Consider the following 121,896-nt stretch of genomic DNA (forward strand, 5'->3'; position numbering starts at 1 on the left):
CTTCATTCTTATCTCATGTACAAGTGACCAGAACACGGATTCTGTCATAGTTTTGTCTTTATCTATATTTTAGTTATCTTGCTTTTCCCTAAAATATTTTAATTTTTGAGACTCACATTATTTTAGGCTGCTGATAATAAGACGTGTGTAAATGAAAAATCTACCGTAAGTATGTCTCATGACACATTTGACATTACTTAGCCATAATTCTATGTAAACACATAAGTCTGTTTGATTTATTGGAAGAAAGAAAGTTTCAAAATAAGCAAAAAAAAAATCACTGGGTAAGAAATATGATTTCTGCATCTTAAAAAACATTTTAAGGTGTATTTAGATTAAATGAAGCATTAATATTCCTTTCAAAGTAGTAGCAAAAACAGAAAGTGTTTAGGAGTCATATCAACAAGAAGTATGCACAACGTGCCTAGAAAATACGTTCTGAGAATTTGCTCTAAGGCAAAGAGTTCTTAGATATGGTGCTAACAGCATAATCCACGGAAAAACACTCCAAATCCTGCATCCAACAAAGGACTTCAAGTTAGACTACATAAATAACTTCTGCAAAGTTCAACAGTAATAACCAACCCAATTAAAAAAGGGGCAATTCCCATTAACAAACATTTCAACAAAGAGGCAATTAAGCAAAAGAAAAGAGCTTCACAATCATTAGCCATTAGAAAAATATAAATTAAAACCACTATGAGATACTACTATATATCCAATAGAAAGGCTAAAAAAAAATAATCCTGACAATAGCAACTGCTGATAGGGATTGGAGCAAATGGAACCCTCATACCTCACTGTGGGAATGCAAGTGGCACTGCAACTCTTTACAACTGTTTGGCAGCTTTACCTATAAAGTTGAACATATATTTATCAAATGACTCATAAATCCCACTCCCTGCTATTTAACCAAGAGAAAAACTTAACTCTTGCACACAAATCTGTACCATGTATTTATAGGAGTTCCATTCCTTGTCAAAAACTGGAACCAACTTGTGATACAATGAGTTATAAGAAATATGTATTTGGTTATTCATATGACCAAAAATATATTTCCCAGGTATATTTGGTCTTCCTCCACAGTTCCTGAAGACACTGCAGAGTCTTAAAGGTGAAACAGGTGTTTTGTCATGTTAACAGAGACTTTTGGACCCCCACACAAGGGCAGGGGCTGGAGGCTGAATCAGCTAATGGTCAATAATTTAGTCAGTCATGACAATGCAATGAAGCCCTCACAAAACCCATGAGAAGAGCTCTCTCTGCCTGCTCTGCTCGGTTGGATCCTGCTTCTTGGTCAGAGAGAACTTCTGTGCTTGGGGAGCCAGAACACCTCCATGTGCCACTGAGCCAGGCCTCAAGGTCCACAAGGATAGCAGCTCCTTTATTTGGGACTTTGCCTTATGTATCTCTTCATCTGCCTATTAACTTATCTTTCTCAGTATCCTTTATTAAACTGGTAAACCTAAATGTTTTCCTGAGTTCTGTGAGCCACTCTAGAAAATTAATCGAACCTAAGAGGGGTCGTGGGAACCTCCAGTCTGTAGCCGGTAGGTCAGAAGCACAGGTAACTGCCTGGGCTTGTGACCAGCATCTGGAGTGGAGGGTGGAGGGCAGTCCTGTATGACGGAGCCCTTAACCTGAGAATCTGGTGCTGTCCTGGGCAGAAAGCATCAGAACTGAGTTGAGTTCTCAGACACCTGCTGGTGTTCAAGTATTGCTTGGTGTAAGTATGTGTGGAAAGACCCCCTCCCACATACATATACACACTGGAATTAGGTCCAGGTACCTGAATGAAGTTACACTAATATTAGTTCTGTGTATAATATTGTTACTCTTATACATATACATAGGTAAGAAATATACCATAGCATTTGGTGTTGGAAGAGTGGGAATCACACAACCTAACTGTCCTCCAACATGTAAATGACTAAACAAATCAGTACATGAACTCAGTGGTGTACTACTCAGCAATGAAAAGGAGCAAACTATTGCTGTGTGCAACAGCTTGAAAGGATCTTAAAGATATAATGTAACTGAAATAAATCTGTGTCAAAGATTATATATTATATGATTCCATTTATATGATATTATCAAGGAGACAAAAATATAGTGATAGAGAACAGATCAATGTTTGTCAGGGGTCAAGGGTAAAGGGAAGGTAGGACTACTAAATAACGGCACGGTATTGGAGTCCTGGAACTGTTTTGTATTCTGATTGTGGTTTTGGTTAAACAAATCTGGATACATGTTACGTTTCATGTAATTGTGTTCTAAAAAATTCAGTTTTAATATGTTAATTTAAATATAAATACAAGCTTTACTGAGGAATATAAAGGAAGATGTGTACAAACTAAAACCATATCATCTTCCTAGATTGACAGGTTCAAAAAAACATTATTTCTTCCCAAATCAGTTCTTATGTTTTTTATTTAAGAAAATTTTTTTATTGACTTATCATTGATATGCAATCTTACATTAGTTTCTAGTATACAACACAGAGTTCAACAGTTACCCATAATATTAAATCCTCAACCCCACTAGTGCAGTTAATATCTGTCAACACTGGAAGATGTTACAGAATCACTGACTGTATTTTCCATGCTGTACTACTATCCCCATGACCAACAAACATTATGATTGAGACTTTTTGTGCCTTTTTATCCCATTCAACCTCTCTATTGACCCACTCCAACCCCTCCCCCATGGTAACCACCAGTCCCTTCTCAGTGTCTGTAAGTCTACTGCTGTTTTCTTCCTTCAGTTTTGCTTTGTATTTGTGTACAAATCATATGGTGAAATCATATGGTATTTGTCTTTGTCTGGCTTATTTCACTGAACACAATACCCTCTAGTTACATCCATGTTGTTGCAAATGGCAGGATTTCTTTTTTTTATGACAGAATAATATTCCATTGTGTATGTCCCATATCTTCTTTATCCATTTATCTAAGGAAATCCCAGTGAAAGTGAGAAGAGAAAGAGGACTTGATGAACCTATTTTATAATTCTTCAGCCCATTTGGAGGAAAACGCATTCGATAAAAAACATTCAAGAATAGAAATAGACAGGCAATTTCATACAGATTTGAGAGCTATCATAAAATTGTGATAATTAAAATAGTGCTCTACTAGTGCCAAATTCAACACAGGACAGAATATAAAAAGTTAATATGCAAAATGAAACTTCCACAGTAATTTAGTATATGAAGTAAGTGACATATCAGTATTGGATAAAAAGACAGTTATCTATCATTAAAAAACTATTCAGAATTCAACCTCAGTAATAATTTAAAATTAATTCCAAAATAAGTAAAATTAAAATCAAAGTTGGATATTTATTTAATATTAAATTAAGAAAGATCTTACCTAGAAAACATCTAAAGCAAAAGTCATAAAGAAAAAGTCTAATTGATTCAAAAACATTAAGAAAAACAAAACGGATAGAGAAATGATAAGCCAGAATATTTTCTACATAAAAGAAAAGGTAAAAATATAATTAATATAAAGAAATGCTTAAATACTAAGAAAAAAGACAGCCAAGTAGAAATAACAGGCAAAAAAAAAATGCATAACCAGGAAATGTGTTTAAAATCATATTCCTAATAAGTGTCTGGATATAAATAAATGCTTGCTAGTTTAAAATGTAAGTATTAAAATATTTAAAAATCATTTCCCTATGTTTATTGGCAGTAATTGTGCAATATCACAATACACAATATTAATGAGTACATGAGAAAAAATACACCGAATATACTGATATAGGACTAAGATATTTAAAATAATATATTAAATTTCAAAGACAACATTTACATTCCTTCATAGAAGGCAAATTTGCAATATGGTTCAACTACCTTTAAAATATACATGCTTTCCTTTCTACATCAAGAATATACACATGTGAATGAAAATGTCTAACTTTGATCACAACCTAGATATCCAACAATGAGGGATTCACTAAACAATTTGTCAATTCATTTCATGGAATACAGCACAGTCACTTAAAATGAAGTTGATATGTATTTAACACCAAGAATCATGTTTCCCATTTATTCCTAAGTGCAAAAGGCTATGTAGAATGGTGTATGTACAAAACAATCTCATTTTATCAATAAGTTATAAAGAGCTGCATAGAAGAGTGTGGATGGACATATTTTAAAATACTGCATCTGAGTGATGGGTTGATGATTTTAATTTTTAGAATTTTATGTTTCTCCATCTTTTCCAATTTCCCACAAGGAAATTTTTTACTTGGGCAATTTTTAAATTTCTTAAATATTTAATTTAAAAAGCCCTCCATTTGGAAGGCAATGATGTTCTCCACAGTCCCCCCCTTGAGCCTGTGATGTTTTGTTTTCCTTGCAGAAAGAAGAGGGACTCTTTCCTGTTCAGTCACACAGATGTGGCGAGAGCAACTCTGTGACATCTCCATGGCGGCAAGACCCCCTCATCCATGTGAATTGCTTCATTTGGAGAGTTCGATTCCTGAGGGCCCTCAGGCTTGATTTGGAACAGAGCCTCACCTGCCTGCCTTCTTCTTCTTCATAATGACTTCACTGAGCCCTGGTGCATTCTCCTCAGGCCCACCCTTAACCCTGTCAGGTCCCTGGGCAAGAGTACAAATGGAGGCCCCTTGTCCCATATGTCTAAACATTTAAAAAGTGATAAATCAAACTAATAAACTGTTAAATATAATATATTCTATTTTCCTTTTTTGATAGATATTCCTTCACAACAATAAAACAGAAAAATGTTTAAATTGATTGTTTTTATATGTCTGAACATTTTGGCAAAATACCAAAGATGACTAGATTTAATCATTATCACTCAGCTGGATATTCTGTTGATGGGGCAGCAATGTTTGGGTGAGTAATAAAATGAAGACATACACAAATCATGAGCTATTACACAGTTACCCAGCACAATTTGTTTTGCAAGCTTAATTTCAGCAATATACTAATTATGTTACAGTCAAAAGTTTTATATTCATTTTGCTCTATTGACAATAACGATCTAAAGCAGGGGTTGACAAATATTTTCTGAAAAGGTCAAGATAATAAATATTTTAGACTTTGTAGGCCATATGGTCTCTGTCACAACTGTTTGAAAGCAGCCATAGACAATACACAGCAAACAGGCACGACTATGTTTCCATAAAACTTATAAAAATACATAGATTTGACTTGTGGACCACAGTTTGGTGACCCTTTACCTGAAATATTTTTAAACAGCAAATGTACAGATTTGGACATATCCCAATCTAGACTATAAATTGAAGTGAACGTAAAAATGAGAATTGTTTTCTTATGTTTTTATTTTTTTCTTCTAAAGTATTTCAAATTACCTATCAAAACCCAAAAACAAAACAAACATCATAATAACAAATATTGTAACAAAATATCATAATATCAAAATAAATATAACAAAAACATAACAAATATTATAACAAATATCAGAATTTGAAATCAATATTAAAGTTGACTTTTTGTTAATTCTTAAAAATTATCCTTAAATCCAATTGAACACTTTCATGAAATCAGGACTACTCTCAACTGTAGCTTTCAATGTCCAACTAGTTGCCAGTGAAAAGAATTCAGTATCATGCTTCACCTGTTTCACGTAGACCTACGTATCTACAAGTTTTTCTGTGGCATCATTTGCTCAATAAAAGAAAATATCTCTCTACCTCCATGTGCACCTGTTGTGTGTACCATGCTAATGTATGAGTATCCCCAGGCCCAGGAATTGGAATAAGAAGCAAAGGAAAGAAATGAGCACTCGGTCATACTAGATAGTGGTACTTTATATCGAGAAGCTGTTCCATGCTGTCTGATGAAGCACTTACTCAGTTTTGTATCTTTTCTCTCAGCTATTTCCCTCACTCGAGCCTTCCCCAAACTGAAAGCAATATTCATCTCCAATGTTGGCCGCAACACAAACCCATGTATGGTTCCAGCATTCAGAGCTTTTGTTTTGAAGACACGGGAAGAGGTTTGGAGAAGCTTCTCCCTGGGACCCAAGCAGCGTTAGTCCTGAGAGTAGAACTGTAAGGTTGTTGTGAGGTCGCCCTGTGCCAGTGCTTGAATGACAGCTTCTTTAATAAACCTGCGTATGTGATATGTGGACTTGTTAAATTATGGGACTTTCAGCTGGGGCACTTCATATCTAAGGGCGCTGCGGAAACTGTCACCCATGTCCCTATCTGAGCAATGGTGTCGTCCTTCAGAGTGGCATGCTTTACAGCTACGCTGACGGACTGTGTCACACGGACTCTCCTTGACAGCTTTCCTGGTATTTGTTTTGTCTGCATGCCTCACTGCATGATGATGTCATTATTTTGGAGGTTTGTTTTATATCCTGAGTGAGATTATTTTAGAATTTCTGTTAGTGAGACAGAATGTGTATCATTTCTGCTGTTTAGAAAGAATATCCACGCAGTCCCAGCCCCAGACCATGCAAAATCATACATAGCTTCATGTCACATTTTCTGTATCAATCTTAAAAGACATATTGAAGTAGCACCTACTCTGTGTCCAGAACTTAATAAATGAAAGAAAAAAAAAATCAAGGATACCAAAACAAATTTTAAAAACCCCTTTGTCAAAATACAGCAAAGGACCTTTCTAAAATTTCAGGTTTTACCTCAGCATGTCTGTCTCTCAGCTTCTCCACTCTCGTTAGGTTGTTGATTTCCAGGCCGGGAAAGCACGCTTCTTATCTGCAACAGCACATATGCAAAGACCTGATAAGTCCCGGCTATGAGGGCCCACGAGCTGATAGGATAGCACAGCCCTCACACTGACCATTTATAAAACTCCTGTCAGGACCGAAGAAGAGCACGCATGGGAGGTTTGTGGTGGAAGTCACTGCACGCTGGTGCCTCCCCTTGGCCCGAGCCCTGCCCACTTGGATTAGAAATTCCATCTTCCCCTTCTAGATCGTTGATCTTAACAACATAGTTAAAAGGACCAGATGGAATGAAGAAAAAACAATTCTTCTCCCTTAATGGGGCTTTCTTGCTTCAGAAGCCCTACAAGGGAATTTCCCCTTCATGGATGCACTTGGTGTTTCAGGGATTTGAAATTTCTGGGTGGCTGAGCCCCGGGCGTATTATAATTCTAGAATAAGGGAAGAATGTTATGTCCAAGAAAGAACCGTGAGCCAAGGACAGAAGCCCAGAATCTAAGCCAAGCTCTGGGTCCATTTGGCTGCAGGATTTCTCAGCCCTGAAGGGGCTGCCTTTAGGGGATTTCTAGGATTTCTCCCTGTTCCAACATTCAGTGGTGCTTAGAGCACAGTCCTCCAGCTTTCCCTTCTCCACGCACATTCTTCTCTTGTTCTCTCCTGCCTTCTTGATCTCTTCAGAACCTCTCTGTCTCTGTCATCACCGAGTGTCTATCTCTCCCTCCGTCCCTCTGTCTCTCTTTTTCACACACAGACACACACACACACACACACACACACACAGACACACACACACATTCACACTTCTAAGGGTTTGTAAATATTCATCCGGCTTTTGATCCTGACTCATTTAATTATAGTTTGTCTCTGCTATTTAGAGTCAGCCTTTACAACCCGATTTAGAATCATTCTTTAAGGTGTATTTCTCTTCTGATTTTAGATGCCATCTGTTCCTTACACCCTGACTCCTTCACTCTGGAGCTTAGTATTTTGCACTGTTGTTCAATGGAAAAGAAACTTCAAGTTTGTTTTTCTCAAATTTACTGAGATGCTACACTTTTTTGAATCTTTGCATATCTGAAAATGCTCTCTTGATACTATTTTAAATGGAATAAAACTGAACTCAGTATAAAGGTGCTTTTCTCTTTAATCTTTTACGACCTTTGGACTTTCAGAAGTAATGCCAACCCACCCCTCTCCCAACTTCATTTGTCAGCACCCTAGTTACTGTGTTATTTTGCTTGCCTTTTCTATATGAATGCATATGAAATACTTTCTTTATTCTCAAACTCTAAAAATGTTGCTAATATATTTTCCAAGTGTGGATCTTTACCAGGACCAGAACCAGTAGCACACAGGATGTAAATTTGAGGAGATGCTTACCTGCAGGGTAGTACAAGGGTTGAGTTCTGCAAACAAAGATAGAAGAACTATTGTCATTAGTTAGCTTGATGCATAAAGAATGTCTTCTGTCCAGAGATACCTGCTGTGGGGAGGCATGACATGTTCTTACCTCTTCCCTGGTGGTTCCTTAGGCCCTGATTATCCTATGGATTCTGACATTATTTTTAGGCTGTCTGTGAATTTTAGTTTTTTAATGTTGTTGGGGTTTTTCTCCTGGATATTATTTGATATTTTGATAGGACATTGGGAGAAACATCAGTTCCCAAGAGCCAGACACTGTTTTAAATAAGAGTTTGGGATAATGTGTACAGGGTAAGAAATGATATTTTAAATCTCAAGAGTATATGAGTTCCCCAATGAAGTAAACTTAGAAGGAAAAGAGCGGAGGGTAAAGCAGTGAGCCTTGTAAGATCTTGGTCTGTTTTTGCATTTCCTGAGAGTCACTGAATGAGATCCTGTGTGGGAATGCTTGGGGCACTCCACAGCCCTCCACAGACTTGACGGACTATTGCTTGAAATTTACGTTTCCAGTAAACTCTTGCCCGATCCCCGTCAATACTGTTCTCCTCTCTGACCTGGATACCATTGCATTTTTTGCCCTTTCATAAAGTTCCTCCAATTTATCAAGCAAGAACCCTAGCCTTTTCTCTCCTCCCCTAGCACTCCCAGGAGCGTTACGCTGCTTTCTTGAAGCAAGCATTTAGTCTTTGTCATAAAGCCTGGTGTGAGTAAGGACCATCTCTTTCTCTTTCTTTATACGGTCGGTCAGAGTTTTAGGACTCTGCTCTCAACAGCCCTGGGAAGCGTACCAGCCCTTAAGTTTGAAGCTTGACGTATCTTGACAACGGACGGTTTGCTTATTAGGATTGTACATCTACATGCAGTCAGTGTGGGAGCAGGTTCGAAAGCATAAGTCTTCCTCTCCCACAGAAGCCAACTCAAAACAATGAAAGGGAGTTTTCTTTCTAGTCTTACAAGTCACGTTTTGAGTGGGGTCCCACATAACAACAGCAGGAAAAGAAATATTAATGTGGTCGGGCCTTGGCCCCAGGAAGGCAGGCTGACAGCACCGGGAGTTTGTAGCAGCTTCCTCTCCTCCAGGCTCATGCCCACAGGGACCCACGGGAACTACCTTCACGTCATGGCCATGAAAAGAGCATATTTTTCCTAGAATTTTCGGCTGCTGGAGGCTTCCAAAAATAGACACAGGGCTCTGTTTGGTTGTATAGATGAAAAAGAAATATATATATATATATATATATATATATATATATATATACACACACATACATATATATATATATATGTACACGGGCCAGATTTATTTATGCCTCAAAGTGAATTACCTTTACATTACAGCTCAGGGACTTTCTCTTGCAGCATTTCCTTCTCTTACTGAAGAAAGTCTTTGAAAAACATGCCTCATCTTTTAATTGCTTGCAAGGTTCCAGGCACAATGATTTGCACTCTGAGGTGAATAGGGAAGTGGTACATTTAACTCTCATACGTTTTGACAGAACATAAAAGACGGCCAATGACATCATCACAAAGAGTTCTGCTCATGTTGCCTGGGGGTCTGGGAAGGTTGTTAGGATCCATGCTTCAAACTGAACAGACCTCGATTTTCATTCTGTCCCTTTCACACATAACTGTGTGTTTTTGGACATGTCACATTACCTCTCTGAGCCTATTTCCTCATCTGGGAAATTACGCTGATAATGCTAGTCTTCCACTTTGGTTGTGAGATATATGAAATAATCCATCAGATCCTGGCCTGTGGTAAATGCTTAATAAACGTTCGTTTGCCTTTATCTTCATCGTGTTCTTCCTGAGACACCTGAACTTGAATTATTCCTTATCCACAAACTTCATCTTCTCACAGTCACACCTTATTTTGGTGTTCCCAGCACAGAGGAAGTGTGGGACAAAGATGGGTCTCCTTAGTCACGGCTTTAAAAAAAGAACTGTACAGCAAAAAAGAAAAATAGGTAAAAGGCTTCAGCAGCCCTTATCCATTTGTATGGAACTTACTATATATATGTATATATACACACGTATAAATAAAATGGACTCAGACTTCCTGGTCTTTCTGCTGCTTCCAAGTGCTAGGGAAGCGCTAAGTGAGCCTTCGTTTGAAGTAACCTCAGTGCTTTCCCTCCGCACCCATTTTATTTGAGTTGTGGTCTTTCAGACCTCATTGATTTCGATATCAATTCTGTTGATGCAGAATCGCCCTGCCTAATGATTCACACAAATCTTTTGATTTGATTGGCAGAGTCACACTTCACAGCAGAGCAGCGTGAGGCTTTGCAGAGCTTTGAAATCGACAAATTCACAATAAACTAAAGTCCTGCACCTACAGGAAATCTTGGAGGTGGACGCCTTAGAGATGTGCGGACAGTAGTCTTACTCTGCTTAGTGATTCACTCAAGATCAGAGAGCTTATTGAGAAAAGAATCAAAAGACTGAGTCCACATTCCCATTCCCAGTTTTGAGTTTCCTACAGCTCTGTGGTGACCTTTCTGTGCACTGTTTTAGAATAGAGCCATAGTGTTTTGTCTTCATTAGCATTCTTGGGCAGAAACCCTAACTGTTTAACATTAGCCTCAACTCTACAATTTTTCCCTTTTTTAGGGGAGCCTACTTCTTTCTTCAAACTGACTGTTGTGCCCTTTTGGGGGGAGGGGGTAAAATTTCTATCATTTTCCATCTGCAAGATTTGGGATCTTCTTTGAAAACTTCTACCTTGTTCAAACATCGGCTGCCCTGCCTCATCATTTTTCCTGCTTAATCTTTTGTTGTCACAGCCCCTTTCTTTCCCACTACCAGCCCCCTAACCCAGGTCTTTAGCTCCAAGCCTGGATTGTATTAGAAGAGCCTCGCAAAGTATTAAGCTACCTGCACGATTTTCTTGCTCTGTTCAAAGAGGGACATGGCCTCAGACTTTATTCATTAACCACAGACATGAGTCATGCCATCATCTTTTTAGTCTCATTCCATACAACTCCCCCGGTGCATGTGGGCACATTCCTTCAGCTGTATCCAATTCAGCATTTGAATCTCAGGATCCTCACCACTACCCTCTGGTTAACTTTCTCATGTTCTCTTGTTCTCCATGTATCGACTTTGCTCCACCCAAGCCATCTTGTGCATATTCTTCTCCTATCTCGTTTGTCTGCTGACTTTCCTCATCCAGTGCTATAGGCATTACTTGGCACGAGGCATCAGGAGGACCATCCATCACCTGCCACATGCTGACTACGGGAACTTGCAAATGCTGCTCAGCCTCTTGGAATCTCCGCTTCCTCATCAGAAAAACTGGGGAATGTTATACCTATGTTTTCTCTCCTATTACTAAAAGATTAAATGAGGAAGCAATTGCTAAAATGTTTGCAAGCAACATGTTCTTCGAATACCTCTGTAACCTGGGTCCACACTCTAGAAACACATCCATTACAATACCATGGACTTTGCTGGGGCATAGGCTAGGCAGCCCCTGTGCTGATGGGCAAGAGGGAAGGGGTCACTGAGAGCAACGCTGGTTCCTAAGTAGGGAAGCCCATCTCCTTTTCCTTTATGATCAAAATTGCCATCAGTTTTCAGTAAACATTGGAGATGTAGTTGGTTTAACAAATGCCCTACTTTTGAAATGAATTTTTTTGAGAATTATGGAAATTTGTGTATTTTTTTATAAGTTTTGAAAACTTTTTATTAAAACATAAAAATATTCAGAGGACATAAATTCCATATCACAGAATGAGATATTTCCATCTCTCCAGAAGCCCCCTATGCCCCCCTTCCAGTCACTGATTACCTCAAGAGTAACCACTATCCTGACATCTAACACTATAAGTGAATTCTGTCTGTCTTTGAACTTTTTATGAGAAATAATATATGCATTTCATGACTGGCTGTGTTTGTTAACATTGTGTTTGTGAGATTCACTCACAGGTTTTGTCGTTTATGCCAACTCTATAGTATTTCATATACATATATATATACACATGATAGACATATACGCCATACATATATATGTTTATATCAATAAAAATATATGTAAACACACATATATACATATAGATATACATCCTATTTTTGCTGCATGTTTGGGTAGCTTATGTTTTGGGCTATCATGGTTAACTATGATAACATTTGTGAACATGTCTTTTGGCAAATGTTTGTATGATTTCTATAGAGTATATTCATGGGAGTGAAATCACTGAGCCATAGCTTATGTACATGCTCAGCTTTGGTGGATACTGCCAAACAGCTTTCTGAAGTCATGATGTCAATTTGTACCCAGACCAACAGAGAGTCAGTTGTCACATATCCTTGCTTGCACTCTGAATTCTCTGCACTCCTAGCCATTCAGGTGGACCTATAGAATGGTGTTTTGATTTGCATCCCCTTGATAACTGATGAAGCTTAGTGCTTTTTCATACATTTAGTGACAATCTGGTACTGTTTTTTGTATGTAATGACTATTTGAGTATTGTACCCATTTTTCTTTCATGCTGTCTGGTTTTTCTTTTTTACACTCATTGATTTAAAGGAACTCTATATATTATGGATACAAATTTTTGTCAGATATATATATTTAAAATATTTTCTGTTTTAAGGCTTGCCTTTTTACTTTTCTAATGGTATCATTGAGGAACAGGAATTCCTTCTGTTAATATAATCCAATTATCATTCTTTTCTTTGCAGTTATTCCTTTAAGAAACCTGAGAAATATCTGCCCCTCTCAAAATCATTAAGATACTCTCCTAGGCTTCTTTCCAAAACTTTTATTATTTTAGATTCACATTTATACGTGCAAGCTATCTGGAGTTGATTCTGGTAAAATATTACCAGAATCATTAAGATTCTCTCAAATCATTAAGATACTCTCCTAGGCTTCTTTCCAAAACTTTTATTATTTTAGATTCACATTTATACGTGCAAGCTATCTGGAGTTGATTCTGGTAAAATACGTGGTAAGAGATATATGTGGTAAGAGATAAAATAAATGGTGAGAGATCAAGATTTATTTTTATACATGAGTAACCATTGACCAATCACTCTTCATGAAACATACAATGGAGAAGGGTAATTTCTTTCAAGAAAGAAGTCCCCACAGAGACGGCCAGTGGTAGTTCCAGTGGGAGGGCAGGGGAAGCAAGAAGACAAGATGAGGGCAGTGGGAATTCAGGGGCAATGGGCCAAATGGTAAGAAGGCCAAGGCACAGGAGATGAGTTCCTCTAATACACTTTCCTGAATGTGTTATATTGCCAATGAATATGTATTGTTGAGTGCCATCAAGGACTCCCTCTGGGTAGTGCCCTGCCTGTGGGTTCATAGCTGGCCGAGGTGGTGTAGACAGTGCTAAAGCAGTGTCCACTTTCTCCCAGGGGAGGCCTTATCTCGAGGACTGTTGTGGGTTGGGGGCACTGTCCTGGAGGCAGTAGGAAAGGTTTCTGGGTCATCTTAGTAGTCCTAGAATAAACTACTCACTTGACTTAGGGTTTGAGTAAAAAAGAACACACAATTTAGCAGGTTGATCGTGGCTCCTGATTGGCTATTTCCTACTCCATAGACTATGTAGAAATCTGCTCAAATAACTTCAGGCCCATAGAAACTTATCCCAGAGTGAATGATCAGATCCAAAATGAAATAAATCCAGGACATCAAAGTAGCACAAGGTCATGGATAACATGGAAGTCTTACCAAAGAGCTGCATTCTTGGTATAACTGTACCACATGGCATGGGAGGACATGGACCCCCTTAAAAACTGAGCTCATCTCTCTCACCATAAAACAAGCCAGTCCTTCCAAAAAGATTGGCTTTGCCAGTTCATGGCTTTCAAATCAGACATCCTCACTGTCTGAATATCATACATATGGGGCCTCACATGGATAGGTGTGTGGGTGTTTCAGGAAAAGGTGAGAGATTCTGTAATCTTCTCTGGACCCTTGTGATCTGGGCTGGATGGAGAATTCCCAACACCAGGCATCAGTTTCTTAAGAACAGTTCTTGGTATACTTGCCATAGTAATGACACTCTGTTTACAGTCCAGATTTTCCAAACCCTTGGCTTGGTTTTTCTGGTGAAGTGAGTAAACTGAGAATAGAAAAGTTTAAATGACTCACTTTTCGTCACCCAGCCAGCAGTGGACAGACACAGACCACAAACTTCATTTTCTAATTTCAGACAGCGCCATGGAATCTCATAAATTATCATATTTCCTTTGGTCTAGCAAGAGCAAAGCAAAACCACAACCTCCTTCCAGTAGCTTGTGCTAATGTTTAATCATCTGAAAAGCCAAAAAGACTCCTTTGTCTAGTTAAATTCCATTGATGGAATTGAAGCCCATGTCTTCTGGTGAGTTCTCTTTTTAATAAATTATGGTGAAATAACATACAGCTTACCATCTTAACCATTACTAAATGCACAGTTCAGTAGTGTCCAGTGCCTTACACTGTGAATAAGTACTCTCCAGAGCCCTTGTCATCTCACACAATGGTACAGAAAATTCTGTACCATTGAACAGCTCCCTGTTGCTCCTCTCCCAACCCCTACAAGAACCATCCTACTTTCTGTCTTTATAAATTTAACTGTTCTAGGTCCCACATGTAAGTGGAATCACACAATATATGTCCCTCTGTGGCTGGCTTATTTTATGCAGCATGTCTTCAAGGTTCATCCATGAGCAGCAGGTGTCAGAATTCCCTCCTTTTTAAGCCTGAGTAGTATTCCATTGTATGCCTAGCCCATCCATTCATCCATCCATGGACATTTGAGATGCTTTCACCTTCTGGCTATTGTGAATTTCATTACATTCTTTGGGGAGAAAGAGCAAATATGTGCGCCCACCTCATAATCATCCTTAATTGTTTATGAAATCCTTTCTTATCCTTGCTCTAGTCAGGAGAAAACAAATAAGCTTCTCTAAATTCTCCTTGTTATTCTGGTTTCTACCCATTTTCCCACCCCCTACCTACTATAAATGACTCCAAACAGTCTATGCTGTTAGCCTGGAAATACCCCTCCCAGCTTGGTCTGACTTGAGGCAAACTTCACGTGTCTTTTCCCTGCACACACTTTTTGCTGCCATACCTTATCTGGTATATAACAAAGCTTTCATGATCTGGGATGGCTTTCCCCTGGCCCATGCCGAGCCCAAGTCCTTGTAGAGGGCACAGTCAGTGTATGCCTCACTTAGGAAAGGGAGGACGGTTTCCAAGTTCTCCTAAACACTTTGAAATATGGTATTCCAATTACATGTGCATTTCATCTTATGTCAGAGACGACCTCTTTGAGGGACACTAAAATTCAAATTGCAAAAAGAAAACAAAGAAATTAAAAAGCACATCACTATTTAAAGAATCCTGATGTGAGTCCTTCTACAAAGCAACCACTCTCCACAAGGTAAGCTTCCTTAAGGATGTATTTAGACGATCAGTTCTTTCTTTTTGAAAAAAGTAGCTTGCAGGCATGCAGTTTAGTTAACCCCACTTCTCACTCCACCCAATGCTAAACCAGTTTGTCTTCTGCATCCTGTTGATGACAGTAATTAATGCTTTTCTCTTCAGAAATCCTATTTTAGCTGTTTCTTCTTCAAACTCCTCCTATTTTGGATAGCCTTTCCCCTGCTCTACAGAGGTAATTTAAATGTAAAATATGGTTTCTTTTTTCAGAGTTGTTGGTTGCATTTCCTCTTGCTCAGCACAATGTGCAGTGTGAATTTCTGCTGAAAGGCTCCTGGGGATTTGTGCATTCCCCAGAGATAGGAAAAGAGGAGGGCTGCGACTGCCAACCAGTAGCTTGGGAGGGAAATATGTTATCTCTATTTTACTGGCTGAAATAGGAGGTCAAGCGGTTAAAAGTCATGGATTATAGGAAAGGAAGCAAGAACCCCTTTTTTGAAAATCAACAAATACTCTTTCTTATCACTGCAGTGAGATTTGATGTTTGCTTTTGCTGTCCAAAACTTTTTCAAACGGTTGATCAAATTTCCTTCACTGAGATATTCCAGCAATGTCTGGATAGAACTCCTGGCTCATCTTAGAAAAGTGTATGCTAAGCTTCCAAAGTTGTTTGGCCAAGCCAGTTTCTCGCCATCTGTGAAGGGAGTTTCGCGGCGGCAGGATCCATCAATTCTGTCCCACAGTGACGCCAGCATGTCATAGGTGGTAACCATAACCTCTGTGTCTACCTTGGGTCAGCCCCAAAGTCTCTGGTCTTTGCTTAATCTTGGCCAGATCTTAAGGTATATTGAAGGAGTAGGGAATGGGACACATTACAAATTCTTTTGCAAAAGGAATTACAGACTTCTTAAAGTAACCACAACAAAAGTAACAGAGATCAGATATCTAATTATCGTTTCCCTCGCAAAAAACAAGGAAAGATAACCTGCCTGAAATATCAAAGAAAGCAAAAATGTGAGAAAACCTGCGTCTTTAAACTAGCCCAAGGTCAGTGGCTTATGGCCACAGATGTTGAGGAATTTGTGCCAGAAATAATGCAGATGGGAACCAGGAAGTGTATGACCAATTGGTATGATATCTGAGATAGACTTCAAAGTAATTCATCTGGAGTGTGGGAAATAGAGATGGAGAAGTTATGAATGAAATGAAATTGGCCACCGGGTTGTTACTCCTTGAAGTTGGAGGTAAGGTATGTGAAATTTATGTTTCATTTCTCTCTACTTTTAGATATGCTTGAAATATTTCATCATATATATATTTTTAAATATAGAATGCACTTTAATAAATCTCTTAGATCCATAAGAATATATTTTCAAAGAGCAACTTCACACATCTTTATATGAGTTTCTTTTTTTTTTTGAGAGGGCATCTCTCATATTTATTGATCAAATGGTTGTTAACAACAATAAAATTCTGTATAGGGGACTCAATGCACAATCATTAATCAACCTCAAGCCTAGTTCTCAACAGTCTCCAATCTTCTGAAGCATAACGAACAAGTTCTTACATGGTGAACAGTGCAAGGGCAGTCATCACAGAAACTTTCAGTTTTGATCACGCATTTTGAACTATAAACAATCAGGTCAAATATGAATATTCGTTTGATTTTTATACTTGATTTATATGTGAATCCCACATTTCTCCCTTATTATTATTATTATTATTTTTAATAAAATGCTGAAGTGGTAGGTAGATGCAAGATAAAGGTAGAAAACATAGTTCAGTGCTGTAAGAGGGCAAATGTAGATGATCAGGTGTTTGCCTCTAGACTAAGTATTAATCCAAGCTAGACAAGGGCAACAAAACATCCACGGATGCAGAAGATTTCTCTCAAAACAGTGGGGGTGGGGTTCTAAGCCTCACCTCTGTTGATCCTCAATTTCTCACCTGATGGCCCCCTGTGACTGTGCCTGTCTTAGGTTGTTCCTCCCTTGAGGAATCTTACATCTTCCGGGGCCATACAGGGAAATGTAAAGTTGGAAAGTGAGAGAGAAGCAATATTGTTTGAAAAGGTTGGCTTTTTACTTCTTTGCAGATTTATGCCCTGTGGCTTTTATGCCCAGCATTTGTCTTGAGGTATCTTTACCACTTGGAAGAATTATGATACTCGGTAATTTCATTATGAGGCATGAATTCTACTTAAGGGTTGTAATTAGGAAGGAAGAAGAAAAGCTATAGAAGTAGCAGATGGAAGAAAATATGGGAAGATTGATTATTTCTTTGACATATCTTCTTGTAGAGTAACATAAGCATGTATAGGTTTTAAACTACTTAAATTGTGCACACACATTAACATAATAGGAATACAGCTACATAACCAAAGCAGACCTACAATTACCAGCCATCTCCAGTGAAACCAAGAAAACCAGTTAGGCACCCTAAGCATTTGTGAAAACTTATCAATGATATGATGGATATTGTCTAACTGAATTTGAATAGTTTGAGAAAAATCAGACAAATTAAAACAACACATTCCTGGGAACTGTTCACATCCCATATGTTCTTTTAACAGTAGATAGTCTGTAGTCGCAAGATTTTGGAGCGCTGCCACTTGCACTTTCTTAATTCTTGGTTGAGTTCCAACAGTATAGATTCAGACAAATTTGTTGTTTTACTGTAAGCACAGGCCAGCTTAGATATCTCCTTCTTCATTCCAATGGCAAGTCCAGGAACCGGTGGGATGAATGCAGCTACAACTGCAACAGCGTCAGGATCTTTGTTGAAGTTTTTTCTTGTTCATCTTCTGGAATGACTCTTCCAGAGAATGTTGATGTTGGAAGTTGTTCTTCGTATCGTATCTTAATTCGTATTCTGGGTAGCCAAATTAGGCTTTGATCCTCTGTATAAACACAAACAAACCCTTTGCCCACACTTTGATATGCCCTTTATACCACTGTGAAGAACTTATTGGAGATCACCATACAGGAACTGCTTTTTTTTTCTTTTTTTTAAGAGAAAGGAATATTATCAGAAAAATGTACTTCCATAGCTGATCATCTGACACCCTTCAAATGATCAAAACTAAGGATATTGAATCGTTGATTTACAGTTAGTTTTATCCTATCAGGGAGTAATCCCCCTTTTCTTTCATTTTTTTTTGTTATAATTAATCTACAATTAAATGAAGAATATTATGTTTACCAGGCTCTCCCTTATACCAGGTCCCCCCCACAAACCCCTTTACAGTCACTGTCCATCAGCATAGCAAAATGTTGTAGAATCACTACTTGTCTTCTCTGTGTTGTACAGCCCTCCCCTTTCTCCTACCCCCCCATTATGCATGCTAATCATAATACCCCCTTTCTTCTTCCCACCCCTTATCCCTCCCTACCCACCCATCCTCCCCAGTCCCTTTCCCTTTGGTACCTGTTAGTCCATTCTTGGGCTTCTGTGAGTCTGCTGCTGTTTTATTCCTTCAGTTTTTGTTTTGTTCTTATACTCCACAGATGAGTGAAATCATTTGGTATTTCTCTTTCTCCGCTTGGCTTATTTCACTGAGCATAATACCCTCTAGCTTCATCCATGTTGTTGCAAATGGTAGGATTTGTTTTCTTCTTATGGATGAGTAATATTCCATTGTGTATGTGTACCACATCTTCTTTATCCATTCGTCTACTGATGGACACTTGGGTTGCTTCCAATTCTTGGCTATTGTAAATAGTGTTGTGATAAACATAGGGGTGCATCTGTCTTTTTCACATTGAGTGCTGCGTTCTTAGGGTAAATTCCTAGGAGCGGTATTCCTGGGTCAAATGGTAAGTCTATTTTGAGCATTTTGAGGAACCTTCATACTGCTTTCCACAATGGTTGAACTAACTTACATTCCCACTAGCAGTGTAAGAGGTTTCCCCTTTCTCCACAACCTCACCAACATTTGTTGTTGTTTGTCTTTTGGATGGCAGCCATCCTTACTGGTGTGAGGTGATACCTCATTGTGGTTTTAGTTTGCATTTCTCTGATAATTACCGACGTGGAGCATCTTTTCATGTGTCTGTTGGCCATCTGTATTCCTTTTTTGGAGAACTGTCTGTTCAGTTCCTCTGCCCATTTTTTAATTGGATTATTTGTTTTTTGTTTGTTGAGGTGTGTGAGCTCTTTATATATTTTGGACATCAAGCCTTTATTGGATCTGTCATTTACAAATATATTCTCCCATACTGTAGGGTTCCTTTTTGTTCTATTGATGGTATCTTTTGTTGTACAGAAGCTTTTCAGCATAATATAGTCCCACTTGTTCATTTTTGCTGTTGTTTTCCTAGTCCGGGGAGATATGTTCAAGAAGAGGTCACTCATGTTTATATCTAAGAGGTTTTTGCCTATGTTTTTTTTGAAGAGTTTTATGGTTTCATGACTTACATTCAGGTCTTTGATCCATTTTGAATTTACTTTTGTGTATGAGGTTAGACAATGGTCCAGTTTCATTCTCCTACATGTAGCTGTCTGGTTTTGCCAGCACCATCTGTTGAAGAGACTGTCATTTTGTCATTGTATATCCATAGCTCCTTTATCAAATATTAATTGACCATATATGTTTGGGTTAATGTCTGGAGTCTCTAATCTGTTCCACTGGTCTGTGGCTCTGTTCTTGTGCCAGTACCAAATTGTCTTGATTATTATGGCTTTGTAGTAAAGCTTGAAGTTGGGGAATGAGATCCCCCCTACTTTATTCTTCTTTCTCAGGATTGCTTTGGCTATGGATCTTTGGTGTTTCCATATGAATTTTTGAACTATTTGTTCCAGTTCATTGAAGAATGTTGCTGGTAATTTGATAGGGACTGCATCATATTTGTATATTTCTTTGGGCAGGATGGCCATTTTGACGATATTAATTCTTCCTAGCCACGAGCATGGGATGAGTTTCCATTTGTTAGTGTCCTCTTTAATTTCTCTTGAGTGACTTGTAGTTTTCAGGGTATATGTCTTTCACTTCTTTGGTTAGGTTTATTCCTAGGTATTTTATTCTTTTTGATGCAATGGTGAATGGAATTGTTTTCCTGATTTCTCTTTCTATTGGCTCATTGTTAGTATATAGGAAAGCCACAGATTACTGTGTGTTAATTTTGTATCCTGCAACTTTGCTGTATTCCGATATCAGTTCTAGTAGTTTTGGAGTGGAGTCTTTAGGGTTTTTTTATGTACAATATCATGTCATCTGCAAATAGCGACAGTTTAACTTCTTCTTTACCAATCTGGATTCCTTGTATTTCTTTGTTTTGTCTAATTGCCATGGCTAGGACCTCCAATACTATGTTAAATAACAATGGGGAGAGTGGGCACACTGGAGGTCACTGGGGCTCAGGAACAAGGAGGGGTATTTAAGGGTGTTATAGCTAGTGACAGCAGAGGGACAAATTTTACCTGCCCCTGGTGCCCAGGTTCACATGACCCTCCCCCACTCCAGCCCCACCCTGTTTGCTTTTATGAAGGACTGGTTGGAAATAGAAGGTTGTCACAGGGACGTTCCTCCTGGAGGACAAAACAGTTCAAAGAGAACCGCAGAAGAGCCCGGGTACCCCACCCAAAGAGCTATTGGGGAAGCACTAGACTAAGGTACCAAGGTATTCACTGCCTTGGTCTTCATGTCACCTTACTCTCAGGGGAGCTGAGACAGAAGAGGTGATACAGCAGAGAAAACTTAGCTCCATTTAAGGGAGGATTTTACAATAATCAAATCTGGAAGAAATGTGCTGGGCTCCCAGGGAGAAAGGGAGCTCCCCCCACTGGATGGGAGGGTGTGTGTGGAAGAGGGGACCCAGAGAATGGGCCCACACTCCAGGGATGGGTGTGCCTTTCCACCCTGGAGTCTGCGGCTCTCTTACCTCACAGCCCCAGGACAGCATAAGGTCACTGCCTGCACCTCATGCCGAGGTTGGCCACTCTGTAGTCCTGTCACCCCATCACCAGGGGCCTGTTAGAGTCATGCCTGCTCAGGTCCTGCTGCACCTACTAAGCCAGGAGCTCTGGGGGCACAGCCAGAAATCTGTGTCCTAAGAAGTTCTTGGGCAGTTCTGATAATCTCTTAAATTTGAGAACCACTGGTCCAGAGCAACAATTTCTCACTGAGATAACCTATGGAGTAAAATGTACTGCCACCAGTGTCCCACCCTGAGGACTGATTTCCCTGGTCACAGCCTGGGAGTCAGCATCCCCACAAGCAGCACTGGCTGAGGCCCCTGCCCTGAGCTTCCCCAGGGGCTCTGCTGCCTCTAAACTCACTTTTCATGTCTTTGCTGCTCTGCATTTCATTTACTAAATCCTCTTCTTGGATTCGCCTTCTTTTTTTTATTTTTCCATCTACTCCTTTCCAATGATAATCTCCTTTCCAAACACTGATGGGAAAAATTGCTAAACAAGATAGATACTTGTGAGCATGTCTTTTGTCTGGGGGTTTGCACAAGTATGCTAAAAATAGTACATTCCATTTTGCCTAATGCTTCAGTCTATAGTCCTGGGGAATTACAGCATTCTATATTGAACTTGAGAAACTAAGTTTTTTTTTAAACAAAATGAATAGTATAGTTTCTGGTCACATAACATATTAACATATATTGCAAATGTAACCACATGTAAGTGCTCAGAGAAATATCACCTTGTTGCATTATTCAAATGATGATCACCTGACCAAGGCAAAATCCTCAGGGAATGTGGGTGTCAGTGACAAAACCAGGCCACGCTTTGCAGAGACTTGACTTATGGCAGTTCTGTGGCCTTCCTTCTTGGGATAGAAAGTTAGGCTTTGACCAAAGAGAAGGTAAGCAAACTTGGACTTGGCTGGGTGACGGGAAGAGAATTCCAGAGAGGTGAGCCTGTAGGAAGGCCCGCTGCCCTCCGGGGAGCCCTGGCAGGAGTGGCCGTGTGTGGTGGGGAGCAAGGTGTCCGCCTGGTGGAGCTGGTGGCCAGGGTGGAGGACAGACCGTAAACTTGTGAAGGAAGCAATGGAGAGTCTGTGGGTTGTGAAGGAAACTGGGCAGGGCAGAAATGGTCATCAGGGAGGCATCTTGGTGGAAAGCAGGAGCTGAAGGATAAGTGGAGTCACGTGGTGGAACATGGTATGAACATGTGAACAAAAACCATGGGGAAGGAGCATTTCGGTGTTGGGAACCTCACAGATTTGTTCCTCCTTGATCTGAATCCTGTGAAACAGCTTGTGCATGTGTTGGGAGGAGATAGAAGTCATTCCTAAGCTGCACTGGACATTTCTGCATATCCTAAGCAATCTCAGGGTGGGAACCAGGTTGAGGGGTGGGTGTGGGGGTGATACTGGTGGAGGGTCTGTCTTATTTTACTTGGATTCTTGTTTTGATGGGAGACCATCTGGCTGCTCTGAGAAGGGCTCTGTCTTTATTACACTGGTACTGGTGGTGCCGGGCCCACTGGCAGGACAGATGGTGGAATGAATTTGCTGAAGCTGGAATAATTGGGAGTGAAAATTAAAGTTGAGAATCTGAACTCCCAAGAACACATATGTTCAAAACCATGGAGACCTGTGGTTTGTGAACCGTCAACAAAATTCAGAAATGGTGAAATCCAGATGGAAGTTTCTCAGTTCACAGGTGAAGTAGCCAAAATGGTTTGCAAACCACGTCCTTGCCAGCAGACTTATAATCAGATGTGCCCCATGTGCCCAAACCTCAAAGGAATGCCTGGTTCTAAGGAGCCCTAGGGTTTGGTCCAGAGACACGACTGTCTCAACCCTTCCAAAGCTGCAGGTCAGGGAGCGACAGCTAGTGCTGTGATGTAACCTCATATGTTTGTGTAAATATGCTATTAACAAGTAATTGACATTTCTTGCAGTGATTTAGTGGTGGCCTGAGGATGGACACTTAGGAGTTAGAAACTTCCCTGGAGTTGGGCAGAGTTGGGACTCTTACCAATGGAGCCAGGGCCCCGGGGACAGGGCCCAAAGCCCCAGATGAGTGGGGCATCTTGTGGGAGGCTGAGCCAGGGTCTAGGGGGGCCCAGAGGATGGGTGTGAGGTTGCAAGAAGAGAGCAGCACGGGGATGGGGAACGGAAGGGCAGCAGCGAGCTGAGCCCCGGATGGGTGGACTGCGGGCCTGTGTATCCTAAGGCCAAAGCCAGGGCACTAAGCATGTGAATTTGGGACAGTTCCTGACCTTTGGCTTTGTGACAGTGTGTGCCTTTGTGCACCTCGAACAGCTCAGGCCAACCCAGCAGGACCACACTGGGGGGCTGGGATCCTGTTTGCCTGCTGTCCTGAGCCCGTGGTTGCCCAAACTTGCGGCCTGTCAGCCAGCACTGGGATACCCAGCAGGGACTTCTGTGCAGCTTGTGTGTACCAGACTCGCTGAGAGGCAGGGTCGCCCCTGAAGCCAGGGCAGCCCCTATCCCAGCAGAGGGTGAAGGGTGCCAAGGCCTTCTGGGCTCGAAGTGACTCCCTCTGGTGACCATAGCCCTCAGCACACCTTCCTTTTATCTTTCAATAGTTAGTCTGAAACACACAGGAAGGAGTGACAGGTGAGACGGAGCCTCGATAAAGAATGCAAAGACTCAAGGTTCTGCTACTTTCACATACATGGTTTAGGGAAAGAGCTCAACTAGACTGTTTGCTCATCTGCAAAATGGGAATAGCATTTCCTTGGCAGGGAGCATGGAGCATCAGGAAGTGTGTCCCATGCCCAGCTCATGGGAGGATGTAGTGAAGGCTAGGCTGGTACCCTGCCCTGAACTTGGGCACCAGCTCTGCTTCACCTCTGGGCCAGTCCAGGGCGGTCCCTTTTCCCTGCTCAGTGAGCTACGGACAAGGAACCCCAGACAAGGAACTCGGGACTCAGAGAGGCTTGGAGATTGGCCAGGGTCTCAGGTGGTCTGTGGTGGGCTGGGCACTGACCTTGGGCCCAGTGATGCCCCTCTTCCCATGCTGGCCTTCCTGTGTTGTCCTGGCCTCTGGGGACTGTGAGGGTCCCGAGGCCTGGCCAGGAACACGGGGGCCCCAGAAGACAGCACCAGGCTCTGTTGGAGAGAGGAAGGCCAGTGGGAGTGGGACCTGTGCCTGAGGCCTTCCCAGACTTTCCTGGAGGGAGAAGAGAGGCAGAGAACTAGGAGAGGGACTTCTGCCATTCTAGGAGGAACTTAGCACACCCCACAAACTCATTGGTCATTCGATAAGGTGGCCATAGAGTTTGCCATTCAATTAGGATGTTCTGGGAGAGCACGGGTCGTGTAGGCCACAGGCAGACACTGGGGCTCTCTGGGCACACTGGGGCACAGGGCCACTCTATTCCCAGATGACTTTGAAAGGGTTTCTGAGCAACATCACTGATGCCCTTGATTGCCCAGGAGATGAGCCCTCATTCTCTCTCTTCAGGAATTTTGGGATTCACATCCACCCTTTCTGGGACCCCAGGCTCCAGGCCCTGGCTCCTTACACAGACCCAGCACACAGAACCACAGGACCAGGCCTGGGGAGGCCAGTGGGTGCTCCACGAGCCCTTCCCAGGTGGCACTGGTCTCCCTAAAAGGCCCCATGGTAGTGTGGGGCCCTGCCCTGCTGCCCCCTGAGAACACAGGCCTCATGCTGAGATCTGGTTTCATTACTCTAGGAAAGCTCAGAGGGAGGGCTGTGCCTCTCCTGGGATGGCTCAAACCCAGCCTTTTCCAGAGAGCGTGCAGAATGCGCTTGGATTCCAGAGCTGCAGCTCAGCGTGCGGCGTCGGACCTGCTGAGCCTCCCTGTCCAGTATGCCTGGGGTCAGCGGCATCTTCACAGCCAGACTAGGCAGCTGCCTCACTCTGGGAGGGCTGCGCTCGCTGCAGGTGGGGAAGCTTGACATGGGCAGCTGGTCATGACTGCTGTCTTTGGGCCTGAGACATCACCACCTTGTTGTAAAGCCTACAGCTCTTTATGAGAGGAGAAAAGCAGCCATTAGATGTGTACTGAAATTGTACAATGTCTCCTGATTTTTGAAACGGAATTTTTAAAAAAACTTATTAAATCGAGGAAATCTAATGTTATCTGTCTTCGTTCCTTCTCCTCAGGGAGGGTGAGCAAAATTCAGATTTTATGTGCACGGGAGTAGTACACACACATTTTATACCATAATCTACAGTAAAAATTACATTTGACATTATAAAACATATGCATACACACACGCACACATGTGTACAAATTGTTCTTCCTCTTAGATGTGACATAGGCCAATGTTTAAGCATATTACTCTCATTTCTTCTCTGTTTGATACTATTTTGATTTCACAGCCTGTTGCTGTCCAGCATTTCCTCTAGATGGTATCCTTGGGCTGTCCAGGACAGACCCACACTGTCCAGCCCACAGCCCCTGGACGTACACCCCCTCCGCCTGGGGTGCTTTACAAACTGCAAGGTCGGGTTGTCCAGGATCAGGTCTGGCCTCCCCATGTCCCAGCTCTGAGAGGGAGGCCCCACAGCTGCTTTGGGCTTCTGTCTCTGAGTCCATCACACGGGAGCGGGCTGTACCTTGCAGGATTGTGGGGGGACTGAAGAGGACAGTACCTCCATGGTCCTGGTGGGCACAGGCTGCCCCAGAAATGCCAGCTGGATAGAGCATGCCTGACCAAGCATTTATTGTCCCCACTGGGAACTCTGTCCTGCCCACTTAAGGAAACATGCAGTGAATGCATTATCCTTCAGTTCCCCTTGGCCACTGGGAAGGGCAGGCCCACACAGCCAGCTGGGCAGGTGCTTTCACAGAGAAAGAACTGGAAAGAGCTGGTCCCTGGCATCAAGGCTCCAATGTGGTGCTGGAGAGTCCCCAGAGTGGCCGGAAGGAGAGCCACCTCCCCCAAACTCAGGAATGCTCAGGACTGCTTCCTCACAGCCCAGGAGCACATGTGACCAGGGCCAATGTTCAGGGAAATGCCCAGGAAGAGGCAGGGACAAGGTGAGCCTGAGGCTGCATCTGGGGCCTTCCAGACTAACCAAGACTAGGCTCTGCCCCTGAGCAGCTCCCCCAACTGCACTGCAAGGCTTGGCTGCTGTGGAGAGCTGAGCCCAGCAACTGCCACCATCAGCCCTTCCCGACTTCTTGGCCCTTTCCCTGGCCTCCTCCTAGAGGGCTGGCCATCCTTCCGAGGTGTGGCTGTGGGCATCTGCCTCTATGCCAAGCCAGCAGCATCTGGGGTGGACTGAGGCCTCCCCCTGGGCAAGGCAGTGGAGAAGGCATCAAGAGCTCAGGAAGTGAGGTGAGGATCCTGCAGGTTAAGAGCTCGTGTCTGGAGCAAGCAGACCCAGGTGGGAATCCCCACTAGCCACTCCCTAGCTCTGTCCACCAGGCAGACACAGCCTTGGCTTCCAGTGGCTGACCTGCCGACCCTTCTTTTCCATTTGGCAGTGTCTCTGGGGTCATGCTCCTCTCGGCTCTGGGTCCTGAGGTCTGGCCAGCCACCCACGGCCCCATCTTAGTCAGGCCTGAGATGAAGCTCCAGTAAAAGAGATCCCATCCTGGGACCCACACCAGCTGTGCTGTCCTCCCAGGGCCCTACTGCAAAGCCAGGCCTACTGGGCGCAGCCCAGCCCGGACCACCCACATGGTCTGCACAAGGGACCTGAGCAGGTCCCTGAAGGAGGGAGTGCTCAGAAGAGGCCGCCTATGGGGAAAGGGTGATTCTTTAATCTGGACTCACAGGAAAAGAACCACTATATTCTTTTATGCGCTGGAACTTTAGTGGGGAGGGCCAGGCACAGGGGATTCTGAAGATGAGCAGCGTGTGACCACTGGCACACAAACATGGGCATGAGCTGAATTTGGGTCCAACTTGTGACTTCCCAGCGCGGTCTTGAGCGTACAAAGACACAGCCTCACAGCCAGTACTGCTGTCTCCTCTTTAGATGTGAGCAGGGAGGCTGCAGCTCATTAACATCCCCTCTAGCTGTCAGGCCATCATTCAAGAAATCTCTCTAACACCTTCTCTGTGCCAGCCGCAGAGCAATGAGTGAGCAAAACACACCAAGCCCGTCTCTTTCCAGTTCTATGGACCTTCTCGAGTGGGGAAGCAGGCAGTGAACAGTGCCCCAGGCACCAGGGAGGGGTTCCAGGGCTGTGGAGGAGCGCAGGCAGGATGAAGAGGGCAGGGCGTACTGCAGAGGCTTCTCTAACATAGGGATGGTGAGCAGAGACTGAGGAAGGTGGAGGGCCAACCCTGCCATCTCTGGGCAAAGGCCACATGGAGCAAAAGTCCTCTGCTAGGGCCAGGCCAGGCCTGTTCAAGGGAGAGGAGGTCAGCGTGACTGGAGGAGAGAGGCGTGAGGTCAGAGGTGACGGGGCCAGCAGGGTAAGCCGCTGTTGGCCTCTGGAGGGTCTGAGTAGGGTTGATATGGCAGGGCAGCCTGAGAGGTCACTGCAGGGCCCTGGGGTGGGCCAGCTGTGATGGATTCTGGATATATTTTGAAGGCAAGTAATCGGGTTTTTTAATGGTTTAGTTTGGGGTGTGACAGAATAAAATACATTCGAGATGACTGTAGAGCTCTGACCTGGGCAACCAGAAGTCATTTGCAGAAGCAGGAATGAGCAGATTGGGGGACCAGTAGGAACTAGGAGTTTCTTTCTGCATATGATGCATTTCAGAGGAGGACCTGGGCGTGCCAGCCTGGAGTCCAGGAGGGACATTGCTCTGGGCTCTTAGCCTTTCCTTGGTGCTCAAGGCTGAGAGAGTGAACAAGTCCACGTGGAGCAACAGAAACGGACGGAGCAGTGGGAGTGCCTACTACGTGTACATGTCCTGAGGATGAGGAGAAATGAGGGGCTGAAGCTGAGGAAACAGCCGTGGTCCTGAGAGTCAACCAGAAACTATTTCAAGGAGGCAGGTTGATGAGGTCAAAAGGTGCCGAGGACCTGAGTTCCCTGGACTGAGAGCTGAACCCTGGATTCCCAACACGGCAGTGACCTTGACAAAGAGCTCTTCTAGTGGACTGAGTGGTAGAGTCAGAATGCTCCTTGGAGCAGGTTCAACGACATTAAGAGAGACAGGAGAGAGATTGGACCTGGAAAATACAGACAACGCTCCTGAGGACTGTGTGAGGGGGAGGAGAGGAAGCTGCAGACACTGGGGCCAAGGATATAGCACCGGGTTGTCCTTGTTTTCTATGGGAGATACTATAGTATGGTGGACAGTGAAAGATTTTTGGTGCAGGGGAGAGGGGGTGTCAGGAGAGACATCCTTGGGCAGGTGAGGAACACCGGGCTCCATTCAGGGGCAGGAGACCTGGGAGCAGGCGTTTCCGGTGAGGTGTTAGCAGACACTGTGAGAGGGGGGACAGGCAGTGGGGGAGAGGTGAAGCTTTTGGAAATCCCTTTCCTGTTGTTCTCTTTTATTCTGACATAGAAGCCAGACCATCAGCCCCTCATGCAGAGGGAAGGAGGGAAAAGTGTGGAGCAAACACAGCAAAAGGAGGAGCAGATGGTTCAGGAAGGGAGGTAGGGTCCTGGCAGCAATGAGGACCTGCTTCTGGTTAGGTCATGAGTTTGAAGGGACCAGACGTGGGTGTACACTGTTTTTCAGAGCTCCAATCCCCTGCAGAGGTGCAGGGCAGCATGGACTGAGTTAGATTGAACTGGGGGTGGGGCATACAGCAAGGACCAGCTGGCCTTCCTCCAATCAGGGACCCTCCCCCTCCATTCCCAGGAATATCAGAGAATGCCAGGCTTCATCTTGGGCTCCACAATGCTTGGCTTCTGTTTGGTTACATGGCCAAGGGGTAGCTGCCACTCAGTTGCCCCAAAATGAGTGTTAACTCCTGCAAACTTGACAACACACCATGATATTTGAGAGTAGCTCTAGTTCCAGGTAGGGACAGCTGGGCTAGGTTGTGGCTTGCCTAGAGGCTGCTGTCCTGGGGCTTGGTGATGCCTGGCAGCATCCATCAAATGTGTGTTCAACACCTACTATGATGAGCAGTGTTTAGGGCACTGGGACAAAGCTCCCCCAACCCCTCACAAGGCTTCATGGAGCCTACAGCCCTGCAGGGGGCCCCAGGACGGGGTCGCCTGAGAACTCCAGTGTCCCAGTACGTTCTCTCTAGATTCACAGGCTGTGGGATAAATTGCAAACTACGCCCACGCACCCACTCCTTGGGCTGGGCTGCAGGTCACCACAACTGGGTTGCAGGCTCTGCCAGCTCACTGGGGAGATGCTGGGCAAGCTGCGTTGGTGCTTCTGGATGCCTTCAGGGAAGAAAGAGGGCCTATGCCCCAAACAGCATTTCTGCACCTTTTATAGGTGGGTGGGGCTCTGGACTGTTTGTCAGTCACAGCAGGGCAGCTGGCTTGAATGATCTTTCTTTGGGGTTCAAGCTGAAGTCAGGGAGAGGGCTCAAAGATCCCTAGGGAGGCCATGGAGGCATAGGGAGGTCTCCCACGTGACATGTGCAAGCACCAGCCCACGGCCCCATCCTCCTCCCTCCTTTGCCTGACCAATTGCCCCTAGTGATGGTTAGTTGGGTGTAAGTAACAGAAATCCTCATTCTGGAATTCATGGGCAGGGAGTGTGGCTGTACTCACAAGGGACCTTCCCTGACTCTCTGGGCCCTATATGGATGGCCCCATTTTACCCCTGGCTCGGGCTGCCTGGCCCCTCAGCTTCACCTCTCTGAATCCATTTCCTCCAGTTGTAAGCCTGTCTCCTAGGACCCACACTCTGAGTGCACAGTTCTCAGTTGCAGTCACAGAGGACCCAGGAATCCATTGAGCTCTGAGTCTCAACTCTGAGTTCCTGGGACAGAGTAGATGGGCTGGCCTGGGCCAGGGGTCTATACCATCCAGTTGGTTGTGGCATGGGGTGGAGGGATGGGACCCCTCATGATGCTTTGCTCTCATGCTGGGCTCCCCACATGAGCTACACCCCTGGCAGAATTAGCTCCCAGCAGGATACCACCTGGGCTCTCAATAGCTGTCATCCTGGACCAGTAAATCACCCACAAAGGAATCTATTTCTCTCAGGTCTCAGCTTCACCAGCACTTTTAGGGAGCCCTTAATGCTCCATGCTCCCCTGACACTTGGATGCACCCTGTCTCCCACTTACTTTGCTGTATGAAAATACTCACTTAACTGCACGTTAATCCTTCAGGCTTCAGGATTCACAAACCCAGGAAGCAGCCAGCTTGCTCGCAGTGTCCATACCACCTGGTACAGGGTCCGCATAGCAGCTGTTATAAGCCAACTCATGAGGGCCATCAGCCATGTAACACGTGATGGGACATGGACTACTTTTGTTTTTTCAATGCCGCATCATTCTGAAGAGACATTATTCTGAAGAACTAATGTGGAGGTGGTTGATTCCTGGTGCTAGCACAGTGGGGGAAGGTGCTGGAACCAGCATTGCACAGGTGCCCAGGGATCCTACAAGACCCCCACCAAGTGGACTGTATATTTCTCCTGTGTTGGATTTGAGAAAGAAAAACCAAGTCTGGAAAATTCCACATGGTAACACTAATTTCAAACCAATCACTGCTACATTGGAATACATGTCTTTATTCGGAAAATTATAAGTGCATATACATCTTTCATTAATATGACTTCAATGAAGGAATTGTTGTTTCTCAAAAGGAGTTGTTACTTGTTAAAAAAAAAAAGCGCACTACATACAGGAAGCTGCCTTCTCCTGGACCATTTTCACATTATGTGGGAGATGCAAATTAAACAATACAAAATACAGTATTTATCACATTTAACACTGAACCCCTCACGGCTCAGAGACTGAGAGTCCAGCGAGGTTGCAGAATAACAAGTTTCCTGTGGGGCTTTTCAACTGGGCATGTGAGTGGTCTGCTTAGGGCACTTCAAGAATTTCTCTAGGGAGCGTCATGGGGATGCCCCTGGCACAGCTGAGCGATTGCATGGAATATGGAGCTCCCTTGGAATGGGACAAGGGAGATGTATAGGGGGATCAGGGCCCCACAATTTCCAGCCAGCTGCAAAAGGCGGTGCTACCTGGGAAAGGTGATGAATGCCCAGGGTAGGAGCCCATGGCGACAGTACCAGGCAGTGGTCAAAGGTCAAGTCGGATCCAAGGAAAATGTGCAGAAGTTCTCTGGACTTCCTGCACAGGGATTGCAACCTTTTAGTATTTGGTCCTCAGCCAAAAATTAAACCTCTTTTCTCTAGAGGTCAGGCAGCCAAGCAGAGGGCACTCCTGAGCCTCCTCGCTGGGGTCTCGGCACCTGGCTGGAATGGGACAAAGAACAGCGCAGACAACACATGGCACAGATTCGGGTTCTAATACTTAGAATGTCTGTAAGCTTGGCGGGGTCCTGGTGCCAAGGACTGGCAGTGAGTGGAGTACCTCCCTGGAGGTCACAGGAGCCCAAGGGAAAGTCAGGTTGGTGCAGTGCTGGGCCTGGAGGGACAGCCGGGTGGGCGATCCCAAACCAACTGATGCACTTGACTGGTATTTTGAAAGCAAGAGGGGGCCAAGAGAGCCTTTTTTCTTTGCAAATAGACTATTTAAATGCATATTTGCTGTGGCTCTGTAGTCTCCACTTAGGAGCAGATTACAAGCAGAGGAATTGTTACACAAATAACTTTCCCTGTAGCTTCTACTCTTATCTGTTTTTCCCCCAACAGGGGAGAAATGGAAATGATTCCTCACTTAACCACATAGTCAAGACTTAGGGCCACATTTACATTCTTGGAGCAAGAGACTTAATGGTTCTGGTCCACAGATTCCAGAGGAAACTGCCTCCAAATCATCCACGAGATTTTTAAATATCTTGGATTACTTGAAAAATGACCAGACCTCTGAAAATTCAATCATTTCACGTATAATTCAGGAGCCCTGTAGAGAAGACAGGTTAATTTCAAAACAGAGTTTTAAAACCAGTTCTGTATCCTTTATAGCTAATAAAGACCCCATACTCTATTTTTTCAATAGAACATAGCTGGTTTGAGGATGTGAATTTTTGTTTGATTGATGGGCTGGCCTTCTACCTACCATGTAGATCCTGTTTAAAGGAATATTTATGGAAATGCCTAACACACGTTACTGATACTCCAAAGATTATTAAACCTAAAAGCATCTACAATTCAAGATTATTTGACTCTAATATACTTCCTGCATGTTATTTATAGTGTCCTGTCAATTAATAATTTCCTTGTTTTACCCTTCCTTTTCCCTCCCTTCTTAATTTAAAAAATTTTACTGGGGTATTTAACCAAAGGATTAAAGTATTAGTGAGGCCAAATGAAAAGCAACAAAACAAGTAAAAAACCGTCAGAGCCTTCCTACCTTTTCAAAAAGTGAAAATTTTAAACTGCTTAATGCAACTCCAAAAACTGCTCTCAGGAAAAGGAAATAAACTAAATGTCAGGCTTTTTAACTTACTTTCCCAGGTATCCCAGCATTTGCTAAGGGGAAGGAATGCTCTGCTGGCTGTCCTGGGAGCACAGAAAGAGCAGCAGCCATGAAGGCCCAGGGCCAGTTGCAAGGTAAGGTGATGGGATTGCCAAATGCTGGAAAAGATGAGAGTGGATTTGAATGGTGAAGACATCTTCGGGTCTAGGATTATTTTATGGATTGGGTTTTCAAAACCAAAGAAAAAGTTGAGAATTCTTTTCATCATGTTATTCCACAAAGAATGCTGGGCTTGGCACAATGAAGAACAGCTCTCTATAGTTCTGATATATTAACCACTATGGAAGCGCTAAGGGTTGGCACCCTCAGAGGTCAGGGCTGCAGCTAACCCAATTCCCTTGGGCTCTTTTGATCCACCATGGGTTTGTGATCAGTAGGGAAACCAGCCATCTACCCCAAAGGTAACTGCCATCATTGGAAACCTGGTCACAGGCCCTGCGGGCATCTCCTCACTCTCAGCCTTTGCATACGAGGAACTGACAGTGAGCACCAGAGACACTGGCTTTGAACAGAAACACAGGATCGGACAATAGACAATATTCCAAACAAGACACAACGTGCACAGTGTTTTCAGGACTGGGTAACACGAGACATTTTGATCTGCTCCTTGGTGCCCAGTTTAAATGAAAGCTTTGGTCTTGAGAGAGTCTGTTTCCAGGGTCATGGAGACAATCTTGGAGACAATGATGATGGATGAGAGAGAGAATGAAGAGAAGAATGTGATGGGATGTAGAGGAGAGCTCGGGATGGGGGGGCGCACATCTCACTCTACCCTGGCCTCACACTGCCTGCCTCAGCTCAGGGATGGCCTGTGATCCTCACCAAAGAGGCAGCCGGGCTCCACTCTGAGGGAAGGGAGGTGCCTGCCTGGCCCTCTAGAACCTAACCCCCTCCAACCCTCACACAGGGCAGCCTTTGTGATGCTTACCCATGATGCTTGGTCCTGACACCTCCTGGATGGTTCCAGGATATGATGATGTAGCTGAGGTCCCTCCATCTAGGGTCCAGCCTCTGCAGCTCAGAGATACAAAACTCAGGAACCTCTGGTGTGACCAGGGGCTCCATGGAAAGATATTGAAGTAAAGCTAGTAAAATAATGGCCGTAGACTATGTTCCTATCTGCCACCAGTGACACTGGATAATCAAACTAAATGAAAAATAAACACCATATATTTTGCTACATAATCAAATGGTGAACGTAAGGCAAATTGTGCAAAATAAAGCCCTTGGGAATGCATTCAGCCCTGCCTGGGCTCAGGCGAGTGGCTGCAGGCCCTTCCTAACACTGGTTTCAGACCTGGGCTCCTACTGAAAGGGTTCCTCAGGCATCTGACCCAACCTGCACCTCTCACATCTTGAACCTCCTGTTAACAAGCACAGAGGAGGTTCCATTAAGGTGGGTCCCCAGGCCACACCTGAGCCCACTTGGAGGCCAGGCCCCCCACTCCTGACTCCCAATCACCCTCCAGCAGGGGTAGGGGCAGGGAGGGAGAGAGCCAGGTAAAGAGGGAGGGGAGGAAGAGGGGCAGGTTGAGGGGGAAGGGAGGGAGAGAGCCAGGTGAAGTGCAAGGGTGGATGGCAAGCACATAGGGTGAAGACAGGTGGGTGCAGCACGCAGCAGGCACAGCAGGCCAAGGAGCTCAGGGCAGCCACTTGGCAAGATAGGCGCAATGCCCCTGCCCAGCTTGGCCCTTGGGGCTGTCTGACCAGTTATAGGACAGTCAGTGTGCAAGCGCACAGGGCACAAGTGAATACAAGCTGCAATACACGATAAATGCAATCATCTACATGCTGGGCAAACCTCCAGCCCGTTCCCAGGTCAGTGTGCTACCCATAGGCACACCCGGTCCTGCTATTCAGGCTATTCTTCCCCCACTTCTGCCTTCACATCCCTCACATGGTTTTAAATTTCTCAAGTGGATCTAGAGGGAAGTCCTTTCTGACTGTGGTGCTTACTTGTTTAAAGCTTTCTCCAGGTATTCCTGAATCCACTTCAATTTCGGGTCAATGCACACTTGTCTATTGTTGTTCTTCAGCCTTGCCCTGCCAAAACAGAAGAGGCAACAGTGTGCAGCTGCACAGAAGGTGGCACTGTGGTCACCTGAGTGTTGTTCGGTCATCTGACACCCATGTCAGGACCCCAACTGGTGCCCGGTGCCCCACCTGACAGGCTTGGGTTCTGGAGGAATTCAAGGGAGGCTGGAGAAACCCAGCGCTTAGGAGTGTGGCAAGCTCCACTGCAGAAAGATGGGAAAATGAAACGTCTTTATGGGGTGGCCAGGGAACATTTCAGTTGGCTTTGGAAGGATGAGTAGGAGTCCAGCAAGTGAAGGGAAGGGAGGGGGGAAACAGGAGTTTCCAGCCAATGTCCAGAGAGTGCGGAGGAAGAGAGGGGGCAGGATGCTCAAGAAGCAGGTGGCCAGATGAGAAGCGCAAAGGAGGGGGATTTTATCTGCAAGGTTATGGGGACTTGTGAGGGTTTTAAATAGGACAGTGACAGCAGCAGAGTTTTGGCTTGATCATCTTTCTAGTACATGGAAGGCAGACTTCAGAGTAAGCCTTGGAGGTAGCAGACCTACGAGAGGCACTGCCTGCCTTAGTCTGGGGAGAGAAGGGAGCAAGCAGGACAAGAGGGACGGGGCACAAGGTGGGGGCAGGGCAGGTAGTTTGGCAGAAAATGGTTTCCAGAGAGATTGTACAAGTTCAATGACTGCTCCTCGGTCTCATTTGATTTTTTAAACATGCTGGCTAAATTCACTCTCTGATGAACTACCTCTCAAAGGAGAGAATTTTATTGTAAACAAACTATGTGAAAAAAACATTCATTTTCTAGCAGCCTAAAACATATTGCAAATGAAAACATATTCAAGGCAGCAAAGACTGGGAAAAAAAAAAAAAAGAGAAAATCAACCTTAAAAAACGCTGGTGTTGGGTGGAAAAGCCTTCAGGAAATTCAGCTTTCTTTCTAACTGCTGTGTTCCTGTCCCATGTTCAGCACTGGGACTTTGCAGGGGATGAGCTCTCCCCAGAAAACCCCAAGCCTCACCCCCAGGCGTCTAGATACACGACTACACTTGCTGTGTGGCTTTTTTCCTGAGCTTCACCCAGCCTCCTGTGCCCCAGGTGACAGATCTTTGCGTGTTATGTATGTGTGATTTGGGTTTGTCTTGTTTTCCACCTGAAGGAAATCAAATGTTAACAGTTGCCATCAACCCCTCAACAAAACAACAAAATCTCGGGTATTGTATTTGAGAACATGTAGGTAAGTAAGCTGAAAATATTGGGTTTCACCAAACAGTTAAAGATGACTTAACACAGAATTTGGGTCTTCTGAGGTTTTGCTATGTGAAGAATGACTAATTTAGAGCACCGAAGCCCCCAACCTGGTAGAACCATTACTGGTAAAGGGCTGGCTCACTTGCTGGGCCTTCAGCAGAAACTTGGGTGAAGGCCACGCTTCTCTAGGCTGGAGGCAGCCAACTGCCATTTGCTGCCCTGCAGGGAGGAAACTTGGGAAGAAGAGACGAGGACCACTACGAGCACAGCGGGGCACCAAGGGTCAGGGGAGTGACTTTTGAAGCTCCTGCCTGGTGGCACACTCAGAGGCCTCGAGGTAGTAACATGTGCCTCTGATTAAGTCAAGCTCAGGGCTGGACACAGCATGTCATTCCTCCAGCTCTCCCAAGTCTGCCAGTTAGTTGTTCCTATGCCCATCAGGAGTAGCATTCCTGGAGGGTGATGTTCTGACTTCCACAATCTGAAGGGCACAGTTTGGGGTGTTGAGGATTTTGAGATGCTTGATGTTGCCTCTGGCAATGTGGCTCTCGAAGAATCGGCAAGGACATCTGTAGCTCAGGCTGACTAGTTTCCCTAAAAGAGGTAAGGAGAACAAGAGCTGGTTGGCCTGCCAGGCCTTGAGGATACACGTGTCTGGGTCTGCAGGCCAGGGGCCGAGGGCTCAGAAGGCAGAATGATGGCAGGATCAAGAGGGATGGGTAAGTCATGGGCACACCCGTGCCAAGAACTCTTGGGCAGCTTAGGGGGCTCTGGGTATGCTCAGACTTAGCTTCTACAGGGCCAGAGGGCAAAGGCCCTTGGACCGCTAGACCTAGGAAGGCAGGGACCTAAATAAGAAGCCCACCTGCACAGGTGTGTCAAGATAAAGTCTGTTAATCACAGGAGAGAAATGTTTCAGTCTAAGGCACTGAGGTCCTGGTTATTCTTTGCAAAATAAACTCCCCCAGGGCCAACTGAGAAAGACCTTGTTAGTCAGGGGAGGGGAAAGAAGGAGGTTCCTTGGCTCTCTCTGCTCCCCCATCTGGCCTGGGCCTCATCTCAGGAGCTCCACAGCTCCGCTGGGAATGCCGCCCCCTCTCCATCCCCTCCTGCAGTCTTCTTTCCCACTCCACCTTCAGTCCAGGCCACACCAAAAGAATCCCAGCAGCAGAGGCTGCCTTCTCCCCAGCACTTCCCTGAGGTTCTGGAGATTATCAGGCTGGAGTCAAATGTGGCTTTCATTTTCTAGGCAGGGGCTTTGCAGCCTCCAGGGTTGTAGTACATCTTTGTCAATTTACCAATTTGCAAAATGCAGTAATTGACACTCATTAGTGTAAATTAGCCAGGTCTTCTGCAGAACCTACCACTCACCCTTTACATCTAGAATTGCATGCCTGGGGTCTGGGATTTGTGTGCGTTTTTCTTTTCTGCAGATTTTATCCAAGCCCTATTTAATACCCCAAATTATTTGAATCTGTGAGACTTTCATCAGGGTTTAAATGTATGTGAGAGAATATTAAGTCCAGAGGTATAAAAAAAAGTTTGCCTGTTTACAGAGCTCCCAGAGGCCTTCTGGTGGTGGTGAAGTTCTGCACTTTGGGACAAGAGACTTGTGTTAGCCACAAGAAAGCTTGTGAGTGAGGGACTTCTTAACTTTTACTTTCCAAAGGCAGCATTCAGTTGATAAGACATGGCCTGGGGACAGCAGCCTATTTAGCCACCACATCCAGGGAAAAGCAGATAACTTGGCCTCCCAGGACCAAAGTGGACTTGGAAAATTAGGAAGGAGAAAGCCAGGCTTCAGGGAGCCCAGTGACTCCAGGGACGGGAGTAGCCTTCACTCAACCCAACTCCAGAAAGTCTGCAGGTGCCAGGCTTTTAGCAACTGCACTGGGTCCCTGCAGGGGAAGTCTGTACTGCACTGTAACCAGATCACTTGAGAAAGTGACCCCAGGGCTGGGAGGCCTGGGTAATGGAGGTGCCAGTCTCCCACCAGTGTCCTGCCCCAGGTTTCCGTGGAATTCTCATGGGTCCTCCTGAGCTGAGCAGGGACTGGAGGACTGGGGCCCGTGGTGAGGCAGGATGGGTCCCAGTCCCAGAGCAGCAGTGAGCTGAGAGGCACACAGTGTGAGCACTAGGGTGGAAGGGGGCTGCTGCTCTGCTGTCTCAGAGAAGCTGTTCTGGCTCCACTGACCAAGCAGTGGAGATCAGGCCAGAAATCAAAGCTGATTCTGAGGTCAAAACACAAGCTTTCTCTTTCTCCCCTCTTCCTCCCCTCCCCCCTGGGATTATCCATTTCCTTCAAAGGCAATTCTTATTCTTGCTCCCAGGACCCAGTTGTGGGCCTGTCAAGTGAGGAATTTCAACAGGTTTTTTAAAGTGACAGAACACCAAGTGATTTTACTAAGAAAATTTGGTGCCATATCCACCTGGAGTCCTTTCTCCAGCTTTTTATGAACATTAGTACCTTTTCCAACTGCTAGGGATATGACAAGGTGTTTGGGCAAGCTGCAGAGTTGGCCCAGATGTTACCTGGTGTTGGGAACTGGTTAATGTGGCCATGTTCTGGAGCAGTTCCCTGAAAACCTTCTAATGCAGAGACAGGAGCCTGGGCCAACCTTTCCCACTAGGGCTGGGAATGGGGCCCACACTGGGTTTAACCCCTGGAAGCCCAGGGCACCCAAGGTACCAGCTGCTTGGCTGAGGTCAGTAAGTGGGGGAAGGGCCAGAGCTGGAGCTAAGGTGTCTCTGAAATGCAGTGTGGGACTCTGTGAGCCAAAAGTGCTTTCTGACCTACACATGCAAGGAAAACCAAACCAGTCTGGAGCCCAGAACCCTGACCTGGCCACCTGGCTGCCAGGAAGGCAACTCAGAGTGGCCACCAAGCAGCCTCCCCAGGGTCAGAAGGAGTCTCTCAATGAGGGTCCCACTCCCTCTGTGCCGCCAGCTCAGGAGTCAGTGACCTGGATCCCCAAATTCCAGTCCTTTCTGAAGCTCCCTGGAGGATGGGATATCTAGGGACAGCACCATTTCCCCCAGAGAGGCGCATTATGACACACCCATTCTACCAGACCACTCGATTTGTTAATGCCCCACCCAAGAGTCCTGGAGATGCTCAGTTTGTTAATGTCCCACTCCTGGAGAAAAGTATCCTGGAGATACAGCCTAGGATACCTTTTTGGCTAGGAGGAAAATTCTGAATTGCCTTTGATCTGATCCCTCTGCAGCTCTGACCAGGAACCCCTGCTACACTTTTAAAGAACACTTCCCCAGGTACTCAGCGTGAACCTGTTAGTCCAGGACCGGCCAAGCCACATGCATGCTCACCTCGCCCACACTGGCTTCAGGGCCACTAGCCCTGAAGTGGGGCACTGGCTGGAACCCAGCCTCGTACTTCAGGAGCCTGGTTCCTGCACAGGCCAAGGCTGGCCGTGCTAAGAGCACTGAGTGTCATGAGTGTCCTGCAACCCTGTGCAGTTCGATGGAAACTTCACAGCGAAGCAGGGCAGCGGGGCCTAACATGGCTTTGTTTGTGTGTCCAGAGAAGACAGTTTATTTTGATTTGCAGCACCAGCGTCCTGTGGCAAGGACAGTGAGGTCTCTCCTAAGCTTCAAAAGAGAATGCTCTCCAGTGAAAAGGGACACCACCTTTCCCAGTGGCCTATATCTGGGTGACCCAACTTCGCTTCGTTGCAGCGCTCGCTCTGAGGTGAGAGTGCTCACTTGGCTGGTGACAAAGGCGCTTGCCTGCAGGGGTATTTCGGGGCTGCAGAGGCGCTTGCGCGATCTGCACGGCCCCTGGAGCTCTCTCTGGTGACCGGGGTCGCCCGCCGCTGGGGGCTGCGGAGCTGTGCAGAGCACGGCCGGGTGGGCAGCCCAAACCCTCCAGCTGCTCGGGTCGAAGCGCGCGGAGACTGGCTGGGCGGGTGCAGCGAGGGCCGAATCACCGTGAGCGGACGCCGCGCAGCGGCTCCCATCGCACGGCCGCGACCAGCGAGTAGCGAAGCGAAAAGCGTTTTGCAAAGAGCTTTCCCGCACGAACCGCCAGTTGCACCTCCAGCACCAAGCGCAGATGAACTTCGGAGCCCGTGTACCCCGGAAACCGCCGGGCGCGGGAAGGCTCAGGCCGGTCAGTGAGCGGCAGCTCGGGGCTCCGCTCCACACCCGCGCCCTCCGCGCCTAGCCAGCTTTCCTGGCCGACCTCGCTCCGCAGTTTGCTCGAGGTCTGGCGGCCGTGCGGTCCCCGGAAACTCCAGCCCCTGCGGAGCGCGGAGCCACGTAAGGCTGGTGCTACGCCGGCTTGAGCGCCGCGCCCGCCCAGGGGGCTGCATCGACCTACCCAAGGCTGTGCAATGCGAACCGGGTTCGCTCCAGGCGCGGAGCGCGGGGCGCGGCGTCTGCCCCGTCTCTGCAGCAGAGCGTACTCACCGTCGCTGAGACAGAGCGCAGCCAGCACAGGGGCCAGCACGGCGATGACCTTGGCATCCATGGCACCGGCAGCGGGAGGACGCGCAGCGGACACAGCGGCGGCAAGGGCAAGCGCAGAGGCGGGAGGCGAGCGAGGGGCTGTTTAGAGGAGAGGGCGGCAGGCGGGGCCCGGCGAGGGGCGGGCCTGGAGCCGCATCCCGCGCGGCTGGGGCTCCGACAAGCGTCCCTCCCACAGACCGCTCCTCCGGCTCCGGCCCCTCCCTCCCTCCGCCTCCCGCACCTGGGTGACCAGGGCTGTCGCGCTCTGACCCGCTCAGGTTGCGCGGGGCCTGCTCTGCAAGCTTGACCTCTGGCGAGGGACCAGCCGCGCAAGAAGGCTGGGCTGCGGGGCTGGGCACGGTTCCCATTCTGCAGACAGACAGACTGAGTTCCATAGGTGGGCGATGGATGAGAACCAACGAAACACCAGTCGGTGCTGGGGCTGAGACCCAGCTGGGCCGGCGCTCCCCGTTTCTGGAGTGTGGGACTCTAGGCGACCGCTGGCCCAGGTTCACTAAGAGCGCCTCAGAAGCTCGGCCCAAGGAACGAGGCTGGTGTTTGCAGGCAGAACTCCTATTCCAAGCCAAAGCCATCGCTTATTAGCCAAACCTCAGTTTCCTCACCTGTCAATTGAGGCTATAAAATGAACTTCCAACTATAAAGTAAATAAATCAGCGGGGTGAAAGCACCGCATAGGGAATAGAGTCAACAGTATCGTAATAACTTAGTGTGGTGACAGCTAGTCAACACACTTTTGTGGTGAGCTTACTAATGAATCACTGTGCTGTACACCTGAACCTAATAGAAACTAATATAACATTGTATGCTAACTATTCTTCAGTAACATAAAAGAAAAGAAAAATAAAATGCTACCCTCCAGGAAGGAAACAAAAGCAGTTCGCCCCTGAGGCTCAGTATACGTGAATTTACTTAACCCTTTGTAATATGCTCTCTCAACTGTGAAACGGGCTAAGCATATTCCCTGCGAGTGGAGCTGGGGGAATCCTCCGCGAGTCTCCTCGCCACCACCGCGAAGCGCTCTGCATCCTGGGTGACACATAGCACTCAGTAAACGAAGCTAGAAATAATTGTTCAAACCTCAGTATTTCTGCCACTCTACAGTGCAGGCCCTGTGCGACCCAAAGTGGTGAAAGGAGGCCCCCTACTCCCCAGCCCAGGCCTGTGCTCTAGCGTCAGCTTTTCTGGTCCTGGGAACTACACCTACCGAGTCGTCGCGTGGCAGCGTTAGCCCGCCGGTCGGCGCGCCCTGGACACGCCGAGAGGCCCGCCACCCCGGGAGGCTCCGCAGGGAGAGTGGGTTTCGGGCATAAGGAGCAGGGAGGGAGAGTGCGCGCCGCGCTGGCAGGAAAGGGCATCCTTTTGTATTTCGCCAGTGACCCCAGGACGCTCTGGCCACTGCGCCCACCCCTGCCGGTATGGCTAGATTTTGGGGTGGACTCCATCCCCGCGCGGTGGGGACCAGTTTCTATCTTTGGGGGTTCTAGGGTCCCGGCAGTGGGGGGAGTGTTCAGGGCCCAACAGCTTGGGAGCAGCAGACCCCGCGGGGGGCTGTGGGGGGCGGTCAGCAGGAGGCTGCGAAGGCTCTGGGACTGCGGCCCGGGGATGGCTGTCCTCCGTGTCTTTTTCCCCAAAAGTACTTTCGCGCCCAATTAGATGAGCTGGAATTCTGCGCTCAGTCATTTGTTCGTTGGTTCACTCCGGCCCTAGCCCGCGTCTGGACAGGGCAGGGGCACAGACAAGGGAAGCCCACCGGCGCGCTCCCTGCGCTAAGGTTAGGGAGGCTTTCTTCGGCATCCCCGCCTCCCCGGTTTCCGCAGAGCGCGAGCGGCAGCCTCCTAGCCCTGAGCCCTGCCGGGAGGCCGGCGGAGCGCGACGGCTGAGCTCGGGCGCCCTCTGGAGGCAGAGGCTACCCTGGCTCCCGCCTCTTCCCCGACCATCCGGGTCCCGGCTGAGGCTCCCCCTTCCCTTCCCCCTCCTCCCCGCCCCTCCTCTTCAACCGTCTCTCCCCACACCCCAACGTCACTTAACGTGTGTCTTTGATTCCTTGTGTGGGTCCAGATCCCGGTCTGACCTGGGCTTGGCCAGGACTTAAAGCCAGAGCCTTCTGTTCATTGCTATTTTTGCCACAAATCGGGGTTTTGCCCGGCTATCCGAGGGAGGTGCTTGGAGGAGACGCATAGTCGCGGCTGAGGGGAGCAGGGCCTCCGGTCTGGCAGAGCCGTGGGACCCCAGGACACACAGGAGTGTGGGACCGTCAGAGCCCACGTACTCCTTTCATTGATTAAAATACCTACTGAGCATCTACTATGCTCCAGATACTTGTTGTTTGAAGTACTTCAGTAAAGGAAACAAAACAAAGCAAAAAAAAAACACACTCAAACCCCCTATCCTCGTGAAGTTTACATGCTGGGGAGGAGGGGAAAGGGGGGTGGAAATGGCACTAAACATGGGTAATTAAGGACATAATCTGTAGAGGTAGTTAGGTGCTAGGCGAAATTGGAGTGGAGGGGAGGGAGTTAGGATGTAAAACTTTAGATACAGTCTCCATAATTTTTCATTGGCGAGTATTTAAATTTGAAAGGCTATACAGGCCAACACTCTGGGGCCAGAGGCCATCAGACTCTGCCTTTTTAACCTGGGCTCTTTGCTCAGCCACAGAAGTGCCTCCCAAAGTCAGGGCAGCAGAGCCCACCACACTTTCCCCTCTATCTTTAGCTTATGCCACTATCTCTGCTTAAAAGGCTCCACTTTCTTTCTTTTCCAGGGAACTCCGTTCCCCATCAAGACCCAAAACAATTCCCGGTTCCCTATGAGATTTTTCAGATCTCTCGCACACTTTGCACTCAGAGTTGCTGCTCCTCAGGGACACCTTAGTCATGTGGAGTTCAAGGCAGGAGGGAGGCAGGGTTAAAAGGCAGGCGCGCCATCATGGCCCTATTGTGTTATGGTCTCTAGACCCCTGGTGCCCAGTCCACGTAGCCACCTGTGGTCCTCTGGCCAGTCTGGGATGTTTGCTCCTTCAGAATTCAATGGCTGGGTTTAGGGGAAAGGACCTTAGTACAAGGTTGAAAGTTTGCACCAAATCATTGTTTCCTAGTGTGTAACTGACAGGATGACTTTAGGTGGCACTCTGAAAACAGTATTTTAAAAAATACAGATGTACATATTCATTTTTAAAAGTAGTAAGAGAAAAGTATAACTAGCACAATAGACATTCAGGTTTGGCTCAGGATTGATCCACTCTTTTAAGATATCATTTAAGTATTAAAATATAAGTGGAATTAAATCAGCATAGCATGCAATAGTGGGAGTGATACAGATATAGCAAAAACGCAGTCATACAAAAAGATCTGAAGTTTGAAAATGCTCCCTAAATAAAGAACATTTTTTTTGTATTATTTGATACTACACCCAGCCTTTTTAAACAATCATTTGGCCCCACAGTGGTAAAACAGAATCGTGCAGGGGAGGTGTGTCATCTTCCCCACTCTTGTTGGTGTCCCAGGAAGAGTGTGGGGACATGTGAGATTGCATTCCCTGGCCCTGGACCCCCCTGGTCCTCCCACCCCAACCCAGCTTTATCCTCTGAGCTTTCAGTGAGGTCTGAGGGGTACAGCCAGGAGACAGCTGCATGCTCTACACCCTACCCACCCACCTCTGCTCTCCCACCTTTGACACCCCTGCTGGAGTTCTCAAGTAGGTGTCCTGCCCTGGGAACCAGGAGGCCCCAAGAAGACAAACCCTTGGAGCCTCCATGTCATCATCTGTGGAACAGGCTCACCGGCTCCAGGCGTGGTGTGACCTTGCACCGAGGAGAAACCCCTGGCACAGAGAAGCTTCCCAGGAAGGTATTTACATGCGATTTGAGCTTTTTCTGAAAATGTCATGTCTGGTTCTCACAAAGGCTGAAGTCACACGATAAACCCTAATTTTTCAGCTTTGAAGACAATGAACCTGAAGGTCAGAATGGCTGACAGCCTTGACCAACATGGCAGAGCTGGCCGGGGGCCAAGGTACAGCAGTCTGGACCAGTGTCTCTGGATTCTGGAACATCAGCAAGGCCGAGGAGTGTGCACAGGCATGTATGTCACTTCCATGGCAGATGTCCAGGGAGCCTCCTAGAGTCCTATACCCAGGTCAGGGTTCAGCATCTGTCAGGCTGGCCACCATTTCCTTGACTGAATCCCAAATTGGCCCAGGAGCCAGTTCCAAGAGCCCCAGTTCATCCTGGAGGGAAGGCCCCTGGGGAGGCTGAGCCAGAGCTCCTGGATGCAGGACTGTGTGCTGCCTTCATGGCTCACATGCAGGCAGGGTTCACTCTAGGAGAGTGTGCACAGCCAGCAAGCCAGATCTCCTGTCTGTGTCTCCTGTTTGTGGCTGTGCCCAAAGACCCTCCCTTGACTGGCACTCCTAAAGGAGGGCTGCCTTCTCTGGGACATTCTCCAGGAGCACCAGAACAATAGGACAAATTGGACTCAAGTTCCAGAGGGTTCAGGTGTATGCTCACAGCCCCTACACCAGCTCGTACATACCAATTCAACTCTGCCTGCATCCCGTCACCAGATTTGCCCTGCCATTCCTAACCCCACCTCTCCTATTGCCCCTGGGCAGACAGGTCTCAGCATCTGGAGTTCCATCAAAGTTTATAGAACTGGAGGATGTACTGGCCCCTACCATAAACCCTGCATGGTAGGATGTATGAGCAGGGGGAGGATAAATAACCCTTACACAGGAGTTTCTCAGTGTAGCACCCTCTTGCCTCCTTTATCCTCATGTCTGCCTATGAAGTGGGTTGAGTGGTACCCCCACTCCCCAGATTTGCAGGCCGAGATAATGGAGTAACTCTTTGGGAGAGCTGGGATTTAAATCAATTCAGCATGACTCTGGAGCAGAGCTATTCCTGGTGAAGGATGGAAGAGTGGGTTTGTCACATAAAATACAGTAAATCCAGTTAATTTGAATTTCAGATAAACAATGAATCTTTTTTTTTAGTATAAATATGTTGCACAAATTTCTAGTTTTGCTAATTGGGGGTTTAGACTATTCATACGGGATTGTTCTTCTTCCCTGAGGCAGGCCTGTATTGCAATATACTTTCCACTTAGCACGGCGTTCATTGCATCCCACAGATTTTGTGGTGTTGAATTATTGTTGTCATTTGTCTCCATGTAATACCTGATCTCTGTTTTAATTTGGTCATTGATCCATTGATTATTTGGGAGCATGTTGTTAAGCCTCCATATGTTTGTGGGCTTTTTCATTTTCTTTGTGTAATTTATTTCTAGTTTCATACTTTTGTGGTCTGAGAAGCTGGTTGGTACAATTTCAGTCCTTCTGAATTTGCTGAAGCTCTTTTTGTGGCCCTGTATATGATCTATTATCAAAAATGTTACATGTGCACCTGAGAAGAATGTGTATTCTCTGGCTTTTGGGTGTAGAGTTCTGTAGCTTTCTGTTAGGTCCATCTGTTCTAATGTGTTGTTCAATCGCTCTGCCTCCTTACTTATTTTCTGTTTGATTGGTCTGTCCTTTGGAGGGAGTGGAGTGTTGAAGTCCCTTAGAAAGAATGCATTGCATTCTATTTCCCCTTTTAAATCTGTTAGTATTTGTTTCACATATGTAGGGGCTTCTGTGTTGGGTGCATACATATTTATAATGGTTATATCCTCTTGTTGAATTGACCCCTTTATCATTATGTAATGTCGTTCTTCATCTCTTGTGACTTTCTTTGTTTTGAGGTCTCTTTTGTCTGATACAAGTCCTGCAACTCCTGCTTTTTTCTCCCTATTAGATGCATGAAATATCCATTTCCATCCCTTCACTTTCAGTCTGTGTAATGTCTTTGGATTTGAAGTGAGTCTCTTGTAGGCAGCATATAGATGGGTCTTGCTTTTTTATTCACTTAGTGACTCTGTGTCTTTTGATTTTAAGAGGGGAGTTTAGATTATTCATTGGAGTCTTTTTCTACTATGATTTAGTGCCTTAATTTCTCAGTAAGAATCCTATAAATTTGATGCTATATTTTTATTTTCACAGAATTCAAATTATTTTCTCTTTTCCCTTGAAATATCTTTACTGTCCCATGGATTACTTAGAAATGTATGTAATTTCCAAACTTGAGGTTGTTTTGCTTTTAACTGTTTTGTTACTAATTTTAAGTTTATCACCCTCTTGTCAGAAAACGTTTGGCATGAATTGAAATTTTTCACTTGTTAAGATTAGTACTATGGCCCAAAATATGATGTCACAGTGAATGTCATAATGCACACTTGAAAAGAATGCCCACTGTGCTGTGGCCAGGTTACATACCTGGATGTCATAAGGTCCTGTTGCTTGGTAGTGTTGGTGTGTGGTGGCGGTGTTCGAGTTACAGACTTTTCTCTTTTCAGTTGTATCAATTTTTCTTTCATGTAATTTGAAGCTCTTTTGTCAGGTGAGTATACATTTAGAATTTGATGAATGGAATCATACCATTATGCAATGTCCCTCTTTACTCCTTGTAGTTTTCATAGCTCTGCAGCTCTGAATATTTTGTCTGGTATTAAAATAGCCTTTACCTTTATTTTGTTTACTATTTCACATTTCCCTTAATGGAGGTCAGATTCTCTTAGCTTTCTATCATCTGTGTCTCCCTCTCTCTCTCTCTCTATTTCTTTTGTATTCATTTCACAAGACATTTTCTTAGATGAAGATTCTCTTCTGGGTTGGCAGTTCTTTTCTTTCCTCACTTTAAAGATATTATTCTACATTCTGTGGCCTCCATTGTATTTCATGAGACATCGGTAATCATACAAATTTTAGTTTATCTTTGCTTTTCAGCATTATGACATGTTTAGGCCTTATCAGCCCGAACTGTTTGTTACTGATTTTGAGCTTAGGCCTTCTCAGACCTAAATTTTTTGAATTTGCTCTGTTTGGGGCTTATTGGGCTTCCAGATTCTCTAAATTTAAGTTTTTGTCAAATCTGTGATCTTCTCTGCTTTTAGTAAGAATTGTTTTCTCTAAAATACTTAGATTTTATTTTCCTTTATATAGCATCTATAATGTGAAATTTAGACAAATTCATACTGTCCCACATGTTTCTAAGGATGTATTCATTTTTTCCAAAGTTTTTTCCTCTCTTTTCATCAGTGTAGGTAATTTCTATTGCTTTATTACCTTCAAGTTTACAGACTCTTCTATCATCTCTCTTCAGTGGTTGAGCCCATGCACTTTCTTTTAATTATATTTTTCAGTTCTTAATTTTTCCATGTGGATCTTTTCTTATAGTTTGTATTTTCTGCTAAGAACTTAAGTTTTCCAGTTTTTTCAAGAGTGCTAACCATTAGCTCATTTAGTATGCTTACAAAGGCTGCTTTAAAGTCTTTATGTGATAATTCCAGTGTGAGGCATCTGAAAATAGGCATCTGTCCTTTCTTTCCCTTGATAATTTGTCACATTTTCCAGTTGTGTGCATGTGTGTGTTGTTTGTTTCAGCATGTTAACTAAAGTTTGAATTTTATTCTGACCATTTTGAATATGATATTGTCATTTCTGAGTCATGTTTGCATCTTCTCAAGAAGGTTCATTTGTTTTATTTATTTACTTACTTCTAATTTTCAGTAAGGTATGGTTGATGTACACTCTTATGAAGGTTTCACATGAAAAAACAATGTGGTTACTACATTTACCCATATTATCATGTCCTCACCCATACCCCAATGCAGTCGCTGTCCATCAATGCAGCAAGATGCCACAAATCCACTATGTGCCTTCTCTGTGCTACACTGTTCTCCCCGTGATCCCCCACGCCATGTGTACTAAGCATAATAGCCCTCAATCCCCTTCTCCCTCCCTCCCCACCCGCCCTCCAAGAACCCCCACTTTGGCAGCATTCTTTCAGTTGTACTGACTTTTGTTTCTCTGCAAAAAACTAGCGTTGATTTTACTGATTTTGTTGTTTAGTTTCATTGATTTCTATTCTGTCTTTAGTATGTCCTTCTATATTCAGTTTTGGTTTTATTTGCTTTTCCCTTTCTAGATTTTAAGAAGGGAGCTTGGATTATTCATTGGAGTCTTTTTCTACTATGATTTAGTTCCTTAATTTCTGAGTAAGAATCCTGAAAATTTGATGTTATGTTTTAATTTTCATGCAATTCATATTATTTTCTCTTTTCCCTTGAAATATCTTTACTGTCCCATGGGTTACTTAAAAGTGTATATAATTTCCAAATTTGAGGTTGTTTTGCTTTTAATTGTTTTGTTACTGATTTTAAGTTTATCACCCTCTTGTCAGAAAATGTTTGGCATGAATTGAAATTTTTCACTTGTTAAGATTAGTATTATGGCCCAAAATATGATGTCACAGTGAATGTCATAATGCACACTTGAAAAGAATGCCCACTGTGTTGTGGCCAGGTTATATACCTGCATGTCATTAGGTCCTGTTGGTTGGTAGTGTTGGTGTACGGTGGTGCTGTTCGAGTTATAGACATTTCTCTATTCAGTTGCATCAATTTTTCCTTCATATAATTGAAAGCTCTTTGGTCGGGTGAGTATTCATTTAGAAATTGATGAGTGGAATCATAACATTATGTAATGTCCCTCTTTACGCTTTGTAATTTTCATAGCTCTGCAGCACCGAATATTTTCTTTGGTATGAATATAGTCGTTAGCTCTATTTTGTTTAGCATTTCACATTTCCCTTAATGGAGATCAGATTCTCTTAGCTTTCCAACATCAGTGTCTTTCTCTCTCTCTATATTTTTTTGCATTCATTCCATAAGACTTTTTCTTAGATGAAGGATTCTCTTCTGGGTTGGCAGTTCTTCTCTTCCCTCACTTTATAGATACGGTTCCACATTCTGTGGCCTCCATTGTATTTCATGGGACATCTGTAATCATTCAAATTTTGGTTTATCTTTGCTTTTCAGCATTATGACATGTTTAGGCCTTATCAGGCCTAACTGTTTGTTATTGGTTTTGAGTTTAGGCCTTCTCAGACCTATAATTAGATTTTATTTTCCTTTATATAACACCTATAATGTGAAATTTAGACAAAATCATACTGTCCCACAAGTTTCTAAGGATGTATTCATTTTTCCAAAGTTTTTTCCTCTCTTTTCTTCAGTGTAGGTAATTTCTATTGCTTTATTATCTTTAAGTTTACAGACTCTTCTATCATCTCTCTTCAGTGGTTGAGCCCATGCACTTTCTTTTAATTATATTTTTCAGTTCTTAATTTTTCCATGTGGATCTTTTCTTATAGTTTGTATTTTCTGCTAAGAACTTAAGTTTTCCAGTTTTTTCAAGAGTGCTAACCATTAGCTCATTTAGTATGCTTACAAAGGCTGCTTTAAAGTCTTTATGTGATAATTCCAGCATGAGGCATCTGAAAATAGGCATCTGTCCTTTCTTTCCCTTGATAATTTGTCACATTTTCCAGTTGTGTGCATGTGTGTGTTGTTTGTTTCAGCATGTTAACTAAAGTTTGAATTTTATTCTGACCATTTTGAATATGATATTGTCATTTCTGAGTCATGTTTGCATCTTCTCAAGAAGGTTCATTTGTTTTATTTATTTACTTACTTCTAATTTTCAGTAAGGTATGGTTGATATACACTCTTATGAAGGTTTCACATGAAAAAACAATGTGGTTACTACATTTACCCATATTATCAGGTCCTCACCCATACCCCAATGCAGTCGCTGTCCATCAATGCAGCAAGATGCCATAAATCCACTATGTGCCTTCTCTGTGCTACACTGTTTTCCCCGTGATCCCCCACGCCATGTGTACTAAGCATAATAGCCCTCAATCCCCTTCTCCCTTCCTCCCCACCCGCCCTCCCAGAACCCCCACTTTGGTAGCATTCTTTCAGTTGTACTGACTTTTGTTTCTCTGCAAAAAACTAGCATTGATTTTACTGATTTTGTTGTTTAGTTTCATTGATTTCTATTCTGTCTTTAGTATGTCCTTCTATATTCAGTTTTGGTTTTATTTGCTTTTCCCTTTCTAGATTTTAAGAGGGGAGCTTGGATTATTCATTGGAGTCTTTTTCTACTATGATTTAGTTCCTTAATTTCTGAGTAAGAATCCTGAAAATTTGATGTTATGTTTTAATTTTCATGCAATTCATATTATTTTCTCTTTTCCCTTGAAATATCTTTACTGTCCCATGGGTTACTTAAAAGTGTATATAATTTCCAAATTTGAGGTTGTTTTGCTTTTAACTGTTTTGTTACTGATTTTAAGTTTATCATCCTCTAGTCAGAAAATGTTTGGCATGAATTGAAATTTTTCACTTGTTAAGATTAGTATTATGGCCCAAAATATGATGTCACAGTGAATGTCATAATGCACACATGAAAAGAATGTCCACTGTGTTGGGGCTAGGTTACATACCTGGATGTCATTAGGTCCTGTTGGTTGGCAGTGTTGGTGTATGCTGGTGCTGTTCGAGTTACAGACTTTTCTCTTTGCAGTTGTATCAATTTTTCCTTCATGTAATTGAAAGCTCTTTTGTCAGGTGAGTGTACATTTAGAATTTGATGAGTGGAATCATAACATTATGTTATGTCCCTCTTTACTCTTTGTAATTTTCATAGCTCTGCAGCACCGAATATTTTCTCTGGTATGAATATAGTCTTTAGCTTTATTTTGTTTAGCATTTCACATTTCCCTTAATGGAGGTCAGGTTCTCTTAGCTTTCCATCATCTGTGTCTTTCTCTGTCTCTCTATTTTTTGCATTCATTCCATAAGACTTTTTCTTAAGTGAAGGATTCTCTTCTGGGTTGGCAGTTCTCTTCCCTCACTTTATAGATATGGTTGCACATTCTGTGGCCTCCATTGTATTTCATGGGACATCTGTAATCATTCAAATTTTGGTTTATCTTTGCTTTTCAGCATTATGACATGTTTAGGCCTTATCAGGCCTAACTGTTACTGATTTTGAGTTTAGGCCTTCTCAGACCTAAATTCTTTGAATTTGCTGTGTTTGGGGCTTGCTGGGCTTCCTGAACCTCAAAATTTATGTGTTTGTCAAATCTGTGATGTTTTCTGCTTTTAGTAAGAATTGTTTTCTCTAAAACAATTAGATTTTATTTTCTTTTACATAACACCTATAATGTGAAATTTAGACAAACTCATACTGTCCCACTAGTTTCTAAGGATGTATTTATTTTTTTGAAAGTTTTTTCCTCTCTTTTCTTCAGTGTAGGTAATTTCTATTGCTTTATTATCTTCAAGTTTACAGACTCTTCTGTCATCTCTCTTCAGTGGTTGAGCCCATACACTTTCTTTTAATTATATTTTTCAGTTCTAAACTTTTCCATGTGGATCTTTTGTTATAGTTAGTATTTTTCTGCCAGGAACTTATGTTTTCCAGTTTTTTCAAGAGTGTTAACCATTAGCTCATTTAGTATGTTTACAAAGGGTGCCTAAAAGTCTTTATGTGATATTTCCAGTGTGAGGCATCTCAAAATAAGCATCTGTTCTTCTTTCCGTTGATAATTTGTCACATTTTCCAGTTGTGTGCATGTGTGGGTTTTTTGTTTCAGCATGTGGACTAAAGTTTGAATTTTATTCTGACCTTTTTGAATATGAGATTGTCATTTCTGAGTCATGGTTACATCTTCTCAAGAAGGTTGATTTGTTTTATTTATTTACTTACGTAGTTGTTATTTTCAGTAAGGTATGATTGATATACACTCTTATGAATGTTTCACATGAAAAAACAATGTGGTTACTACATTTACCCATATTATCAAGTCCTCACCCATACCCCAATGCAGTCGCTGTACATCAGTGCAGAAAGATGCCACAGATCCACTATATGCCTTCTCTGTGCTACACTGTTCTCCCTGTGATCCCCCATGCCATGTGTACTAAGCATAATAGCCCTCAATCCCCTTCTCCCTCTCTCCCCACCTGCCCTCCCACACCCCTCCCTTTTGGTAACCACTAGTTACTCTTGGTGTCTCTGTCTGCAGCTGTTTTGTTCATTCAGTTTTACTTCATTTTTATCCTCCACAAATGAAGGAAATCGTTTGGCATCTTTGTTTCTCCACCTCACTTATTTCACTAGGCATAATGTCCCCCAGCTCCATCCATGTTGGTGTAAATGGTACAATTTGTTTCTTATGGCTGAATAGTTTTCCATTGTATATATGTACCACATCTTCTTTATCCATTCATCTACTGATGGACACTTAGTTTGCTTCAGTATCTTGGGTATTGTAAAAAAGTGCTACAGTAAACTTAGGGGTGCATATGTCTTTTTGAATCTGAGAACTTGTATTCTTTGGGTAAATTCCATGGATTGGGATTCCCGGGTCAAATGATATTTCTAGTTTTAGTTTTTTGAGGAACCTCCATATTGCTTTCCATAATGGTTGAACTAGCTTACATTCCCACCAGCAGTGTAGGAGGGCTTCCCTTTCTCTGCATCCTCACCAGCATTTGTTGTTCTTAGTCTTTTCGATGCTAGCCATCCTTACTGGTGTGGGGTCATGATTTGTTTCTTTTAGATGACGCGTTCTGTCTAACTTTCTGTATGTGGTGCTTCTAATACTAGTTCTGTTTTCAATACTTTCCCTGAGCTCTTTGCATTTTCCCTGTGTTATGTCTCTCAGTGAAAGCCTAGGATTTAGGCAGTAGTATTTGTCATCCATTATTAGTTCTCTTTCTCATAGTCTTTTCTAAACTTTGAGTCTATTTTCAACAAACACAAGTTGTTATTTGTATTACTTCATACCCAGAATGGGGTTGTCTTTTCCAGTTGTTTTCTTCTGCATGATTTTCTCCAAACTCTTCAGTTTCCAGTGGCCTTTTCCCAGTTACTTTGATCAGCAAGACACAGATATGTTTAGACTTCTTCACTGTACAGTTTGCTCGTAACTGGGGCTGTCCTTGCTTAAAGTGCAGAAAGAAGAGAGAAAATGAGAAAAAACATGACAGTTCCCCTCATCCGTTGTGAATGACAGCGACCCTGTTTCCTAACTTTCCTGGTCAGAGAGCGAGGTTTTTCTCACAGGGCTGTTCTGTTCCTTTGGCACTGCATGTCTGTGGCTGAGAGAAAAAAGAAAAGGGGAAAATGACATATTTCCTCACAATCTGAAGATCACAGGGTCCCCTTTGGGACATAAGAGCAAGATTCCTTTTAAGGGTTTTCTTGTCATCAGCACTATCAAAATAGTTACTCAGGCGACTCTTTGGTCAAAGCCAGGAGATAGAGGAAAGCGGAATCAGAACACTCATGACTAAACCCATTATATTTCAGATTTTGACTTCTCTTTCCAATTATTTATATTACCTGCTTATGGAATATTGATATCCTTTGGCCATTTATATATTGTTGGATTAGGTACTTTGTGAATGATTTGAATGATGTGTATATATTTAAGGAATATTAACCCTTAATGTGGATGTTTCTGTTCTTGTGTTTGATTCAAATTTTTTGACATAGAAATTTTTTTAATGAGTTAGTCTTTTGTGGATTAAAAAAATTTGCTAAAAGCTCTTTGGATAGTCTCCCTAATCAGAGTTCGTGTTGTAGGTTTAAAAATATTCTATTTTATTTTTCTCAAATTTGAGCAAACTTCTTTAAAATTTTTAAAGGGGCTGTAGGAAGAATTATTAAGTAATTATTTAGTCCAACAAATATCTGTATATTAACTGTAAGAGGTAGTGTGTAGGATGTAGAGAGGTAATGCAAAGATGAATGAGTCACATTGTGCCTACTTGTCTAGAGCAGAGGGATAATTGTGGTGTAGTAAATGCTGAAGGCTGTTTTGGAGCATGAAGGGACAATGACCAGCTCATCCTACTGGAGTTAAAACTTCACAAACATTACCTTTAATCTAAATTTTGAAACATTTTGAGTGGGAATTTTTTAGGCAGATAGAAAAGAAGATGCAAATCATGCAGGTACTTACAAAATTTTATGTAAAATGATGCTTGTAATAAAGGTACTATAATTTGATAATTCAAAGTTTTTAAAGAAGGTCTTAAGTAACATAGAAGGCTTTTTGTTTTTCACAGGTATATTAATTAAACAGTAAGAGTTTATATAGAATTTATTTCAGTCTCCTCATTTTAGAAGTGATAAGTTAAGTGACTTTCCTGTGGTCACATATTCTTGGAAGAATTGTACTTGAAGCTCTGTTCCAGGGAACTAACTTCCAGAGCAGAGAGATTGGTAAAAGTGTAGAATATAGGGCAGCTTTGAAAATATGTTAGAAAAGTAATACAAACTAATGATTTGAGCTTTTACTGCAATGCAGTATTAATTTAGGGAGGAGCAAAGATATGTAAATGTGTTTTATGTACTTAGAAGCTTAATAACAAGCATAATTGGTTCAGTTGACTTCACTAAAAATGAGACAGGCTTAAAAATTTTTCTTTAGTTTAAACAATTTTTGAAATTAAAAAAAATTTAAAACCTTTAAAAATTAAATATGCTTTGGGCATGGAAAGAACTGGCTAGAGCTTTATTTTCCCTTATGAGTTTAATGAAATCAATTTTGGAGTTTTAAATTTTAATTGGTAAATTTAAGGAGGTCATGATAACTAACATTTAATGTACTCCTTATTGTTCCTGAGTACTAGTCTATACTTAACATTTATTAACTCACTTAACCCTCACAGCTACTCTAGGAGGTAGGTTATTTCTTTCATTTTATAGATTTGGAAAATGAGGCTACCCAAATTCATAGTTGGTAAATAATTGTTGCCAGGATTCCTATCTAAGCAGTGTCCTTCTAGAACCAGGTTCTGAAGCCTCTCATTTATGGCAGTCATTTTTAAAATTTGGCAATCTGATATAAAGGAACTGCTATCAGAATCACCAGGGATTTCTGTAGTGTATCTACTTATGTAAGGAAGCGGATTTGATAAGGCCATATTTTAATGTCAATCAGGTTATGAAGGAAACAGTTATCTATGTTAAATTCATTATTTTCTCACATTTCATTTTCCTTAGGAATGTCTGTGTTAAAGTTGATTAAACACTGCCATGTGGTATCTGAAAGGAAAAGAAATCTTACTGATTTAATTTAACAAATTAAATCTATTGTTTTATTTTCTTACATTTGGAGGTCATTAATAGGTGGGAATCTTCCTGTTGTCAGAAACATATTATGGGTACATTTTGAGTTGTTGGGCATGGTTTTAATGGTCTTCCTACTATATTTATCTCTTTTGCTGATGGGCTTATTGCAATAGTTAGATAAATCTTTAAGTACTGATACAGAAAGCCTTCCAGGATGTAAAGATTTATCTAAGTTTTAGAAGTGTATGTATAGTATGTACTTACATACTATGTATAGTGGGAATCTTTTTTTTTTAAAGCAGCATAGGTGATTGTGATGATGAGCCGAGTTTAAGACTCCTGCACTAGTAGGCAACACTTCTTTTCAGTGAAATTCCAGGTCTAAGATAATTTTATATATGTAGTCAGAAAATGATGTTACACTAATTATTCTTAGCAACTTTTTCTTTTCCTTTTTTCTTTTCTTATTTCCCTACAGTAGTTTATGACAAAGTGGCTTCATTCATACAGATAAACCAAGGATTGGGCTAGCACTATACAGTTAGAATCAGACAGCTGATTGCCCAGCAGGATGTCATCAACTATCTCAACAGAGGGCCTGAAGGACCCTGAAATTGCAGAACTCTTCTTCCAAGAAGACCCAGAGAAGCTCTTCACAGATCTCAGAGAAGCTGGCTATGGAAGCTTTGGAGAAGTGTACTCTGTAAGTGTTAAAGGCTTAATGTCAGTGACCAGTGTTTATATAATATCCAGTCCTGGAAGAGTAAAAATCAGTAATACAAAAAGATATAGGCAATAGTCTATTTTATAGTCACTTGCATTAGGTGTATATGAAAAAATAATTTTATTTATTGAGTTTCTTAGATTATTGAAAAAAATGGGAAAGATATTCTGGTTTAATTTCCATGTTGTTTACACTACTTTAGCAGTTTTATGACTTACATTGCTATTGAATCAAATATTGCAAAACACTGACTTACATAAAGTCCCGTACACACATTTCAATATTATTCATTCATTATTTCCTCCTATTAAGATTGCTTCTTTTTCATCAGCAACATTTTGTATAGATGTTTAATATTTTGGTAGTATTAAAGATTTAGTTTTTTAGTTTTAATGGCTACCTTAAGAATAAAACAACAATTTGAAATATTATTTCCTCAGAGAAAATGTGTTCCAAATTTGTAACAATTTGAACTTTTTATTCATTTCCCATTTGTAAATTAGAGGTAAAAATAAGGTAGTAGAAATTCCCTCTGTAATTTTCCTTTCCAAGGACAGCTGCTGTTAACATTTAGATAGACAGACATCCTTCAGAATATTTTTGTGTACACATGCTTTATGTGTGTGTGTGATGTAGGTTATGTTTGTTTGATTTCTGAGTTGGACACAGAATAAGGGAAGAGGTACTCAGAAAACAGGTATTTCATAAACAACCTTTTTTCTGTGTTACAGTTTTGTCTAAATATATACTTCTGTTGTTCTCCTTAATACTAATGTGGAGAAATATAGAATAATAAAGGAAAAAAATATACAGACTCTTAGAAATAGGCCCAGTAAGAGAACCCTGTTGAAAAGATCCCTGTCATGTAGCCCTTCAATGTGTGTCATTAGTATTTTGTAATTGACTTACTTTATTAAGTATAATTTATATACAGTAAATACTGTATATAATAATAATGTATAGCTTGATGAAATTAGACAAGTTATGTGCCATACAACAACTATTCAAGATACAGAATGGTGATAGTGTGGGGACTAGAAAGAAGTAGATAGAGGACAGAATGATAACTTGTTTTACCTCTTTTGATAATAAATATTCATATAGTTAAAAGTTAAAATTAAGTCATTATGTATGGGGGGAGTCATGAAAAGGCAAGCAGGAACAATGAATCCAACTGTATTTGGGCTATAACCACATTGGAGTAAAAACCAAAACTAATATGAGTAACTTTCATACACAGTATTTTAACTTTATACCCTCTGTCTCCTTGGGAAGAGGAAACTGCAAACAAATTTTGAACTCTTCTCAATAAATTTGTTTCATATTGGTATGGGTGTGACAGTTCTGAAATTGTGTGTTTAAAGATTGAGCAGTGGGTAATTTTGATGTCATTTGGAGTCAGATCCTAACTGAAAGAATGATAGAAATAGGAAATTGGCAAAAGTAAGGAAGAACCATGTGGGACTAGATAGGTATTGGATAGGAATTTGTGGCATTAATATGAACTAATTATATGACATATACATTTCCTAGCTCTCTCTTCTGTAGGATTCTAGTTGCATTGATATCCCAGTAGCAACAAGCACACTTAGCACTCAGATCTTGAATTCCTCACTACATGGATCAAGAGCTCTTGGAGTAATGGTTCATTCTATTGTGGGGACAGGGATCATTAAAGATAAGCTCTAGAATATCTTGTACCAGAAGGTTAAAAAGTGCTTTAAAAAAGGGGGGGGGCCTTTCAAGAGGATGCTAGAACCAGCTTGAAGGTGCTCCCACTGGCCAGATCTGGAACAATTTGAGCATCAACATAAACATCTATTGATTATAACCCAGTGAATAAAATAAGAATTCCTAATTTCCATGATAGATGAAGGATGGATAGATAGTTGGAAAGGGAGGGCTTTTCTTTATAATAGAATGCTGACTGATACATGTGAAGGAAATGGTAGAGTTGGGAAAAACCAGCATTTTGAAGATTGCAGCAATCATTGCAAAGATTGTTTTGGGTAGAATCTTCAGTGGTTGCTAAACCTAGGGGGAAAGTTTGATGAGCAGGATATTTATATAGTTTAAAAGTATCTCTCCACAGATTGCTTGTTAGATACAAAGTAGGAAACAGGGGTTATAACTGTATACATTGGAAAGAAACAGTCAAATACCTTGAGTGGGTGATGAAAATTAGTAACCAGTGATGAACAGGCATTGTATGTGTCCAGATCTGATACCCTGAAAAGGACACAATATAACTCATGTAGTATTTCAGCCAGAGATATGTAACAAGAATCTAATCTCTAAGAAGCTTCAGACAAACACAAATTTAGTAAGGTAAGTACTGCTATGTACTCTCAACAACTGCCAGTCTTATAAAAGTCAAGGAAGGGTTGAGCAAATTGTTCCAGATTAGAGGAGATGAATAAAACATGATGAGTAAGCGCAATTTGTAATCCTGAAGGGAGAGAGAAACATGACTGTGAACATTAAATATTTTTCTGTGGGGTTTTTTTTTTGTGTGTGTGTGTGATAGGCAAGAGTAATCTCATCTTAATCTGATTTAATTTTAATATAATCTAATGAGTTTGGATTTTAATAAATTACCATGACTTAACCATTCTGTTTTAAAGTAATAATAGATTTGCAGATTTTGCAATAATAGTAGAGTTTTACCCTATAATCTTCACCCAAATCCTTTAACGTTTACAAGTTTCATAACCACAGCACCTTTATCAAAACTAAGAAATCAACATTGATACACTGATACTATTAACTAAGCTACATACTTTACTCAGATTTTCCCAGTCTTTGTGCTCTTTTCTGTTCTGGAATCTACTCCAGGATACTACACTGCATTTAGTATACCCATTTTTGAACTTTATCTTGTGCTAATTAGAAAGGTAGCTCTTTAGCAAAACAATGAAATTGGACCCTTACCTCTTACCATATATGAACATTAAAATGTATCAAAGACCTAAATATAACAGTTACAACTATAAAACTCTTAGGGTACCCTAAGAACGCAGCAATCAAGTTTGAGAAAAACAGATGCAAAAAAACAAACAAACAAACAAAAAACTCTTAGGGTAAAACTTCATGACCTTGGTTTTGTCAAAGGATTCTCAGTAATGACAATAAAAGCATGAAGAAAAGAAAAACATAGGTATTGGATTGATCAAAATGTAAAACTCCTATGCTACAAAACAGTGCAAAGACAACCAACAAAATAGGAGAAATTATTTGAAATCATATGTCTGCTTAAGGACTTGTGTCTAGAATATATAAAGAACTCTTATAACTCAATAATAAAAAGGCAACCCAATTATTAAATGCGCAAAGGATCTGAACTGACATTTCTCCAAAGATGTACAAATGGCCAAAAAGCACATGAGAAGATGCTCAACATTCACCGGTCACAAGTCTTGAAAAATTATACTAAGTGAAAGAAGCCAGTCACAAAAGACTGTATATTGTATGGTTTCAAAGTGTACAGAATGGGCAAATCTCCAGAGACACAGAAAGTAGATTAGTTGTTCCATAGGGCTGAAGGGGTGAGGAAAAGGGATAGGAGAGTGATAGCTAAAGGGTGTGGGGTTTTGTTTCTTTTTTTTTAATTGGGAAAAAACTTGAGATAAGATACACATAATATAAAATTTACCATTATAATGTTTTAAAATGAAACAATTTGGAGTTTCTTTTTGAGGTAATGAACATTCTAAAATTGTAGTTATCAGTAAATTGCATGTATCTGTCATATCAATCAGTATTGCCATGTATCTGTCAGTGTACTAAAAGCTATTGAATTACACACATTCAAATGGGCAAAATGGGTGGTATGTAAATTGTATCTCATTAAAACTGTTAGAAAAGAATATAGCTGGTTAGACCTATTGACTAAAATCAAGGGGCTCACAAATAGATGAGTAGAGAACATTTTGGAAAAATAACTTCATATTCAAGATCTTATGCAGATAGATCCACTTCACCCATTATGGTAAGTGGTGCATATTTTCATCAACCAGTCTGCCAGTAATTGAAATTGGAGTGTCATTAGTTGTTCCCAGGACCCACTTAAAAGAATATATGTATATATATATATATATATATATATGTGTGTGTGTGTGTGTGTGTGTGTGTGTGTGTGTGTGTGTGTGTGTGTGTACTTGTCTAATTTTTTAACAGTTTTTTTGAGATTTAAATTCCATACTCTAAGTTCACCAATTTTAAGTGTGCATTGCATAGATTTTTAGTAAGTTAGAATTTTGTAGCTATCACCATAATCTAATTTTAAATTTAAAACATTTTATCTTTGGGAATTCATTAAAGACTGAATTGAAGATGAATTCTTCCACAGATGACTAGAGATGATTAACTCTTTTTACTGAACTCATTTGAAATATTTTGCAGCTATCCTCTTGTGCCTTCTTTATATATAACCTTTTTTTAAAACACATAATGAGAATTTGGCTCTTAGTTTCTAAACAGTTAACTTTCATGTTTCTGTTATGCTTTTATTTTTTTATCAAAATTTCCAGAACAATCATAATTAGTAATTGTGGTAGCATTTTAGCTGTCTTGTTTTAGTTCTAGTTAATAGTTATTTACAATAGACATGATTTATCATGTTGAGGATTTACCTTTCCCATGTGGGTTTTCTAAGAGTTTGGTCTTCCCTGCATTGAATACATTTGGAGTTGGGACTTTTCTGCATTTTCAGCATTTATTGAACATATATATATATATAAAGTATATATTTTTCCCCTTTGATTTGTAAAAAAATATGGCAAATTCTGAAATTTTTTCCTGTATCAAAATTTTGCATTTCTGGGTAATGTATTTTATCCAAATGAAATATTGTTTTAATGCCCTGTAATATTTGGTCTTAAAATTTTATTTTGAGTTCCCTTGTCTAAATTTATAAGTCAAATTGGTACCTAAGTTTCTATTTTATGCTGCTGGTGAGGGTTTAGTTGCTGGGTTAGACTGCCTCCATACAATTAATGGGATAGCTTTCCTTTTTTCTCCCGTTTTTTCCTGGGGAGTTCCCTGGTGAAACTTTTCCACTCACAACTATTTTAAAGATGATTAGTATTCTTTTCAGTGTGCCACCACTGTTTTACTCAAATTTTCTTCTCTAGATCAATTTTAGTAGTTCTTTCCTAGAGAATTGTCCATTTCATTGAAATTTTGAAGTTTACAGGCATAGCATAGACTTGTATGTACTAGTCACTTTTTTGTTTCTATTCAGATTTATTTTCCCTCTCAACTAGCTCATTCAAAGATAAACATTCAGTATTTTTATTTCTAACGTACCATCTCCTTGATAATTTGATGTTTTTTGCTACCTATTTAGTTATTTTTTGAATGTTCTTTAAAAGCAGTTTTGATATCTTTTTTGACATGGTGGTTTATAAATGCTTTTATTCTCAGAGAAATGATTTCCCAGATTTAGTCTGATAATTTTTACAACGCTCTTATGTCTTTTTTAGGCACTAGATGTGCACACCAATGAATTGGTGGCTATCAAGAAATTATCTTATACTGGAATATGGTCTACGAAGGTACGTGAAATATGTATGTTTGTATTGGCATGTTAAAGAAAGCCATACCGTTTTAAATTGGGGATAGGTGGGAAATTTTTTTTAAATGTTGAAAAATATACAAATATTAAGTGTATATCTCAGTGAATTTTCTTCCACAGACTCAATGTGCCCATTTAAATTGTACCTAGAGCCGTAAACAACGTTCCTGACATACCAGAAACCTCCCAACTGTGTCCCTTACTTTTAATTGTTTTAGATATGTGCTGCTGACACGAGTTTAATTTTTTAAATTGTTGTTTAGCAGTTTCTTCTATAATAGAGGGATTATCATGTCTAAGAAAGTAAACTAGAATAAGGTACATTTGACAGTAAGTATACTGGATATAAATTTTTAATGGTAGAGAAATTCTCTAACGGCTGTTTCAAATAATCATCAGGCAGCATATATCTAGTCTGAAAAATCAGGCAGTGGGTAATAATCTGAAAAATAAAATTATTGATACTGTATTGCATGTACTTTTCTTCAGTATTCTGATTAGTTCTTAATTGCATAAGTTTATAAAATGTCTACTTCCTAAATGTTATGTTTCTTTAATTCTTCAAAAATTTAATTATTTTTTATTGTGGTTAAGTATACAAAACAAATTTACCGTCTTAATCACTTCAAGTGTAAGTTCAGTGGCGTTAAGGACATTCACATTGCAGTGCAACCAACACCACCATCCATCTCCAGAACTCTTTCATTTTGCAAAAGTGATATTCTACACCCATCAAACAATAACTCCTCATTCCCTCCTCCCCACAGCCCCTGGAAATCACCTTCCTACTTTCTGTTTCTCTGAATTTGACTCCTTTAGGTATCTCATGTAATTGAAATTATACACTATTTGTCCTTTTGTGACTGGCTTGTTTCACTTAATATAGTGTACTCAAAGTTCATCCATGTTGTGTGTGTTTGTGACTGTGTGTGTGTGTGTCTGTGTAAAAACACCACATTTTGTCCATCCATCATCTGTAAATGGACACTTAGTTGCTTCTACCCCTTGGTTATTGTGAATAATGCTGCTATGAGTATAGGTACACAAATATTTCTTTAAGTCCCTGCTTTTAATACTTCAGGGTATATGCCCAGAGGTAGAATTGCTGAATTAGTCTTTAATTTTTAAAGGTTTTGGTTTTGTATATTTCTGGAATCCCTATTTTATGGTAAATCTTGTTTTTTGTGATAATCACACTTATGGGTATGATAACACTGTTGTGATTGATCACTGTTCCATTATGTTGATACCTAAAAAAACTCTTAATAATTTCTAAAACCCCTTAAAAAACTCCATTTTTACAAGTTTACTGTAATTTTATTTGCCATTCCATAGTATAACTTTAAAACTAGCTTTCCTAGCCAACTTGTGTTGGAGTCGGTTTAATTAGTCACACCTAGAACAAAAAGTTTCACCTAGGGCAGCATCTTCTCTCATCTAATATTGTATCCTTCCTGAAGTGTTTTTTACATTGAAGAATACAGGTTTTAGCTTTGTTTTGTTTTGTTTTGAGAGTTTGCCTCCCAGAGCATTCAACTTTGAAATGTAAAGCCCATAAAACACTTTCTAAACTTAGCATCTTCCAGCTTACACATTTTACACTACGAATACCTTCTACTCTATTTTGTTGAGGGCTTATGAAATAACATAGGAGATATGGAATCTTAAATTCTAGTAGAAAACATTTCTTAAAGTTAAGTATTCTAGTTCCCCTACCTTTAGAAATATGATACAAGTGAGTGGTAAAGCTTGGAAAAACTGAAACAAGAACAAAAAACAGATTCCAAGTTCCCATCCTACATCTACTAAGCTTCTAGAGTCTCTGGGCATGGGCCCAAGTACCTGTATTTTCAGTTCCCTGATTGCTTCTTAGAAGTAACTATAGTTAGGATATGGCCTAAGTTTCTGAAGTTGTCATAGAGTAGCTTTAATTGCTGAAGGTTCATCTGTTATTTACTAGTAGGCATCAATGGGAAGGCTCTTCATAAAATCCTGTAGGAAAATGTTTTCATGCTGCTTGGGTTTTCTGTGAACTTCCCTCTGTTATAACCTAAGTGTTCACTAGCATTTTAGAATATGTGCAAGGAATTTAGGTAATTACTTGATTTGAGTTTAAACAGCAGAAAAAACTTAACATTTGGAAGACAATATAAGCCAAAAACACAACAACTGAACTTTAAGGTATGTAAATTATGCAACAATAAAGCTGCACAAAAGAAGGGAGAGGTTGAACTTTTGAAGAAAAACCACTAAATATAGTATATAGTGTTCAACAGGCTTGGTGTGTGGTTGTAAAATTGTAATAAGACTCATTGATAATAAATTTTATGAAAATAAAAATATGTCCTACCTGGAATGAATTTTATGTAATTGAGTTGTAAACTATATGGATGTAAGTTCTTTAAAATGTATTAGTTTGACATTTAAATATTACAAATGAATCAAAATTGTATGTTCTTGTTAACATTTTAATCTAATCATTACTTTTTTACTTGTATAGCTTTCTAAGGAAAAGCAACTGTTCCTAATTATTTCCTTTATTCTTTTTTTCTCCCCACAGAGATGGCAGGGTATTATTAAGGAAGTCAGGTTTCTACGGACGTTAAAACATTCCAACATTGTAAAATACAAAGGCTGCTATTTACGTGAGCACACAGCATGGGTAGGTATCTGCTCACCCCTTGCTGTAATTTTAGTAGGTTTAGTTTATAATTAATTCAAAAATGTCTCAAAATAGTTGTGTAAAGCCATGCACAAACACCTTGAAATGTTAGTTCATACTGAGAAAGGAGGAGGTGCTTTTCCTGGAACTCTTGGGCAGTAAGAGATAATAGAACTTTTGCCAGTTTACTTCAGAGATTCACCTGATCATTACGTGCATGGGAAAATGTTCTGATATATGTTAGCAGTATCATTCTTCAAATGCTTTATCAAACATTTGAAGGTTGAGAACAATCCTATCACTCAAGGATGAAAATCAGCATATATTTTTGACATAAATGTATTGTAAACTATTTAACCACAAGGGTCTTGTGTGGAATATTGGTGGTGAATCCTGAAGAAATCTGAACTGATTGTGATTCTTTGGCTGAATGATACTAAAGGTAGAAAATTGAGACATTTTATTGCAGAAAATAGAAATTAATTTTGCCCCATTGTTAAAACTAAGATAAGGTAGTAATCTTACAACAGTATAGGCATAGTAATTATGTCTTTTAAGAGGAAGGCTAAATTTTCTTTCAACATGAATGACCTTTTATTTTTAATAAGCTATAGCTGATTATCATTTTAATATACTGAACTTAGATTTACATTTGTAATGTTTGATTTAATTTAGTGGTGATGGTACTCCTAAATTTGAGACTGTGGTTAAAGAAAAAACAGTGGCCGAGAAGGTAGACTGCCTTTCTGTCTTTCAGGTTTCTCCATTTGTAAAACAAGGATGATAATAGGGTCTACTTCCAAATGTGGTTATGAGGATTAAATTAGTTAATATATATAAAATGCCTTGCACATAACAGGTGCTCTGTGTTGGCTTTATAGGAAATATTTAAACTGTAACCTAAACTTTGCATATATAGTACCAGAGGATAATTTTCTGCTTCCTAACAATACCAGTGTTGCTACTATAGGTTAGTATTAATAGAATGTGTATATTCCTTTATAGCTTTAGTTAGAAATTATATGAAACACACATCTACAAGCAATTCTATGTTGGCATTATAACAGATTAATGTAGCATTAGCTTAACTTCATGTATGCATTTAACAAGTTCACAAAATGTGTAATTAAAGGTAATTGATAACTAGAGTTTGTTTCACTTCAAAGTATCTTCTCAATCTCCTTGGTGAATTTGTTTTATCTCATATAGAATCTTTTTATTTTAATAGTGTATTTTAATGTTTTTATCATTTTTTTCCCATGTAGCTTGTAATGGAATATTGTATAGGATCTGTTTCAGATTTTGTGAAAGGTAAGTTTCCTTTATTTATTAAGAAAAGAAAAGTATTAGTATAATAAAATGAGAATTCGTTCAGTAAGAGATTTTTTTCATAATGTTAAAACTTTTCAGGAAGAGTGAAAACCTTTGTCTTTTCTAGAGTCTCAGCATGGTGTACACTGTCATTAAATATTATGTTTTAGCGTACAGAAGAGTTTTCTTTCATTATGATTTAACAGGCATTTTCTGCATTCTTTATCATTAAACTTGATTTGTTCCTTCTGTTCAGAATGAAGATATGTAGGAATATAAAAAGGGAAAGCTTCTATTTTATTGTTTTTATAATCATGAAACAATTGTTAAATGTTGTTTGTTAACTTTGAGGAAGATTGCCTGTGAACTATAACAAATAGGCACAACTGCACACTTGTTATAAAGTTAAATTGCCTTGTTTTATTATCTTGGAAAGCAAAAAGTTCCTTCTTGCTAAATGTTAGTTTTTAAAAATTTCCCCACATATTAGATATGTGTATATATATTTTTAAATAGAAATGTTCTATAGAATAATTATTTTCCAATGAATTCTTATTTTAAGTTCACAAAAAGCCATTACAAGAAATGGAAATAGCAGCAATTACACATGGTGCTCTCCAGGGATTAGTCTACTTACATTCTCATAACATGATCCATAGGTAAGAACTTTAAAAATTATCATGTATCAATAAGCACATGGCTTATTGAGTTTATCAGACCTAGAATTTATTGATCCTGAATGCTTTATTTGTTTTAGGTAAATAAAATTACTCTGGAGTTTTACAAACTCATATTTTTTTTAGATTATCCATGTCTTAGAAAGAATATACTAATTTATTTGATCTCTTTGTTAAGGATAATTTTTATCTTTTTCTACACATGCTGCCAGGCTGTCTGAAGTATGTGCACTTTATAGATTTGTGATAGAAATTTAATTATAGAATAATTTAATTTGTGAAGTGGAAAAGACGATAGGGATGATGTATTCTTACTTTTTTCATTTTACAGATGAAGAAACTGGTGCCCCAATTTGTGACTAACTTCCCAAAGTTTACAAGCAAGATAGATTAGACTAGAACTAACCTAGATCTTTTGTCCTCCTGGTGACTTATAATGCCAGATTTGATTCCATGACAGAGACAAGTAAAAGCTTCTTAAGACTCTAAGCTTTTGAGATAATCCTTGATAATCCTTGATAGTGGATAGTAATTTAAAGATTAAACCATCATAAACTAATTTTTAGCATTGGTATTGGTTTTCCCTGTTTTTAGAAGGAAGCTAGCATTTTTTAAATTATCTATGTGAACCAGACAATACATAGTAAACTTATATAGTAGAGTCATTGCAAATTAATGGGTTATCAGGTTTTTAGATGAGAATACTAAGGTCCACGAGAAATCCACATGCATAGTAAATAAGAGAATGGAAGATTTGGAAGTAAAACTGAAGGTCTTCTCAACATCAAAGAACCTATCCATTTGGAAAAAAAATCAAATGGAAAAAAATAGATTGACTTACTATTATATCCATTATAATACTATGTAGTATGAATTGACAAGTGCTTAGAAATTTATTTCTTTTTGAATGTATGGTACCCATTGGGCATACAATCCCATTATAATTTTCTTGGTTCACATGTACATTACTGATTTAGAGAAGAGCATAAAAGTAAATTTGAGATCATTGATATTACCTTATCCATGTGTTTCAGTTTTCATTTCATATTTAGGTAGGAGAACTCTGTTAAAGTTTGGAATGATATGAGTAATTAAAAAAAAACAAATTTAGGGCATGAGGTTCTTTTTTTTACCATTTTAATGTTAAGGGTATACTCAGAAATCTTACAATTATGTAAGAATGTTCAGCTGAATTTTTTAAACCATTATTTGTACCAATGAACAGGAACTCAAATATAGAGTATGTGCTATTAATTACCTAACTTTTTCTTCTGTTTCTACTGCTATTTTATCTTCTCTTTTAGAAAATTTTACTATATACTTACAGGAATTCTGTGTATCTCACTTCTTAATTTGGATCTTAATTCTCATTATCTCAACTGAGAGATTATCAAAGGCCTTGATTATTCTGATTTCTCCTGTGTTTTATAAAATGTTACATGATTTTTATCATTTTCAGTATAATCTTATGAAGGAAAGACAAATAATTTTCTGTGTTCTTTAAACCCAGAGATATCAAAGCATCAAATATCCTTCTGACAGAACGAGGCCAGGTGAAACTTGCTGACTTTGGATTGGCTTCCATGGCCTCTCGTGCCAGTTCTTTTGTGGGAACGCCGTATTGGTAAGAATAGTCCTGTCTGGTATTGATCCTCATAATTGAAATAGGCAGTGTGTGGTTGTACTTTTTTCAGATGCTTTATCTTTTTTCTTGGAAATACAGTGCTGCTTTAGACATTACTCTAAGCACTATAGTTAGTTTCAGATATAGATTTGGAGTGCTGCCCTTGTATCTCCTATTGTTTCATTTGTCCCCCCAATGTTTCTTTCCTGTTATCATCTATATCATGTATTGGGTGTAGGAGTGAAAACATTTAAATATTTAAGAATGGAGAAGATAGAAGTGCTAAGTGGAAATTTTCTTTAGATTTATACTTACTGTGTGTCAGTATCTCTGAATAAGAGTATCTGAAGGCTGGTAGCTAATTACAATTTTTTTAAAATTTTTTATTATGGAGAAATTCAAGTATACAGGTAAATAGGCAAAAATATAAGGAAGGCTCACATAGTGGTCAGCTCAGCCTAAAGCACTACCCCAGGGCCCAGCTGTTCTATGTACTTACTCCTCTTGCCCTCCCTCCACCTCCAGTTATTTGAAGCGAGTTCTAGACATCATCTAATTTTATTCATAAATAATTCCATATTAATGTCAGCAAGTCTGAAGGGAATAATTTTCCACATCTTCAACTTCCATAGGTGTTTTCTCTCTGTATATGTTGAGAGGTGTCTTAGGTCTACTGCATCTTCTTTCCACTTACCTTTCAAATCTCCCAACTCCCACTTTGTTAAAGAAAGGCTTCTTACCCATCCTGAATAGTAGAATGATGCATTGTTCTGAGGATTAAAAGACTCAAACCATCACCAGAGGGAAACTTGAGAATACATAACATCTAGAATAGACAGCATCAGAAATACAGAAGAGTTAGGACACAAAGTTTTGGCAAGGGCCTTCTGGCTTCACAGTCATCTCTCTTCACTTCCTTTTACTCCTTGCTCTTTCTTTTCCCCAATTATCTTCCCTCCCATCTTCTTTTCTAGTAGATCACAAATTACTTCACTTATAACTGGGACAATTGCCATGAGGACACATTAACATGTTATTTACATTGAAAAATGAAGTTTGGCATTTCCTAATAGAAAATAATTTGGATTTGAATGGTTGGTATGACCATGCAGACTGGGTTTGCTAATTAGGTTATTATACAGCAGTGTTTTTAATGAATTGAATGAGCTAGGTCCTCAGCTCCAAGTTGTAAATATCTGTAAAGCACATATACAAAATAATGTATATACATATGTGTGCATTATATCCTTTGCAACTAAGTTTATAAAATTTCGATACCAACTCAAAAATGTACAAGCAGATACATTTTTAAAATAAATACATTGGAAGTAAGAAAATAAAAAGTTTGAAGGCTACTGTTCTGTATGACCAAAACTTTCTTATGTAGAACCCTAGTTTAGATAGAATCCTCTTCACCTGTATAAAAAAAAGTTCTTTGGAGAAATAATTCTTCTTAATGGTCCCCCTTTACAAATCAGTGATCAATATTTTATACTAGAAAGGAGCTAGAAAGTTGTGCATTAAAAACAAAACTACTTTTTTAACTTTGTTGAACTTACTGACTCCCCAAGCTTACTTCAACATCTTCACACATTAGAAGCCCTCTATTATTGGCAATTGGAAGTTACATATGTATTAATTGGTACATAGTATATTAGGAACACAGCACTGTGTACATATTTACATGTTTTTACACAGAGGAACACACATACACCTGATGACAATCTTACTAAGCAGTCAGAAACTGTTCTAAATGTCTGTCTGTGCTTGACAACAAGTACAAAGGAAGTATAAGGTGAAGCATACCAGTGAGAACATTAGAGTCTAGCTGAAGATGTAATTTAGCATTTCATTTTATAACCAAGATGCCTATAAAGTTAATAATTGTATGATTTATTTAGTTATGAGTGACTGTCCTAGCCACTTTTATCACCGAACACTACTCCTATTTGCAAAAAAGACTGACAAACTGCTTATTCGTTGTTGCTTATTGTGGCAGATATTTTCTCAGCTAAATGTAGTGAGCTTGTTTACTTCAAGGAAACGAGTGCCAGTGATAAAATGCCCTCTTTCAAGCAAAACGTAGACTTTTGTAATAAGATACTAAAATGAAAATGTTTGAGAATCACTGGCATAAAGGATATACAATATTAGTATCTGTAAACTTGAATTCCCTGCTCTGGGGAATCTTTCCTCCATGATGCTGTTACATGATCATGACAAATGGTGAGAATAAGTCTAACACTGTATATGCAATGGTAAATATTTACCTCACAACCTGTAATGCATTTATTTCCCTTTACAAGAATTCTTATGTCCAGTTATATCATCTGGAATTCACACAGGTTTTCTCCATGTAGATGGTCATTAGGTTTTTAAAGAATAGTATACTTTTCTTTTCTTTTTTAACTGTAAGTGACATTTTATGTTTTAGGATGGCCCCAGAAGTAATTTTAGCCAAGGATAAACAACAAAAATATGATGCCAAAGTAGATGTATGGTCTCTTGGAATAACATGTATTGAACTAGGTAAGCATTGCTCTTTATTACTGTGCAGTAAGTTTTGATCAATGTTTTACCTCAATTTCTATATAAAATTACAGATTTTTATTTTTATGTCAGTATTTAGGGGGAGCAATAAATCTGTTAAAGTTGTCACTTGGGTTATTTGGCAATTTATATATACATATATTAGCTTAGGTGTATTAGATTTGCTGTATTAAATTAGGTCTAAAATAGTTTATAATGTGGTATTAATTTTGAGGTATCTGTGTCTAACATTTAATGAGTATTTGTTAAACACCTAGAATATGTCTATGGTTATAGATTTACCATATATGAAGGGTCTCTAAAGCATTCATGAATTACATACTGCTACTTAAGATACTTAATACTTTGTGTTAGGGATGAGGATTCAATTATCAGGCTGCATACCTTATTGTACAGTTTCATTTTTCGTACATATTTTATTCTGTTGCCTTAAGTGGAGCTATGCTTAAGGCAGTGGACCATCAAAACTTTGCTAATACTCCCCTTGTAAGGGAGCCACAGTGGGTAATTGAGCTGTCACTGTAATTGAAGCTGATGGCCATCTTCTTGCTCTTGATTCCCTGCACCAGTCCACAGTACCTTCCCAGTTTTTTTGTTAAGCTTTATTTAATAGTAGGAAATACTGGGAATATTTCATTTAACCATTTTAGGAGTGACCAAAGATTGAAAATAACACGTTAAAAGTAAAATCCATGTGTCATTTGGATAAGTCATCAACCTGGGTTTGTTGTAAAAAAAATGCAGAAAGGGAAATTGAGGTAAAACAAAAGTAAAAACTTGCTTATCATTACACAATAAATACTATAATTTCCATTATAACCAGGCTGTTTCTTTCTTGCAATCTAATATTTTTCCAAAATAATATAACCTTTAGATTTTTTTCACTTTTGTTAGAATTCCTACATTAATCATTCCCTTCAAGCTCTGTATCATCATACATATTTTAAAGCTTGACATCAGCAAAGAGAGATTTGTAGATTACCATGTCATCCTCTTCTGATATTTTGGTCTCAATTTGAGGTTTTCAAAGTGTTACTTACATTTGAAAATATCTTTAGGTATCTTAAACGCTTGTTCTTTTACTCCTGATTCTTCTTCCTAACAGTACATCCTAATTAATTTCTTAAGAAACTTGGATGTAAATGTACAGAAGCTGGTTAATACACTCTGGCTATGGGGTATTTTTGTGGGTATGTGGTTGATGCATATATGTGCCCCTTTGGATAGTGAAATTGCATTAATGATCCTGTTAGATATCATTGATATATTTTGATATTCATTTGATTAGAAAGTCTTCCTTGGCCAGTTATACTGCTCAGAAAGAAATGTATAAACTCGGGAGTTTCTGTGGGATGGATTCTTATTTTTCCATGTTTTCTAGTTTCTTATTATAGTTCATAAAATAGACTTCCTTCACAATTAGAGTTTTTACACTTAGAATAAAGCAACTTCGGATGTGACCGCCTTTAGTTCATTTTTAAGGAGTGAGACATTTCAAAGAAATTCTTAAAGTTTTAGGCATGCATGAGGCATCTTCAACTTTTAGAAACTCTTTCATGATCACTTTTTAAAGTTTTACTTACAGATGTTTTGAATTCTTAAATGTCATGAACCACAACCTGACACTGGTCCCAGGGGAAAGATCTAGAGTAGCCCAGGCCAATGAAACATTCTGTAGTGATAGAGATATTCTGTATTTGCATGTCTTTCAAGCACTTGAAATGTGGCTAGTGTAACCGAGGAACTGAATTTTAAATTTTATTTCATTTAAATAAGTTTGCATTTATAGGGCATTGGGGGAACTCCAACAGTCAATATGGAAACACTGTCCTTTAACAGCACACTGGACCAGATGAACTTAACAGACATATACAGAACATGCCATCCCAAAACAACAAAATGCACATTCTTCTGAAGCACCCATGGAACATTCTCCAGGATAGATTATATGTTAGGACACAAAATGGGTCTTAATATGGGTATAGTAACCACATTGTTTTTCATGTGAAACCTTCATAAGAGTGTATATCAATAATACGATAATTTTAAAAATTGTATAAAAAGTAAGTTTGCATTTAAATAGTAACATATATGTGCTCTTTTAGACAAAACAGCTGTAGAGGCCTGATTTTTTTAATGCAAATTAGATTTGCTGTCTTGGGAAATATATGTTATATGCTTTTCTACTTTAAAATAACTAAGGATAATGAATTAAAGCAAAATTTTCTTAGAGAGTAGGTAAGAGAGCAGAACTTAAACCAATTGTATCTTTGGTTTTGATAAATACAGTTCTAAATAAATATGACTTTCATATTTATTTATGAATTTAGAGGTTGAAATAACTTGAATTTTCTCATAGATGACTTTATATGTTTGTTCACAATTTGATGAAAAAGATCCCAATTTTGTTGCTTTTCAGCCTATGTGCATGATTGCACAGTTGTTTATAAAAATAAAATGTGCCATTTTTTCTGATTATAAAAGTCCATGTTGAGAGTATAAAATTTCAGAAATATAACAGATGTAAAAATACAATAACTTGTTAAAGGATACACAAAATAAAAAGATGTAAATTATGACATCAAAAATGTAAAACATGGTGGGAAATAAAAATGTAGAACTTTAAAATGCTTTCCAAATTAGCAATTTAAAATAGATAAGTACAAATATTAGTTTTATGTAAGCCTCATGGTAACCACAAAGTTAAAAGCTATAGTAGATACACAAAAAATAAAAAGGAATCGGAGCATCCCAGTACCAAAAAATCAAATCAGAAAGAAAGAGAGTAAGAGGAAAAAGAAAGGCACAAAGGAATTACAAAACAACCAGAAAGCAATAAACAAAATGGCAATAAGTACATACTTATCTAAAGTTACTTTAATTATAAATGGACTAAATTCTCCAGTCAAAAGACAGAGTGGCTGAATGGATTTAAAATAATAAGACCCATGCATGTGATGCCTACAAGAGACTCACGTTAGATGTAAGGATACATACAGAGTGAAAGTGAAAGGATAGAAAAAGATATTCCATGTAAATGGAAACCAAAAGAAAGCCTGGGTAGCTATACTCACAAAAGACAAAATAGACTTTAAAACATACTAATAAGAGACAAGGACATTACATAATGATAAAGAGGTCAGTCCAACAAGAGGATATAACGTGTAAATATTTATGCACCCAATGTGGTAGCACCTAAGTATATACAGCAATATTAATAAACTTAAAAGGAAAAATAGACAGCAATGCAATAAGAGTAGGGGACTTCAACATCCCACTTTCATCAATGCATAGACTATTCAGACAAAATAATCAATATGGAAACACTGTCCTTTAACAGCACACTGGACCAGATGAACTTAACAGACATATACAGAACATGCCATCCCAAAACAACAAAATGCACATTCTTCTGAAGCACCCATGGAACATTCTCCAGGATAGATCATATCTTAGGACACAAAACAGTTCTTAATAAACTTAAGAAGAATGAAATTATATCAAACATATTTTCCAGAGACAATGGTATGAAACTTGTAATCAGTTACAAGAAGAAAAATGGGAAATTCACAACTATGTGAGATTAAACAACATGCTATTGTAACAACCAATGTGTCAAAGAAGAAATAAAAAAATATAAGGAGACAAATAGTGGAAATACAATATACCAAAACATATGGAATGCACCAAGAGCAGTTCTAAGAGGGAAGTTCATAGCAATAAATGCCTACATTAAGACATTAGGAAGTTTCTCAAATAAACAACCTTATTTAAAACCTCAATAAATGAGAAAAAATAAGAATAAACCAGTCACAAAGTTAGGAGAAGGAAGGAAATAAGAAAGGTGAAAGCAGAAATAAATGAGATAAAACTAAAAAGTTAACAGAAAAGATCAATGAAACTAAGAGCTGGTTGTTTGAAAAGAAAAAGAATAGACAAACCTGTAGTAAGAATTAACTGTGATAAAAAGGACTGAAAATAAAAAATGAAAGAAGAGGCATTACAACTGATATTGCAAAAGTAGAAAAGATCACAGGAGACTACTGTGAGCGATTAATATGCCAACATATTGGATATCATAGAAGAAATGGATAAATTGCTGGAAACATACAACCTATCAAGACTGAATCATGAAGATATAATCTGAACAGGCTGATTACTAGTAAACAGATTGAATCAGTAATCAAATACCTCCTGGAAAACAAAATCCAGAACCGGATGGCTTCACTATTGCAGTCTAACACACATGTAAAGAAGTAATGCCAGTCCTTCTCAAACTCTTCCGAAAAACTGAAGTGGAGGGAGTACTTTCAAACTCGTTTTATGAAGCCAGCATTACCTTGATAACCAGAACCAGACAGGGACACTACAAGAAAGTTACAGGCCAATTTCCCTGAGGAACATAGATGAAAAAATTTTCAGTGAAGCACTGGCAAACATAATTGAACAATACACTAGAAAGATAATACACCATGATTAACTGTGACATATCCCAGGGATGCAAATATGGATCAATATCTGCATATCAGTGTGATCCACCACATTAACAAAATGAAGGCTGAAAATCACGATTATCTCATTAGTCACAGAAAAGCATTTGACTAAATTCAGCTCTTAGCATAAGTGTAAAGGGAAGATAGCTCAACATAACAAAGTCCATAAATGGCAATCCCACTGCTAATATCCTACCTAGTAGCCAAAAAGTAAAAATTTTTCCTCTAAGATTAGGAACAAGACAAGTATATCCCCTCACCACTTTTATTCAACAGAGTATTGGAAATAACATCCAAAGCAATTAGATAAGAAAAAGAAACAAAAGGTATCCAGATCAGGAAGGAAGAAGTAAAACTATCACTGTCTACAGATGACATGATATTATTACATATAGAAAACCCTAAAGACTCCACCAAAAAATGGTTAGAACTAATAACCAAATTCAGCAAAATAAACAAATTAATAACAAAATTAATACACAGAAATCTGTTGCATTCCCATATACTAACAACAAACCAGCAGAAACAGAAAATAGGAAAACAATTCTATTTAAAACTGCATCAAAAAGAATAAAATAGCTAGGAATAAACCTAACCAAGGAGGTGAAAGACCTATACTTTCTTCATGAGAGAAACTAACCAATAAATGGAAATAATCCCATGTTCATGGATAGGAAGACTTAATATCGTCAAAATGGCCATCCTGCCCAAAGCAATTTACAGAGTCAGTGCAATTCCTATCAAAATACCAATAGTATTTTTCAATGAGCTATAACAAAAAGTTCTAAAATTCATGTGGAACCACAAAAGACCCCATATAACCAAAGCAATTCTGAGAAAGAACAAAGCAATTCTAAGAAGAAAGCTACTATGAGGGAGGGGTTGGGGTGAGTAGTTGAGGGTGAGGGGAATAAAAGGGCACAAAAATTTTCAGTCATAAGTTGGTCACAGGAATAGTAGTATAGCATGGAAAATAAAAGCACTGCTTCTGTAACATTTTCATATGTTGACAGTAACTTCAGTGGGGAGGGGAAGGGAGGATTTAATATGGGTGACTGTAGAACCACTGTGTTGTATACTTGAAACCAATATAAGATTGAATATCAAGGATACTTTAATTAAAAAAATAATTGAAATGGAAAATATCCTTTGAATCCACTGAAGGCTCCCACAGTTTAGATTTAGTAAATCTGTATGGTTTTTAGCTAAGTTCAGTGTTCTCTGACTAAATTGAGATGGTCAGGTTTATGGTAAATGACAGAATCAAAAATCGTCCTCTGCTCTGATATATTGATGGCACACCATTTAGAATTTTTGAATACTTTAATAAATCACAGTAGAAACACAAGTTATTTTATTCATTAAGAATTTCTTCAGTAATCCCTTCCCCTTCCTGGATGAAACTAGTCATTCTTAAAGCTGTTGGGAGGACAGTATAGAGCAGGTGTCCATGTCACCTGCTGAGTCATGGTAGCCCGGAGTGGCGTGTCAGAGTGCTGTGAGTAGAGGAGGGAGTTCCCACAGACAGAATGCCTTGTAAGTGGAAGCAGAACCTATGCAGGAAGGGCGGCAGTCAAGTTTGGAGATTCAGATTCCTGGTGGGGTAACCGAGGCATTCATACCTGGAAGTAACCCAGCATGGGATGTCAGAGGCCAAGGAGCAGGTCCATATTTTGGGGTGGGTAAACCTGACACATGGCAGTGCCTGATTGAAAGGAAGGGGCTTCCCTCCTGAGGACTGATGAAGAGGGTCTCACTGCAGAAAGAGATCCAGTTTGGATAGGGTGTCAGAAACTGAGTGGATGAAGTAGACAGACTTGGAATGGGGTTTGAAAACTTGATGGGGAAAAGCGGAAATGGTGGTGGCCAAGATGGGAGACTGGCTATGTACAGGGGGGATTCATCAAGTATATTAAGGATAATCAGAGTGAGGTTTCTTATTGTCAGAGAAGGGTGTTATAAATAACGGAAAGAGAAGGCTAGAATAAATAGTACTATAGTATTGGATTTGAGATATTATAATGAACTCAGTTGTTTTCAATAAACAACTAAAGATATTTAATGTGCAAGTATGAATACAAATATATGAGGGACGTGTGTGTTCCCTTCCTCTATCCACTGACAGGATCTAAGAGAAGTGACATGGGCAGTAGCAGTGAGCACATTGATTGCCACAGCTCCTTGGAGTAATGGTTGAGCCAGGTCTACAGTAGGGAAAGCATAAGGTGATCCTGGAACATCTTAGTGTGCCAGAGAGCAAGGAACTGAGCAGGGAATGATGGAGCCATGCCAGAAAGACAGAAGTCGGCTTAAAAAGGTTCTTAACTGCTCAAAAATGAAGCGATTTCAACATCAAAATAAATGATAGTAGCAGATTATAAATTATTAAATGAAGAATCTAAATCCATACAATAAGAGAATAAAATTTAATCTTTATGCAAAAAAATATTCATATAGACTAAAGTACCTTTTTACAAATACTTAATTACAAAGGAAAAAAGTGAAACTTTACCATGAAAACTTGTGGAATGGCCTTAAGTGATCAAAGTGAACACCATCAATAACAAGACGATCTGAAACCATGGACTACATCATAGAATCACTGAGAAAAGCATGATATTTGCTTCTGTGATATTCTTGCCAGAGATGTGTAAACCAAAATTAGTAACAGCACAAAGCCAAACTGAGGGACATTTGAGAGTCAAAATTATACTTGTGAATTGTCAAGGTCCAACTGTCACCTTAAGACTAGAAAAAAAAGGGCAAATTCAATCCACAGTAAGCAGAAATAAAGGGACCCACAAAAGATCAAAGCAGAGAAAATGAAAGCAATAGAGAACATCAAAGATCACTAATTAGTTCTTTGGGGAAAGTAATGAAATTAATAAACCTCTAGCTAGATTGAGCAGAAAGAAGACAAACGACCAATATCAGGAATCACAGGGGACATGACTCCAGATTTTACACATATTGAAAGGATTATAGGGAAATTTTATGAACAATTTTATGTAACTTTAAAACTTAGAAAAAATGGACAATTTCTTTGAAGGATGCAGACGGTCGAAGCTCATTTTTGCTACAAAGGACATTATGGGGACATTTGATTGAAACTACAATGGAGTTTGAGGATTAGATAATAGTCATGTATTCATATCAATGGTCTGATTTAATGAATGTACTAGGTTCTCTTAGAATGTTCTTGCTTATTGGAAAAATACACTATTTAGAGATTATGTGCATCAGCGCTGCAATTTCCTCTCTATTGGACTCCCTTGAATAAGTTCTCTGAACTCTACTTTCAACATTTTTGCTAAGTTTGGGTTTATTAAAAGAAAAAAACTAACTACTTCCATTCTCCTGTATAACAGGCACATATTTTAACAGGAAGTTTTCTTTCTTTTATAGCGGAAATGAAGCCTCCTTTATGGAATAATAGTTCAGTAAGTGTCTTCAGTCACATAATCAGAAATGAATCCCCTACACTACAGTCTACTAAATGGTGAGTATGGCTGAGAGATGTATTGTTCAACATGGTAAAATTTAAATATTTTTTCATAATGTTATCAAAATGATTTCATTTCAATGAGGTGAAGTGTATATAACCTGAAGAAATATTAAAATAGCTTTATTTTATCCATACATCATGTTTATCCTTTATTATCTCTACTTTTCATAGCATATAAGTAACTCAGTTTAGAAATAAAAGATACATGATGCTACATGGGAGCAAAAAGTATGGCTTTTGTATAAAAATTAATATATTTTTTGTACTTTAGCAACACATACAACCCTAATTATATAATAAATAGCATGATTTAAACATTCATATTTTATAACTGCAATATATAGATTGCCACAGCCTGTAGAGATATTTAATTGGGGAATGGTTTATAATTGATATGGTATAAAACATAGGTAAAAATGATTAGATAATTTATCAGAGTTACCAGATAATTCATAATTTTTGGATCATTCTAATTGTCATTATTTATTATTCAGAATGTGCTTTGATTTGCATCTCCTAGTGCTTCTTTGATAATACTGTTATTCATGTAAAGAAGTTTATTGAAAACAGATGGACGATTTTAGGAAACAAGGATCTTTATCAGTGATAGAAAATTTTAATGGGAAATTCTTCAGGTGTATCTAGCATTTGAAAAGGTCCAGGGGACTACCTACCATACTTAACAAATACTTTAAAATTCACAAGTAAGATGCATAAATTAGCAAAAATTTATTTTTTAGCATTACAGAATTAAGGCAAGTTCACAGGTCCTTTCTCCTTCTATAGAGATGTTTTGAAGAAATCTTCACAAAGAGTTTATTATGGTACTTCTAAATAATAGATACACTAAACACAGGCTGTCTTTACACTGGTTGATACTTTGGGGATTCAAAAAAGAATTCTTGTATAAAAGAATTAAATCTTATTTGAATATTGATGACAAACATTCTTATATAAAAGAATTAAAAATCTTATTTGACTATTGATGACAAATATTGATGGAATATTTTTTACCTACTGCCTTACTGAACTCTCATCATTAACACTATATAATAGTGTGTTACAGAATTCTAATTTTAAAAAATCTTACTGTTTTCTGGAACTTTTATCCATTTGCTCAAGGATGCTAAATACTTAGGTATAAAAAAATGTGATGTTCTGAAACATGCTGTATGGAAGATGATCCAAGGGTCAAGCAAGAAAGAGATGTAGATAGAGAAAAGAAAAAAAAATAATAAGAATATTATCTTAGATTTAAATGTGAAAAGGAAAATGATTAACTTCCCTAATTCACCTCAATGTAGAATGAGTTGTGATACTTAAGTATGTGAGAGGAGGATTTTAAAATAATGTGTGCAAATTTATCTTTGGGAAATGGTAAAGATTCATTAGTTGCTTTGCATAACTTTTTATAGACTTCCATAATGAAATATATAGTGTATTTTGTCTGCTTTTTTCTTTTATCATTTTTATTCTCCCTCCCTCCCATAGGCACATGCCTTGATTTGTGGGTATGTTTTTAAAGGAAATAGCAATATATTCACTTGATACTTTCCTTTACAATAGGTCTTATTATTTTTGGCACTTTGTAGATTCTTGCCTCCACAAAATCCCTCAAGATCGTCCTACAACACGGATACTTTTAAAGGTCAGTTATACTCTGTTTTGTACACCCAAGAAATTGTTTTTAAGAATGTGTTTTATTCTTCTTTGATTCTGAATCAGTATTAAGTACGGTACCGGTTTTTGCTAAAATACTAATTTCATAATACTATTCTTTCTTGGAAACTTTGGTAGTTGCTAAGTTTTTTCATTTGTTTTTCAAAATTAACTGCTTTTGCCATGTCTGAATAGAATATATAGTTAAATATTCAATTTAGTAGTATTAAATGGCTTAATTTTTATATGTGCAAGCATATATTCATGAGTTACAACTATAAATTTTAATTCATGTGGAACCATGGCATTTCAGAATTGGCAAAACGTGCTTTAACTTTGGATTTAATTTTTGTATGTACCACACTTGATATATCCATCTGTCATATATAAAATAATATGAAAGTAAGAGAAATGACGCATAATACATTTACGTAAATACTGTGGGAGAAAAAAGATTTCAAAAGAACTGCTAAAAATGGATATCACGTTTTTGTTTCCTTCTGAGAAATATGTTTTTCTAACTTAGCAATGAAAATATTTTAAAAGTATGTGAATTCTATTCATTTTTCAGTAGGTTTGGTTACCTAATTTAAATAAATTATTAGTATATGCTTTCTGTTCTCAAAAATAGGTATTCACAATAGCAACAAAAGGTTTAGCATACCTATGAGTTATGTTAGTGAAAAATAAGCAGAATGCATTTGTGGAAAACGGTTAAATAACTTAGAATTACAAGATATATTTATTTCATTTTGAGGTTGATATCTTATTAATAGCAGTAATAGTATTATTTGATTTAATATAGTTTTTAAAACATCTAGATAAGGCATTAGTGAGTAGCAGTTGACTCTATCTCTTTGTGACCTTAAGGAATTTTGTGGATTTTTCACTAGAAAATAATTTCTGCATGAATGTTTTAGAATTTTAAAGAAGTTCAGTTTATTTTCACCAACACACAGTTCAAGATGCAAGGATATTGAAAGGATCATGTACATATTCAGTAGGGTTATTTGCAACTACAGTATGTAGAAGAGCAGTATAAAGTTTCAGTAACACTTTGGGAATTCTAGGCCATAAGCACACTTACAGTTTCAAACGAAAGCCCAAAAAATAGATATTCACAGTCGCAACAAAAGGTTTAGTAGAGCTGTGAATTATGTTAGTGAAAAATAAGCAGGATCCATTTGTAGAAAACTGTTAAATAACTTAGAATTATAAGATATATTATTCTCAGATAAAAAAAGACCAAATATCATGAATAGTGGTACATACCAAGCTAAAGCTCAGGAAAAGGAAGAATGTGACTGGCTTCTTACATTTGCCTAATGAAGGCAAAAGAAGCCCTTTTGGTAATAACCCAACCCTCCAGGAATGGATACTTGGCCTTGGGTGATCAGGTCCCAAACCTGTATATATATTCACTTACCTGGTCCATTTTGTATATTGACCTTATTGGAAGTGATAAGAAGTGTCTGTCAAGTGCATCCTTCCCTTTGGCCTGATCACATCTCTGTTGCAGTCTGTCATAAGGAGAAAAACTAAAATGGAAATAAGTGACTTACTATATGAAGTTATTTATCTCAGAATGCAAAATTGAAAATAATTATCCAGAATTAGAATAACGGTTATGTAATTTTGGCATGAACATTTGATGAAGTAGTCTGTAGGCATTATGTTTATGAGTTGAAATAGCATAATACTTACAGCAATGAAAAGAAAATAATATATAGTTACAACTCTTCAGAGAAGAAATAAATTTGAGCTAGTAAAGGAAGTAAAAGTCTTAAAAGAATTCAAGATCATCTCATGAACTCCAGTGCACAAGGTGTCTTTCTGCAATCCGTGCTAACTACAAAACAAAATCTATACACAGAAAATTTCTGAGAAGAAATAAATATCCAAAAAATACCAAAAGTAACAATGATAATCTAATGGTAGAATTGTTCTTTCTATTTTTCTGTATTTGATAATGTTAAGCTTTATTAAGTATTAATGGTAAAAATCACTAATACATAATGTCTTTTAATCAACTGCTAGTGTTTTATGAAGTGTCATTTAAGCAACATAAAGGAACCCATAATACCCAAGTGGTATGTTACGTAATTCACCATCACTAAATACATTCCTGTTGAAATCTAATGTAATTCAGAACTGAACGGTTTTCCTCTATGAAAGCAGTTCTAAGAATTTGTGGGCGTTTACTTAGGGCTGTAATTGGACTTAATTCTTAATGTTTACTTAGACTCTGATTATTTCAACTCTGCATTTCTAGTTGGCCAACAAAGATGTCATGTTCAAAGTTTTCATAAAAAGTATGGGGGATGTTATGTAGGCACAGAGTGTATACATGTAAATTAAATTTTATAAATATAAGAAGTAAAAAGCATAGCAGAACTAGGTAACTATAGATTACATGCATTATCTATCATTATTTAGGATAGTAACTCTAGGGTCTAAAGAGGGATTCATTTGTTCTGAATGAAAAAATATGTAGGTCTCAACCTGACTTTTGCCTTCTACTCTTAACCAGCACATGTTTGTTTTTCGGGAGCGTCCTAAAACAGTGTTAAAAGATCTCATTCAGAGGACAAAGGTCCTTTCCCAGGAGGCACATAATGAACCAGCAGTAGAATCACAGGAAGAAGAGGTAATAAGTTAGAAATGGCTCAAGTATTGGGGTCTCTTTATTGACTTCCTTCCTTATGCAACTTTTCTTGCCAAGAATCTTTTATATCAGTGGTTTCCAGATTGTGCCTTCACAGTGATTCTCTAAGTTCCACCCAGATGGGGAAAAAGGTTTTGCATTCTTTAAACCATCCTCTTGGTAGTGCACATTAGCATAGTAAAGCTCTGTGAAGTCTATTAAAGAAACCTGTTCAACTTTTATTTAATGTATTCCCTCTCAAAAGTCTGTGCTATGGGGCACTTTTTTGCTGATTGTCTGATGATATGGGTCATGCTTTTGGAAGTATTTGAAATTACAGGCTTTGGAAGTTGATGGTGCTCACACAGAAGTCATTAGAACTACCAACCATTCTCCTTATCTTGGTTATTGTATAAACCTTTCCCCCAGTGCCTTTTATATAATGTTTGATAAGTGTTTATTAAATTGGAAATTTCTGGCTTCTTTAAAAATAAATAAGTAAATAAAATAAACATGTGACTTAACTAAATTTATCCTGAGGGAAAAAAATTACCAAGCATTCTTATTCTGTTACTAAGAACACTTGATTCTTTTCAGTTGTGTACAGGGATTCAGTCCTCTACATGGTTCTAAAATACTCATTTTATAGGTGAGTAAAGTAAGACTCAGAGTGGTTAACTAAATTATTACTGTAGAAGCATATGTGTTCAGATTCATATATGACTCTTGAGACCAAGTTCTTTCCATTTTGCCAAGTTTCCAAATTTGCTGGAGAAATGTTACAGAACTTCCTCACAAGGAAAATATAAAGCTTCTTATTTGTGGAGCTATCTTTTTTAGTCTAAGTATTTTCTGTTTTTTTCTTTGTTCATGTCACAATGCCAAAGCTTTGATTCTTTTTTATTGTTTTCTACTGAGAAAGATCCCTGCATTCTGAAAACAGGAGTAGTAGTTACTTTTCTTTTTAAAAGCACTACATGATTAATGAACTATAAAATAAAAGAGTTTCTTACATACAGTTTTGGTGTTTTTGATATTGCCTTTTAGTTCTAACAGTAGTCACTAGAAAATTGGGGCTATTTTAGGTATACGAAATACTTCAGCAAAGTGAAATTAATAAAATTATGTCATGAAACATTAGAATAACAGCAACTTTTTTAGGCTGTGGAATGTAAGAAAAGACCCTCTATATACCTTGGGTCTGTATTTATTATTCTGCATATCTTAAAGAATTTTGGTATGGTAAGACTATAATATTGGGGCCCAGATACCAAAGCTTGCCGGAGTTGTTCAGAATAGTCTTCTAATTATGATTAAATATACAATTTTTAATTTTACACAGAAATAGATAGGAATTAATATTAAATTACTCAGTGGAAAAGTTTAGGCTAAAGACTATATTCTGAGAAGAAAAGAAATATAAAAGGCTTCAATAAAGAATAAGTAAAAGTGATATTTATAGGATTAAAAAAAGGTTGGGGTTTGTTTTCACCATTGGAATCATTGAGAAATGAGCAGCATCTCTGTGTATACCCCATGAGATGTGTAGTAGAAATGGATTTAATGTCAAAAATTTTAGAGAAAAGACTACACTTTGGAAATAATTTAGAATTGATTAACTTTTTCACATGGTTGGGCTTTTTGGTATTTACTTTTTGGTCACTTTCTTAATCTGTCAACTAACAATTGATAAACTTCCTGGTCTTGGCAAATACAGGAATTTCTCAAAATAGACCTCTAACTTTCTAAAGACTGTGTGCCAAGCAGTGTGCTAGGTGCTAATAATCAAGAATTCAGGAGATAAAGGTATTTGAATCTAATGCTCTTTTCCCTCAGGAACAGGATCACTGTGTTGGATGGAAAGGGACAGTGCATAGTGTTGAAAGTCATCAGTCTGTTCCCAGTATGTCCAGCGGGGCCAGTAGTCAAAGCACTAGTGTCAACAGTTTTCCAGATGCCTCAGATGACAAGAGAGAGCTAGACATGATGGAGGGACACCACACAGTCATGCCTAGTAGTTCTGTCATCCATTTAAAACCCGTGAGTATTTGGATTTCAGTGAAAAAAATTTCAAATTTGGTAACTAATTTTCTTAGTCTGGTTACATTTGTCTTGAAAACATTTGAAGGTCAGGTAATTCCTTTTTGCAATTGATGGAAATGCTTCCTTTTTAACTTCACTGCTTTCAATACTACCAAAAAGTTACTGGGCACAATAGCTAAAAGATGGAACCAATCCAAGTGTTCATCAACACATGAATGGATAAACAAGCCATAATATATACATATAATGGAATATTATTCAGCTGTGAAAAGAAATGGCATTCTAATGTATGCTACAATGTGAGTGAACCTTAAAAACATGCTAAGTGATATAAGCCAGACAAAAAAGGGCAAATATTATTAGAATTCCACTTATATGAAATATCTAAAATAGTCAAATTCATAGAAAGTAGATTAGAGGGTGCTAAGGGGCAAGTGGAAAATGAAATAAATACTTTTATTATTTTTATTTTGGTATCATTAATGTACAATTACATGGGCATCATTATGGTTACCATACTCCCCCTATTATCAAATCCCCACCACATACCCCATTACAGTCACTGTCAATCAGCATACTAAGATACTATAAACATTGTACATGTCTTTATGTGAACATGATGTACTAATTTCTATGACAAATACATAGGGTAAAATTGCTGAGTCATAGGGCATATGTATGTTGGACTTCATAAGAAACTGTCAAACAGCTTTCCAAAATGGTTGTATGTTTCACATCCCCATTAACAATGTATAAGAGTTGCAGTTGGTTCACGTATTCTCCAGCATTTGGTTTGTCAGTCTTTTTTATTTTAGCCATTCTGGTGGGAATGAAATGGAATCTCAATATAGTTGTTTTTGCAATTCCCTATGACTGAAGATGGCGCCAGAATCACCTATTCATGTGTTTATTGTCCATTAGTGTATTTCTTTAGTGAAGAGTTTTTTTTTAAGTCTTTTGTCTGTTTTCTTATTCAGATGTTCATCTTTTAATACTGATTAGTAGGAGTTTTTTTATATACTCTGGGTACAAGTATTATATCTCAGATATGTCTTGCAAATATTTTTTCTCCATCTGTAATAAATTAAAACTTTTTAGTTTTAAAATCCAATTTAAACAACCCATTAAAAATGAGTAAAGGCCATAAAAAAGCTTCCTCTAAAATCAAGAATAAGACAAGGATGCCTACTCACAACACTTTTATTCAACAGAGTGTTGAAAGTCCTAGCTACATTAATCAGGCAAGAAAAAGAAATAAAAGGCATCCACACTGGTAAGGAAGAAGTGAAACAAAACTGTCACTGTTTGGAGATGACCTGATACTACATACAGAAAGCCCTAAAGACTCTACCAAAAGACTATTGGAATTAATATATCAACTATACGTCTATTTTTAAAAATGTGTCAAAGACCTGCATAGACATTTATCCAAAGAATATATACAAATGACCAACAAGCACATGAAAAGATACTCAATATAATTAGTCATTAGGGAAACACAAATCAAAACCACAATGAGGTACCATCTTACAGACACTAGGATGGCTAACTATTTTGTTTTTTGTTAAGGTATCATTGATACACAATCTTATGAAGGTTTCACATGAGCAACATTGGTTACTACATTCAGCCATATTATCGAATCCCCCACTAACACCCCATTGAAGTCACTGTCCATCAGTGTAGTAAGATGCTATAGAGTCACTGCTTGTCTTCTCTGTGCTATTACTGCCTTCCCGTCTCCCCCTTCTACACTATGTGGGTTAATCATAATGCCCCTTAATCCTCTTCTCCCTCCCTCTCCACCCACCCTTCCCACCCCCTTCCTTTGGTGACTGCTAGTCCCTTCTTGGACTCGGTGAGTCTGCTGCTGTTTTGTTAGATGGCTAGCTATTAAAAGAGAAAAACAAAAACAAAGATGGAAAATAACAATTAGGGAGCACATGGAGAAATTGGAACTCCTGCTCTGTATTGCTGGTAGGAATGTAAAATGTGAGCTGCTATGGAAAACACTTGAGGATTTCTCAAAAAGTTAAACATAGCATTTCCCCATGACCCAGAAATTCTACTCCTAGATATATACCCAAAACAATTGAAAGCAAGTACTTAAGCAAATGCATATACACAAATGTTCATAACAGCTGTATTCACAATAGCCAAAAGGTGGAAATAACCCAGAGGTCCAGCAACACATAAATGGATAAACAAATTAGGGTGTGTGCATACCGTGGAATATTAATCAGCTATAAAAAGGAATGTAGTACTGATACATGCTATACAATATGGATGAACCTTAGAAACATGCTAGGTGAAAGAAGCCAGATACAACACGTCACATAGTATATGAAACATCTAAAATAGATAAATCCATAGACAGAAAGTAGATTGGTGGTGATGAGAAGGGGAGAATGGGGAGCAAGTGCTTAAAACATACAGGGTTTTCTGTTTTCTTCTGAGGTGTTAAATATGCTTTGTAACTAGATACCGACAGTCATTGCAGAACATCATGAATATACTAAATGCTACTGAATTCCTCACGTTAAATGATTAATCATACATTGCATGAATTTTGCCTCTATTTAAGAATCCAGTTTGTATATTTTTTTCTTTATAGTAGGGGCAGTGGTTGCAGAACATCATGAATATACAAAATGCTACTCAGTTGTTCACTTTACATGATTAATCTTACATTATGAATTTTGTCTGTTTGAGAATGCAGTTTGTACATTTTTTTTCATTATAATCAGTGTTTTTTGTGTCCTTTCCAAGAAATATTTGCTGACCCCAAGGATGTGACAATATTCTGTGTTTTCTTCTGCTGTGTGATTCTGGATTTTAGGTTTAGATCAAGTGATTCTTTCTAAATCAATTTCTGTATGTAGAATGATTAAGCATTGATTTACTTTGAATACAGAGAACCAGTTGTTACAGCAGGGTTTGTTAAAGACACTTTCCTTTCCTCTTTGAATTAACTTGACTTTTTGGTAGCAAATCAATTGACTGAATATATGTGGGTCGGTTTCCAGATTTTACTGTGTACCTTTCCTCTATTCAGTCTGTCCTTTTACCAATACCACAGTGTTTTGATTACTGTAGTTTACATCTTCCAACTTCTTATTCTCCCTCAAAATTTTGGCTATTCTAGGTCCTTTACATTCCCATTTTAATTTTAGAACCAGCTAGTTTCTGTGCTGCTTTAGATCAAATTTTATTAGAAGCTGTTGACTGAATTCTCCTACATGAATTACCTGCTTAGTTGATAGTGGACTGGTCTAAGATGGTTTTGAAAGAAAAAGGTTTTGCTTTACTTCACTCTTTCCTCTCCATTGCTGTAGGTTACAAGGCAAATTCAAGAACACGAGCTTAGAGAACAAATGTTTTCTTACATCGAAATGAGCTGGCAACATCAAAAAAAGCTGAAGACTCTGGAAAACAAGCTAAAGGCTGAGATGGATGAGCATTGTCTCAGATTAGAAAAAGATTTTGAAACTCAGTGTATGAACTTTGCAGCAGAAATGGAGAAACTTATCAAGAAACATCAGGCTGCTACAGAAAAAGAGGTAGCTCATCAGTATTACTAATGTCTTTATTCTAACTTGTGACTATTTCAACATTAACCAAGATGGCATTTTGCTATTAGGGTATCTGTTCCTCAGAACCAAGCAAATCAGTTGGGGAAAGGGAGAAATATTTATATAATAGGTAAAATTTCCAGTGCTGAGTCTGGGAACCAGTAGATGTGGGATTGATAACTTGATAGTTTTATTGTGTAACAGTGGTTAAGTCAGGTAGATCAGATTAAAGATGATAATGTGACAGGTGAGAAGAGGCCTCCTCCCAAAACCACATATAATACAAAAATATAGTTAATACAACTAACCCTAAAAGATCAACAGGAAAGAAGGCTGCCCCAGACTGCTTACACCTGGAGAAAAAAACAAACCTCTAAAAGCGTAACATATGAAAGCCATGATCCAGAGGGACCCATGCTCTTCCCCCACCCCAGCTCACTGGCAGAAGGAAGAGAAATGGAGTGGGGATGGGTGGAGGCCAAGGACTGCTGAATGCCCAGCCCTGGAGATCTGCTGTACTGTGGGAGCAAAAACCCACATTGCATAGTGCTCTGGTGATTAGTGGGGTTGGAAAGCTAAGACAGGAGGAACACTTGGAGAGACTTGAGATTCCAGCCACTTGTGGAAAATGGGGATCCACATCCGGCTGCTCTGGGACAAAAGAAAGGCAGGCAGTATGAGAGACTTCCTAACAGTGAGAGGACTACTAAAGGGGCAAGGATTGCACAGGGCTAGCTGCTCAGGAAAAAGGACAGGTAGACAAAATTGTCCAGGTACACTCTGCCCAGCAGGTTGGAAACTTTTCAGAAACTTCAGGTGCTACATCCCCCAGGCTGGCTACACAGCTCTGAGGCCTTCCACCATGATACACAGCCTGCAGCACCTTCTGGAAAGCTGGCACTGGCTTGCAAACCAGCTGATGCCCCCGCCCTGGTGTCAGTCCAGTCAGAGGGAAGCCCTGCCTACAGTAGCTACATATGCAAAGCATACAGGGTTACACCTGTGTGTTCAGCCCACTGGTTTGGCTGTGGAGAGAGTCACAGTAGCCGGGAAGCAGGAAACAGCTCTTCCAACACCCCAGTGACCAGCACCGCTCCCCTGTGACCCCTGACTTCCCTCCATGCGCTAAGCAGCTCCAGAAAGTATACCTTCTGGGTACTAGAGGGTTCCACATACAAATATGAAACATTAAAGGGACCTGGTTCAACCCCAGATACCAAAAACACCAGAAAAAGAATGAAGTGAAAATGAACTGATCAACCTTCCTGAAAGACATTTTAAAAAGAAGTCATAAACATGCTCATAGAGGTACAGAAAAATATTCAAGAACTCAGGGACAAATTCAAGACAGGGATCCATTCATTATGGAATACAATGGGGGATTTAAAAGCAGATTAGATACAATGGAGGAGACAATAAATGAAAAAGAAAGTAGAGAAGAGGAATACAAAGAAGCTGAGGCACAGAAAAAAAGATCTTTAGTAATGAAAGAATATTGAGAGAACTGTGTGACCAATCCAAATGGAACAATATTTGTATTATAGGGGTACCAGAAGAAGAAGAGAGAGAAAAAGAGAAAGTGTCTTTGAGGAGGTAATTGCTGAAAACTTCCCCAGTCTGGGGAAGGAGATAGTCTCTCAGGCCATGGAGGTGCACAGATAACCCAACACAGGGGACCAAAGGAAGACAACACCAAAACATATAATTAAAACAGCAAAGATCAAGGATAAGGACAGAGTATTAAAAGAAGGCACAGAGAATAAAAAGATCATATACAAAGGAAAATATATCAGGCTATCATCAGACTTCTCAGCTGAAACCTTACAGGCCAGAAGGGAGTGGCATGATATATTTAATGCAATGAAGCAGAAGCAAGAATAATCTACCTGGAAAGATTATCATTTAAAGTTGAAGGAGGGATTATACAATTTCCAGAAAAGCAAAAGCTGAGAGAATTTACCTCCCACAAACTGTCTCTACAGTGTATTTTGGAGGGACTGCTATAGATGGAAGTGTTCCTAAGGCTAAATAGCTGTCACCAGAGGTCATGAAAGCACAATAAAGAAAGCAGAACAATTAATTACTAAGCAAATGCAGAATTAAATCAACTACCCCAAAGTAGGCTAAGGGTAGACAAAGAGTACAGAACATGATACCTAATATATAAAGAATGGAGGAGGAAGAAAAAAGAAGTGAAAAAAAACCCCTTTAGATTTGTGTTTGTAATAGCATAGTAAGTGAGATTAGTTAGACTCTTCGATAGTAAGGAAGTTACCCTTGAACCTTTGGTAACCACAAATCTAAAGCCTGCAAAGGCAATAAGTACATAACTATCAATAATCACTATAAATGTAAATGGTCTGAATGCACCAATCAAAAGACATAAAGTCACTGAATGGATAACAGAAGAAGAACCATCTATATGCTGCCTACAAGAGACTCACTTCAAACCCAAAGACATACACAGACTGAAAGTAAAGGGATGGGAAATGATATTTCATGCATCTAATAGGGAGAAAAAAGCAGGAGTTGCAGTACTTGCATCAGATAAAATAGACTTCAAAACACAGAAAGTCACAAGAGACAAAGAAGAACTTTACATAATGATAAAGGGGTCAGTCCAACAAGAGGATATATAACCATTATAAATATCTATGCACCCAACACAGGAATACCTACATGTGTGAAACAAATACTAACAGAATTAAAAGGGGAAATAGAATGCAATGCATTCATTTTAGGAGACTTCAACACTCCAAAGGACAAACCAACCAAACAGAAAATAAGTAACATGACAGAGGCACTGAACAACGCTTTAGAACAGATGGACCCAGCAGATATCTACAGAATGCCCCACCAAAAAGCCACAGGATACACATTCTTCTCAGGTGCACATGGAACATTTTCCAGAATAGATCATATACTAGGCCACAAAAAAGAGCCTCAGTAAATTCAAAAATATTGAAATTGTACCAACCAGCTTCTCAGACCACAAAGGTCATGAAAGCACAGTAAAGAAAGCAGAACAATTAATTACTAAGCAAATGCAGAATTAAATCAACTACCCCAAAGTAGGTTAAGGGTAGACAAAGAGTACAGAATATGATACCTAATATATAAGGAATGGAGGAGGAAGAAAAAAGAAGTGAAACCTAGAAATAAATTACACAAAGAAAGTGAAAAAGCACACAAACACATGGAGGCTTAACAACATGCTCCTAAATAATCAGTGGATCAATGACCAAATAAAAACAGATCAAGCAATATATGGAGGCAAATGACAACACTAATTCAACACCACAAAATCTGTGGGATGCAGCAAAGGCCGTGCTAAGAGCAAAGTTTATTGCAATACAGGCCTACCTCAGGAAAGAAGAAAAATCCCATATGAATAGTTTAAACTCACAATTAACAAACCTAGACAAAGAAGAACAAATGAGGCCCAAGTCAGTAGAAGGAGGGACATAATAAAGATTAGAGCATGCTTAAAAAAATTGAGAAGATTAAAACAATAGAATCAATGAAAGCAGGAGCTGGTTTTTTGAGAAAATAAGCAAAATAGATAAACCCCTAGCCAGACTTATCAAGAAAAAATAGAGAGTAAACATAAAGAGAATCAGAAATGAAAAGGAAAAATCACTACGGACACCACAGAAATACAAAGAATTAGGAGAGAATACTATGAAAAATTGTATGCTAACCAACTGGATAACCTAGAAGAAATGGACAACATTCAAGAAAAATACAACCTTCCATGGCTGACCCAGAGAGGAACAGAAAATCTGAACAGACCAATGACCTGCAGCAAAACTGAATTGGTAATCAAAAAACTACCTAAGAATAAAACTTGTGCACTAGATGGCTTCACTGCTGAATTTTATCAAACATTTAGTGAAGATGTAATACCCATCTTCCTTAAAGTTTTCCAAAGAGTAGAAGAGGAGGGAATACTTCCACCCTCATTCTATGAATCCAGCATCACTCTAATACCAAAACTAAGCAAATACCCACAGAAAAGAAAATTAGAGAGCAATACCCCTTTGAACCTAGGTGCAAAAATACTCAACAAAATCAAATTTAAAAATATACCAAACAGATCGTCTATCATGATCAAATATGATTTATTCCACGGATGCAAGGATGGTACAACATTCAAACATCCATCAGCATCATCCACCACATTGACAAAAACAATGACAAAAACCACATGATCATCTCCATAGAAGCTGAAAAAGCATTCAACAACATTCAACATCCATTCATGGTAAAAAATCTGAACAAAATGAGTATAGAGGGCAAGTAACTCAACATAATAAAGGCCATATATGACAAACCCACAGCCAATGTCATACTTAACAGTGGGAAGCTGAAAGCTTTTCCTCTAAGATCAGAAATAAGACAAGGATGCCCACTCTCCCCACTTTTATTCAACATAGTACTGGAGGTCCTAGCCATGGCAATCAGACAATGCAAAGAAATAAAAGTTATCCAGATTGGAAAAGAAGAAGTTAAACTGTCCCTGTTTGAGATGACAGGATATTATACATAAAAAAAACCCTAAAGAATCCACCCCTACACTACTAGAACTAATAACTGAATTCAGCAAAGTGGGAGGATATAAAACTAATACAGAGAAATCTGTTGCATTCCTATTCACTAATGTTTAACTAGCCAAAAGAGAAATCAGGAAAATAATTCCATTCACAATTGCATCAATAAGAATAAAATACCTAGGGATAAAACAAATGAAGGAAGTGAAAGACCTATATCCTGAAAACTACAAGACAGTCGAGAGAAAGAAGATACCAATAAATGGAAATAACATCCCTTGCTCATGGAAAGGAAGAATTAATACTGTCAAAATGGCCATCCTGCCTGAAGCAACCTACCAGTTCAATGCAATTCCTATCAAAATGCCAACAGCATTCTTCAATGAACTAGATCACATAGTTCTAAAATTCATATGGTACCACGGAAGACCCCAAATAGCCAAAGCGATCATGAGAAGGAAGAATAAAGCAGGTGGGGGATTATGCTCCCTGACTTCAAGCTCTACTGCAAAGACAATTTGGTACTGGCGCAAGAACAGACCCATAGGCCAGTGGAACACACTAGGGATCCCAGATATAAACCCAAGCATATATGGTCAATTACTATATGATAAAGGAGCCATGGACATACAGTGGGGAAACAACAGCATCTTCAACAACTGGTGTTGGAAAACTGGACAGCTACATGCAAGAGAATGAAACTGGATTATTGTCTTACCCCATACACAAAAGTAAACTCAAAATGGATCAAAGACCTGAATGTAAGTCATGAAACCATAAAACTCTTAGAAGACAACATATGCAAAAATCTCTTGGACATAAACATGAGCAACTTTTTCCTGAACACATCTCTTTGGGCAAGGGAAACAAAAGCAAAAAATGAACAAATGAGACTACATCAAGCTTCTGTATAGCAAAGCTTCTGTATAGCTTCTGTATCAGCAGAACAAAAAGGCATCCTACAGTATGGGAGAATATATTTGTAAATGACATATCTGACAAGTGATTAAGATCCAAAATATGTAAAGAGCTTACATGCCTCAACACCCAAAAAGCAAATAACCTGATTAAAAAATGGGCACAGGATATGAACAGATGCTTCTCCAAAGAAGAAATTCAGATGGCCAACAGGCACTTGAAAAGATGCTCCACATCACTAATTTTAAAAGCACAATGAGATATCTCCTCACACCAGTTAGTATGGCCAACATAGAAAAAACTATGAGCAATTATGGTGGCTAGGATGTGGAGAAAGGGGATTCCTCCTACACTGGTGGTGGGAGTGTAAACTAGTTCAACCATTGTGGATAGCAATATGGAGGTTCCTCCAAAAACTGAAAATAGAAATTCCATTGAGCCTGGGAATTCCACTCCTAGGAATTTACCCAGAGAAAACAAGCTGTCAGGTTCAAAAAGACATATGCACCCCTATGTTTATTGTAGCACTATTTACAATAGCCAAGATATGGAAGCAACCTAAGTGTCCACTAGTAGATGGATGGGTAAAGAAGAGGTGGTACATATACACAATGGAATATTATTCAGCCATACAAAGGAAACAAATCCTACCATTTGAAACAACATGGATGGAGCTAGAGGGTATTATGCTCAGTGAAATAAGTCAGGGAGAGAAAGACAAATACCAAATCATTTCCCTCATTTGTGGAGTATAACAACAATGTAAAACTGAAGGAACAAAACAGCAGCAGACTCACAAACTCCGAGAAGTGACTAGCAGTTACCAAAGGAGAGGGGTGTGAGAGGGCAGTTGGGGAGGGAGGGAGAAGGGGATTGAGGCTATTATGATTAGCACACATGGTGTTGGGGGGATCATGGGGAAGACAGTGTAGTACAGAAAAGACATGTAGTGACTGTGGCATCTTACAACACTGATGGACAGTGACTGCAATGGGGTATTGAGGGGGACTCGATATGGGTGAATGTAGTAACCACATTGGTTTTCATGTGAAACCTTCAAAAGAGTGTATATCAATGATAACTTACTAAAAAAAAGTCACTAAGTATTCTGTTCTAGGCCTTGGACACTTTGGCTATCTGAGGAGTTTGATACATCAGTTAGTATTTAATTTTGGTTTCAGAAATCATTCATCATTCTCTGTGTACTTTTTGGAAACCTTAAATTTATAGTAACATTTTTATATCAGAAGAATTGAAGAGCACTATAATATACAGAGAATGTTAAATTAAGAGGGATTAAGAGGGTTTCAGATTCAGATTTAGCCCATTTGTTTACTGCAAATAAGTATCATTCCACCATATGATAAAGGTGCATTTTTTTAGGAGTTATGTGAAAACTTGTCTTCTAATTTCCTTGGTTTCCCATTCATTTCAATTTATTTTGATCATCACAGTTGTCAAGTAAAGTGTAAACTTCTCAATAAATTTACACTATATCTTCAAATATGTCTGGCTAGTCCACCCTGAGGCATTTATAGCTACCCTGTTCACCCTTCCCTGCAAAAAAAGAATAATCACCCTCTCACAGTAATAGAGAATTTAGCAAAATAATTTCTGGTGTAAATGAATATTTGATTTTGAAATAATTTGGTGAGAGAATGTAAAAATATTTAGAATCGTGTTTGGTGTACTTCTTGAATAATTTGTAAAGTGGTAGATACTAACATGTTTAGGAAAGCAATTCATGAAACGATGTGCAATGTGATTTTAGATTTATTTTATATATTTATATCTATATCTATGCCTAGAAAAAATTAGGAAGGATATGCACCAAAATGTTAATATTGGTTACCTCTGGCTGGTAAAATCATATAAGATTTTTCTTCTTTGTGTTTTTCTGTATTTCCTAACTGTTCTGCAATGAATATGTATAGTTCACCCTTGAATACCATAGGTTCGAACTGCACAGGCTCATTTATACACATATTGCTTTTCAATAAAGATCTTGGAAAATGTTTTGAGAGATGGATTTAAAGGTCATTTTCTTTTTTCAAGCTTTCTTTATTGTAAGAATATAGTATATAATTTATACAACATACAGAATATGTGTGATTATCTGCTCCTGTTGTTAGTAAGGCTTCCAGTCAGCATCATGCTATTAGTAGTTAAGTTTTTGGGGAGTGAAAAGTTATATGAGGATTTTTTTACTATGTAGGGAGTCAACACCCCTAATCCCCACATTGTTTATGGGTCAACTATTGCATATATCATCAGAAATAAAATAATATTATACAGGGATTTAATATTTAACATTTTCATATTACTAAAAATACAAATTAAAAGTCAGGGATTAATTTGAAGATGAATGTATTACATTATTTAATATACAAGTCAAGCTAGATAAAAGGTCATAACTTAATTACATTTGTTTTGTTTTATTTGGGGGGTCGGGAAGCATACTCCAGTATGGGGGGAAAAAGGTGAAAACACCGACCCTGTAAAAGATCAGCATTTTAAAGATGAGTTCCATTTTATTGGTTCTCTGAAATTCAAATAATAAGGATGCTGAGTAATACTTAACAACTTATTGGATATTCTTGTTTTGGTAATGATTATACTGATTTTATATTCTTAGGCGGGAGGAAGTATCCTTGCTAATGTGTATTAAACTGCTGCTTTGAAGCTTATCTGCTTAGCTAATTGGATCCATTTAAAAAATTTCCTATAGGCTAAAGTGATGTCCAATGAGGAGAAAAAATTTAAGCAATGTCTTCAGGCTCAACAGAAGAAAGAACTGAATAGCTTTTTGAAGTCCCAGAAGAGAGAATACAAACTTCGAAAGGAACAGCTTAAGAAGGTATTTACTTTATAAAACTCTTCAAGCCACTTACCTGCTTACTGATTATATTCAATATTGATCTACTCATAGAACCATTAGCATAAGCCACTAACTATATATCGGTTTAAGTGAGGACATTGATTATAACCTATTTTCAATGGCTGATATCTCAGTTGAGAGGGATCTAAAAAGAGTGATCTCTTGAACATTTAAATTATTTTATGAAGCTATTATTTATAATAGCTTTCCTAAGCACTTACTGAGTAACTGAGTCACTAGAAATAAAAATACTTTAGCTGTGAAAAAGAGCCATACATTTATTCCTTTAAAAGGCTCAGATTGCTTCGGGCTCAGATTATAATAATTTGTTCTTATTCTGATTTTAACACAGAATAAGGATAAGAGTCATTTCTGCTCATTCCATTTTCTTTAATAGGAAAGCATGCTAATTATGTCTTTATGGCTACATAATTTCATGTGTGTTTGCCCTTTATGTCCTGCTTTCTTGAACTTCTTTTTATTGCAGATGGACTCTAGCTTTGAGGAAAGCCATGGTTGTTCCAAGGCAACTTTTGAAAGAGGATTATTATTCAGGATAGTGGTCAGGACATGAAAATGATATGTGTCAGCTTTTGCATATTTATTATATTGCAGAGAATATAAATCAGCCATCTTTCCTAGGTCTAAGATGATTTTTCAGAGAATATTGACCTTATGGGTCTTCACCTGTTATTCAAGAAAGAAACCAATTCTTTATTAGTTTTGTTGATAAGATACTCAAACACATAAATATAAAAAATCACATAAACTTGTGGTTCTCAACTTAAAGATGTCAATGAGAAGGCAGAGATAATACAGGCATATACACAAAGAATCATTTGGCTATGTTTTTCAAAATCTCTTGCCAAGGAAATTCCCCACCCACCAAGACTTCTCCAGTTACACTCCCTCTTACAAACTGATGGGCTGAAATTTTTAGCCCATGTAATAAACTATTAGCACAGAGATAAATTAACCTTGATGACATAACCATAATATCTTTGGTACAGTGCTTTTGTGTGTGTAGGAATTTGACCTATAATTAGATATATATCTTATTAAGAACATATTGGTGGCATAAAGCCTTGCTATATATACCCTGCCAAGTGAGATTCATTGATAAGATTTTTCTGACTCAAAAGAGTATAACCTGCTATGTATTCCCATTACTGTAATCTAAAAGCTAAACTCAATACTAGAACATGGAATTTGAAAAGATGGTAAATAGGATTCCCAACTGTAAATAAATACCCAACAAAATGCAGTTCTATAGTTGTTTCTTAGTGAAATGAGGTTTTAGTTTTATAAATGAATGTGTTGGTTTAGATAATCCTTCAAGCATATAATTCATTGTCTAACTAATAAGCTCATTTTCTTTTAGAAGGTAGTTTTGTGTATTTGTGTGTGTGTGTGTGTGTGTGTGTTCATTTAGAATGGTTATTATCGGTATAGAGGAAGGGACATACTAGCGTCTTGGTGGGTGGGGAGTTTCCTTGGCAAAAGATTTTGAAACATAGCCAAGTGAGTCTTTGTGTATATGCCTGTATTTTCCCTGCCTTATCATTGACATCTGTAAGTTGAGAACTACAAGCTTATGTGCTTTTTATTTTTATGTGTTTGAATACCTTATTAATGAAATTAATGAATAATTGGTTTCTTTCTTGAATAACAGATGAAGAACCATAAGGTTAATCGTCTCTGAAAAGTCATCTTTGACCTAGGAAAGATGGCTGATTTATATTCTCTACAAGGTTGATGCATTTTAGGTTGAAATATGCTAGTATTAATTAGCATCCTCGGGTTTGTATCATTGAACGTATTGTCAATATTCTCATCTTGTCCAGTATAAATGAATTTTTTTAGGTAGTTTGTGAGATGATATTTAAAATGCTGTAGAAAAACATTGGTCTTGCTTTGTGCAGTGGTTATAGTGCTGAATATGAAATCCATTCTAAAAGGTCTCTATTTTCCTATAGTTTTCTTGATTTTCCATTGAATTTCCAAAGTCTTTTATACTGAACCCATCCTTAACTTTGCCAAAAATTTAGCATTTCTATTGTTGAAAATCAAGAAGTGACACGTAACTATATTTTAACCTCGATTTTAATTCATGTGTGATTTTTACTTGAAAGCACTGCCTTCCTCCCCTTTTTGGGAGGGATTTAAAGAAAGATGTTTTACTTCATTCACCAATCATTGTGTGCTTTCAAAGCTACGAGCCATCATAAATATAGCTGTGCAAAGCTAAAAAGTATGCATGTTTTCTATATGTTTTCTCTTTTCTTGTCCTACTTCATGGATAACTCAAGAAACGTAAAAATACTGCCTACCTCCTTAAGGTCATCGCCCTGCCTGCCCAAGAGAGAGGGCACAAATTAAGTACTTTTACTGAAGATTACCAGCTACCAAATAATATATTCATGTAGTTAATTTTTATGTATTTTGAACTTAGTTGCTTTTTATCTTGCCAGGAGCTGAATGAAAGCAAGAGCACCCCAAGAAAAGAAAAACAGGAATGGCTTTCAAAGCAGATAGAGAACATACGGCATTTCCAAGCAGAGGAGAAGACTGATCTTCTTCAACATCAGAGACAGTACCTAGGGCTGCAGTGCCGTCTCTTCCAAAGAAAGATATTACTTGGGTGCTATGACTTGGAGCAGGACCTTGTCATGGAGGTATGTTTAAATGGCATGAAATCAGGATCTTCCTGAAAATATGTCAGTCACATCCCACCCTCAAGGCCTTAGAGCGCTTCTGCTTCCCTTTGCCTAATTCCTTCTTCCCTGGAAACCCAACCCACATGGTTCACCTTCTCCCTCCCTTCATATCTCCTCAATTCTGATCACCAAATCCTTCCCTCTTCTTTAAATATTCTTGCACTCCTCTCTCTCTCTCTCTCTCACACACACACACACACGTGCACACTTTTTATGGGGATCTCTCTCTCCCCAAGTAGAATGGAAATTATATGAAGTCCCAGGTTCTGTTCAGGGCTTTTATATCCAGTGGATAGATATATCCAGGCCTTATACCTAGTGGCTGGCCCATAATAGGTATTCAATAAATACATATTAAGTAAATATTTAATAAATATTAAATCCATGAGTGAAAGAAGTATTAATTTTTAAATGTGAGAAAATTAATTGGATAATTTATGCCTTTTCATCCAAAATGGGTGCCATGAAGGTATATACTACCGCTTAACATATTTTTATAATCATGAAATTTTTCATTGGGAATATGTAGAAACTTATGGCAATGAAAACAATGGTTCTCATTATCAGGTATACCTATGAGCAAAGATCAATTTATTTCCAAGAGTGGCTTAAAATAAACTTCAAATACAAGTTAATTATTCAAATTTACTAATAATTAAAGCAATTCAAATTAAAACAATTGAATCAATTCAATAAGATCAGTCTAAAAAATTGGTAAGTCCTAGTAGTGGCATGGGAAAGTGGGCAATGTTGGGAAGAATAGAAATTGATACTGCCATTTTGGAGCATAATTCAGCAGCTTTTACAATTTAATTTGCATGTACCTTCTATCCATAAAATCCACTTCTCGAATTCAAGCCTAAAGAAATAGTAACATAGTTATATGGTGTATCATGTGTAGATGTTTATTGAAAATTTGTCATAAAGCAAAAAAATGGAACAAATATGGCATCACAAAGTAGAAGCTTACTATAAAACTTTCAGAAAAAGATCTGTATGTCCTGATCTGATCTGTATATTTGTCCATTATATTTTTAGGTAAAGAAAGCATATTATATGCCTATAATATATATTTTAATCCATTTTAAAACTGCATGTTTTTGTGCAATAGTTGTGTCACGATAGCATGGGGAAGGTTGGGAAACATATGCACCAAATGTTGGCCCCTGGAGAAGGGGCAGCAGAGGCTAAAGGGCCAAGTCTGACTTCCTTCTACAGAGAAAAAGAGAGAGAGCGTGTGTGAGTGTATGTGTGTGTGTTGTATATTTGATCTTTTTAAACTGAAAAAAATTGTTGTAACATTTATTGATCATGAGGTAGGTATTCTGAGAGCTTTCCACTTATGAATTCATTTAAGCCTCACGTTTATTTTATGAAACAGCTATGTTATGGTCTCCATTTGAGAAGTGATGAAATTCAAGCACAGAGAGTTTAAGTAATTAGCCCAAGGACTCACTGCTTTTTGGTAGCAGAGCCAGGATTTAGAAAGCAGGCAGTCTGGCCCTAGAGTCTTGTGTTATTTTTTGTTTGTTTGCTTGTTTTTTAATTTTTTATTAAGGTATGATTGATAAATATTCTTATGAAGGTTTCACTTGAAAAAACAATGTGGTTACTACATTTACGCATATTATCAAGTCCCCACCCATACCCCAGTGCAGTCACTGTCCATCAGTGCAGCAAGTTGCCAGAGATCCACTATGTCCCTTCTCTGTGATACACTGTTCTCCCTGTGATGCCCCGCACCATGTGTACTAAACATAATACTCCTCAGTCCCCTTCTCCCTCCCTCCCCACTCACCCTCCCACACCTCTCCCCTTTGGTAACCACCAGTTCATTCTTGGAGTCTCTGAGTCTGCTGCCATTTTGTTCCTTCAGTTTTGCTTCATTGTTATTAGAGTCTTGTGTTCTTAACCACTACACTAAATAAACTGGGTATACTGCATGTAATAGAATTGAATGTATACACTGAAGAAATTCAAAGGATGACTTAGAAGTCCTCTTCAAATACAAAATTAGGAAACATAAATGAAAGAGAGTAGAAAGGACATTAAGTCTCTTGGGACAGATTTGATATGTCTTCAGCTTATTGCTAAAAATAGTATAAATAGCTAATGAAGAGATAAGGAAATTATGCTACCAATTGCCCATTTTCTAAAGTTGCAGTAATAAAACTCTAATATTTACTGTGCAGCCAGTATTAAATCAGAGGATTACATCTATATCCTGGTTATTCTGTTTCTTAGGATTTTTGTCTCCTGGCATTGTACATCAGTAAATTATGCCTTTGTCTTTTGTTATGAATCAGGAATTAAATAAGAGGCAGACTCACAAGGTCTTGGAGCATGCGATGCTGCTTCGACATCATGAATCCACGCAAGAACTGGAGTTCCGCCAGCTCAACACAATGCAGAAGATGGGCTGTGAGCTGATTAGATTGCAGCAACAAGCCGAGCTCACTAACCAGCTGGAGCATAATAAACGGAGAGAACGAGAACTAAGGCGAAAGCATGTCATGGAGGTTCGACAACAGTCTAAGACTCTGAAGGTAACTCTAGCCTAAGCTTCTTGACAAAGGAGAACAGATAAATGGCATCATGTAAACACTAAAAGTCTAAGCCAGATGTCTGCCATAGAGAAATTGAATAAGCTTTTTTTCTTTTCATTTTAAGCATGTTTGGTTAGTTTTGATGTAGAGGGTCTGTAGCTACAGACTTCTGCTTATGTATTTCTCAGCAGAGTACCAAAAAATGGCCAGAACTTTTTCACTGCGGAAAGTGCCATAAATGAGATTCAAAATTCTTATTTTAAGTGTACCCAAATGTCCAATGTTGATACTACAATTATATATCAACATACTAACCTGTTGGCTTCTCTCTGTTGTTCCAAGTTTTATAGTTTAAGGATCTTATTTCCTCTGAATGTGATTTGTATCCAAAAGAGGCAGTAAGTTCTTGATTAGTACAGAAACCAGCGAATGAAAAATGCCTTTTTACCCCCTCTCCCTTCATTGTCTATACTCATCCTAAGAGGAATAGTGGAATTATCACATTGTTACTCCCATTCTTTCTGTGCTTGCTAGCATAGGTAAGACCAGGGCATGTGTAGTTGGAGTGTATTTTTTAAATTAGCACATCAGAGTGAAGCAAGTTATTATTATATGCCCTCTTGTAGACAAATAAGGAAAGACAAGTGTTGGTGATATACAATATCTAAGGACTTTAAATTTTGTATTTGCTTTGCATAGACAAATTTATTCATAGGATACAAAATTCAAAAGATGCCAAAGTGTATTTATTATAAAGTTAAAGGTTTCCCTCTCCTTGTCCTTTAAGCCACCTGGTCCAGCCCCCTCTACCAAAATCAACCAGAGTTAACAATTCCAAGGAATTTTCAAATTTTATAACATAATAAATATGTGAAGTATGATCACATGCATCCTAATAAACAAAAAACTGAAACAACCCACTATATATGTTCTCATCCATGGTAGCATCTCAATTAATCTGTACATGTCTGCACATTTTAAACTTTTATTTACATCCAATAAGGCCCAGATCCCATAGTATCTTCTTTACCCCCTTTTTCAAACTCTTTGATAATTTAACTATAGAACTATCAACACTTACCTGAATAACTGTCCTGAAGTGAAGTGAACTTCACTCACAGAGGTAATCTGTGTCAAAATCAGAAGCTAAATCATTGGTATCTCTAATTCCTATTCAGCTCCATTCATACAGGTTGTTCTGAACAAAATACAAAGGCAAAGCTAAGATTCACCCTTTCCTTGTGAATCTAAGTAAAATGTTACTTTGCTGTATCTTCAAAACAGCTAATGAACATTGTTTACAGTGGCTCATATGTTGACTAAGCACATAAATATCATTAGTTAATGTTTATGAAAATCAGAATTCTTAATGATTTTCCAGATTTATTTTGTCTTTGTAGTAGCTACACAGTAGAGTTTCCCACCAAAAGATATTTAAAGCATGTCTATAAAATTAATTACAATTTTAAAGTGAGCAGCACCCAGAAGTAAATCAACCTGAAGCTTGTTGGTTTTCTTTGGTCAGACCATAAATCTGATATTACTTCATTTCTCTGGGGCTTGGAATAGGTCAGTTGTTTGCTGTTTAACCCTTCCTTTTTTCCCCCTATTGTTGCAGCCTTCTCAGTTTGAAAGCTTGTACAACACTAGTCTTATTCTCACAGATACTATTAAATAATCAAGGGGAAAAACAATGTTTCACAATCATAGTCATACCTTGGATAGAAAGCTTCCTTCTCGTGATACATAAGCTCAAGATTTTCCATAAAAGAAATTGTTCTGTTACTTTAGTGGGAAAGAAAATCACCATGTTCCTCTTAGTTGTATATATCTATCTACTTGCACAATTTGAACAAAACAGACTCTTTTTTTAAAAAAATTAAGGTATCACTGATAAACAATCTTATGAAGGCTTCACATGAGCAACATTGTGGTTTCAACATTCACTCATACTATCAATCCCTCCCACCCCATTGCAGTCACTGTCCATCAGTGTAGTAACACACTACAGAGTCATTACTTGTCTTCTCCATGCTGTCCTGCCTTCCCCATGACCCACCTATATTGTGAGTGCTAATTATAGTGCCCTTTAATCCCCTTCTCCCTCCCTCCCCACCCACGATCCCCAATCCCTTCCCTTTGGTAACCCTAGTCCCTTTGTGGAGAAAACAGACTCTATTTTAACACCAGGTCATTTCACTTATGTAAGTAGCAGTTGCAATTTTTTTAGGTAAATTTTTATTTACCAAGTAATAGCTCAACTTCAATAGTGGCAACTATTTTAGCTTTCTCCAAGACTTGAAGGGAGATAGGAGGACTTCAGTGTGCACACTTAGATAAGCTGACAGTATTTGTAGACATTGGGCACCATTTCTGTGGAATGACTTGGGTAAACACCTATTGTCTATCTGCCATTTCTTCATCTGCCATCAGGTGATGTTTTTTCAGTATTAAGTGGTTAAGAAACAACTGGAATATGTTTATTCTGCTTTCACTTGAGTGAAACATTGAGGGATATAGTTTATTCTTGGTATAAGTATTAATCTTGTTGAAAATATTTTCAGGGCATTCCTTTTTGTCATTAGCTAGTGATATGGAGTGACTATAGTTTACTTGGCAAAATATTTGAATATTTAAAAGTTTTTTAAAGAATGGAGTCTGTTACACAAAGTCAGAAGAGAATTCTAAATTTCATTGTTCCATTCCTAACTTGGAGGAATTTTATTAACCAAGGGCAGTATTTAAGAGCAGTGCTAAGCCAACTAAACCAAGAGTTTGTCTTTCTAGCTAGATATTTCTTGACCCTTCACAGAAAAAAGGTACATGACTATGACTTAGTACCTCAATTGGTGTAAAATGCAAAAAAGGATATATATTTGATTTTGTAGTATTGGAGCAAAGAGTGTGAACTAGTTCCTTGACAAGAGTGTTTGGTCATACATGCATTTGCACACTGACTCAACCATTCAATATCTGGCAGTATATATATTGAGGGAAATAATTTTGACTATAGGTTCTGCCTTTGTGTAGTAAATGAGTGTTGTTACTTGTAGGCTTGATGGGTATACATTATAAAATATATCTCATCTTACTAAGGTTTGTTAAAACTTGAGTTCATAGAATAATTAACCTGTGATTTAAAGCCAGAGTTATTCTGTTTCTGAACTCAAATTATTTTATCTCAAAACTGTTTATGTAGTTCATGTCCGTTATCACTACAGCAAGAAGGGTTGTCGTCCCTTCCCTTGCCTCATCACTTTTCTTTGACCTTTGAAAGATTAGTTAACTTTCAGGTTTTTGCTCATGGTGCTGAAGAGTAAACCCTTATGAAGTAGTTTCTACCTAGTCCAGTATCTTAAGGAAAAGACAATTTTAATAACAATATCAGTCAGTTACTAGTATCCTACTTTTATGGGGTCCATCACAGACTATATTTACAGTTGAGATTGTCATTAAAAGAAATTGGAGCAAAATGTCTTAGATAAGGAACAGAGTAAATATACTTATTTTCTTCTTCAGAGATCTGATAAAATATTGTCTGGCCAGTAAAATTATTTTACATCTACTAAGTGCATGAAAAGAAGTATAATTTTCTGCCATCAATATACACAGTAATCAAAGGTAATTTTAATATTTACTCAGGTCACTAAATTAAAAACAAAATAAGTATTGCCTGAAGTCCTATGATAAATGAAGTTCTTGGTATTCTTATGTTTTAGAGTTTGTTATAAAATTGCATGGAATCCAATGGTTTGACCCAAGTGTAGAGGTACCTGCAACCTTATGATCTGAGTTTTTGTTTCTTCTTCTTTTCTATTCTAGCCTTTTCATGTAAGCATATGCTATACCAAATGCCATATGTTAAAAATTATATGTCTGTTTCTTTTCTTTACAGTCTGAAAAACTCCAAATCAAAAAGCAGTTCCAGGACACCTGCAAAATCCAAACCAGACAGTACAAAGCTTTAAGAAATCACTTACGGGAGACTACACCAAAGAGTGAGCGCAAAGCTGTTCTGAAACGGCTTAAGAGGGAGCATACCCGGAAGTTAGCCATCTTAGCTGAGCAGTGTGACCACAGCATTCGTGAAATGCTCTCCACTCAAGCTGTAAGTTTATTTTACTTAGGCAAAACAAATATAGCACCCCTTTCCTTCTACCACCTGAATAAAATCCCAACAATTAAAATATTAAGGTGGAAATGAAAACTCTGCTGCACCTTGGGAAATAGTGCTGCTGGTCCATATTCTTCTTGTTCTCAGCATTGCTTGGAAATATGCATGATGTATATATAATTCTCTTTGATACACTTGGACATGAGGTTCTACAAAGGCTCTCTGCTGGTGCCTTGCAGGGGTTTAGTACGTACACCAACAGCATATCAAGATTGGAGAAGCAGCTTTGTTAAGCAGTGTTCGAAAAGTAGTACTTGATTGGGAATCCAGGTGGTTCCATTTGAGTGCAGATACAAAATATATTTGCTGTGTAAGTTTACAGACGTTTTCTTAATGGGCCAGATAGTAAATATTTTAGGCTTTGTGGGCCAGGAGGAAAAATTGAGGTTATTATGTGGGTACTTACATTGCCATTTAAAATGTGACCATTTCAGAATATAAAAACCATTCCTAAATAGTGGGCTGTTGTAAAACAAAAACAGAAAATCAGGTAGCTGTTCAGATTTGGCCCATAAGCTGTAGCATGCTTGTCCCTGTTCTATAGTTATTTCCATTGGAGAGAAAAGATTCAGAGTCTTATATCAGATTCTATAATTTTCTTTAAAAAATAATGATTATTTAGACATCATCCAAATAGCTAATGATAGCTTTATCCTTATAATGCCATCATTGGTGCTATGTTTTCCTTTTTCAGAGATGTTTACTCCAAGAAGTAAGAGAGAACAGCTGTGCCCCATAGGAGAGTAGTCTGTCTTAACTTACACCTCCTCCTTTCCAGAGGTCATGAAAAGATAGCTCACAGGAGGATAAGTCTGTTTTCTTTCTCTCTTTCAGCTGCGTTTGGATGAAGCACAGGAGGCAGAGTGCCAGGTTTTGAAAATGCAGCTGCAGCAGGAACTGGAGCTGCTGAATGCATATCAGAACAAAATCAAGCTGCAGGCTGAGGCACAACATGCTCAGGAGCTTCGGGAGCTTGAACAGAGGGTCTCCTACCGCAGGGCACGCTTAGAACAACAGGTATAAGTAATAGAAAAAAGTAATTGTGAGGGGGCAGAGCCAAATGGTGGCATGAGTAGAGCAGTGGAAATCTCCGCCCAAAACCATATATATATTTTTTGGTATCATTAATCTACAATTACATGAAGAACATTATGTTTACTAGGCTCCCCCCTTCACCGACTCCCCCCCACATACCCCTTCACAGTCACTGTCCTGCAGCACAGTAAGATGCTGTAAAATCACTACTTGTCTTCTCTGTGTTGTAGAGCCCATCCTGTACCCCCCACCACATTATACATGTAGTTGTAATGCCCCCTAACTTTTCCCCACCCTTATCCCTCCCTTCCCACCCATCCTCCCCAGTTCCTTTCTATTTGGTAACTGTTAGTCCATTTGTGGGTTCTGTGATTCTGCTGCTGTTTTATTCCTTCAGTTTTTCTTTGTTCTTATACTTCACATATGAGTGAACTCATTTGGTACTTGTCTTTCTCCACCTGGCTTATTTCATATTTCATTGAGCATAATACCCTCTAGCTCCATCCACGTTGTTGCAAATGGTAGGATTTGTTTTCTTCTTATGGCTGAATAGTATTCCATTGTGTATATGTACCACATCTTCTTTATCCATTTATCTACTGATGGACACTTAGGTTGCTTCCATTTCTTGGCTATTGTAAATAGTGCTGTGATAAACATAGGGGTGCACCTGTCTTTTTCAAACTGGAGTGCTGCATTTTTAGGGTAAATTCCTAGAAGTGGAATTCCTGGGTCAAATGGTATTTTTATGTTGAGCATTCTGAGGAACCTCCATACTGCTTTCCACAATGGTTAAACTAATTTACATTCCCACCAGCACTGTAGGAGGGTTCACCTTTCTCCACAACCTCATGAATATTTGTTGTTGTTTGTCTTTTGGATGGTAGCCATCCTTACTGGTGTGAGGTGATATCTCATTGTGGTTTTAATTTGCATTTCTCTGATGACAAGCTATGTGGAGCATCTTTTCATGTGTCTGTTGGCCATCTGAATTTCTTCTTTAGAGAACTGTCTATTCAGCTCCTCTGCCCATTTTTAATTGGATTATTTGCTTTTTGTTTGTTGAGGTGTGTGAGCTCTTTATATATTTTGGAAGTCAACCCCTTATCGTATCTGTCATTTATGAATATATTCTCCCATACTGTAGGATACCTTTTTGATCTATTGATGGTGTCCTTTGCTGTACAGAAAGTTTTTAGCTTGATATAGTTCCTCGTGTTCATTTTTGCTTTGTTTCCCTTGCCTGGGGAGATACATACATGAAGAAGTTGCTAATGTTTATGTCCAAGAGATTTTTGTCTATGCTTTTTTCTAAGAGTTGTATGGTTTCATGACTTACTTTCAGGTCTTTCATCCATTTTGAATTTACATTTGTGTATGGGGTTAGACAGTGATCCAATTTCATTCTCTTACATGTAACTGTCCAGTTTATCCAGCACCATCTGTTGAAGAGACTGTCATTTCCCCATTGTATGTTCACGGCTCCTTTATCATATATTAATTGACCATGTATGTTTGGGTTAATGTTTGGAGTCTCTATTCTGTTCCACTGGTCTGTGTCTCTGTTCTTGTGCCAGTACCAAATTGTCTTGATTACTGTGGCTTTGTAGCAGAGTTAAAGTTGGGGAGCAAGACCCCCCCCCCCCAGTTTATTTTTCCTTCTCAGGATTGCTTTGGCTATTCGGGGTATTTGGTGGTTCCATATGAATTTTTGAACTATTTGTTCCAGTCAAAACCATATAATTGAAAATACAACAAATACCACTATTCCTAAAAGGGAGACCAGAAGACACAGGACAACAGCCAGACTACATCCACACTTGCGAGAACCCGGTGCCTCGCAAAGGGTGTAAGATACAAGATGCAGCCCGGTGGCACCCAAGCACCCCTCACCCCAGCTCCTGGCAGGAGAAGAGGAGTCCGACCAGGGAGGGAGAGGAAGTACAGGACTGCTAAATTGCCAGCCCCAGCCATCTGCGCTGGAGCACAGACACACAGTGTGTGGTGTGTTGAATGCTAGGGAAACAGGACAGGAAGACCTGTGAGCATGTCCCCACAGCTGGCACCCCTGGGACAAAGAAAAGCGAGTGCCCTTTGAAAATCTTAAAGGAACAGGGGCCTCACAGCTGGATGGAAATGCCCTGGTGCAATCAGCCCAGTAACTGGAAATCCCAGGGAACTCCAGGTGCCCCAACCCCCTGGGCAGCAGTGCAGCTCAGAGGTCCCTCACGATGATAAACAGCCTCTGGCCCATTCCCCCTCTAGCACATAGAGGCAGTGGTCACACCCACAGCAACCGGGAAGAGCTTCATCCACAGCGGCCCAGCAAGAATCAGATACCCCATCTGCAAGCAGGTGCCCAGCACAAGCCACTAGGGGTCACTGTTCACCCAGAAGAGGAAGGCCACAAACCAGCAAGAAGGGATGTTCTCCCAGCCATCACATGCATCAGCTCTGCACAACTACCTCTATCACCATGAAAAGGCAGAAGAATTTGATCCAGACCAGACTAACAGAGACAACCCCTGAGAAGGAGTAAACCTAACCAATCTTCCTGAAAAAGAATTCAAAATAAAGTTCATAACCATGCAGATGGTTCTTCAGAGAAATATGCAAGAGCTAAGGGATAAAGTCCAGAGGGAGATTACAGAAATGTAACAATCTCTGGAAGGACTTAAGAGCAGATGAGGTGCAAGAGTCTGTTAATGGAATAGAAATCAGAGAAAAGGAACACAGAGAAGCTAACACAGAGAGAGATGAAAGGATCTCCAGGAATGAAAAAATATTAAGAGAACTGTGTGACCAATCCAAATGGAACAATATTTGCATTACAGGGGAACCAGAAGAAGAAGAAGAGAGAAAAAGGGATAGAAAGTGTCTTTGAAGAAATAATTGCTGCAAACTTCCCCAAACTGGGGGAGGAAATAGTTGCTCAGATTACAAAGCACGCAGAACTCCCAACAGAAGAGACCCAAACAGGACAACACCAAGGCACATAATAATTAAAATGGCAAAGAGAAAGGACAAGGACAGAGTTTTAAAGGCACCTAGAGAGAAGAAAAAGGTCACCTACAAAGGAAAACCCAACAGGCTATCATCAGACTTCTCAACAGAAACCTTACAGGCCAGAAGAGAATGGCATATATTTAATGCAATGAAAGAAAAGGGCCTTGAACCAAGGATACTGTATCCAGCACGATTATCATTTAGATATGAAGGAGGGATTAAACAATTCCCAGACAAGCAAAAGTTGTGGGAATTTGCCTCCAAGAAACCACCTCTACAGGGTATTTTAGAGGGACTGCTGTAGATGGAAGCACTCCTAAAGCTAAATAGATGTCACCAGAGAAAATAAAATCACAATAAAGAAAGCAGACCAACCAAATACTAATTAAAAGCAAAAAATAAAATCAACTACCCACAAAAGCAGTTAAAGGAAACACAAAAGAGCACAGAATAAAACAACCAACATATAAAGAATGGAGGAGGAGGAATAAGAAAGGAGAGAAAGTCACCAGACAGTGCTTATAATAGCTCAATAAGCGAGTTAAGTTAGATAGTAAGACTAAAGAATATTACCTTTAACCTTTGGTAACCACGAATGCAAAGCCAGCAATGGCAATAAGTACATATTTTCCAAATGTCACCCTAAATGTAAATGGACTGAATCCACCAATCAAAAGACACAGAGTAATAGAATGGATAAAAAAGGGAGATCCATCTATATGCTGCTTACAAGAGACTCACCTCATACCCAAAGACATGCACAGACTAAATGTCAAGGGATGGAAAAAGATATTTCATGCAAACAACAGGGAGAAAAAAGCAGGTGTTGCAGTACTAGTATCAGACAAAATAGACTTCAAAACAAGGAAAGTAACAAGAGATTAAGAAAGATATTACATAATGATAAAGAGCTCAGTCCAACAAGAGGATATTACCATTATAAATATATATGCACCCAACACAGGAGCACCAACATATGTGAAACAAATACTAACAGAACTAAAGGAGGAAATAGAATGCAATGCATTCATTTTAGGAGACTTCAACACACCACTCACTGCAAAGGGTAGATCCACTGGACAGAAAATAAGAAATGACACAGAGGCACTGAACAACACACTAGAACAGATGGACCTAATAGACATCTGTAGAACTCTACATCCAAAAGCCACAGGATACACATTCTTCTCAAGTGCACATGGAACATTCTCCAGAATAGACCACATACTAGGCCATAAAAAGAGTCTCAGTAAATTCCAAAAGACTGAAATTCTACCAACCAACTTTTCAGACCACAAAGGTATAAAACTAGAAATAAATTGTACAAAGAAAACAAAAAGGCTCACAAACACATGGAGGCTTAACAACATGCTCCTAAATAATCAATGGGTCAATGAACAAATTAAAATAGAGATCAAGCAATATATGGAAACAAATGACAACAACAACACAAAGCCCCAACTTCCGTGGGATGCAGCAAAAGCAGTCTTAAGAGGAAAGTATATAGCAATCCAGGCATACTTAAAGAAGGAAGAACAATCCCAAATGAATAGTCTAACGTCACAATTATCAAAATTGGACAAAGAAGAGCAAATGAGGCCTAAAGTCAGCAGAAGGAGGGACATAATAAAGATCAGAGAAGAAATAAATAAAATTGAGAAGAATAAAAAAATAGAAAAAATCAATGAAACCAAGAGCTGGGTCTTTGAGAAAGTAAGCAAAATAGATAAGCCTCTGGCCAAAGTTATTAAGAGAAAAAGAATCAACACACATCAACAGAATCAGAAACGAGAAAGGAAAAATCATGACAGACTCCACAGAAATACAAAGAATTATTAGAGAATACTATGAAAACCTATATGCTAACAAGCTGGAAAACCTAGAAGAAATGGACAAGTTCATAGAAAAACGCAACCTTCCAAGACTGACCAAGGAAGAAACACAAAATTTAAACAAACCAATTGCAAGCAAAGAAATTGAAGCAGTAATAAAAAAAACTACCCAAGAACAAAACCCCCGGGCCAGATGGATTGCCTCAGAATTTTATCAGACATATGGAGAAGACATAATACCTATTCTCCTAAAAGTTTTCCAAAAAAAATAGAAGAGGAGGGAATACTCCCAAACTCATTCTATGAAGCCAACATCACCCTAATACGAAAACCAGGCAAAGACCCCACCAAAAAAGAAAACTACAGACCAGTATCCCTGATGAATGTAGGCGCAAAAATACTCAAAAAAAATATTAGCAAACCGAATTCAAAAATACATCAAAAGGATCATACACCATGACCAAGTGGGATTCATCCCAGGAATGAAAGGATGGTACAACATCCGAAAGTCCATCAACATCATCCACCACATAAACAAAAAGAAGGACAAAAACCACATGATCATCTCCATAGATGCTGAAAAAGCATTCTACAAAATTCAACATTCATTCATGATAAAAACTCTCAACAAAATGGGTATAGAGGGCAGGTACCTCAACATAATGAAGGTCATATATGATAAACCACAGCCAACATCATACTGAACAGTGAAAAGCTGAAAGCTTTTCCTCTGAGATCGGAAACAAGACAGGGATGCCCACTCTCCCCACTGTTATTTAACATAGTACTGGAGGTCCTAGCCATGGCAATTAGACAGAACAAAGAAATACAAGGAATCCAGATTGGTAAAGAAGAAGTTAAACTGTCACTATTTGCAGATGACATGATATTGTACATAAAAAAACTCTAAAGACTCCACTCCAAAACTACTAGAACTGATATCGGAATACAGCAAAGTTGCAGGATACAAAATTAACACACAGAAATCTGTGGCTTTCCTATACACTAACAATGAACCAATAGAAAGAGAAATCAGGAAAACCATTCCATTCACAATTGCATCAAAAAGAATAAAATACCTAGGAATAAACCTAACCAAAGAAGTGACAGACCTATCCCCTGAAAACTATAAAACACTCTTAAGAGAAATTAAAGAGGACACTAACAAGTGGAAACTCATCCCATGCTCTTGGCTAGGAAGAATTAATATCATCAAAATGGCCATCCAGCCCAAAGCCGTATACAGATTTGATGCAATCCCTAACAAATTACCAACAGCATTCTTCAATGAACTTTAACAAATAGTTCAAAAATTCATATGGAAACACCAAAGACCCTGAATAGCAAAGCAATCCTGAGAAGGAAGAATAAAGTGAACCCAGGAATGGACTAACCCAAGAATGGAGTAACAGTTACCAAAGGAAAAGGAACTGGGGATAATGGGAGGGAAGGGAGGGATAAGGGTGGGGAAAAAGAAAGGGGGTATTACGATTAGCATGTATAATGTGTGGGGGGCATGGGGAGGGCTGTTAAACCCAGAGAAGATAAGTAGTGATTTTACAACATCTTACTATGCTGATGGACAGTTACTGTAATGGGGTTTGTGGGGGGGGACTTGGTGAAGTGGGTCCCTAGTAATCATAATCCCTAGTAAACATAGCGTTCTTCATGTTATGATTAATGATAACAAAAAAAGTAATTGTGCTAGTATTTGTTCTCCTCAAAATCATTTCATAAATACATTTTCATGATGACAGAGGTGGCATTAGATTGTTTTCACAATATCCTATTTGCTTAATTCTAGTTTTGGTAGTGTTTTCTTTTTCTTTAAAATTACTGATTCAGTAATGAACCTTAAAATTAATGAGTTTGATATATTAAGGGAATATACTTAAGTAGTAATTGCTAGAGGGATGATGTGGAGTTATGTGAAGACAGTTGAATTGTGGAAGGATAGCTCTGGCTCTGTCTTGCTCACTTCTTTCGTGTACCTAGTTGTACCAAAATAAATTGGAGAAAAAGTTGGATAGTGAAGGAAAAAACTTTAGCAATTGCTTGGGAGAGACAAGGAAAAAAGGATCAGGAATATACTTTATTCATTCATCCTTGGTCTGGAACTGTACAGATTGGTAGATTACTAGAAAACAGAAGGTAAAACCAGTTTTACACAGATGAAGAGTTAGGCTGAAAATATTATTTCTAGATGTATCTTTATTTTTTTTACTTATTCTATCATATACATTTTAAGTAGAATCCCTAAATTCACTTGTATCCTTTAAGGTACTGAGGCTTATGTCTGTGTTTGTTTGGAGAAAGAACAATGGGTAGAAGAGTTGGAGAAAGAAAGAGAGGAAAGACATTTGTTTTGAGTAGTAGTAGAATATCAGTTGTATCCAGGATTGAATGTTATGTTCCAGAATTCCTGAGCCGTAAGTTCTCAGCAGCTGGTATGGTCTAGGTGCATTGGTCCATTGTAAGTTACCATGTGCCTAAGGGTTTTGTCTATTAGAAATTGTCATTGCTTCTGGACTATTAACTGGCCCATAGATTTTTTCCCCTATTTTCTACAGTTCTTGTGATAAAAATAGAGTACCTCATTCATATATAAAAAATATGGTCTTAAGGTGTTGCTATTTCGCTGACTCAGCTGTCTTTATTACTGGCTCTTTTGACAGTTACTTGCCTCTAAAAATGATCTCAATTATGTTTCTCATTCAAGATGGGCAGATTGAAACACATATAAATTTTTAGAAAAATGTAGTTGTACCATGTACAAAATTCATAAATATGTCTGATTTCACCTTGCATATTTAAAATTTAATTTAAAGTTCCATCTCTTATGCTTCAAAATTATCTCTAAAAGAAAAACCTGTACTATTTCAGTAACTGTTATGAGAGAAATATTGGTAGTTTTATTTGTATTTTTAGCTCCACCTAGTGGCTCAGTTAAAGAGTGCTAATAAGTATCTTAGGTGTAGTCTTACTTCAATATATGAACTAAGGCCTTTATGTTCTACAAAACCAGGTAAAATGTTGGCATCGGGCTGATAGCATTGCCAGAACTGCAGTGGAACTCTCATATATTGTTAGTGCATTTTGGAAAGCAATTTGGAAGTATATATTGATCTTTGAAAATGTTAAGCAAAGAATTTAGAGAAAAGAAATCCTGAATACAGTAAAAGCAATATGCATAAATATGTTAATTATGGCATCATTTATAATGGTTTAAAACACCTCACCATCTAAAATAATTAAGTGCTCATGACCAAACCACTTAAAATCTTACTCTACCATTTAAATGATGGCTATAGAGATAGTAATAATGGGGAAAAATGCTTATGAGGTGTTGAATAAAATAAAGACAAATCACACTTAAAGTGAATTGAACTAATGCTTATAGTGGCTATATTAATATGGTAGATTGGTTGTGATGGTTTACATTATTTTGATAATGGACATGCATAAGGTCATTTAGTATTAAAAATAATAAAAGAAACAGTGGAATAAATCTACAGTGCTTTGAGTTGCTACTTGATTTTTAGGGCTCATGTTTACATTTCAAGTGAAGTGCATGACTATAAAGCAGTTTGGGGTCAATTAGTTGGCAACTACCAAGACCATGATGCACCCATGGTGTGATTTGTAAACATCATAACATCTATATTTTCTGTGCTTTGTGCTTACTGGTTGCACAGATAAGAAACAGTCATCTGAAAATAGAGGTGGAACCAGAGAATGTTAGTTGTTTCTAGATGAATAATAATTCTGTTTGAAGATTGCTTTCAGCCTCCAAATGAACCAAGAATTGTCCTCCAGGTTGCTAACAGAGTAAGCCTCAGTTGAGGCTCACGTGAGGACTTACTGAAACTTTTCTTGTGCTTCATTTACATTAAATTTCAGCAAAATGACAACATAACTATAAATCTTAAAATTCTATGTGAATTTCATACATGCATAAAAAGTGGCAGTATTTCCAAAGTATAAATGGGCTTTTCTTTGTTTTATCATTTCCTTTAATTTTTCCTGAATATTTCACTTAGTATCAACAGCATGGTTGGTAGTTTTTAAATAAGAATTGACAATTGGAATATCTTATAGGACATTTCGAACTGAAAGTATTCACACAAAAATATCACATTTGATTTCAGAAAAGATAGGTTAGGAGAGAAGTCTCAGAAGTCTTATACTCAGTGAAACCACCCTTCTTATTTACAGTAATAAGATATTTTCAAAGAAATGGGGGTTAATATAGCCTATCACAAATCTTAGTTTTAATTTTTATTGAAAAATATTCTGAGTTTCTTAAATGACAAAACTAATTCAGCAAATAAAATTGAAGCTGTGCTTACTGGATAAAAGTGAATAAGCATTAATGTGTTTAACATTTGTATCATGAGTTTCCTTCAAATAATATACAAGGCATTCGAATTAGTTAAATCCTCAGTAAATATAAATACCATATTTATTTTATTAGAGTGACATTATGGTATGCCTAATAAGGCTAGATTCTCCTTACACATTTTCTTTTTCATTCTTTTTACCTAATGGATTTAGTAGCCATTGATGATAATTGTCCTTCGAACTAAATGTTCCTAATAAATGGATTTTTGAAATTTTAAAATAGACAAAGATTTAAAAGAAAAATTTGAAGTTATTTGAATCCTTACAGATATATAAATTTAATTCCATATGAATTGGTTATTTTATATGTAGACATTAAAAGAGTAGAAAAGTTATTTTACAAATACACACTTTTTTTAATTTGGCAGTTATAGAGAAACAAATAGAAATTAAAATGTCTTTAATCCCACCACTCAGAAGTCACCACAGTTAACAATTTAATACCTTTCCCTTAAAAGAAGCATTGTGTCTAAGTTCTCTTTCAACCTTCATTATGAAATGCCCTCTATAAACCTTTGTAACACTTTAGTACTGGGGAAGAGTTTAATAATTTTCAGATTCACCCTACCAAAGTCCTATTTGTAATTCCCCCCACACATTTTATCATTTTGCATGCCTTTGCCCATGTTCCCTCTGCTGAAAATATCTTTCCCTTCCCTTGTCTTCTGGTAAACTTGTGCTTTTCCTTCAGAATCCAGTCTCTGTCACCTTCTCTGAGAAGACTTCTTTGCCCTACTCTTCTTCCCCTATAGAGTGAATTACTCCATCCCTTTGTATTTCTGCTTCACTTTATAAATCTGTTATTATGTCCAATCATATTATGTGGTAGTTTTTTATTTGCATGTGTTTCCATGCTAAATTGCGTTTTTTTAAAGGACACTTTAAAAAATGACAAAGAAGAGGGGGGACTCGATAATATGGGTGAATGTTGTAACCACAATGTTGCTCATGTGACACCTTCATAAGATTGTATATCAATGATAATTTAGTAAAAAAATACATAAAAATTAAACATTTGTTGAGGTAGATTTCTGTAGAGAACAATGACATTTGGCTTAAGTCCTCAAATATCTTGAAACCTAATTGAATATTTATTTACAAATACTCTTTATTTCCTATTTTTGAAAAACTTTGTATCATGGAAATTTTCAAACATACACAAAAATATTAGTGAAATTATTAAGAATTAGTACAATGAAGTCCCCAAATACTCATTTGGGTATTTGGGTAACTTCAACAGTTACCAGTATCTTGCTAATATTTCATCTGTTTCCCCACTCCACATGCAGCTTTTTAGGGGAGCAGAATATGGGGCAGAGTATCTGGAATATTTTAAAGCAAATCCCAGCATAGAATCATTTCACTCTAAACACAGATAAGAAATAAGGGCTCTTTTACTTTAACATAGTCATAATTCCATTGTGTTAACTAACAAAATTATAATAAATGTTTAAGATTACCTAATACTCAGTCCATACTTAAATTTCCCTTTGTACCTAAAAAATGTCTTCTTGGTTTATTTAGACTGGGGCCCAAACATGGTCTAGACATTGCATTTGGTTGTCTTTTAAGCCTTTTGGTCTCCCCTGTCCTTTCTTGTATTATTGTGGACTGGGTCATTGGCTTTGTAGGAATTCTCACATTTGCATTTGGCTGATTCCAACCTCATGGTGTCATTTAATGCATTCCTCTTTACTTTATATTTCCTGTAAACTGGTAATTAGATCTAGGGGCATGATTATATTAAAAAAATTTTTCCTTTTAAAAATTATTGTGAGGAATTTTCATAAGGGTTACTGTGTTACAATTCCTTTCGCATCACATCAAAAGATACATAATGTCTAGTTGTCCCACTTTGAAGTGATATTTGATGAGTGGGTTCAGGTACTCTCATTCATTAACAAGTTCTCCATCAACTTCTTCCCATTGTCATTGACTTTATTATGTGTTTTTTCACATTAAAGAAAATTTATAGTGAGCTATATGTAATTGTAAGCCTGTGAGTTGTCCAGAACTGATTGTGATGGCTACCCAACCACTAATTTCTAAGTACATAGAGTGTCCTAACTTTCTAATGGAAACTTTATAGTTTTTGTTTGTTCAGTGCATTCACTTACACTCTTAATCACTTAATGCTCTGATCTGTGTGGAATATGGTATCAGATGAGGTTCCATTTTTATTTTCTTCCAGATGGTTGGCCACTTGTGCCTGTGTTGTTTTGCCCATTAAATTAATTAGTACTTTTATCCTGCATTAAAAACTTACAAACTTCATTCTGTTTCTGTTTTACTAATTGCTGGTTCCTACACCAATACCATATTTATTTTATTAGAGTGACATTATGGTATGTCTAATAAGGCTAGATTCTCCTTACACATTTTCTTTTTCATTCTTTTTACCTAATAGATTTAGTAGCCATTGATGATAATTGTCTTGATTTATTATTTTAATAGAGGTTATTTCCTTTGCTTTTAAGAACTTGATTATATACATTTTAGCAATATAAGTTATATATGATTCCTACAGTATATCTCTTTGATTTTTAAATGTACATCCTTTAAAATAGCCTGAGTGGACATTTAATGATTCACTTTAAACCACAATAATTATTGCTCCTGTAGTTTGTAGATTTTTTTAAATAAATGAGCTTTCTTTTTGCCTCCCCCCCCAAACCACCACAGATTGAAGAAGAGCTATTGACATTTCAGAATGAATGCAGGGAACGAATACGAAGCCTGCTGGAGCGTCGAGCAAGACAAATGAAAGCTTTTAATTCTGAAAGTGAGAGACTAGGTTTTAGTAACCTTGCCCCTGAGGCATTCAGCCACAGCTCCTCCAGAGCTTCTGATTGGCCTCACAATCCTGCTGGGGATCCAGGACCTCACTTGGGTCATCCCATAGGTGGCCCACCACAAGTCTGCGGCCATCCACTGCAAGGTGGGCCCCCAGTCATGGAGGTCACCCTTCCGGGCCAATGCAATGGGTACCCCGAGGTAGCAGTATGGGAGTTGGCAATAGCCCTCAGGCTCTGAGGCAGACAGCTGCCGGGGGACGGACGGAACAGGGCATGAGCCGAAGCATGAGTGTCACTTCACAAATATCCAGTGGGTCACACATGTCTTACACGTAACTTAATAACTGAGAATGGCAATTCCACTGAGCTGTCTGCCACAAGAAACCACCTACAGACATCATCCCAGTAGCCTCCTCACTTGGGTCCCACCATGTGGAAGCTGAGTGCATATGGTATATTTTATTCAGTTTTGTAAGGCGTTTGTTTTGTGTTTACTAGTTGGGATGTCATAGTATTTAGCTGTTGTGTTTTGTATTTTTTTGTTTTTAACTTTTGGGGAAATCTTATGAAAAGGGGAATTGGTGTGTATGTGTATTTATCAAATACACACACACACATATAATGCACGTAGTAAAAAGAAACTGGTTAGATAGGGTATTTTCTGAAAACTGCAAAAACAGAATTCAGCAGTGGCTTGAGTCATCATCACCTTTGGGCAACTCTATCCTAAGAAATTTGTGAAACGATCTAAAGCCTTTCTCTGTATACCCCACCCAGGTTCTTATGAGCCACTCACAGCAGGCAGCATATGCTAAAACAAGTTATTATGGAAACATCCGTATCCCCTCACCAATGTATTTTGTTTATTAAATAAATGTATTTTGTCTGACTTTTGTTTATTAAATTGGCCTCATTTGAAGTAGGAAAAAAGTGGAAATTCATGAACACTAAAGGGTTGCATTGACTTCTTCAGAGAGTAGAAGACAACCTAATTCTTTTTCTCAATGCTGCAAGTTTGTCAGTGATTTTTTTTTTTGGTCCATTCAATTGTGCCTTCTTTGAGGCATGGTGAGATGGAAGTGCTTCGGGGGTCACAAGTTTTGTGGGAATTGCTTCACAGCACTGATCTGGGTCCTCTTCTTCAGCCCCATCAATACTAGCTGTGAGACCTTAACCACAGCTTCTCTGACCATGATTCAAAAGAAATAGGAAAACAGGTGGTTTCTGGCTGGAACAAATGAACCAGTGTGAGACTCATCAGCCATATTATGGTTCTCAGAGTGTGTGTGTCTGTGTGTGGGGAGTGTACAGTGGGCAGCCCAGGCCCAGCCTGAGCGCCTCAGAGATGCCCATCTTCCAGGCCCTTCCCAACTTTGCAATGGAATTAATAACTGGGACATGTGGCTTTGTAAGAAGTGGAGAATAGATTCGGATCAGAAAGGAGATGCCATTTCATCATAGAGGTCTTTAATAGACTTGGAGAACAGGATCTAGCTGCTTTGACTGTTTCATTATATTCTAACAGACCAAATTAAGGCCTATTCACAGTCTCAGTCTTTTCATAGGGAACAACTCATGAAATAACTTTCCCAAGGTCATGAGTCAGATGAAGTAGAGACTAGAAGTCACATCTCCGAACTACCTCAGTGCTCTATTCACCACCCAAGTTACTCATTGCCCTCTGGAAAATATCTCTATATAGGTACTATTGATAATCAGGGAATTTTGAGCTTGCTGGCAAATTATTAGCCTGGAGCAGGAGGCCAGGTTGTTGATTAAACAGAGCCGCTGCTGGTTAATGCTGGGCACAGAGGCTAGACCTACAGGAGCACCACCTAGAGGATGGAGGGCAGACAGCGGGGCTCTGCCAGCTCCACAGGTGGGCAAGCATGGCTCTGCACACAGAGCTTCAGAGGACAGACAGAATATTTCTTTCTTTCTAGACATTAAAAAAATAATGACATCCCGTCGTTGCAGGGAAACTGTAATTTATATATTATTCAGAGGCAAACAAGTTGGAGAAAGATTTTTGTTCAGCCACACTAGTGACAAACACTAGGGCAAGGTGTTCTCTGTTTACACAGGATGGCTGAAAGGCTAGAGATGTTAATTTTTGATGCGTTGGTGTCTTTTTTTGTTTGTTTTCATGAAATTCCACTTTGCCTTCAAACTTTTAGCTCTTCCTGGACACTTTCGTGCATGATTATTGGCTATTTTAAAAACATTCTCTGGTCACTTTAGCAGAGTTATTTTAATTAAAACCTTTATGTCATCACCCAACCCCCAGGATCTGGATCAGGTCTGTGATCTGATCTT

At 39.0% G+C, this 121,896-nt stretch overlaps 3 protein-coding genes across 11 annotated transcripts; 2 read left to right on the forward strand and 1 right to left on the reverse strand.

Annotated features, from left to right (window-relative positions):
• Positions 1 to 24,807: 24,807 nt before the first annotated feature.
• On the reverse strand, positions 24,808 to 41,557 carry LOC140850421 (stromal cell-derived factor 1-like). Of its 9 annotated transcripts, none has more exons than XR_012133261.1 (5): positions 40,600 to 41,557; positions 34,852 to 34,938; positions 33,824 to 33,954; positions 30,590 to 30,920; positions 24,808 to 25,413 (listed from the first exon to the last, which is right to left on the reverse strand). XR_012133261.1 is itself a non-coding variant. In XM_073241141.1 (4 exons), the coding sequence occupies exons 1-4, from the start codon at positions 41,229 to 41,231 to the stop codon at positions 32,300 to 32,302; spliced, it is 870 nt and encodes a 289-aa protein (XP_073097242.1). In that variant the 5' UTR covers positions 41,232 to 41,555; the 3' UTR covers positions 31,007 to 32,299. The 9 variants fall into 9 exon arrangements, 6 of the variants coding, with proteins under 6 accessions (XP_073097242.1, XP_073097243.1, XP_073097244.1 ...); XR_012133262.1 differs by having other exon boundaries at positions 33,824 to 33,906; positions 40,600 to 41,550; XR_012133263.1 differs by lacking the exon at positions 33,824 to 33,954 and having other exon boundaries at positions 40,600 to 41,550.
• A 24,363-nt stretch (positions 41,558 to 65,920) lies between these two features.
• On the forward strand, positions 65,921 to 78,808 carry LOC140850303 (serine/threonine-protein kinase TAO3-like). Its single transcript, XM_073240045.1, has 5 exons — positions 65,921 to 65,961; positions 66,524 to 66,620; positions 68,149 to 68,262; positions 70,697 to 70,791; positions 78,711 to 78,808. The coding sequence occupies exons 1-5, from the start codon at positions 65,922 to 65,924 to the stop codon at positions 78,806 to 78,808; spliced, it is 444 nt and encodes a 147-aa protein (XP_073096146.1). The 5' UTR covers position 65,921.
• Positions 78,809 to 83,003: 4,195 nt separating this feature from the next.
• Positions 83,004 to 120,461, forward strand: LOC140850422 (serine/threonine-protein kinase TAO1-like). Its single transcript, XM_073241146.1, is given in 10 exon segments — positions 83,004 to 83,116; positions 84,950 to 85,153; positions 88,492 to 88,716; positions 96,925 to 97,053; positions 99,546 to 99,749; positions 102,098 to 102,337; positions 106,233 to 106,445; positions 107,346 to 107,528; positions 119,468 to 119,728; positions 119,731 to 120,461. Coding segments are annotated over 9 exon segments (1,776 nt in total). The 5' UTR covers positions 83,004 to 83,116; positions 84,950 to 85,018; the 3' UTR covers positions 119,917 to 120,461.
• The last annotated feature ends 1,435 nt before the right edge of the window (positions 120,462 to 121,896 follow it).

This window comes from Manis javanica, chromosome 7, assembly GCF_040802235.1.
Source record: "Manis javanica isolate MJ-LG chromosome 7, MJ_LKY, whole genome shotgun sequence".
NCBI classification, from domain to species: domain Eukaryota; kingdom Metazoa; phylum Chordata; class Mammalia; order Pholidota; family Manidae; genus Manis; species Manis javanica.

Coding starts and splice junctions, on each gene's coding strand:
- LOC140850303 (XM_073240045.1), top strand. CDS start 65,922: ATGGAATATTGTATAGGATCTGTTTCAGATTTTGTGAAAG. Junction 66,621..68,148: donor TCTCATAACATGATCCATAG/GTAAGAACTTTA, acceptor CTTTAAACCCAG/AGATATCAAAGCATCAAATA. Junction 70,792..78,710: donor AATAACATGTATTGAACTAG/GTAAGCATTGCT, acceptor TTTCTTTTATAG/CGGAAATGAAGCCTCCTTTA.
- LOC140850421 (XM_073241139.1), bottom strand. CDS start 41,231: ATGGCTTTGGCTTGGAATAGGAGTTCTGCCTGCAAACACCAGCCTCGT. Junction 34,939..40,599: donor TGCGCTCTGTCTCAGCGACG/GTGAGTACGCTC, acceptor CTGTTTTGGCAG/GGCAAGGCTGAAGAACAACA. Junction 33,955..34,851: donor CTGGAGAAAGCTTTAAACAA/GTAAGCACCACA, acceptor CTTTCCATGGAG/CCCCTGGTCACACCAGAGGT.